This window comes from Dendrobates tinctorius, unplaced genomic scaffold (assembly GCF_039654945.1).
Source record: "Dendrobates tinctorius isolate UK_male_01 unplaced genomic scaffold, ASM3965494v1 ptg000129l, whole genome shotgun sequence".
NCBI lineage: Eukaryota > Metazoa > Chordata > Amphibia > Anura > Dendrobatidae > Dendrobates > Dendrobates tinctorius.
The window spans coordinates 45,465,983-45,610,161 of NW_027361797.1; the positions used below are offsets into that span (position 1 = coordinate 45,465,983).

Below are 144,179 nucleotides of genomic sequence, written 5' to 3' on the forward strand. Positions count from 1 at the left end.
GTGTTACTGCGAGGAGTCACGAAGATCTACAGTACAAGGAAGGAATTCAGAAGAGGGAGTTCACCGTTTCTAGGAACAGATTCGGAATCGTCACACAAAGACAAGACCACGTTGCACAGAGCTGCCAGGGAGGACATCGCATCATCTTGCAGAGAACTGCAGGGGGCTCCCAGGAAGGAACTGAGACACCAACTTTACCATGTTAACCCCGTGTGTGCACTTGTTTAGGGCTTAGGATAGGCTGCAATAGACAAAGCACAGTAGTCGTGCGGCTGAAGTAGCAGGCTAGCAGCGGCCAGTCAGGCTACAGTTAGAGTAGCAGCACACTGTACTTTATTGTATTGTTTTGCCTTTTGAAAGAATACACTGATCTGTAATAGTTGGTGCACCGTGTCATTTGTATGGCCCAGCTAGAGAATATCACTTTTGTAAATTGTTTTATGTCATTGCATGCCCCTATTACACTTTCCTAACACTGCATTCCTTGCCTGTAAATAAATTAACTATTTGTTGTTTGCACCTCATCTTGTGTACTGTAGTCTCCCTGCATTGTGGTGGTCCACCGGCCATCGCTTCATATAACTCATCCCCACCCACTAATTGTCAGCTTTCTGCCCATGCACAGTGTACACAGAAGGCTGACAATAAGTGGTCTGGGCTGGGTTATACAGAGCCCAGCATTCTGAGAACTGTTAGATATGCAGAAGGGATTTTATCAAAACCACAGCAAGCAGCCCAGTACGTGACACATCGCTGGAATCAGGGTCTCTGCCCCTTCATCATGCTGCTCACATATCTGGAAGCAAAAAAAATGGTGAAAAATTCCATTTAAAGGGTGTACAAAGTGGGCATTCGCTTAGTCTGTCTACTGTCAGGTGTCTGTTGGGGCCAAACGTCTTTTCTACCAGATGACATTTTTCTAAGTAGCAGGGTCATCTCTCACAGATTTTGCTTCAACTGTGCACAATATTTCTTACAAAGTGACAGGGAATAATGTTTCACCCTCGCAGACATCATCAGTTGGCGCAGCAATGCTACCTACGAAAATGCCATGTAAAGTAGCTCTCTTGCAGAAGGGAGGAACCTGTCTCTATAACGCCCCCTGTTGGAGATAGCTATTTTATAAAGCAGTATCCAACCTTCCATTATCCTTGCTAAGCCATAAAATCCCCCCCCTCAGAAAAAAAAAAAACAATCCACCCATTCACTCCCAGATAGGTTGTTTTACACTGTCGGTGCAGAGGAATGGTATCTTGGCATTTGAGTCTTCTTATGCCCGATGGTAGTCCCCAAAAGCGGAAACAGTATCTTGCTACGAGCCAACCAGTCCCCTTCTTTACACTGCTGAAGGGCAGGAACCTCGAAACAGTTGTCTACAGATGGGTTGTTAAACATTGTCGGTGCGGAGCAGGGTACTGGTTGCTTTGCCTTTTAGTCTCCATACGTCCGCTGGTAGTCTCCACAAGCAGAAATATTATCTCGCTCCGAGCCAACCGGTCCCTTGCTTTATACTGCTGAAGGGCAGGAACCCTGAAACAGCTGTCTACAGATGGATGTCTTTGGCAAAAGGTTTGAAAAAAATATCCTTAGTCATGAAGCAACTATCGATATACTATAGCTACCTCCGACGGGCGGCACAAGACAGATAGATGTCTTCCTTAAATTTAGCATTAACCCCATCCCAAGATCCGCTGTACATGTACTGTGCATATATTGGGTGTGGGTGTATGGAGCAAAGTCCTCAAGACCTGAGCCTGCACCATACCAGGCAGATAGAATGCCAGCTGTCCGACACAGCCAGCATCTGCCTGTAACAGAGCTAAGCTGTGATCGCTGCTGTTACGGTAATCTCATAAATGTTGCCGTCAAGCTCTTAACTAAAACTAATCTTTTATTGTTTTTTCATCACCCCTTTAATCCTCCATTAAAAAAAATAAAAATTAAGCAAATTTGATATCACTGCACGCGGGAATAAGGTGTCTGATTTAAAGAGGTTTTTTTTTCCAATATTCCAGGTTATTCAAATGATCCCAAGAATGGGGATCAGGTTCCTGGCAGCACTTATTTTGAATTATGTGGAGGTCTGATTACTTGTCCCACCACTCCACTCATTGTGAATGGGACTGTTGGAATATAATATGTTCTTGAGTTTCTGGAGCATTGTTCCTTGGATCTCTGGGGATCCCAGCCAACGGACCCACAGAGATTAAATTATCCCCTCTCCAGAGTATAGGGAATATCTTGTGATTTTCGGCAAAACCTCTTTAAAAAACACTCCAGACAAACTTGATTCACCGTTATATCTGATGAAAGGTGGTGCATGGCACTCGGATCCTCTGAAACCCAGTGTCTTGCATTGCTCCAGAAAGGGAATCTGTCTGCAGGTTTTTGCTATGTAATCAGAGAGCAGCATGATGTAGGGGCAGAGACCCTGATTCCAGTGATGTGTCCCTTACTAGGCTGTGTGCTGCATTTTCAATAGTGGTTTATCATCAGAAGATTATCACTATAGGTCAAGGTGTCTTGTGTCTCCTAGTCAACTGCTCAGTGTAATCCCACCCCCATCACTGATTGGCAGCTTTCTGTCTATGCACAGTATGCACAGAAAGCTGCCATTCAGTGGGGTGGGTGGGTTATACATAGCTCAGCATGCCAAGCTCTGCTATATCTGCAGCAGAGAAAACTATGATTTTACCACAACTGCTGCACCCAGTAAACTAAGTGACACATTGCTCGAATCAGGGTCTCTGCCCCTTCATCAGATGAAGTAGCAAAAACCCCATGACAGATTCCCTTTAAGCCAACATAACAGTTTTATCACTTGCTTCAGAGCTGAATTTTCAGACACGTTACTGCTTCCATTGTAGTATCATCTATTGTGTCTCAGCCCTGTTCACGTATACGGCGCAGGTCTAGGACTCATCTGCAGTACCGGGCACCATGACCCTACATCTTGCTGTTCAGTAGCTTTTTGTGGCTATTCCTGAAGAAAAAAACCCTTTAATTACGTTTTTTCCTCTTTCCTATTTTCTTTGGGAAGACATGAAAAATTACTGACACATCCACTTTCGCCATGTGCTTACAGCACATATTATCCTACCTTGGGATACTGTGGATTCTCGGTCAGAACTTTGCATTAAAGCTCTATTATTCTTTCTTAACGTTGCCCTTAACCATTATTTTTTTCACATCATGGTACTACAAAGGAAAATCTCTCGAGCTCCCCGTACGGGTACTTGAATATTCTCAGCATGTCCGATGCACACATAAAAGAAACATAAATGTCGTATATTATTGTATAACACTGCAACAACTCTTTTTACAGACCATGAATGACAGATAAATTTGTATTGCTATTCACAGTTATTCCATACCGGAGTGTCAGTCCTTACTGTACCTACGCCATTTCACTAATGAATTAACCATTTCAGCTGTCACAAACCAGTGACTCTCCAGTGATTGCTAAAATCCAATCCTTATCCTTCCATTATTACCCTGCATCTGCCATAAAATCCAGAGACAATTAAGGGATCACAGTTATTCCATACCGGAATGTCAGTCCTTACTCTACCTATGGTATTCCACTAATGAACCAACCATTTCAGTGGTGGCAAACCGGTGACTCTCCAGTGATTGCTAAAATCCAATCCTTATCCTTCCATTATTACCCTGCATCTGCCATAAAATCCAGAGACAATTAAGGGATCACAGTTATTCCATACCGGAGTGTCAGTCCTTACTCTACCTTTGTTATTTCACTAATGAACCAACCATTTCAGCGGTCGCAAACCGGTGACTCTCCAATGACTGCTAAAGTCCAATCCTTATCCTTCCATTATTACCCTGCATCTGCCATAAAATGCAGAGACAATTAAGGGATCACAGTTATTCCATACCGGAATGTCAGTCCTTACTCTACCTATGGTATTCCACTAATGAACCAACCATTTCAGTGGTGGCAAACCGGTGACTCTCCAGTGATTGCTAAAATCTAGTCCTTATCCGTCCATTATTACCCTGCGTCTGCCACAAAATCCAGAGACAATTAAGAGATCACAGTTATTCCATACCGGAGTGTGAGTCCTTACTCTACCTATGTTATTTCACTGATGAACCAACCATTTCAGTGGTCGCAAACCGGTGACTCTCCAATGACTGCTAAAGTCCAATCCTTATCCTTCCATTATTACCCTCCATCTGCCATAAAATCTAGAGCCAATTAAGGGATCACAATTCTAGACACTGATCCAGAGACCGTGAATGAAATGTCAGTGAGCATGTGCGACCACTGCTACATTGTCCAAGTGTTGCACATGCTCATTAGCGCTTCATTCCAACAGGAGACTTTGGGACAGTGTTCCCCAGATAGATTAGGGTCCAGATATCAGACCCAAATAAATAATACATTTATAAATAGAGATGAGCAAAAAAGATTTGAACGTCGTCCACTTCAGTACCCCATGGTACTTATTGCGATTACAAAGCCCCCGCAATACTGAGATGTCGAGGGGGTTTGCCAGGATGCTGACATTGGAGTGAGGCCACGGAGGTGCGCACAGAACCGATCCGGCTGCAACGGAGAGCCAAAGTGGATGCCAGACCCCGGTAGTGGGGATCTTTTACTCATCTACACAGCAGTTGTAAAGATCTCTATAAAGTTTTCTATGGTTCATAATCAAATATAAATATGTCTACAACTATGAATTGGGGAGGACAGGAAAATATAGTTTAAAGCGTAACTGTCATTTTTATTTTATAAATCAATAGTACACATTAAAATAAGGAACTTTGTAATATATCTTATCGGAGAAATCTGCTTCTTTCTGCACCTGGACTGATCTTTCACTTTCCGTTCATGGGTAAAAGCTGTAAAAATCTGTATTCAGTGAAGACACATTTCCCATTACTGAGACAGGGGATGACAGTTGGTGCTTTTAAAATTCTATGGAGGAGGAGGAGCTACAGGCTGACACAGACATTCTGCAGGAACAACAGCTAAGGTTCTCCGTAGAACTTTATAAGCACCAACAGTCATCTCCTATCTCAGTAAAGGGAAAATTGTGCATTGAGAATATTAAGAATAAATGATCATCGCTATGCCCCCTAATAGGGGCTTATGGTACCCCAAATCACTTTGAATGAATGGCAATCCTATCAACTGCATAGTTAAAAAAATTAGTATTTGCACTGTAAGCAGTAAAATACATTGGAAAACATCCAGCGAGGAACACAATAATAGGAACGCCATTATCTTACATACCATAATGATATTTTAGAATACATTAAACACCTGTCTCCTACCACAAAACATGTTTGTTTCTCCCACTAATAATACCCCTCATAGTGTAGTAGCTCTCGCTCACCACTTCCTATTACTAGAAGTCCATTAATACAGCTGGCTGATTAATAATACATCTTCCCCTTGGGCAGAGAAGTCTCTTTTTTCCTGTTTTCTCAATGGCAGCTAATGAGTGAAGGAAGGATAGAAAGCAACATTACCCCACCCTTATCCCATTAAGTATTTCACAAAGCTGCTATGAAATTAACATCTGACTTTGTCATAATGTAAAGCTTTCAAAACTTAATATTGAAAATTTGATTTCGCCGGTTTTGTCAATTTTTTTTCCAAAAGAAGCAGCAAATCGATTCAGTGCGAATCGCAACACTGCAAAGCCTCCAAATGCTCGGAAAAGACATGTGTGGCAATCTGGGGTCTCTTAGGGCTGTAATGAACCCATTTAGAGTTATCTAATGCTAACACTTCATTAATATGTCCTTTAAAAGGTATAAATGGTCCAAAAATTATCCCTTTTTTGAGGACAAAAATCTGACTTGCTGGAGTTTATTCACAGGTGAAATACACAGAAGAAACCCATTTGACAATACACTGGGGGCTAGACAAGACAGTATGTACATGGAAATTTGGGCAAGTTCTTGTCAATTGTCCAATGTGCTGACCCAGAATTCCATGAGGTTTTAGCTCAAAATATCTACTGGAGAAAAGATGCATCCAAGTATGACTTTACCTGACTGCTTAAGTGGCATGTCTCTGTCTAACAGCTTTGCCGAGCAGGTAACATAGCTTATCATAATAACGCACCAATTTTGTCTCCTTTCATACACCAGAAACACTTCCCCCATTTTGTTTTTATTGCAAGGATCTAAAAGCATGGCTTTCCAATCATCATTCCATTACTTAATGCTAATATTACATATGTCATCATGCAAGCAATAGAGCATATAGCTTGCCATGAACACCGGCATTGCTCGAGGGCCTCGTGGGTTCACTTTCCGCACCCCACTGAAATGGTTTGTCATTATGGATAGCGTAGTTCTCATCACCTTCAGAATGTTCACACTAATTTTCATAATTTTCTGCCTTGTCCCCTGCCTGTGCCTGGTATAACTCATGTCTTCCTACACAGCCACCTGCTGCTGCTCTTTCACCTCTTCCACATCCTGCTGCATGTAACATTGACTTTGAGGGTCCTCAACAGCCCCACAGTAACAATGAACAAATTAAAGTTGCTGTTCTTTTTTCATCCCTTTGTATCTTTGTATTGCCCACCTTATCTCCACCCCATTGTGTCATCTGGGGTTTAAATAGTCAGCCTCATGAGTCCAGTGTTCAGAGTGTCTTGAGATGCTAACGCCAGAGAAGTCTTCGTGCTTGTGCTAACCTGAACAGTGTGTTTTGCTAATCCTGAGTGGGAGAATTCCTTCTACCAAAAGGACTGTGCTACCATTTTGTTTTCCTGATTTTACCCAGAGGGCCATGTTTATTTTTATTTCAATGTGGTTTATGCCGCATATATAATAAATCACTGAAAATCTTAAATGGACAATGTTCCCTTGTCTACCTCTGTGTACATCTGAATGAGCCAATCCACTACAGGTGGTGGAAAATGTGGGCAGCATTCCCAGCGAACAAGTGTGACTGCTACAAGAGGTAATGCATGTCCTGAGTGAAAGTGACAACAAGCCAGCAAATGACATCAGGCAAAATGGAGGACATGATTAAACAACTGGTGCAAGAGCAGCAGCAACAGCCTCAGCAGCACCAGTAACAGTTACAGCAGCAACAGCTGGTGCAAGAAGAGACCAGTATGCTGCTTATATAACAGACACAACAACAGCAGCAGCAGCAGCCCCAACAAGACCAGTTCCGACAACAGTAGAAGCAGATTGACGGTTCGTGGGAGGCAGGGAACCCATCCTAAGTCCAGGTGATGACACATACGTCTGGAAGGCGTTAAGACGAGCAATGCAAAAAATGACCTCGAGTGATGATGTGGAAGATATTTTGACTGTGTTTGAAAGGGTGGCAAGGAGGGAAAAGCTGCCACCGGAGCAGTGAGCAGCGGTACTGGCCTCCTATCTAACTGGCGAGCCCCAGAAGGCTGATTATAGCCAGGCCTTAAAAAATGCCCGGAAATATGCTAAACTAAAAACTGAGATACTGTCATGCTCAGGGATGACTATGCCTGTCCGAGCTCCAAGGGCCCACCACTGGGCGTATTGTGGTAATAAACCCCCTCGCCCTCAAATGTTCGATTTGCTGTATCTGGTACAGAAGTGGTTGAAGCCAGAGTCCTCCACCCCAACCCAGTTGGTGGAGCGGTTGGGGTTGCTGAGGTGTTGCCAAAGGCTGCAGGAAAAGACTTGCTCTGCTGGAGATGTGCTACGTCCTCCGAACAGTTGGACTACAGCCTAGGGAGACGATGTTCATATATGTTCATACGATGCCTATCCCAACTGCAGTGTGGACTATCAGCCCGGTGAGGGACCGCAGGCATGTCCCATGACAATAAATGGAGTACGGGTGTCAGGACTCTTGAACTCAGTGAGTTTGGTGACCCTGGTAAGGGCCACCCTCCCCCACCAGTTGATCCCAGGGAAACAAGTGGGCGTCTGCTGGTCCACTCATGAAGAATCCCCATTGCAGTCGGTGGCGGATGTGTTCTCTGTGTGTCCTTGCTGGCATCGAGGAAGAGACAGTGACCCATGAGGATGAGATTCCTGAGTTGGATGCTTCTGGGGGAAATTTTGGGACTGCCCAAATGCAAGATCTTACGTTGAAAGGGGTTTTTGATAATGTCACTGTGATATATGGGGTTGCTCAAGAGCCAGGGGCTGACACCAGGTTTCCATATTTTACTTTAAATGAGGAGCTGCTTTATCGGGTTACTAAACCAAGAGGGGAAGTGATAAAGCAGTTGTTGGTGCCGGGTCCCTATAGGCGTAGAGTATTAGCTCTGGCCCCTTCTCATGTCTTGATTAGGCATCTGGGAGTAGATAAGACCCAGAAGGGGGTCCTTCAGAGGCTCTACTGGCCAGGGTGTCACCAGGACATTGTTAATTTCTGCCGATCATGCCCTACATGTTAGCTAACTACTCCTGTATGTCACTTCCGCAGTCCCCAAGTGCCGTTGCCCATAATAGAAATCCTATTTGACCGAATTGCCATGGACCTTCCCGGGCCCTTAGTTAAGTCCACCAGGGGTCAACAAATACATCCTGGCAGTAATGGACTATGCAACATGGTACCCAGAGGTGGTACCGCTGAGAAACTCCTCCGCTAGGAGTATAGAGTGAGATATATTTTCTCCCGGACAGGCCTGCCAAAGGAGATTCTGATGGTCGAAGAGACTCTTTTTATGTTTAAAGTGATGAGGGAGTTGTGTAAGGTTCTTCAAATTACCCAACTCTGAATGTCGGTGTAGCATCCGCAGATGGATGGCATGGTGGAGAGGTTCAACAAGACCTTCAAATCTATGCAAAAGAAGGTCGTGGAGAAGGATGGCTGAGACTGGGATTGCCTGCTACCGTATCTACTGTTCTCTGTTAGAGAATTCACACAGGCCTAAATGGTGTTCTCACCTATATATTAATACAGGTAATGAGTGCAGAGTACGAGGCTAATTAAAGGAAATCTAACAGGTCTGCGAGAGTCAGAATTCTGGCTGGTTGGTAGATGATCAAATACTTATTTCATGCAATAAAATGCAATTTAAATAGGTAAAAATCCTACAATGTGATTTTCTCCCAGGCGGCCGGCAGTGATGTGGGAGGCGTGTGACGTCATGAGGGGTTTTCCCTCTGCCTTCCGATCACATGGGCGGCTGTGGGCGTTGTGTCATGGCGCTTTGCTTCACACTGCGCATGCGCCGATCATGGCGCTGATGATTCCACACACCTGGATCTCCTGCATAAAATGACCACAATTTTAACACACAGACACAGCCCCCCGAGGAAGCCCACGCGAAACGTGCGTCGGGGCTGCTCTCCTTAGTGCCGCGTTCACCTGCAGATACACATGGGTATGATTTTGACTCCTTTCATTGTAGTGTTATTATTTTGGATAGATATTTATCTATCTACACTGAATCTTTCTATTTGGAGTGTGTTAGCTCTGTTTTCTCATAGTGAGGGCCTGTATACTATGTAATGAATGGCTCTCTTTGAGATTCTTTGCTTTACTTCATATCACCCATTGTGCTATATACAGGGTGTTAGTAGCGGTTACCATATATGAGCCCTGCATGAGCATTTTGTTTTTTGTCTGTATTTTGTACATTTTGTCTAAAGAGTCTGTTACAATAAAGTGACTTTTTTACCTTACTTGCGGGTTATATCTCCGTGTTTTTTGTAGGATTTATAATGTGATTTTCTGGTCTTTATTTTTAGATTCTGTCTCTCACAGTTGAAGTGTACCGACGATAAAAATTACAGACCTCTCCATTCTTTATAGGTGAGAAAACTTGCATGATCGGCAGTGCATCAAATACTTATTTTCCCCATTGTATACACTGTTAGGAATAGCTGATGAGTAATGGATGAGATCACGGCTGCCTCGACTACTAGGCTGGGTATTGGGGAAATAGCAGTGAGCATATTTAATATACACCTCCGATTCCAACACACGGATGAATATGTGTATATACCCCCCCCCCCCCCGTACGGTCACTGCCAGCTCCACAATAACAAAAGATCTACTAGCTGGCACCACCAATCGTTTATACAGGCGGATTGGACACCCATTACAGGTAGTGCATGGCTTCAGGGGTGCGGTCTACAGAGCAAGAGGAACAGAGCTATTACATTTTACATTTAATCCAGAAAGAGAGGCAGTGTTTATAAACAATATACAAGTTGATACGATATAAACAATTATATAAAATTAAAAGAAATGATGAAAGAGAGTTACTAAATCTGGTCAAGGAAATGGCTCAGAGCTTAGTGAAGAGACGGACTTCGATTGAGAAAATGAACAGAACCTCCACGGCGAACTATGTCTTCCAAGGATTGACAGAGAACCAAACTTTCATTTCTATTAGCTCCATGCTACGCCCGCACACCTCCCCTTGATGACCTCACATGGGGTTGTTTGTGGGATGTTTCCAGCCCTTCAAGATTTTATTTACACAACATCTTCACCCCTGAAGGTCCCCGGTGTTGGATATTGACGTCATAGTTTTTATTGTGATTTTACCTTTACATAGAGACCAAATATAACCTAGTTCGCATCATTTATATCGGATGGTTATTAAGTTGTAGGAGTTCTAGTGGTCCCTTCGCTACAACGCTAAAAAGCTATATCAGATAACGATCGGATTGATACAAATCCCAATATTCCCTTCTGACCACTGGCGTTGAATCATCTAACTACAGATTCTTTTCATGAAAGGAATCTCATCCTGGGGAACACAATTCTGCTCCTTGGAACAAAGGAGCCTCTGCTTCTTGAATGTACAAATCTTACCATCTATGTTTGTTTCCCACAATAGACCTCCATGGTAATTACTTGTCCACGGCAGGAGGTCTTCGGCTTCAAAGGTTGTTTTAATTACCGTAGTTTCTCTACCCCAAGTGGTCAATGTGAGGCCTACTTAATAGGAAGGTGTAGTGTCAGCTCTTCTTCAGTAATTTTTCCCTTTTCCCATATGTTCAATGTAAGGGGGACATGTCTTATGGATTTTAATTTTCCTCTATGATATACACACACACATACACACACACTACTATACACACACACTGGGAATACACAAAATATCACATCCTAGATATCACTGAATGAAATATTCCAGTTGCAAATCTTTATTCATTACATAGTGGAATGCGTTGAGAACAATAAAACATAAAAATGATCAATGTAAATCAAAATTAATATCCCATGGGAGGCCTGGATTTGGAATGATTCTCAAAATCAAAGTGAAAAATAAAATTACAGGCTGATCCATCTTCAGTGGAAGTGCCTCAAGACAAGGAAATGATGCTCAGTAGTGTGTGTGGCCTCCACATGCCTGTACAACCTCACTACCTCGCATTGTGATGGTCCTGATGAGGCAGAGGATGTTCTCCTGAGGGATCTTCTCCCAGACCTAGATTAAAGTATCATTCAACTCCTGGACAGCCTGTGGTGCAATGTGGTGTTGGTGGATGGAGCGAGACATGATGTCCCAGATGCGCTCCATTGGATTCAGGTCTGGGGAACGGGCAGGCCACTCCACAGCATCAATGCCTTCATCATGCTGGAACTGCTGACACACTTCAGCCATATGAGGCATAGCATTGTCATGCATCAGATGGAACCCAGGACCCATCTATTGCACCTCACAATAGATCTGAGGGTCTTAAATCGGTACCTAATGGCAGTCAGGGTACCTCTGGCTAGCACATGGAGAGCTGTACAACCTTCCAGAAAAATGCCTCCCCATACCATTACTGACCCACTGGTGAATCGGTCATATTGGACAATGTTGCAGGCATCAGAACGTTCTCCATGGCGTTTCGACGTATGTCACATGTACTCACTGTGAACCTGCTCTCATCTGTGAAGAGCACAGGGCACCAATGTTGAATCTGCCAATCTTGGTGTTCTCTGGCAAATGCCAATCGCCCTGCATGGAGTTGGGCTCAAAGCACAACACCCACTTGTAGACATTGGGCCCTCATACCACCTTCATAGAGTTTATTTCTGACAGTTTGAACAGACACATGGATGTTATTGGCATGCTGGATGTAATTTTGCAGGGCTTTGGCACTGCTCTTCCTGCTCCTCCTTGCACAAAGGAGGAGGTAGCGGTGCTGTTGCTGGGTTATTGCTCTCCTACGGCCCCCTCCACATCTCCTGGTGTACTGTGCTAACAGACACAGCTACCCTTTTTTAGCCACAGCTTGCATTGATGTGCCATCCTGGATGAGCTGCACTTCCTGACCAACTGCTGTGGGTTGTAGACACCACCTCATGGTACTGTACCTCCACTGGTGAGAGCTATGACAAAATGCAAAAGTGACAAAAACAGTCAAAAAGGATGAGAACAGAGAAATGGTCTGTGGTCACCCCCTGCAGAACCACTCCGGTGCGGTGAGGTGAGTGTGTATGTATGTGTGTGTGTATAGCTGCAGGTGAAAGTGATGCTGCGGGAGAGCGTGCGGTGAGGTGAGTGAGTATGTGTGTGTATAAGAGGGGAATAATGGGGGTTAATGCAGAGAAGGCAATAATGGGGTGGTGGGGAGGAGGAAATGATGGAGGTGGTGGCATGGGCAATGATGGAGGTGGTGGGGTAGAAAGCAATGATGGAGGTCATGGAAAGGGCAATGATGGGGTGGTGGGGAAAAGGCAATGATTGTGTTGGTGGAAAGGACGATAATGGTTGTGGTGGAAAGGGCATTAAAGGGGTGGTGGGGGAGGAGAAAATGATGGAGGTGGTGGAATGGGCAATGATAGGGGTGGTGGGGGGAAAAGGCAATGATGGTGGTAGTGGAAAGGACAATGATGGTGGAAAGGGCAATGATGGGGGTGATAGGGGAGGAGGAAATTATGGAAGTGGTGGAATGGGCAATGATGGGGGTGCTGGGGGAGAAGACAATGTTGGGGGTGGGGGAGAGGAAAATAATGGGATGATGGGGAGGAAGACAATGAGTGGTGTGTGTGATTGGGAAGGGATGAAGAGGGATTTAAAATGGATTTAGGAACAGAGGTAGGTGGAGGAAAACGTTATCACTTATTATTATGTTTAAAGGGAACCTGTCACCACTTTTTTTGCCTACCAGCTAAAAGCATCAGTTAATTCAGTGTCAGCTATGTATTCCAAAACTACTTCTGAACCCCCTGATTCCCCATATATCACCCATAACAACCTTTTTTATTGCTCACGCGCTGTATTGTATTCTGTTTTGTCCGGTCCGATGGGAGTTGCCCCTCCACCCCTCCTCGGCTTGCTGTACGCATTTTTTGCCGTGAATATCGGAGATCGTGTACAGATTTCGCACGTGCCCATTGAAATATCACGCATGCGCAGTATGCTTTGCCGAACTGCGGGCAAAGCCAAAAAGCAATAGTGTGCATGCGTGTCCTACGCCTTCTGTGGTGTCATGTCTAATCATTGGTGGCAGTGTGCTTTAAAGACCATATGAAGCTATGCGCCAGATATGAGGAGGGAGGGAGAGCGACCGCGTGTAGTAAAGCAGCCAAAATGAGGTTTGAGAGGCTGGGGTAGCGGCGCACGCGCAGAAATGCCTATGTGACTGGGGTTTGGGTGCGCCATGCAAGCTTTCAGGGAGAGGCTTGGAACACAAAACCGAGGCGCATGCCTTATTTTTCTTCACTTGCAGGTTGTTCGGGGGCTTATCTACAGCATTATAGAATGCTGTAGATAAGCCCTGAAAGGCAGTGGTGGCATCTTACAGTGGCCAAAACAGGTGACAGGTTCCCTTTAACACAGTCCTTTAGTATATAGTGTGCTCACTTATTATGTATAGCACAGTCCCTTAGTGTATACTGTACTAGTTTATGTGTTGCACCACCCCTCAGTATATAGTGTAGTCACTTTTTATGTATAGCAAAGTCCCTTAGCATATAGTGTACTCAGTTATTATACATAGCACAGGCCCTAAGTGTATAGTGTGCTCACTTATTATGTATAGCACAGTCCCTTAGTATATACTGTACTAGTTTATGTGTAGCGCCACCCCTCAGTATATAGTGTAGTCACTTTTTATGTATAGCACTGTCCCTTAGCATATAGTGTACTCAGTTATTATGTATAACACCAACCTTAGTTACATAGTTTCCTCTTTTGTTATGTATAACACCTTCCCTTATTACGTACCATCCTCTCTAGTTATATATGGTGCTGTCCCTTATTATATAGCTTCCTCTGCTATTAACTACAGTGCTGTCTCTTACATAGTGCATTCTTGTTATTTTTGTTATTCGTAGTGCCCTCTTTTATTACATAGTCCGCTCTCTTGTTAGAGATAAAATGACTGCCAGTGACCAGACGACCAGTCCATCAGCTCCTCCATTAGAAAGGAAGCTTTCCCATGCTCCATCAGACATCATTGCATTATACAGCCAACAAAACAGGACGGCATGTAATAAATAACAGGGCTCTATATAATCCAATATGTAAGGGACGGTGCTGTACATAAGAGAGGGCACTGTATAATAAGGGTCATCAATACTTATACATAATAAAGGAGACTATGTAATATATACACGTATGTGTGTGTGGCTATATATATATATATATATATATATGTAGCTTTGTCGCCATAAAAGGAGGGGGGCCCAGACACATTTCTTGCACAGGGGCCCCAAGCTGTCAGTGTCCGCACCTGTGTGTTCCCTTTATTTTTTTGCTATTTTCATATATACACACAAATGCTACTATTACTACCCAGAGACACCTTTCCTGATCAGTTTCATCATCATCATCCTCGCATGCTCTCCAGCTGGAGCGTGCTGATTGCCCCCACACTCCCCCATCAGGACACGCTCCTCTCACTCCCACTGTCACCTTTCAGCCCGCAGCTCTCGTACGATGAGATGACGCCGGGTGGGGGCGCTGCCGCCGCTCAGGTCCCGCCTGCCGGCGCGGTCCCTTTAAGATGAGCCAGTAGCCGAGCCCGCACCAGACAGATCTGCGAGGGAGACGATCGCACGGAGCGGCCGCGAGGCTCCAGGAAGACGCCGGGAAAGCCTGGGCTCAACTTCACAGAGCCGAGATCGCAGCACAGATCGTCAAGCAACCAGATCGGACCAACTTTATCGAGCGATCTCGGATTCTTGTTGGTGGTGTGCTCGGACGGGATAACGATACACCCCAGGCAGTCGTCCCTGCTGTGCGGAGCAGTGGTCGCCGGCATGATCGTCCTCCTGACGGGGATTATTTGGGTATTGGCTTTCGCTGCCGGCAACACCATAAAGAGCCCGGAGAAGCCCGGGGAGCGCTATGTGTGCACGGCTCTGCCCCCCGATGCCACCCCTGGGTGCCCCCTGCCAGGCTTCTCTGCCTCCCCAGAAGAGGAGCTCAGAGCTACCGTGCTCCAGCTCCGGGAGACCATCCTGCAGCAGAAGGAGACCATAGGCAGCCAGAAGGAGACCGTCAGGGAGCTGACTGCCAAGCTGAGCCGCTGCGAGAGTCTCTCCGAGGACGGCAAGCACGGCTCGTGGAAAAAACTATCGGGGAAAACTGGGGGGAAAGACACTATGGGGGATCTCCCCAGGGACCCCACTCAGGTGATCGATCAGCTCAGCCGCACCATGCAGACTCTGAAGGACCGGCTGGAGAATCTGGAGGTAAGGACCGACCTGTGTGTGCCACGGTCTGGGCATGGGAGCGCTGCCTGCCTCCAGATCCCGGGGGTAATCCGGGATTATTGGGAGAGAGGGATGTGCTGCAGCTCCAGCACCAAGGACAGCGCTCATGAAACTCACTCCTAGTGATCGATGAGGAGCAAAGTGCAGAGTACTGACTGTCCAAGGTGCAGAGTACTGACTGTCCAAGGTGCAGAGTACTGACTGTCCAAGGTGCGGAGTACTGACTGTCCAAGGTGCGGAGTACTGACTGTCCAAGGTGCGGAGTACTGACTGTCCAAGGTGCGGAGTACTGACTGTCCAAGGTGCGGAGTACTGACTGTCCAAGGTGCAGAGTACTGACTGTCCAAGGTGCAGAGTACTGACTGTCCAAGGTGCGGAGTACTGACTGTCCAAGGTGCGGAGTACTGACTGTCCAAGGTGCGGAGTACTGACTGTCCAAGGTGCGGAGTACTGACTGTCCAAGGTGCGGAGTACTGACTGTCCAAGGTGCAGAGTACTGACTGTCCAAGGTGCAGAGTACTGACTGTCCAAGGTGCGGAGTACTGACTGTCCAAGGTGCGGAGTACTGACTGTCCAATGGGCAGAGTACTGACTGTCCAAGGTGCGGAGTACTGACTGTCCAAGGTGCGGAGTACTGACTGTCCAAGGTGCGGAGTACTGACTGTCCAAGGTGCGGAGTACTGACTGTCCAAGGTGCGGAGTACTGACTGTCCAAGGTGCGGAGTACTGACTGTCCAAGGTGCGGAGTACTGACTGTCCAAGGTGCGGAGTACTGACAGTCCAAGGTGCGGAGTACTGACTGTCCAAGGTGCGGAGTACTGACTGTCCAAGGTGCGGAGTACTGACTGTCCAAGGTGCGGAGTACTGACTGTCCAAGGTGCGGAGTACTGACTGTCCAAGGTGCGGAGTACTGACTGTCCAAGGTGCGGAGTACTGACAGTCCAAGGTGCGGAGGACTGACTGTCCAAGGTGCAGAGTACTGACTGTCCAAGGTGCAGAGTACTGACTGTCCAAGGTGCAGAGGACTGACTGTCCAAGGTGCGGAGTACTGACTGTCCAAGGTGCGGAGTACTGACTGTCCAAGGTGCGGAGTACTGACTGTCCAAGGTGCGGAGTACTGACTGTCCAAGGTGCGGAGTACTGACTGTCCAAGGTGCGGAGTACTGACTGTCCAAGGTGCGGAGTACTGACTGTCCAAGGTGCGGAGTACTGACTGTCCAAGGTGCGGAGTACTGACTGTCCAAGGTGCGGAGTACTGACTGTCCAAGGTGCGGAGTACTGACTGTCCAAGGTGCGGAGTACTGACTGTCCAAGGTGCGGAGTACTGACAGTCCAAGGTGCGGAGTACTGACTGTCCAAGGTGCGGAGTACTGACTGTCCAAGGTGCGGAGTACTGACTGTCCAAGGTGCGGAGTACTGACTGTCCAAGGTGCGGAGTACTGACTGTCCAAGGTGCGGAGTACTGACTGTCCAAGGTGCGGAGTACTGACAGTCCAAGGTGCGGAGGACTGACTGTCCAAGGTGCAGAGTACTGACTGTCCAAGGTGCAGAGTACTGACTGTCCAAGGTGCAGAGTACTGACTGTCCAATGGGCAGAGTACTGACTGTCCAAGGTGCAGAGTACTGACTGTCCAAGGTGCGGAGTACTGACTGTCCAAGGTGCAGAGTACTGACTGTCCAAGGTGCAGAATACGCTGTCCATGGTGCATAGTACTGACTGTTCAAGATGCAGAGTACTGTCTGTCAAAGATGTGGAGTACTGCCTGTCCAAGTTGCAGAGTAGTGACTGTCCAAGGTGCATTGTACTTGGCTGCCCAAGGTGCAGAGTACTGACTATCCATGGAAAGGAGTACCGACTGTCTAAGGTGCAGAGTACTGACTGTCCAAGGTGCAGAGTACTGACTGTCCAAGGTGCAGTGTACCGACTGTCCAAGGTGCAGAGTACTGACTGTCCATGGTGCAGAGTACTGACTGTCCAAGGTGCAGTGTGCCAACTGCCCAAAGTGCAGAGTACTGACTGTCCAAGTGCAGTGTAGGTGGAGAGTACTGACTGTCTACTGTACAGAATGCTGAGCTGTCCAAGGTGCAGAGCACTGAGCTTCCCAAGGTACAGGTTACTGACCTGACGAAGGCGAAGAATATTGAGCTGTCCTAGGTGCAGAGTACTGACTGTCCTTGGTGCAGAGTACTGACTGTCCATGGTGCAGAGTACTGAGCTATCCAAGTTACAGTGTTATGAGATGTCCTTGGTACAGACTACTGAGCTGTCCAAGGTGCAGTGTACTAAACTGTCCCAGGTCCATAATCCTGATCTGCCCATGTTGCAGAGTACTGAGCTGCCCTAAGTGCACAGTGCTGGCTGTCCATGGTGCAGAGTCCTAACTGTCCATGAGTCAGAGTACTGACTGTCCAATGTACAGATTATGGAGCTGCCCAAGGTGCAGAGTGCCGAGCTTGTCAGTCATAATCTTGACTTCTAATGATGGCGATATTTGTTATTTGTGCCAGTATTCCAGAGCTAATGTTGCAGTTGAGCTATTTAGCTTGTAAACTATAATAACTGTGTAAGTGAAGATAATGTAGAAGGAGCAGCGATAACCAGACTGGACACGACCGAAAAATCATGAATTACTGCACCACATGACCAACTCAACTCCGCACCGATTCATTGACAAAGGCTGCTGTGCTTCATCTGTGCATGTGACTGCAGCATGTATCTATATATCTCATCACTACCCATTATATCTATCTATCTATCTATCTATCTATCTATCTATCTATCTATCTATCTATCTATCTATCTATCTATCTATCTATCTCTCTATCTCTCTATTATCTGTTTATTTGGCTATGTATCTACCCATGCCTCCATCCCTCCAGGTTGAGTGTGTACACATGTATTCTTGCCTTCAGGAGGGTTACATTGCTGTGTTTTCGGTTCTTTATCATTGTGATCTTAGCAGTGGATATTTACCCTCCTTTTTCCACTGAAGCTAATTGTTTTATTATCAAAATATGAACAATTTTGTATAATTTCATTGATTTCCTGGATTTCCAATGTACATTTCCTAATATTGCACGGTGTTCTAGCTGTATTTATGGAATGAGCAGGACATAAACCCAACACCCCGTTTTACAGCCGCTCATTATCAATCATGGCAGTAGTTTAAAAGCCCAGGAGCCCTAGGGTGGAGTATTGGAGGAAAAAAAAAAAAGCTGGGCACATCATAGCATGCTATCTGTGTTCTGAACAATGATGTTCACCTGGTCTAGTTGTGCAAATTCACAGCAATTGGCAATATGTTCGATTTTACAGTGGTGCGGTGTCCAGGGCTGTGCACTTCCTTTGGCCACCTATATGTTATATCCCGAGGGTATGTGACTATAGTAGTGCAGGATATGGAAAAATTAGGATCTTTGTGTAGGGTTGCAATAAACGTATAGGCAGCGATCATCAATGTTTTTTTTTTAATTTAGATCAGTTGTGATTCATTTAGAGGTGTAAACCCCTTCCCCAGCAGAAAACCTCTATGAGCCATCCATTAAAGTGGTCCTATGTGGGGTGGCCTTCTGAAATAAGATGGAGGAGAGTATGAATAATACATTTTGGCAGCAAACATCCGGTTTGGATCAGTAAGGGGGTGCATTCGGAGAGGTGTCATTATTGATAAGCTTTCTGTTATTTAAGGAAAATGGCTGTGCACCCACCAAACGCTGATTCATTGTATGCGCTTCCGAAGAACATCGGATCGCGACCGGTTCTAACATAAATGAAGTTGCTGAAGTAGGGCAGCTCAGGATAATGTCATGCTGCGCTGTGTACTCATTATTTTCACGAAGCTCATTATCCTATTGGGCATACTGCAGTCCCCAGTGAGTGACATCGCTATCTCCTAGAATTAGAAAAAACATTTTAATCTTCAGCGCAAATGCACAAATCACACATGCTGGAATGCGAGGAGATACTGCGCACACCTGCAACATTGTACAATGTGTCCATATGTAGTGGAGAGGAAATTGTCACCTAAAGGAGTAGAAATAAATGTATTGTGGATGCAACATTAGTTTTCCAAGACCCCTTCTTACTTACCTCCTCTTCTTGTTCTGTGTTGATCAGACAGGTGCATGACTCCTAAAAAAGGGTCTATAATGATTCATGTACCTATGTGAGCAATAGGTGACCGGGACAGGTTTATTCCCTATGAAGTATTCTATTGCATGACTGCAAGCAGAGTTCTTAAAAACTGTAAGAAATTGATTTAGAAAGGGAATTGGGAATGATATAGCTGTACATCATGGAAAGAATGGCATAATGCACCAGCTTGGCTCTGCTACATCTATATCTCTACCATGATGACGAGACAACGAGAAGACAATGACCAGATGCCTAATTGACTTTTCTTTATTTTTTGGGTTGAAGCATCAGTTGAGATCCAACGTGTCTTATTCGGCTCTGCCCAGCGACCTTCGGGAGATGCTGCAGAGGAGGCTGGGGGACCTGGAGCATCAGCTTCTCAACAAAGTGGCGGAACTGGAAGACGAAAAGTCATTGCTTCATAACGAGAGCGCAGCGCACCGGCACAGGACAGAGTCTGCCCTCACTGCTCTCCTAGAAAGGGTCAGCGAGCTGGAGAAAGGTAATGCTATATTAATGGAGAGTCTCTGGGAGGAGGTCATTATGGAGTCAGAAGGCTTTATTGATTTGGGTAAAGTTAAATTATGCATTTGACTTTTCTGATGTGGACGATCACCTGGAGAAATGTAGAATTACATTATGGCTTATCACAGAATTTATGTAATAGCGTAAACTAAAAAAAATACATGGATACATAAAGATCGGTAAATAAATAGATCTATAATAGAAAAAAAAAAGTAAAAATTATATATATAAATAGAAAAATATATAAATAGGGTAGGTAGATAGATAATAGATGACAGATATAGATAAATGATAGATAGATAAATAGCTACATGATAGTTAGAGAGATAGATATACGAAAAAACCTGACCAGCGCCTCTCAAGTGTGAATAGGTGCAAGTTGTAGTGACTACAGAATATGTATAAAAAGCCCAGCAGCACTCTGTGAATACCAAGACATATAGTATCAATGGAAATACCAACTTCCAACCACATTGTCCCTCGGCAAGATATACTTACAAAAAAAAGCAAAGGTTCTTAGCCCATTATTTGGCCAATTCTCGTGTGCCCAACAACCACGGCAAGGTGACACTTCTCTAATGGGTCCTATTATAACCCTTCCTTGTTCTACTGTACATGCCACTTTCAGGTTAAAACGCCTACAATAATGGACAAACATGTCTCTCCTGGGCTGCAAACCTACAACGGGCACGTAGAATTGGTTGAGAACACCTGCAGGTCAGTTCCATTGACACTGTATGTCTTGGCATTCACAGATGCTCCTGGGCTTTTTTATATATATTTTGTAATCACTACAGCTTTCTCCTATTCACACTTGGGAGGTGCTGGTTAGGAGTTTTTGCCTCTGCTCCATGGACCTGGAGGTGTTCACAACCAATTCTACTTGCCCATTCAAATTGTAGGCTTGCAGCCCAGGAGAGACATGTTTGTCCATTACTGTAGGTGTTTTAGCCCGAAAGTGGCATGTACAGTAGGATAGGGAAAGGGTTTGATAGGACCCATCAGAGAAGAGTCACCTTGCCGTGGTTGGTGGGCACACATGATTTGGCCAATTTATGCGCTAGGAACCTTCTCTTTTTTTGTAAGTAAATCTTGCTGAGGGACAATGCAGTTGGAAGTTGATATTTCCATTAACATTATATGTCTTGGCATTCATGGAGTGCTGCTGTGCTTTATGATAGATCGATCAAAATTAAAGTGTGAGGTGCTGACGGACTCTCTTTCCGCTTAGAAAAGTGAGGAAACTAGATATGTTTCTTGTGCAGATACATTGATGAGACCATTTTGCCCCTCTAGAACATAACCTGAGATCTAGTTTCATCGGTGATTATACTTATTGATGTGGATGACTCAGTTCTGCACCAGAGACCGCTCCATTTGCTTTTTCATCATCACCTATCACCTTCTGTCCCTGTTGGCTGGATGTGTAGCGATCTACCTGCAGATGACCCTACTATCCCCCGTATGTGGAGTATTCTTGGGATTGAGCTTCCCAGGAGATGGATTTCTAGGATTCAGCTGTCAATCACTGTCACAGCTGCTCACATCCCAGTGAGGATTCTCACTATAGTCATGATATAGCCTGTTACCTACAGATCTAAGCTGCTGGCTTTCCATATTGGTATTACATGGGTTGACACCTTACAGTTGGTGTGGTGGTCTCACACTACATACATACAATATTTATGGAGGCTGTAGTTAGCATCAGATTCCGGAAAAAGAGCTTTTATGTCCCAGAAAATGTTGCCCAGGTTATAAGACCTGCACTATAAGTATGGACTGTAAAATACGGAGCTACTGGCGGTGCTCTGATGTCTGTTTAGATGGCACCGCCTGTAGCATTGTGAGAATTAGACCCCCAGGTCATGAATTCAGATATGTATTTTTTGGACATGTTACTCCTTACGGAGCAGAAACCCAAATATTGCCATAGGCGTTTTATGTAGTGCAGGCACAGTAATGAGGATGGGTATGGGGCTGTGTGCATGGTTCACGTGTCACATGTATAGAAATGGTATATCACAGTTAGGCTCGCAGACACAACAGTATATTAGTCCAAGTGATAGTAGTGGAAAAAAAACGCACCATGCTCTCAGGACTGTGGAGTCGAAGTCATGGAGTCGGGGTCGATGTCCATTTTTGGTGGAGCTGGTATAAAATGGACCGACTACAACAATACATAATAAATGGGATATAGTAGTACCATGCAGGATGTGCTGTAAATGTTTTCATAAGAATTTGGGAAAGTTATGAAATGTCCTATAAATGTCTGTTCTGTTTCTGATCTAAAGATCTCGGCTTTTACTTGCGATGAGTCTGTGCTGCACATTATGTACATGCTCAGTAGTGAGGCAGTGCTGGGAGGTCGGAGTCATGGAGATGAATCTGTGCTGCACTTTATGCACATGCTCAGTAGTGAGGCAGTGCTGTGGGGTCGGAGTCATGGAGATGAATCTGTGCTGCACTTTATGTACATGCTCAGTAGTGAGGCAGTGCTGGGGGGTCGGAGTCATGGAGATGAATCTGTGCTGCACTTTATGTACATGCTCAGTAGTGAGGCAGTGCTGGGGGTCGGAGTCATGGAGATGAATCTGTGCTGCACTTTATGCACATGCTCAGTAGTGAGGCAGTGCTGGGGGTCGGAGTCATGGAGATGAATCTGTGCTGCACTTTATGCACATGCTCAGTAGTGAGGCAGTGCTGGGGGGTCGGAGTCATGGAGATGAATCTGTGCTGCACTTTATGCACATGCTCAGTAGTGAGGCAGTGCTGGGGGTCGGAGTCATGGAGATGAATCTGTGCTGCACTTTATGTACATGCTCAGTAGTGAGGCAGTGCTGGGGGGTCGGAGTCATGGAGATGAATCTGTGCTGCACTTTATGCACATGCTCAGTAGTGAGGCAGTGCTGTGGGGTCGGAGTCATGGAGATGAATCTGTGCTGCACTTTATGTACATGCTCAGTAGTGAGGCAGTGCTGGGGGGTCGGAGACGTGGAGATGAATCTGTGCTGCACTTTATGTACATGCTCAGTAGTGAGGCAGTGCTGGGGGGTCGGAGACATGGAGATGAATCTGTGCTGCACTTTATGTACATGCTCAGTAGTGAGGCAGTGCTGGGGGGTCGGAGACATGGAGATGAATCTGTGCTGCACTTTATGTACATGCTCAGTAGTGAGGCGGTGCTGGGGGGTCGGAGACATGGAGATGAATCTGTGCTGCACTTTATGTACATGCTCAGGAGTGAGGCAGTGCTGTGGGGTCGGAGACGTGGAGATGAATCTGTGCTGCACTTTATGTACATGCTCAGTAGTGAGGCAGTGCTGGGGGGTCGGAGACATGGAGATGAATCTGTGCTGCACTTTATGTACATGCTCAGTAGTGAGGCAGTGCTGGGGGGTCGGAGTCATGGAGATGAATCTGTGCTGCACTTTATGTACATGCTCAGTAGTGAGGCAGTGCTGGGAAGTCGGAGTCATAGAGATGAATCTGTGCTGCACTTTATGTACATGCTCAGTAGTGAGGCAGTGCTGGGGAGTCGGAGATGTGGAGATGAATCTGTGGTGCACTTTATGTACATGCTCAGTAGTGAGGCAGTGCTGGGGGGTCGGAGACGTGGAGATGAATCTGTGCTGCACTTTATGTACATGCTCAGTACTGAGGCAGTGCTGGGGGGTCAGAGTCATGGAGATGAATCTGTGCTGCACTTTATGTACATGCTCAGTAGTGAGGCAGTGCTGGGGGGTCGGAGACGTGGAGATGAATCTGTGCTGCACTTTATGTACATGCTCAGTACTGAGGCAGTGCTGGGGGGTCGGAGTCAAGGAGATGAATCTGTGCTGCACTTTATGTACATGCTCAGTAGTGAGGCAGTGCTGGGGGGTCGGAGTCATGGAGATGAATCTGTGCTGCACTTTATGTACATGCTCAGTAGTGAGGCAGTGTTGGGGGGTCGGAGACGTGGAGATGAATCTGTGCTGCACTTTATGTACATGCTCAGTAGTGAGGCAGTGCTGAGGGGTCGGAGTCAAGGAGATGAATCTGTGCTGCACTTTATGTACATGCTCATTAGTGAGGCAGTGCTGGGGAGTCGGAGATGTGGAGATGAATCTGTGCTGCACTTTATGTACATGCTCAGTAGTGAGGCAGTGCTGGGGGGTCGGAGTCATGGAGATGAATCTGTGCTGCACTTTATGTACATGCTCAGTAGTGAGGCAGTGCTGGGAAGTCGGAGTCATAGAGATGAATCTGTGCTGCACTTTATGTACATGCTCAGTAGTGAGGCAGTGCTGTGGGGTCGGAGACGTGGAGATGAATCTGTGCTGCACTTTATGTACATGCTCAGTAGTGAGGCAGTGCTGGGGGGTCGGAGACATGGAGATGAATCTGTGCTGCACTTTATGTACATGCTCAGTAGTGAGGCAGTGCTGGGGGGTCGGAGTCATGGAGATGAATCTGTGCTGCACTTTATGTACATGCTCAGTAGTGAGGCAGTGCTGGGAAGTCGGAGTCATAGAGATGAATCTGTGCTGCACTTTATGTACATGCTCAGTAGTGAGGCAGTGCTGGGGAGTCGGAGATGTGGAGATGAATCTGTGCTGCACTTTATGTACATGCTCAGTAGTGAGGCAGTGCTGGGGGGTCAGAGTCATGGAGATGAATCTGTGCTGCACTTTATGTACATGCTCAGTAGTGAGGCAGTGCTGGGGGGTCGGAGACGTGGAGATGAATCTGTGCTGCACTTTATGTACATGCTCAGTAGTGAGGCAGTGCTGGGGGGTCGGAGTCATGGAGATGAATCTGTGCTGCACTTTATGTACATGCTCAGTAGTGAGGCAGTGCTGGGGGGTTGGAGACGTGGAGATGAATCTGTGCTGCACTTTATGTACATGCTCAGTAGTGATGCAGTGCTGAGGGGTTGGAGTCAAGGAGATGAATCTGTGCTGCACTTTATGTACATGCTCAGTAGTGAGGCTGTGCTGGGGGGTCGGAGTCATGGAGATGAATCTGTGCTGCACTTTATGTACATGCTCAGTAGTGAGGCAGTGCTGGGAAGTCGGAGTCATAGAGATGAATCTGTGCTGCACTTTATGTACATGCTCAGTAGTGAGGCAGTGCTGGGAAGTCGGAGTCATAGAGATGAATCTGTGCTGCACTTTATGTACATGCTCAGTAGTGAGGCAGTGCTGGGGAGTCGGAGATGTGGAGATGAATCTGTGCTGCACTTTATGTACATGCTCAGTAGTGAGGCAGTGCTGGGGGGTCAGAGTCATGGAGATGAATCTGTGCTGCACTTTATGTACATGCTCAGTAGTGAGGCAGTGCTGGGGGGTCGGAGACGTGGAGATGAATCTGTGCTGCACTTTATGTACATGCTCAGTACTGAGGCAGTGCTGGGGGGTCGGAGTCAAGGAGATGAATCTGTGCTGCACTTTATGTACATGCTCAGTAGTGAGGCTGTGCTGGGGGGTCGGAGTCATGGAGATGAATCTGTGCTGCACTTTATGTACATGCTCAGTAGTGAGGCAGTGCTGGGGGGTCGGAGACGTGGAGATGAATCTGTGCTGCACTTTATGTACATGCTCAGTAGTGAGGCAGTGCTGAGGGGTCGGAGTCAAGGAGATGAATCTGTGCTGCACTTTATGTACATGCTCAGTAGTGAGGCTGTGCTGGGGGGTCGGAGTCATGGAGATGAATCTGTGCTGCACTTTATGTACATGCTCAGTAGTGAGGCAGTGCTGGGAAGTCGGAGTCATATAGATGAATCTGTGCTGCACTTTATGTACATGCTCAGTAGTGAGGCAGTGCTGGGGGGTCAGAGTCATGGAGATGAATCTGTGCTGCACTTTATGTACATGCTCAGTAGTGAGGCAGTGCTGGGGGGTCGGAGTCATGGAGATGAATCTGTGCTGCACTTTATGTACATGCTCAGTAGTGACCAGTGCTGGGGGGTTGGAGTCGTGGAGATGAATCTGTCCTGTACTTTATGTACATGGTCAGTAGTGAGGCAGTGCTGGGGAGTCAGAGTCATGGAGATGAATCTGTGCTGCACTTTATGTACATGCTCAGTAGTGAGGCAGTGCTGGAGGGTCGGAGTCATGGAGATGAATCTGTGCTGCACTTTATGAACATGCTCAGTAGTGAGGCAGTGCTGTGGGGTCGGAGTCATGGAGATGAGCCTGTGCTGCACTTTATGTACATGCACAGTAGTGAGGCAGTGCTGAGGGGTCGGAGTCATGGAGATGAGTCTGTTTTGCACATTATGTACATGCTCAGTAGTGAGGCAGTGCTGGGGGGTCGGAGTCATGGAGATGAGTCTGTTGTGCACTTTATGTACATGCTCAGTAGTGAGGCAGTGCTGTGGGGTCGGAGACGTGGAGATGAATCTGTGCTGCACTTTGTGTACATGCTCAGTAGTGAGGCAGTGCTGGGGAGTCAAAGTCATGGAGATGAATCTGTGCTGCACTTTATGTACATGCTCAGTAGTGAGGCTGTGCTGGGGGGTCAGAGTCATGGAGATGAGCCTGTGCTGCACTTTGTGTACATGCTCAGTAGTGAGGCAGTGCTTTGGGGTCGGAGTCATGGAGATGAATCTGTGCTGCACATTATGTACATGCTCAGTAGTGAGGCAATGCTGGGGAGTCTGAGTCATGGAGATGAATCTGTGCTGCACTTTATGTACATGCTCAGTAGTGAGGCAATGCTGGGGAGTCTGAGTCATGGAGATGAATCTGTGCTGCACTTTATGTACATGCTCAGTAGTGAGGCAGTGCTGTGGGGTCGGAGACGTGGAGATGAATCTGTGCTGCACTTTATGTACATGCTCAGTAGTGAGGCAGTGCTGTGGGGTCGGAGACATGGAGATGAATCTGTGCTGCACCTTATGTACATGCTCAGTAGTGAGGCAGTGCTGGGGGGTAGGAGTCATGGAGATGAATCTGTGCTGCACTTTATGTACATGCTCAGTAGTGAGGCAGTGCTGGGAAGTCGGAGTCATAGAGATGAATCTGTGCTGCACTTTATGTACATGCTCAGTAGTGAGGCAGTGCTGGGGAGTCGGAGATGTGGAGATGAATCTGTGCTGCACTTTATGTACATGCTCAGTAGTGAGGCAGTGCTGGGGGGTCGGAGTCATGGAGATGAATCTGTGCTGCACTTTATGTACATGCTCAGTAGTGAGGCAGTGCTGGGAAGTCGGAGTCATAGAGATGAATCTGTGCTGCACTTTATGTACATGCTCAGTAGTGAGGCAGTGCTGTGGGGTCAGAGTAATGGAGATGAATCTGTGCTGCACTTTATGTACATGCTCAGTAGTGAGGCAGTGCTGGGGGGTCGGAGACATGGAGATGAATCTGTGCTGCACTTTATGTACATGCTCAGTAGTGAGGCAGTGCTGGGGGGTCAGAGACATGGAGATGAATCTGTGCTGCACTTTATGTACATGCTCAGTAGTGAGGCAGTGCTGGGGGGTCGGAGACATGGAGATGAATCTGTGCTGCACTTTATGTACATGCTCAGGAGTGAGGCAGTGCTGTGGGGTCGGAGACGTGGAGATGAATCTGTGCTGCACTTTATGTACATGCTCAGTAGTGAGGCAGTGCTGGGGGGTCGGAGACATGGAGATGAATCTGTGCTGCACTTTATGTACATGCTCAGTAGTGAGGCAGTGCTGGGGGGTCGGAGTCATGGAGATGAATCTGTGCTGCACTTTATGTACATGCTCAGTAGTGAGGCAGTGCTGGGAAGTCGGAGTCATAGAGATGAATCTGTGCTGCACTTTATGTACATGCTCAGTAGTGAGGCAGTGCTGGGGAGTCGGAGATGTGGAGATGAATCTGTGGTGCACTTTATGTACATGCTCAGTAGTGAGGCAGTGCTGGGGGGTCGGAGACGTGGAGATGAATCTGTGCTGCACTTTATGTACATGCTCAGTACTGAGGCAGTGCTGGGGGGTCGGAGTCAAGGAGATGAATCTGTGCTGCACTTTATGTACATGCTCAGTAGTGAGGCTGTGCTGGGGGGTCGGAGTCATGGAGATGAATCTGTGCTGCACTTTATGTACATGCTCAGTAGTGAGGCAGTGTTGGGGGGTCGGAGACGTGGAGATGAATCTGTGCTGCACTTTATGTACATGCTCAGTAGTGAGGCAGTGCTGAGGGGTCGGAGTCAAGGAGATGAATCTGTGCTGCACTTTATGTACATGCTCATTAGTGAGGCAGTGCTGGGGAGTCGGAGATGTGGAGATGAATCTGTGCTGCACTTTATGTACATGCTCAGTAGTGAGGCAGTGCTGGGGGGTCGGAGTCATGGAGATGAATCTGTGCTGCACTTTATGTACATGCTCAGTAGTGAGGCAGTGCTGGGAAGTCGGAGTCATAGAGATGAATCTGTGCTGCACTTTATGTACATGCTCAGTAGTGAGGCAGTGCTGTGGGGTCGGAGACGTGGAGATGAATCTGTGCTGCACTTTATGTACATGCTCAGTAGTGAGGCAGTGCTGGGGGGTCGGAGACATGGAGATGAATCTGTGCTGCACTTTATGTACATGCTCAGTAGTGAGGCAGTGCTGGGGGGTCGGAGTCATGGAGATGAATCTGTGCTGCACTTTATGTACATGCTCAGTAGTGAGGCAGTGCTGGGAAGTCGGAGTCATAGAGATGAATCTGTGCTGCACTTTATGTACATGCTCAGTAGTGAGGCAGTGCTGGGGAGTCGGAGATGTGGAGATGAATCTGTGCTGCACTTTATGTACATGCTCAGTAGTGAGGCAGTGCTGGGGGGTCAGAGTCATGGAGATGAATCTGTGCTGCACTTTATGTACATGCTCAGTAGTGAGGCAGTGCTGGGGGGTCGGAGACGTGGAGATGAATCTGTGCTGCACTTTATGTACATGCTCAGTAGTGAGGCAGTGCTGGGGGGTCGGAGTCATGGAGATGAATCTGTGCTGCACTTTATGTACATGCTCAGTAGTGAGGCAGTGCTGGGGGGTTGGAGACGTGGAGATGAATCTGTGCTGCACTTTATGTACATGCTCAGTAGTGATGCAGTGCTGAGGGGTTGGAGTCAAGGAGATGAATCTGTGCTGCACTTTATGTACATGCTCAGTAGTGAGGCTGTGCTGGGGGGTCGGAGTCATGGAGATGAATCTGTGCTGCACTTTATGTACATGCTCAGTAGTGAGGCAGTGCTGGGAAGTCGGAGTCATAGAGATGAATCTGTGCTGCACTTTATGTACATGCTCAGTAGTGAGGCAGTGCTGGGAAGTCGGAGTCATAGAGATGAATCTGTGCTGCACTTTATGTACATGCTCAGTAGTGAGGCAGTGCTGGGGAGTCGGAGATGTGGAGATGAATCTGTGCTGCACTTTATGTACATGCTCAGTAGTGAGGCAGTGCTGGGGGGTCAGAGTCATGGAGATGAATCTGTGCTGCACTTTATGTACATGCTCAGTAGTGAGGCAGTGCTGGGGGGTCGGAGACGTGGAGATGAATCTGTGCTGCACTTTATGTACATGCTCAGTACTGAGGCAGTGCTGGGGGGTCGGAGTCAAGGAGATGAATCTGTGCTGCACTTTATGTACATGCTCAGTAGTGAGGCTGTGCTGGGGGGTCGGAGTCATGGAGATGAATCTGTGCTGCACTTTATGTACATGCTCAGTAGTGAGGCAGTGCTGGGGGGTCGGAGACGTGGAGATGAATCTGTGCTGCACTTTATGTACATGCTCAGTAGTGAGGCAGTGCTGAGGGGTCGGAGTCAAGGAGATGAATCTGTGCTGCACTTTATGTACATGCTCAGTAGTGAGGCTGTGCTGGGGGGCCGGAGTCATGGAGATGAATCTGTGCTGCACTTTATGTACATGCTCAGTAGTGAGGCAGTGCTGGGAAGTCGGAGTCATAGAGATGAATCTGTGCTGCACTTTATGTACATGCTCAGTAGTGAGGCAGTGCTGGGGGGTCAGAGTCATGGAGATGAATCTGTGCTGCACTTTATGTACATGCTCAGTAGTGAGGCAGTGCTGGGGGGTCGGAGTCATGGAGATGAATCTGTGCTGCACTTTATGTACATGCTCAGTAGTGAGGCAGTGCTGTGGGGTCGGAGTCATGGAGATGAGCCTGTGCTGCACTTTATGTACATGCACAGTAGTGAGGCAGTGCTGAGGGGTCGGAGTCATGGAGATGAGTCTGTTGTGCACATTATGTACATGCTCAGTAGTGAGGCAGTGCTGGGGGGTCGGAGTCATGGAGATGAGTCTGTTGTGCACTTTATGTACATGCTCAGTAGTGAGGCAGTGCTGTGGGGTCGGAGACGTGGAGATGAATCTGTGCTGCACTTTGTGTACATGCTCAGTAGTGAGGCAGTGCTGGGGAGTCAAAGTCATGGAGATGAATCTGTGCTGCACTTTATGTACATGCTCAGTAGTGAGGCTGTGCTGGGGGGTCAGAGTCATGGAGATGAGCCTGTGCTGCACTTTGTGTACATGCTCAGTAGTGAGGCAGTGCTTTGGGGTCGGAGTCATGGAGATGAGCCTGTGCTGCACATTATGTACATGCTCAGTAGTGAGGCAATGCTGGGGAGTCTGAGTCATGGAAATGAATCTGTGCTGCACTTTATGTACATGCTCAGTAGTGAGGCAGTGCTGTGGGGTCGGAGACGTGGAGATGAATCTGTGCTGCACTTTATGTACATGCTCAGTATTGAGGCAGTGCTGTGGGGTCGGAGACATGGAGATGAATCTGTGCTGCACCTTATGTACATGCTCAGTAGTGAGGCAGTGCTGGGGGGTAGGAGTCATGGAGATGAATCTGTGCTGCACTTTATGTACATGCTCAGTAGTGAGGCAGTGCTGGGAAGTCGGAGTCATAGAGATGAATCTGTGCTGCACTTTATGTACATGCTCAGTAGTGAGGCAGTGCTGGGGAGTCGGAGATGTGGAGATGAATCTGTGCTGCACTTTATGTACATGCTCAGTAGTGAGGCAGTGCTGGGGGGTCAGAGTCATGGAGATGAATCTGTGCTGCACTTTATGTACATGCTCAGTAGTGAGGCAGTGCTGGGAAGTCGGAGTCATAGAGATGAATCTGTGCTGCACTTTATGTACATGCTCAGTAGTGAGGCAGTGCTGGGGGGTCAGAGTAATGGAGATGAATCTGTGCTGCACTTTATGTACATGCTCAGTAGTGAGGCAGTGCTGGGGGGTCGGAGTCATGGAGATGAATCTGTGCTGCACTTCATGTACATGCTCAGTAGTGAGGCAGTGTTGGGGGGTCAGAGTCATGGAGATGAATCTGTGCTGCACTTTATGTACATGCTCAGTAGTGACCAGTGCTGGGGGGTTGGAGTCGTGGAGATGAATCTGTCCTGCACTTTATGTACATGGTCAGTAGTGAGGCAGTGCTGGGGAGTCAGAGTCATGGAGATGAATCTGTGCTGCACTTTATGTACATGCTCAGTAGTGAGGCAGTGCTGGAGGGTCGGAGTCATGGAGATGAATCTGTGCTGCACTTTATGAACATGCTCAGTAGTGAGGCAGTGCTGTGGGGTCGGAGACGTGGAGATGAATCTGTGCTGCACTTTGTGTACATGCTCTGTAGTGAGGCAGTGCTGGGGAGTCAGAGTCATGGAGATGAATCTGTGCTGCACTTTATGTACATGCTCAGTAGTGAGGCTGTGCTGGGGGGTCAGAGTCATGGAGATGAGCCTGTGCTGCACTTTGTGTACATGCTCAGTAGTGAGGCAGTGCTTTGGGGTCGGAGTCATGGAGATGAGACTGTGCTGCACTTTATGTACATGCTCAGTAGTGAGGCAGTGCTGGGGGGTCGGAGTCATGGAGATGAATCTGTGCTGCACTTTATGTACATGCTCAGTAGTGAGGCAGTGCTGGGGGGTCGGAGTCATGGAGATGAATCTATGCTGCACTTTATGTACATGCTCAGTAGTGAGGCAGTGCTGGGGGGTCAGAGTCATGGAGATGAATCTGTGCTGCATTTTATGTACATGCTCAGTAGTGAGGCAGTGCTGGGGGGTCGGAGACGTGGAGATGAATCTGTGCTGCACTTTATGTACATGCTCAGTAGTGAGGCACTGCTGGGGGGTCAGAGTCATGGATATGAATCTATGCTGCACTTTATGTACATGCTCAGTAGTGAGGCAGTGCTGGGGGGTCGGAGTCATGGAGATGAATCTGTGCTGCACTTTATGTACATGCTCAGTAGTGAGGCAGTGCTGGGGGGTCAGAGTCATGGAGATGAATCTATGCTGCACTTTATGTACATGCTCAGTAGTGAGGCAGTGCTGGGGGGTCAGAGTCATGGAGATGAGCCTGTGCTGCACTTTATGTACATGCTCAGTAGTGAGGCAGTGCTGAGGGGTCGGAGTCATGGAGATGAATCTGTGCTGCACTTTATGTACATGCTCAGTAGTGAGGCAGTGCTGGGGGGTTGGAGTCATGGAGATGAATCTGTGCTGCACTTTATGTACATGCTCAGTAGTGAGGCAGTGCTGCGGGGTCAGAGTCATGGAGTTGAATCTGTGCTGCACTTTATGTACATGCTCAGTAGTGAGGCTGTGCTGGGGGGTCAGAGTCATGGAGATGAGCCTGTGCTGCACTTTGTGTACATGCTCAGTAGTGAGGCAGTGCTTTGGGGTCGGAGTCATGGAGATGAGACTGTGCTGCACTTTATGTACATGCTCAGTAGTGAGGCAGTGCTGGGGGGTCGGAGTCATGGAGATGAATCTGTGCTGCACTTTATGTACATGCTCAGTAGTGAGGCAGTGCTGGGGGGTCGGAGTCATGGAGATGAATCTGTGCTGCACTTTATGTACATGCTCAGTAGTGAGGCAGTGCTGGGGGGTCAGAGTCATGGAGATGAGCCTGTGCTGCACTTTATGTACATGCTCAGTAGTGAGGCAGTGCTGAGGGGTCGGAGTCATGGAGATGAATCTGTGCTGCACTTTATGTACATGCTCAGTAGTGAGGCAGTGCTGGGGGGGTCAGAGTCATGGAGATGAATCTGTGCTGGACTTTATGTACAAGCTCAGTAGTGAGGCAGTGCTGAGGGGTCGGAGTCATGGAGATGAGCCTGTGCTGCACTTTATGTACATGCTTAGTAGTGAGGCAGTGCTGGGGGGTCAGAGTCATGGAAATGAATCTGTGCTGCACTTTATCTACATGCTCAGTAGTGAGGCAGTGCTGGGGGGTTGGAGTCATGGAGATGAATCTGTGCTGCACTTTATGTACATGCTCAGTAGTGAGGCTGTGCTGGGGGGTCAGAGTCATGGAGATGAGCCTGTGCTGCACTTTGTGTACATGCTCAGTAGTGAGGCAGTGCTTTGGGGTCGGAGTCATGGAGATGAGCCTGTGCTGCACATTATGTACATGCTCAGTAGTGAGGCAATGCTGGGGAGTCTGAGTCATGGAAATGAATCTGTGCTGCACTTTATGTACATGCTCAGTAGTGAGGCAGTGCTGTGGGGTCGGAGACGTGGAGATGAATCTGTGCTGCACTTTATGTACATGCTCAGTATTGAGGCAGTGCTGTGGGGTCGGAGACATGGAGATGAATCTGTGCTGCACCTTATGTACATGCTCAGTAGTGAGGCAGTGCTGGGGGGTAGGAGTCATGGAGATGAATCTGTGCTGCACTTTATGTACATGCTCAGTAGTGAGGCAGTGCTGGGAAGTCGGAGTCATAGAGATGAATCTGTGCTGCACTTTATGTACATGCTCAGTAGTGAGGCAGTGCTGGGGAGTCGGAGATGTGGAGATGAATCTGTGCTGCACTTTATGTACATGCTCAGTAGTGAGGCAGTGCTGGGGGGTCAGAGTCATGGAGATGAATCTGTGCTGCACTTTATGTACATGCTCAGTAGTGAGGCAGTGCTGGGAAGTCGGAGTCATAGAGATGAATCTGTGCTGCACTTTATGTACATGCTCAGTAGTGAGGCAGTGCTGGGGGGTCAGAGTAATGGAGATGAATCTGTGCTGCACTTTATGTACATGCTCAGTAGTGAGGCAGTGCTGGGGGGTCGGAGTCATGGAGATGAATCTGTGCTGCACTTCATGTACATGCTCAGTAGTGAGGCAGTGTTGGGGGGTCAGAGTCATGGAGATGAATCTGTGCTGCACTTTATGTACATGCTCAGTAGTGACCAGTGCTGGGGGGTTGGAGTCGTGGAGATGAATCTGTCCTGCACTTTATGTACATGGTCAGTAGTGAGGCAGTGCTGGGGGGTCGGAGTCATGGAGATGAATCTGTGCTGCACTTTATGTACATGCTCAGTAGTGAGGCAGTGCTGGAGGGTCGGAGTCATGGAGATGAATCTGTGCTGCACTTTATGAACATGCTCAGTAGTGAGGCAGTGCTGTGGGGTCGGAGACGTGGAGATGAATCTGTGCTGCACTTTGTGTACATGCTCTGTAGTGAGGCAGTGCTGGGGAGTCAGAGTCATGGAGATGAATCTGTGCTGCACTTTATGTACATGCTCAGTAGTGAGGCTGTGCTGGGGGGTCAGAGTCATGGAGATGAGCCTGTGCTGCACTTTGTGTACATGCTCAGTAGTGAGGCAGTGCTTTGGGGTCGGAGTCATGGAGATGAGACTGTGCTGCACTTTATGTACATGCTCAGTAGTGAGGCAGTGCTGGGGGGTCGGAGTCATGGAGATGAATCTGTGCTGCACTTTATGTACATGCTCAGTAGTGAGGCAGTGCTGGGGGGTCGGAGTCATGGAGATGAATCTATGCTGCACTTTATGTACATGCTCAGTAGTGAGGCAGTGCTGGGGGGTCAGAGTCATGGAGATGAATCTGTGCTGCATTTTATGTACATGCTCAGTAGTGAGGCAGTGCTGGGGGGTCGGAGACGTGGAGATGAATCTGTGCTGCACTTTATGTACATGCTCAGTAGTGAGGCACTGCTGGGGGGTCAGAGTCATGGATATGAATCTATGCTGCACTTTATGTACATGCTCAGTAGTGAGGCAGTGCTGGGGGGTCGGAGTCATGGAGATGAATCTGTGCTGCACTTTATGTACATGCTCAGTAGTGAGGCAGTGCTGGGGGGTCAGAGTCATGGAGATGAATCTATGCTGCACTTTATGTACATGCTCAGTAGTGAGGCAGTGCTGGGGGGTCAGAGTCATGGAGATGAGCCTGTGCTGCACTTTATGTACATGCTCAGTAGTGAGGCAGTGCTGAGGGGTCGGAGTCATGGAGATGAATCTGTGCTGCACTTTATGTACATGCTCAGTAGTGAGGCAGTGCTGGGGGGTTGGAGTCATGGAGATGAATCTGTGCTGCACTTTATGTACATGCTCAGTAGTGAGGCAGTGCTGCGGGGTCAGAGTCATGGAGTTGAATCTGTGCTGCACTTTATGTACATGCTCAGTAGTGAGGCTGTGCTGGGGGGTCAGAGTCATGGAGATGAGCCTGTGCTGCACTTTGTGTACATGCTCAGTAGTGAGGCAGTGCTTTGGGGTCGGAGTCATGGAGATGAGACTGTGCTGCACTTTATGTACATGCTCAGTAGTGAGGCAGTGCTGGGGGGTCGGAGTCATGGAGATGAATCTGTGCTGCACTTTATGTACATGCTCAGTAGTGAGGCAGTGCTGGGGGGTCGGAGTCATGGAGATGAATCTGTGCTGCACTTTATGTACATGCTCAGTAGTGAGGCAGTGCTGGGGGGTCAGAGTCATGGAGATGAGCCTGTGCTGCACTTTATGTACATGCTCAGTAGTGAGGCAGTGCTGAGGGGTCGGAGTCATGGAGATGAATCTGTGCTGCACTTTATGTACATGCTCAGTAGTGAGGCAGTGCTGGGGGGGTCAGAGTCATGGAGATGAATCTGTGCTGGACTTTATGTACAAGCTCAGTAGTGAGGCAGTGCTGAGGGGTCGGAGTCATGGAGATGAGCCTGTGCTGCACTTTATGTACATGCTTAGTAGTGAGGCAGTGCTGGGGGGTCAGAGTCATGGAAATGAATCTGTGCTGCACTTTATCTACATGCTCAGTAGTGAGGCAGTGCTGGGGGGTTGGAGTCATGGAGATGAATCTGTGCTGCACTTTATGTACATGCTCAGTAGTGAGGCAGTGCTGGGGGATCGGAGTCATGGAAATGAATCTGTGCTGCACTTTATGTACATGCTCAGTAGTGAGGCAGTGCTGGGGGGTTGGAGTCATGGAGATGAATCTGTGCTGCACTTTATGTACATGCTCAGTAGTGAGGCAGTGCTGGGGGGTTGGAGTCATGGAGATGAATCTGTGCTGCACTTTATGTACATGCTCAGTAGTGAGGCAGTGCTGGGGGGTCGGAGTCGTGGAGATGAGCATGTGCTGCACTTTGTGTACATGCTCAGTAGTGAGGCAGTGCTTTGGGGTCGGAGTCATGGAGATGAGCCTGTGCTGCACATTATGTACATGCTCAGTAGTGAGGCAATGCTGGGGAGTCTGAGTCATGGAGATGAATCTGTGCTGCACTTTATGTACATGCTCAGTAGTGAGGCAGTGCTGAGGGGTCGGAGTCATGGAGATGAATCTGTGCTGCACTTTATGTACATGCTCAGTAGTGAGGCAGTGCTGGGGGGTTGGAGTCATGGAGATGAATCTGTGCTGCACTTTATGTACATGCTCAGTAGTGAGGCAGTGCTGGGGGGTCGGAGTCATGGAGATGAATCTGTGCTGCACTTTATGAACATGCTCAGTAGTGAGGCAGTGCTGGGGGGTCGGAGTCGTGGAGATGAGCATGTGCTGCACTTTGTGTACATGCTCAGTAGTGAGGCAGTGCTTTGGGGTCGGAGTCATGGAGATGAGCCTGTGCTGCACATTATGTACATGCTCAGTAGTGAGGCAATGCTGGGGAGTCTGAGTCATGGAGATGAATCTGTGCTGCACTTTATGTACATGCTCAGTAGTGACCAGTGCTGGGGGTCGGAGTCATGGAGATGAGCCTGTGCTGCACATTATGTACATGCTCAGTAGTGAGGCAGTGCTGGGGGTCGGAGTCATGAAGATGAATCTGTGCTGCACTTTATGTACATGCTCAGTAGTGAGGCAGTGCTGGGGGGTCGGAGTCATGGAGATGAATCTGTTCTGCACTTTATGTACATGCTCAGTAGTGAGGCAGTGCTGGGGGGTCGGAGTCATGGAGATGAGCCTGTGCTGCACTTTATGTACATGCTCAGTAGTGAGGCAGTGCTGGGGGGTCGGAGTCATGGAGATGAATCTATGCTGCACTTTATGTACATGCTCAGTAGTGAGGCAGTGCTGGGGGTCGGAGTCATGAAGATGAATCTGTGATGCACTTTATGTACATGCTCAGTAGTGAGGCAGTGCTGGGGGGGTCAGAGTCATGGAGATGAATCTGTGCTGGACTTTATGTACAAGCTCAGTAGTGAGGCAGTGCTGAGGGGTCGGAGTCATGGAGATGAGCCTGTGCTGCACTTTATGTACATGCTTAGTAGTGAGGCAGTGCTGGGGGGTCGGAGTCATGGAGATGAATCTGTGCTGCACTTTATGTACATGCTCAGTAGTGAGGCAGTGCTGGGGGTCAGAGTCATGGAGATGAATCTATGCTGCACTTTATGTACATGCTCAGTAGTGAGGCAGTGCTGGGGGGTCAGAGTCATGGAGATGAGCCTGTGCTGCACTTTATGTACATGCTCAGTAGTGAGGCAGTGCTGAGGGGTCGGAGTCATGGAGATGAATCTGTGCTGCACTTTATGTACATGCTCAGTAGTGAGGCAGTGCTGGGGGATCGGAGTCATGGAGATGAATCTGTGCTGCACTTTATGTACATGCTCAGTAGTGAGGCAGTGCTGGGGGGGTCAGAGTAATGGAGATGAATCTGTGCTGCACTTTATGTACATGCTCAGTAGTGAGGCAGTGCTGGGGGGTCGGAGTCATGGAGATGAATCTGTGCTGGACTTTATGTACATGCTCAGTAGTGAGGCAGTACTGGGGGGTCGGAGTCATGGAGATGAATCTGTGCTGGACTTTATGTACATGCTCAGTAGTGAGGCAGTGCTGGGGGGTCAGAGTCATGGAGATGAGCCTGTGCTGCACTTTATGTACATGCTCAGTAGTGAGGCAGTGCTGAGGGGTCGGAGTCATGGAGATGAGCCTGTGCTGCACTTTATGTACATGCTTAGTAGTGAGGCAGTGCTGGGGGGTCAGAGTCATGGAGATGAATCTGTGCTGCACTTTATGTACATGCTCAGTAGTGAGGCAGTGCTGGGGGATCGGAGTCATGGAAATGAATCTGTGCTGCACTTTATGTACATGCTCAGTAGTGAGGCAGTGCTGGGGGGTTGGAGTCATGGAGATGAATCTGTGCTGCACTTTATGTACATGTTCAGTAGTGAGGCAGTGCTGGGGGGGTCAGAGTCATGGAGATGAATCTGTGCTGCACTTTATGTACATGCTCAGTAGTGAGGCAGTGCTGGAGGGGTCAGAGTCATGGAGATGAGCCTGTGCTGCAATTTATGTACATGCTCAGTAGTGAGGCAGTGCTGAGGGGTTGGAGTCATGGAGATGAATCTGTGCTGCACTTTATGTACATGCTCAGTAGTGAGGCAGTGCTGGGGGGTCGGAGTCATGGAGATGAATCTGTGCTGCACTTTATGTACATGCTCAGTAGTGAGGCAGTGCTGGGGGGTCGGAGTCGTGGAGATGAGCATGTGCTGCACTTTGTGTACATGCTCAGTAGTGATGCAGTGCTTTGGGGTCGGAGTCATGGAGATGAGCCTGTGCTGCACATTATGTACATGCTCAGTAGTGAGGCAATGCTGGGGAGTCTGAGTCATGGAGATGAATCTGTGCTGCACTTTATGTACATGCTCAGTAGTGACCAGTGCTGGGGGTCGGAGTCATGTAGATGAGCCTGTGCTGCACATTATGTACATGCTCAGTAGTGAGGCAGTGCTGGGGGTCGGAGTCATGAAGATGAATCTGTGCTGCACTTTATGTACATGCTCAGTAGTGAGGCAGTGCTGGGGGGTCGGAGTCATGGAGATGAATCTGTTCTGCACTTTATGTACATGCTCAGTAGTGAGGCAGTGCTGGGGGGTCGGAGTCATGGAGATGAATCTATGCTGCACTTTATGTACATGCTCAGTAGTGAGGCAGTGCTGGGGGTCGGAGTCATGAAGATGAATCTGTGCTGCACTTTATGTACATGCTCAGTAGTGAGGCAGTGCTGGGGAGTCAGAGTCATGGAGATGAATCTGTGCTGCACTTTATGTACATGCTCAGCAGTGAGGCAGTGCTGGGGGGTTGGAGTCATGGAGATGAATCTGTGCTGCACTTTATGTACATGCTCAGTAGTGAGGCAGTGCTGGGGGGTCGGAGTCATGGAGATGAATCTGTGCTGCACTTTATGTACATGCTCAGTAGTGAGGCAGTGCTGGGGGGTCGGAGTCGTGGAGATGAGCCTGTGCTGCACTTTGTGTACATGCTCAGTAGTGAGGCAGTGCTTTGGGGTCGGAGTCATGGAGATGAGCCTGTGCTGCCCATTATGTACATGCTCAGTAGTGAGGCAGTGCTGGGGAGTCAGAGTCATGGAGATGAATCTGTGCTGCACTTTATGTACATGCTCAGCAGTGAGGCAGTGCTGGGGGGTCGTAGTCATGAAGATGAGCCTGTGCTGCACTTTATGTTCATGCTCAGTAGTGAGGCAGTGCTGCGGGGGTTGGAGTCATGGAGATGAATCTGTGCTGCACTTTATGTACATGCTCAGTAGTGAGGCAGTGCTGGGGAGTCAGAGTCATGGAGATGAATCTGTGCTGCACTTTATGTACATGCTCAGCAGTGAGGCAGTGCTGGGGGGTCGGAGTCATGGAGATGAGCCTGTGCTGCACTTTATGTTCATGCTCAGTAGTGAGGCAGTGCTGCGGGGGTTGGAGTCATGGAGATGAATCTGTGCTGCACTTTATGTACATGCTCAGTAGTGAGGCAGTGCTGGGGGGGTCGGAGTCATGGAGATGAATCTGTGCTGCACTTTATGTACATGCTCCGTAGTGAGGCAGTGCTGAGGGGTCAGAGTCATGGAAATGAATCCGTGCAGCACTTTATGTACATGCTCAGTAGTGAGGCTGTGCTGTGGAGTCATAGTGGAGATGAATCTGTGCTGCACTTTATGTACATGCTCAGTAGTGAGGCAGTGCTAGGGGATCGGAGTGATGGAGATGAATCTGTGCTGCACTTTATGTACATGCTCAGTAGTGAGGCAGTGCTAGGGGATCGGAGTCATGGTGATGAATCTGTGCTGCACTTTGTGTACATGCACAGTAGTGAGGCAGTGCTGGGGGGGTCGGAGATGTGGCGATGAATCTGTGCTGCACTTTATGTACATGCTCAGTAGTGAGGCAGTGCTGGGGGGTCGGAGTCATGGAGATGTATCTGTGCTGCACTTTATGTACATGCTCAGTAGTGAGGCAGTGCTGGGGGGTCAGAGTCATGGAGATGAATCTGTGCTGCACTTTATGTACATGCTCAGTAGTGAGGCAGTGCTGGGGGGTCGGAGTCATGGAGATGAATCTATGCTGCACTTTATGTACATGCTCAGTAGTGAGGCAGTGCTGGGGGGTCGGAGTCATGGAGATGAATCTGTGCTGCACTTTATGCACATGCTCAGTAGTGAGGCAGTGCTGGGGGGTCGGAGACGTGGAGATGAATCTGTGCTGCACTTTATGTACATGCTCAGTAGTGAGGCAGTGCTGGGGGGTCAGAGTCATGGAGATGAATCTATGCTGCACTTTATGTACATGCTCAGTAGTGAGGCAGTGCTGGGGGGTCGGAGTCATGGAGATGAATCTATGCTGCACTTTATGTACATGCTCAGTAGTGAGGCAGTGCTGGGGGGTCAGAGTTATGGAGATGAATCTGTGCTGCACTTTATGTACATGCTCAGTAGTGAGGCAGTGCTGGGGAGTCAGAGTCATGGAGATGAATCTATGCTACACTTTATGTACATGCTCAGTAGTGAGGTAGTGCTGGGGGGTCGGAGTCATGGAGATGAATCTATGCTGCACTTTATGTACATGCTCAGCAGTGAGGCAGTGCTGGGGGGTCGGAGTCATGGAGATGAATCTATGCTGCACTTTATGTACATGCTCAGTAGTGAGGCAGTGCTGGGGGGTCGGAGTCATGGAGAGGAATCTGTGCTGCACTTTATGTACATGCTCAGTAGTGAGGCAGTGCTGGGGGGTCAGAGTCATGGAGATGAATCTATGCTGCACTTTATGTACATGCTCAGTAGTGAGGCAGTGCTGGGGGGTCGGAGTCATGGAGATGAATCTGTGCTGCACTTTATGTACATGCTCAGTAGTGAGGCAGTGCTGGGGGGTCAGAGTCATGGAGATGAATCTATGCTGCACTTTATGTACATGCTCAGTAGTGAGGCAGTGCTGGGGGGTCAGAGTCATGGAGATGAGCCTGTGCTGCACTTTATGTACATGCTCAGTAGTGAGGCAGTGCTGGGGGGTCAGAGACATGGAGATGAATCTGTGCTGCACTTTGTGTACATGCTCAGTAGGGAGGCATTGCTGGGTGGTCGGAGTCATGGAGATGAGCCTGTGCTGCACTTTATGTACATGCTCAGTAGTGAGGCAGTGCTGGGGGGTCAGAGTCATGGAGATGAGTCTGTGCTGCACTTTATGTACATGCTCAGTATTGAGTCAGTGCTGGTGGGGTCAGAGTCATGGAGATGAATCTGTGCTGGACTTTATGTACATGCTCAGTAGTGAGGCAGTGCTGGGGGGGTCGGAGTCATGGAGATGAATCTGTGTTGCACTTTATGTACATGCTCAGTAGTGAGGCAGTGCTGGGGGGTCGGAGTCATGGAGATGAATCTGTGCTGCACTTTATGTACATGCTCAGTAGTGACACAGTGCTGAGGGGTCGGAGTCATGGAGATGAGCCTGTGCTGCACTTTATGTACATGCTCAGTGGTGAGGCAGTGCTGGGGGGTCGGAGTCATGGAGATGAATCTGTGCTGCACTTTATGTACATGGTCAGTAGTGAGGCAGTGCTGTGGGATCGGAGTCATGGAGATGAATCTGTGCTGCACTTTATGTACATGGTCAGTAGTGAGGCAGTGCTGGGGAATCGGAGTCATGGAGATGAATCTGTGCTGCACTTTATGTACATGGTCAGTAGTGAGGCAGTGCTGGGGGATCGGAGTCTTGGAGATGAATCTGTGCTGCACTTTATGTACATGCTCAGTAGTGACACAGTGCTAAGGGGGTCGGAGTCATGGAGATGAATCTGTGCTGCACTTTATGTACATGCTCAGTAGTGAGGCAGTGCTGGGGGGTCGGAGTCATGGAGATGAATCTGTGCTGCACTTTATGTACATGTTCAGTAGTGAGGCAGTGCTGGGGGTGTCAGAGTCATGGAGATGAATCTGTGCTGCACTTTATGTACATGTTCAGTAGTGAGGCAGTGCTGGGGGGTCGGAGTCATGGAGATGAATCTGTGCTGCACTTTATGTACATGGTCAGTAGTGAGGCAGTGCTGGGGGATCGGAGTCATGGAGATGAATCTGTGCTGCACTTTATGTACATGGTCAGTAGTGAGGCAGTGCTGGGGAATCGGAGTCATGGAGATGAATCTGTGCTGCACTTTATGTACATGGTCAGTAGTGAGGCAGTGCTGGGGGTTCGGAGTCTTGGAGATGAATCTGTGCTGCACTTTATGTACATGCTCAGTAGTGAGGCAGTGCTGGGGGGTCAGAGTCATGGAGATGAATCTGTGCTGCACTTTATGTACATGTTCAGTAGTGAGGCAGTGCTGGGGGGGTCAGAGTCATGGAGATGAATCTGTGCTGCACTTTATGTACATGCTCAGTAGTGACACAGTGCTAAGGGGTCGGAGTCATGGAGATGAGCCTGTGCTGCACTTTATGTACATGCTCAGTAGTGAGGCAGTGCTGGGGGATCGGAGTCTTGGAGATGAATCTGTGCTGCACTTTATGTACATGCTCAGTAGTGACACAGTGCTAAGGGGTCGGAGTCATGGAGATGAATCTGTGCTGCACTTTATGTACATGCTCAGTAGTGAGGCAGTGCTGGGGGGTCAGAGTCATGGAGATGAATCTGTGCTGCACTTTATGTACATGTTCAGTAGTGAGGCAGTGCTGGGGGGGTCAGAGTCATGGAGATGAATCTGTGCTGCACTTTATGTACATGCTCAGTAGTGAGGCAGTGCTGGGGGGTCAGAGTCATGGAGATGAATCTGTGCTGCACATTATGTACATGCTCAGTAGTGAGGCAGTGCTGAGGGGTCGGAGTCATGGAGATGAATCTGTGCTGCACTTTATGTACATGCTCAGTAGTGAGGCAGTGCTGGGGGGTCAGAGTCATGGAGATGAATCTGTGCTGCTCTTTATGTACATGCTCAGTAGTGAGGCAGTGCTGGGGGGTCGGAGTCATGGAGATGAATCTGTGCTGCACTTTATGTACATGCTCAGTAGTGAGGCAGTGCTGGGGGGTCGGAGTCATGGAGATGAATCTGTGCTGCACTTTATGTACATGCTCAGTAGTGAGGCAGTGCTGGGGGTTCGGAGTCATGGAGATGAATCTGTGCTGCACTTTGTGTACATGCTCAGTAGTGAGGCAGTGCTGGGGGGTCAGAGACATGGAGATGAATCTGTGCTGCACTTTGTGTACATGCTCAGTAGGGAGGCAGTGCTGGGGGGTCGGAGTCGTGGAGATGAGCCTGTGTTGCACTTTATGTACATGCTCAGTAGTGAGGCAGTGCTGGGGGGTCAGAGACATGGAGATGAATCTATGCTGCACTTTATGTACATGCTCAGTAGTGAGGCATTGCTGGGTGGTCGGAGTCATGGAGATGAGCCTGTGCTGCACTTTATGTACATGCTCAGTAGTGAGGCAGTGCTGGGGGGTCAGAGTCATGGAGATGAGTCTGTGCTGCACTTTATGTACATGCTCAGTAGTGAGTCAGTGCTGGTGGGGTCAGAGTCATGGAGATGAATCTGTGCTGGACTTTATGTACATGCTCAGTAGTGAGGCAGTGCTGGGGGGGTCGGAGTCATGGAGATGAATCTGTGTTGCACTTTATGTACATGCTCAGTAGTGAGGCAGTGCTGGGGGGTCGGAGTCATGGAGATGAATCTGTGCTGCACTTTATGTACATGCTCAGTAGTGAGGCAGTGCTGGGGGGTCAGAGTCATGGAGATGAATCTGTGCTGCACTTTATGTACATGTTCAGTAGTGAGGCAGTGCTGGGGGGGTCAGAGTCATGGAGATGAATCTGTGCTGCACTTTATGTACATGCTCAGTAGTGAGGCAGTGCTGGGGGGTCGGAGTCATGGAGATGAATCTGTGCTGCACTTTATGTACATGGTCAGTAGTGAGGCAGTGCTGGGGGATCGGAGTCATGGAGATGAATCTGTGCTGCACTTTATGTACATGGTCAGTAGTGAGGCAGTGCTGGGGAATCGGAGTCATGGAGATGAATCTGTGCTGCACTTTATGTACATGGTCAGTAGTGAGGCAGTGCTGGGGGTTCGGAGTCTTGGAGATGAATCTGTACTGCACTTTATGTACATGGTCAGTAGTGAGGCAGTGCTGGGGGGTCAGAGTCTTGGAGATGAATCTGTGCTGCACTTTATGTACATGCTCAGTAGTGACACAGTGCTAAGGGGTCGGAGTCATGGAGATGAATCTGTGCTGCACTTTATGTACATGCTCAGTAGTGAGGCAGTGCTGGGGGGTCAGAGTCATGGAGATGAATCTGTGCTGCACTTTATGTACATGTTCAGTAGTGAGGCAGTGCTGGGGGGGTCAGAGTCATGGAGATGAATCTGTGCTGCACTTTATGTACTTGTTCAGTAGTGAGGCAGTGCTGGGGGGTCGGAGTCATGGAGATGAATCTGTGCTGCACTTTATGTACATGGTCAGTAGTGAGGCAGTGCTGGGGGATCGGAGTCATGGAGATGAATCTGTGCTGCACTTTATGTACATGGTCAGTAGTGAAGCAGTGCTGGGGAATCGGAGTCATGGAGATGAATCTGTGCTGCACTTTATGTACATGGTCAGTAGTGAGGCAGTGCTGGGGGTTCGGAGTCTTGGAGATGAATCTGTGCTGCACTTTATGTACATGCTCAGTAGTGACACAGTGCTAAGGGGTCGGAGTCATGGAGATGAGCCTGTGCTGCACTTTATGTACATGCTCAGTAGTGAGGCAGTGCTGGGGGATCGGAGTCTTGGAGATGAATCTGTGCTGCACTTTATGTACATGCTCAGTAGTGACACAGTGCTAAGGGGTCGGAGTCATGGAGATGAATCTGTGCTGCACTTTATGTACATGCTCAGTAGTGAGGCAGTGCTGGGGGGTCAGAGTCATGGAGATGAATCTGTGCTGCACTTTATGTACATGTTCAGTAGTGAGGCAGTGCTGGGGGGGTCAGAGTCATGGAGATGAATCTGTGCTGCACTTTATGTACATGCTCAGTAGTGAGGCAGTGCTGGGGGGTCAGAGTCATGGAGATGAATCTGTGCTGCACTTTGTGTACATGCTCAGTAGTGAGGCAGTGCTGGGGGGTCAGAGACATGGAGATGAATCTGTGCTGCACTTTGTGTACATGCTCAGTAGTGAGGCAGTGCTGGGGGGTCAGAGACATGGAGATGAATCTATGCTGCACTTTATGTACATGCTCAGTAGTGAGGCAGTGCTGGGTGGTCGGAGTCATGGAGATGAATCTGTGCTGCACTTTATGTACATGCTCAGTAGTGAGGCAGTGCTGGGGGGTCGGAGTCATGGAGATGAATCTGTGCTGCACTTTATGTACATGTTCAGTAGTGAGGCAGTGCTGGGGGATCGGAGTCATGGAGATGAATCTGTGCTGCACTTTATGTACATGTTCAGTAGTGAGGCAGTGCTGGGGGGGTCAGAGTCATGGAGATGAGCCTGTGCTGCACTTTATGTACATGCTCAGTAGTCAGGCAGTGCTGGGGGGGTCAGAGTCATGGAGATGAGCCTGTGCTGCACTTTATGTACATGCTCAGTAGTGAGGCAGTGCTGGGGGGTTGGAGTCATGGAGATGAATCTGTGCTGACTTTATGTACATGCTCAGTAGTGAGGCAGTGCTGGGGGGGTCAGAGTCATGGAGATGAGCCTGTGCTGCACTTTATGTACATGCTCAGTAGTGAGGCAGTGCTGAGGGGTCGGAGTCGTGGAGATGAATCTGTGCTGCACTTTATGTACATGCTCAGTAGTGAGGCAGTGCTGGGGGGTCGGAGTCGTGGAGATGAGCCTGTGCTGCACTTTATGTTCATGTTCAGTAGTGAGGCAGTGCTGGGGGGGTCAGAGTCATGGAGATGAGCCTGTGCTGCACTTTATGTACATGCTCAGTAGTGAGGCAGTGCTGGGGGGGTCAGAGTCATGGAGATGAATCTGTGCTGCACTTTATGTACATGCTCAGTAGTGAGGCAGTGCTGGGGGGGTCAGAGTCATGGAGATGAATCTGTGCTGCACTTTATGTACATGCTCAGTAGTGAGGCAGTGCTGGGGGGTCAGAGTCATGGAGATGAATCTGTGCTGCACTTTATGTACATGCTCAGCAGTGAGGCAGTGCTGGGGGGGTCAGAGTCATGGAGATGAGCCTGTGCTGCACTTTATGTACATGCTCAGTAGTGAGGCAGTGCTGGGGGGTTGGAGTCATGGAGATGAATCTGTGCTGACTTTATGTACATGCTCAGTAGTGAGGCAGTGCTGGGGGGGTCAGAGTCATGGAGATGAGCCTGTGCTGCACTTTATGTACATGCTCAGTAGTGAGGCAGTGCTGGGGAATCGGAGTCATGGAGATGAATCTGTGCTGCACTTTATGTACATGGTCAGTAGTGAGGCAGTGCTGGGGGGTCGGAGTCATGGAGATGAGTCTGTGCTGCACTTTATGTACATGCTCAGTAGTGAGGCAGTGCTGAGGGGTCGGAGTCGTGGAGATGAATCTGTGCTGCACTTTATGTACATGCTCAGTAGTGAGGCAGTGCTGGGGGGTCGGAGTCGTGGAGATGAGCCTGTGCTGCACTTTATGTACATGCTCAGTAGTGAGGCAGTGCTGGGGGGTCGGAGTCATGGAGATGAATCTGCTGCACTTTATGTACATGCTCAGTAGTGAGGCAGTGCTGGGGGGGTCGGAGTCATGGAGATGAATCTGTACTGCACTTTATGTACATGCTCAGTAGTGAGGCAGTGCTGGGGGGTCGGAGTCATGGAGATGAATCTGTGCTGCACTTTATGTACATGCTCAGTAGTGAGGCAGTGCTGGGGGGGTCGGAGTCATGGAGATGAATCTGTGCTGCACTTTATGTACATGCTCAGTAGTGAGGCAGTGCTGGGGGGTCGGAGTCGTGGAGATGAATCTGCTGCACTTTATGTACATGCTCAGTAGTGAGGCAGTGCTGGGGGGGTCGGAGTCATGGAGATGAATCTGTGCTGCACTTTATGTACATGCTCAGTAGTGAGGCAGTGCTGGGGGGGTCGGAGTCATGGAGATGAGCCTGTGCTGCACTTTATGTACATGCTCAGTAGTGAGGCAGTGCTGGGGGGGTCGGAGTCATGGAGATGAATCTGCTGCACTTTATGTACATGCTCAGTAGTGAGGCAGTGCTGGGGGGGTCGGAGTCATGGAGATGAATCTGTGCTGCACTTTATGTACATGCTCAGTAGTGAGGCAGTGCTGGGGGGTTGGAGTCATGGAGATGAATCTGTGCTGCACTTTATGTACATGCTCAGTAGTGAGGCAGTGCTGGGGGGTCGGAGTCATGGAGATGAATCTGTGCTGCACTTTATGTACATGTTCAGTAGTGAGGCAGTGCTGGGGGGGTCGGAGTCATGGAGATGAGCCTGTGCTGCACTTTATGTACATGCTCAGTAGTGAGGCAGTGCTGGGGGGTTGGAGTCATGGAGATGAATCTGTGCTGACTTTATGTACATGCTCAGTAGTGAGGCAGTGCTGGGGGGGTCAGAGTCATGGAGATGAGCCTGTGCTGCACTTTATGTACATGCTCAGTAGTGAGGCAGTGCTGAGGGGTCGGAGTCGTGGAGATGAATCTGTGCTGCACTTTATGTACATGCTCAGTAGTGAGGCAGTGCTGGGGGGTCGGAGTCGTGGAGATGAGCCTGTGCTGCACTTTATGTTCATGTTCAGTAGTGAGGCAGTGCTGGGGGGGTCAGAGTCATGGAGATGAGCCTGTGCTGCACTTTATGTACATGCTCAGTAGTGAGGCAGTGCTGGGGGGGTCAGAGTCATGGAGATGAATCTGTGCTGCACTTTATGTACATGCTCAGTAGTGAGGCAGTGCTGGGGGGGTCAGAGTCATGGAGATGAATCTGTGCTGCACTTTATGTACATGCTCAGTAGTGAGGCAGTGCTGGGGGGTCAGAGTCATGGAGATGAATCTGTGCTGCACTTTATGTACATGCTCAGCAGTGAGGCAGTGCTGGGGGGGTCAGAGTCATGGAGATGAGCCTGTGCTGCACTTTATGTACATGCTCAGTAGTGAGGCAGTGCTGGGGGGTTGGAGTCATGGAGATGAATCTGTGCTGACTTTATGTACATGCTCAGTAGTGAGGCAGTGCTGGGGGGGTCAGAGTCATGGAGATGAGCCTGTGCTGCACTTTATGTACATGCTCAGTAGTGAGGCAGTGCTGGGGAATCGGAGTCATGGAGATGAATCTGTGCTGCACTTTATGTACATGGTCAGTAGTGAGGCAGTGCTGGGGGGTCGGAGTCATGGAGATGAGTCTGTGCTGCACTTTATGTACATGCTCAGTAGTGAGGCAGTGCTGAGGGGTCGGAGTCGTGGAGATGAATCTGTGCTGCACTTTATGTACATGCTCAGTAGTGAGGCAGTGCTGGGGGGTCGGAGTCGTGGAGATGAGCCTGTGCTGCACTTTATGTACATGCTCAGTAGTGAGGCAGTGCTGGGGGGTCGGAGTCATGGAGATGAATCTGCTGCACTTTATGTACATGCTCAGTAGTGAGGCAGTGCTGGGGGGGTCGGAGTCATGGAGATGAATCTGTACTGCACTTTATGTACATGCTCAGTAGTGAGGCAGTGCTGGGGGGTCGGAGTCATGGAGATGAATCTGTGCTGCACTTTATGTACATGCTCAGTAGTGAGGCAGTGCTGGGGGGGTCGGAGTCATGGAGATGAATCTGTGCTGCACTTTATGTACATGCTCAGTAGTGAGGCAGTGCTGGGGGGTCGGAGTCGTGGAGATGAATCTGCTGCACTTTATGTACATGCTCAGTAGTGAGGCAGTGCTGGGGGGGTCGGAGTCATGGAGATGAATCTGTGCTGCACTTTATGTACATGCTCAGTAGTGAGGCAGTGCTGGGGGGGTCGGAGTCATGGAGATGAGCCTGTGCTGCACTTTATGTACATGCTCAGTAGTGAGGCAGTGCTGGGGGGGTCGGAGTCATGGAGATGAATCTGCTGCACTTTATGTACATGCTCAGTAGTGAGGCAGTGCTGGGGGGGTCGGAGTCATGGAGATGAATCTGTGCTGCACTTTATGTACATGCTCAGTAGTGAGGCAGTGCTGGGGGGTTGGAGTCATGGAGATGAATCTGTGCTGCACTTTATGTACATGCTCAGTAGTGAGGCAGTGCTGGGGGGTCGGAGTCATGGAGATGAATCTGTGCTGCACTTTATGTACATGTTCAGTAGTGAGGCAGTGCTGGGGGGGTCGGAGTCATGGAGATGAATCTGTGCTGCACGTTATGTACATGCTCAGTAGTGAGGCAGTGCTGGGTGGGTCGGAGTCATGGAGATGAATCTGTGCTGCACTTTATGTACATGTTCAGTAGTGAGGCAGTGCTGGGGGGGTCGGAGTCATGGAGATGAATCTGTACTGCACTTTATGTACATGCTCAGTAGTGAGGCAGTGCTGGGGGGTCGGAGTCATGGAGATGAATCTGTGCTGCACTTTATGTACATGCTCAGTAGTGAGGCAGTGCTGGGGGGGTCGGAGTCATGGAGATGAATCTGTGCTGCACTTTATGTACATGCTCAGTAGTGAGGCAGTGCTGGGGGGTCGGAGTCGTGGAGATGAATCTGCTGCACTTTATGTACATGCTCAGTAGTGAGGCAGTGCTGGGGGGGTCGGAGTCATGGAGATGAATCTGTGCTGCACTTTATGTACATGCTCAGTAGTGAGGCAGTGCTGGGGGGGTCGGAGTCATGGAGATGAGCCTGTGCTGCACTTTATGTACATGCTCAGTAGTGAGGCAGTGCTGGGGGGGTCGGAGTCATGGAGATGAATCTGTGCTGCACTTTATGTACATGCTCAGTAGTGAGGCAGTGCTGGGGGGTTGGAGTCATGGAGATGAATCTGTGCTGCACTTTATGTACATGCTCAGTAGTGAGGCAGTGCTGGGGGGTCGGAGTCATGGAGATGAATCTGTGCTGCACTTTATGTACATGTTCAGTAGTGAGGCAGTGCTGGGGGGGTCGGAGTCATGGAGATGAATCTGTGCTGCACGTTATGTACATGCTCAGTAGTGAGGCAGTGCTGGGTGGGTCGGAGTCATGGAGATGAATCTGTACTGCACTTTATGTACATGCTCAGTAGTGTCAGGGAAATTGAGGAGTCGGAGTCGGAGGTTTGGCTTACCGACCTCAGCTCTGTGTACTCGGACCAATGCTATGGGGCAGTGCAGATGAGCGACTTTTTCATTGATTGAATGATCATGTGAAAAGAATGGCACCATGCACTATTTTTTTCTGTAAATCGGATTAGACTCTCCCCTTCAGGTCTATGGATGTGTAAATAAAGATCAGATGCCGCACAGAGCCACAGTTTCGATTCTGATATTTATGGATATATTACAATTCTGTAACATAGGAAGCTGTAAAGGTTTTTGTAAATAATTAATAGCCGCTGCTTTAAAAAAAAATGAAGTGTAAACAGATGACAAGTGGTAAAAAAATTGTCCCACTTTTCTGGATGAAACTCTGAATTACTTTTTATACGCTGTACCTGCCCTTATAGTGTCAGTATACTAATATTAATACACCTTCCCCTCATAGGTAAGGAGCTAGAAACTTAAAAGGAATCAGTAAGACTAACCCACCCTCTTCAAAACCTCATAGATGTGCATGCTGATCTTTGCAATGTAAATGCTTTGACGCCTTTATATATTCTATCTGTTGTTGCATTGCTGAGAAAATATCTTTCTAATTCATATGCAAATTAGGCTTCAGTGCTCTGGGTGTGAAAAAGCACTTCCCAAGTTTCTGCCTCCCATTGATTCCTTGCCCAACACCAGCCTCTATAGTCTGATTTCCATGCCTGGAGTCACACAGACAGTGAGCTATCAATCAAGCTAAAGAGGTTGGTCCTGGGTGGAGTATTGGGAAGTGCTATGTTATGCCCAGAGCACCTAATGCCTAATTTGCTTTTGACTGAAAATGGTAATACCTCAGGCATGCAGTAACAGATAGCAGAAATAAAGGTGTCAATGGATTTACATTTCAAAGACAGTCGATCTAACCGACAGATTCATAACTGAGATTGGAGATCCTTCAGGAAACATATTTTCTGCTTTTATAAATAGATTCACCTATTAGATCTCTGATCAGTATGAGGTGATTATTAAGGGTCATAATACTAAGGGCTGTTCTTTTAAACTGCCGCCCAAAAAACGACCATCTGTTGGGCAAATTAATCCAACAGCTAAGAAAGCATGCACGCACACAAGGCTGATGGAATGCTCCATTATGCACCGCGCGGTCCGAGCATCGAGCGCGCGCCGGTGATCGCTCCCTATATTCTCCACACTAAATGCATGAAAAAAGAAAAAAAATAATTTTTCCGATCCATTAGAATAGAAGACCCCCTTAAAGACTTGTTCTCAAGATGCATTTTCAGGAGTGAACCTCTCCCCTGCCTCCTGGCTTCCTACTTTGCTGGGTGCAATGTACTCTTGAAGATTGACAGCTCGGACTAGCGGCATTGCATAGCCGCTAGTCCGAGCTGTGCACTCCCCAACGTGCTAATAGAGGCAGCCTTGGCTCTGCATCCTGGGAGAATCATAGGGGGGCTGAAGCTGTCTGGATTCAGCAACCTAAAGCAAAGCACCTGCTCACTCTTTATGCTCTTTGCCAAACTAACTGGCTACACTTAACAACTAAGCCATGCACTTTAAAATGTAAAAATTGATTCCCCAAGACATCTCCTGCCCTGGTGCTTCTAATCACTCCCAGAGGGGCATTAGTGACACCAATTCTGATCATCGCTCATGGCTAGGGAGGCAGAAAGTTGCGCTCATTCATGAAAGTTGCAGAGCCCTGATGGTAATGTCACCCATGTAATGGAGGTTATCTGGCCACCTTGGTCGTCATCAGGCTTGGACTGGCCTACAGCAGAACAGGAGAATCCTCCGGTGGGCCGCCTCCCTCTTATATGAGCAGTACTTGGCACAATATACTGGAATCTCTGTGTACACGCAGAGGTGACATCTTATTCATATAACAATCTACCCCGTTCACTGTTATATAAATTTGTGATTGAGGATAATGTCACATTTGCATGTATGTGAAAAGTGGCGCCCTTGAGTTGGTTATTGGCGGGACCTTGGCATCCCAGTCCGGCACTGGTCGTTTTTACCAGATCCATCACAGGAATAGTCTGGGGAAATTAACCCAGATTTATTACTTGATTTTTCAGACTTACAAATAAGTGTATGGCACATAAAGGACTTTATATCAAGTTAAATAAAGGAATTTCTCAATGGTCTGACGGTGATCTTCCATGGCTTGGCAAATTTTCGGCACATTTTCATCAATTTGGGGGGTCTAGAATGAGTTTGTTGACTTCACTTGTTTAAAACTGGAGAACCATTCACTAATTGGTGTTCTACTCATGGTGGCTTCCTTGTAAGCTTTTTGTAGTATAATGACCATATCTGACATTTTTTTCCCCCAAAAGAAAGCAAAACTTCATGGGTTTAGTTTGTCTGAATTGACCATCACAAAATAGAAAACTTGAACAGCTCATTGAATAAAAAAAAAAAATCACTGGAGCCAAACGCAACCTTCCCCAACAACGTCAGGCGGCGTACTGACCCTGAAGGGGGCCGCAATTATTTACCTAGTGGCAGAAGCCCATACTACAAGGGTCCCACTCTCTTAGATATAAAACCAAGAATATATGTATAGTTTATAATGCAAAATATCCAACAATTGTAAATGCTAAGGTAAATATACCCAAAGCTTTATACCCAGGGAATAAGATCAACCAGTCAGAGTGCAGCAAAAAAAAACGGGTCTGAGTTACCAAAATTGGCCTCATTGCCCAAAGCCGGCCTGGTTTTTCTGTTAGAGTGGATGAACCAGGCCCGGTGCATAACGGAGTCTTGATATCTAATGTCTATATATAAAGGACGTTTGAAGCGTTTCTTCGTTACTTAATGTTAAGTGCCTTTGATCTGCTATAAAAGTGTATTATGTTTCTGGAAGGTAGACAAATTACCGTCTTCCAATTTCAGATCACTGATTTAGGAGTCACTGTAATATTTAAGAACATTTAATGTCTGTACGAAACATAAAAGACGGGAAGTATGAGATATTGTCAGGGAAGCAGAAGGCGGATGTTTCCATCTACATGACTATTATAGGAACATGCAAGGTTAATAGGCACGGCCAATAAGTGACGTGATGCTACAGTATAAACAGATGTGTGTGTATATATACAGTATACATTTGTTTATACTGTATCATCACGTCACTTATTGGCCGTGCCTATTAACCTTGCATGTTCCTATAATACTATGAAAAGCAGGAGGTAAAGTCCTGGATGGTAGGTATGTGTCACCGAGGTGCCAGGCCTCAGTGCTGTAAGTCTCGGAAGAGAGTGCCCTGGTAACAATAAGTTACTGAGAGGATTTTTTAGTGGACTGGATTTTGGGTCCGGGATTTAGGACTGAACAAAAGAGCTTGGGTGGGAATGGTCGCTCCCATGCATTCCAGTCCTGGGCTTGCAGGTTCTATAAAACGTAGCTGGGTTGACTCAGGTGGGTGTGACATGATAGGACTGGAAAGTAACCAGTAATGGTGATCACAGTGAGCCTAAAGCAAAACATGTATTGCTGTCTGGGTGAGACTCTGTTGATGCTTTGCCTTCCCTGTACTTTTATATGACTTTATTGTGTATTTATACAATAGATATGTAATAAAGCCATATAAGTATTTTTATATAGATTTTATATAATGGCATACAAGCATCTCCATACTGGAATAATAGGGAATCCATCTAAAAAATGGGCTTTTGCAGATGCAGATATTCACCAAAAATCTCTGCTGTATGGAGGTACCAACAGCCATGCATAGAACCATGGGGATTTGAAGGTTGTTCTCATTTTCTCCCCAAGCTCGGACTTCTTGGCTTCCTGAATTCTGGGGGCAGTGCCCTCATAATTGATTGTCTGCTTGGATGAGTAGCATTGTCATGCCACTGGCTCCAACAGTGATCTCTACAATGCTGGAAACCAAGGCACCGTTGCCGCTGCAGAATCCAAGGAGAACTGGGTCACTGAAGCTGTCAGTGATCTGTCGAGCTTCAGAGCAGCACTTACAAGTTCCATAGCAAAGACCTTATAATGTAATCACTGTGCTTGTTGGGTGGGAGACCAGTCACTACATAAGTCTACCTGTGTTGGCCGGTCTCCTACCAAAAGAGCCAAGTGCTTATAAGCTCTTTGCTGTAGATCTTGTATGTGCTGCTCTGAAGCTTCTCAGAATCGCTAACCTGCTAAACTAGCAAATTAAAAATTCCTCTGCTCTTGAGAATAAAGCGGATTTTTAATAACAAGTAGATTGCAAACTTTCTAGTTTTTACAAGCTCTTTGTTTAACAATAATTTTTGGTGATGAAAATAATTCTTTTATGCCCCCAGACACATTTACATTTTCTAGGATCAGCCAACTATCTATTGAGGAAGAAAAGTATTGAATATGTTAAATTATATCGCGTAAGATATAGCGCATGGCGCCATAGCAGATGTGAATATGGCAGCCACAGCCCGACTAGCAGTCACAGCATGACTAGCAGTCACAACCTGACTAGCAGCCACAGCCCGACTAGCAGTCACAGCCCAACTAGCAGTCACAGCCCGACTAGCAGTCACAGCCCGACTAGCAGTCACAGCCTGACTAGCAGTCACAGCCCGACTAGCAGTCACAGCCCGACTAGCAGTCAAGTTAATTTTGCATCTATATATTATGTAAGTTTCAGCTGAAATGACTCTTTATCCCTTGAATGGATTCAGTTTTCCTTTAATCTTTTTGTGTTTTCTGACAGGGAGCAACGCGTTCAAATCACCCGACGACTTCAAGGTTTCTCTCCCACTTCGCACCAATTATTTGTATGGGAAGATTAAAAAGACTCTGCCAGAGCTGTTTGCATTTACAATCTGCATGTGGTTAAAGTCCAGTGCATCGCCCGGGATCGGGACCCCCTTCTCCTATGCTGTACAAGGCCAAGCCAATGAGATTGTGCTGATTGAGTGGGGCAATCACCCGATTGAACTACTGATTAATGATAAGGTATGTACATCGTGCATCTCTGAAGAATCCCATCTTACCTGTGTATACGTTTTTAAAGCGCATCTATCCGCACAAAATTACTGTTCAAACCAAGCACTGCTGCCCACCTAACTTGCAGCTGTCATTCAGGATGGGTGGGGGGGGAGACTGAATGAACTTAGACTCATGAGCTCATTCAGATTTTTAATTGGACTTAAAAATGGATTTATAAAAAGTCCAAATAAAAAGATGGAGCAAACTCATGAGTTTAAGTTTATTCAGTCTCCTCATCTACTCAGTCTGTCTGACTGATAATTGCAGGTTGTAGTGAGCAATGTGAGATCTCAGCAAGGAGGAGGTGCACTGAGGAGTTGTCAGTCAGTGTGGGTGTTAGTACATAGCAAATTGGAAAAGTGCAGAGTGGGTGGGTTGTCATGCATACTTACCAGCTTATTATCCCATGGTTCCAGTAAATGTGGGTGTAAATCTCTATTACATTTAAGGAGCTTCCTTTTATCAAAACATCATACTATACACCTGGATTCATAGCCATTAGGCTATTAGTAGTCCTCAATACAATCATGCATGTCAGAAGGACTTCGTTTCTTGAGTTTGCCTTCAAAAGGGAAATAGGAATCTCTGAGAAATCTGCAGTATCTGTGGAAATATAGCAGGCATATTCAAGTTGTACAGTCACTATTATCACCGTAATGCATCATGAACTTGCCACCGCACCCCAGAGTCTTTTGCTCTGGCGTGAACCAAACAACTGCGACATGTTCTTCTTAGCTTCTTCATATCCTCGTCACATGAAAGAAGAACAGCGCTGGAATGATCTTCTGCTGTTTCAGCAGCGACTTAGGTGGCAGCCTGAGGGAAGCGTATTTCTGCTTCATCTCAGACCACTTAAAACATTTACGGGTGCAGCTCAGGGTGTGTGGTGCTGTTGATGTCAGCTGGCTTCTACTTTGATGACTTAGCCAGTGTTGTCATCATAGATGTGGGTTGCACACATTTGCAGTGTGATGCGTGAATCCAAGTCCCTCCTCCTTCTGCTTTGACACTAGTAGATCAACAGGACTTGATATGGAACGTCCCACCAGATCTTAAGAACTTACACACCAACTCGTTGTCTCCTGACTGCACCTCATGACAGGATAGGTTGGTTTGTGGCTATTGTTGAAGAGCACTCTGATTAGTGTCTCAGTTGTTGCTGTAAAAGTAAGACGTAGTCCACACTCTAGGTGTTTTGAGCAGCGTGAGCAGTTTTTGGGGTGAAAGTGGATGATTAGGAAACTCAAAAGTCGATAATTACAAAGGTCCATGTGGTGTGATCCGTATATCTATGAGAACCAAACGTAGAACATCTGACCATTTCATCACTGTTTGTCTGCAACATTTGGCCAGTTTCTCTTCTATTTCTCGATTATACCTTTCTACTTTCCCACTAGCTTGTGAGTGGTAAGGAGTATGTAATTGTTGTTTTACCCTTATCATGGAACAAACCTTTTGGAAAACCTATCCAGTGAATGCAGGACCTCGAGACCTTGATACTTGAAATCACCTGGGGAACACCATACTGTACCTACAGAGAAATTCTTTACATATATTTGATGCTGCGATGTCTACTTTTTATGATGCAGTTGGATAAGCCTCTACCCATCCTGAAAACTGACCAACATACACCAAGACAAATTGCAACTACCCACTTTTGGTAGATGAATATAATCCTCCTGTAGTATTCGGAAGGGACCCGAAGTTGATAGAAGGTGTGAAGGTGAGGCTTTCACAGCCCCCCAGCATTTTGCTGGAGGCAAGTTTGACATGACAAACACTTCTTTTTTGCAACTGCTGTGATTCCTGGGGCACCCCAGTATGAAAAAAAACAAATTCCACATTGCATTTTTTCCTCCATAGGTTAAACCATAGGTGGCATTTGCTAGCAAGGATTTTAGGGCCACTGGTTTCCCTTCACAATATTTCCAGAGGCTATTCAAATCCGGGTTGCATCCTTTGTCCTCTTCCTTTGGAGAACAATTATTTTGCATTGGTTTTTAGTTATTCCCACTGTGATATTGTCACCCGGGTCATTAATGAAACCTTTGAATTTTGGCTTGCTGCTGTTTTAGCATCAGCATCTGATCTGTTGTTACCTTAGGCTACTGGATTTTGTCCAGTAATGTGAGTCTGACACTTGATTACAGCAATTACCTTTGGGAGATGTACTGCATCATGTAAGTTTGCAATTTCTTCTGCATAACTTATGAGAGACCCACTTGCCGTGAGAAAGTTTCGCATCTTCTAGATGGTACCAAAGTCATGTATTTTGACAAATTTGTACCTCGAATCTAAGTAAATGTTAACCTGTTTTCCTTCCGTTTACTGACATCCTTTTGTAAATGCCACCACTAATCCTGCTCTCTGTGCAAAATGTGGAGTATCTAGTGCTTCTCCATGAACCACATCATGATCATCTATGGCAAACCCAGAATTTAATTCACCTGTATCTGTTTATCAATGACTACCATCTTCATAAAAGACTAAATCTGAGTTTTGGAGTGGATTTGGAGTGGTTCTTCTTATATGTCTACTCTGGCCAGTGTTAGTGTTTGTATGTGTAGTATATAATCATGTGTGTCTTTTTATGTCACACTGTCCTGGTCTGCGTCTGGGACATATTCTCCACTGGGCCCAGATTCTCTTGAATCTTCCTCTCTTTGAGACAATCCTTTCTCATAAGGAACCAATGTAGGAGGTTTCCACTGTGAACATCTGGGCAGGGTGATGTGACTAGGGTGTAGTAGTGCAACGTCCCATCAGATAAGTCTAGCTGGAGTCATATGTTTAGTCCTCTAACAGTTGAATAGAGCATAGTCGGAGTGTGGAACCCAAACAGTCAGACTATTCAAGAGAACAAGGTCTACTGACTTTTCCACAGTATATGCCACTACTGCAACATTATATTTTCCTTTCTTCCTCATTAATATAGCAAGGTGAATTGTTTTTTTAATACGTTAACATCTAATGTGCCTTCGATTGGTAGACCCAGTAATACAGATCTCCTTCTATTTATCTAGTTGTTCATAGATGTCAATCCTATAAATCATCAGACTCCCTTCAGAATATTGTCCACGATTAGTTCCCTTCAGACTTGTTTCAGGTGACTTAGGACAGGTGCCCCTTATATTCCCCGTATTTTATTGTCTAGGAGTTAATATAACCGTGAACAAATGCGAGTCTAGTCAGACCAACGTATGAGTTTACAGCGGGTAAGGAAACCTAGCAGTACGTCCATAAGTTTATAAATCAGAGCGGTAACGGGCCTGATCTGGACAGAGTATGCAAGACGAAGAGAGCGCCCAGGGCCGGAGTGCCAGAGCATCAAAGACAGAGAAGATAAGTGCCGGCCATACTGGCAAAGTATCTCTCCTAAGAGGAAAGAAGACACGGAACCACAGGTTGAGAATTGGACTCTTGCTATCTGGACTGTAGTACTGAGCTGGGTTGTGGTGAAGTAGTGAGGAACAGTGAAGATAGTGGATAAGAGAGAAAAGAGGAAAGAATTGAAACTTTGTGTGGGAAAATGCTCCATATTGTGAAGGAAACAAGTTGTATGCCCGCTATCTACTGGATATAATCTTCTCCAAGTTATCGTTGAGTAAAAAGTTTATTTTTGACTGGTGAGCTCCCTCATTGACCTGTCAAATATCTTCTCCAAGTTATCGTTGAGTAAAAAGTTTATTTTTGACTTGTGGTCTCCCTCTTTGACCTGTCAAACATCTGGTCCTGGCCAACCAAAGTCATCGGTTATATGCAGCCGGCAAGGGCGTAGTTCCCCCACAGAACGAATCCACACCAGGACCCCTACCTTCATGTAGCATGCTGGAGCGTGATAGTTGAGTACCTCACCCACATTCCAAACACACAAAAATGTCTTAACATTCTACGCAATGCACAAAATAACATACAGCCATCTCCATAACCCCTGGGAGAGTGGATACTGAAGTTTTAGGTAAAGCACAGTATTGGTCATAGAGGAGAATATGGCACCTAACAGAGGCCTTGTTTGACCAAGTTTGTCATATAATCCCATAGGCACTGTCACTGTACAAGATCCACACAGGCCTTTGCCGAGTCCGTCGACTTGTGGTGCATTGAAATTCCTTTTGTGTACCATCACATCTCTGGCATTGCCCGGCATGTTTGGTCTTCATTTTCAGGCTTTTCTGAGTCACGTTCTTGATTTTGGTGCTCTCTTCCTTGTTCACGTAAGATCATACCAGCAAAACCCCCAGGATGTCCACGCTTGCTCCTTGCAGCAGCTTGATTTTTCAGCTTCTATAGAGAGTCACAGAATATACCAAAATTTGGATAATTTTATAGATTAATAAATATTTGCTTTAATGGCAATAAACTTTCAGTGCGATGCAGAGCGTGAAGAATCCTCTAGTTAGATGTGTTAGCATAGTAAAAATAATGAACTGTATAATTCACTTGCGAAGCGGTGTTTTCCACAATGCTTATTAAGCCGGTAAACGTATAGTCCCATGGTGTATAGTAGTAATGTTGCTAGGAGACTCGCGGTACCATTCAGACGGTCGGGATTTTCACAGATTGTCAGAAATGCATACATACCTCACCAGCTGCTGTGAATTCATGCTTCTCAAACGTATTCCCAGCGTTGCCAGAAATTGTAAAGCACTCGGTGCCTTAGAGGAATCCACAGGCCAATGCTAAGGAGCGATGCTCCAATACTCAGATGACATAAGGAGTTGCATGGCGAAGGAGAGGTACACAAAATCTGAACGATGTCAATCTGTTAAAAGCGTTATCAATATGTGTAACAATTGCTATTGCCACAATGCTTCTAAAATGAGAAAAAGTTATTTTGACGGCATGCATATATCGCCAACTCTTTCCAAGGAACTGGGGTTGGAGCACCTCAATTGCTCAATTCGTCTCCAGTTTGGAATAGTTCCGTCTCAAGTAATCGGACCGCCATCTCATTGACATGCCATTAAGACTTTGTGTATATTTTCTCCCTTAACAAGCCTAGACCCTGCTCCATGCACCCACACTTCAGGGATAGGTCATTGGCGGTCTGAAAAGAGCCCTGCTCCAAGAACAGCCATTTACAGTCCAAAATTGTCCAATTTCACCTGCTTTGAAGGCAGAAGTAGCCCTCATACCTCTTATCGAAATATAAAATTAATTAACAAAAATTGTAAATGCCGTAAAGAATAAAATATAAAAACAGCAAAATTGTTGATTGTCGGTCAACTTACATCTCGGGATATAACTAGGTGGTGGGGATGCAGTCGCTCCTGGACCCTGAAGTATCAGGGGTCCCAAAAGTCCTCCAAATGAGACAACCAATACTATTGAAGACACTGATAATTAGGAGCCCTATTAGAGATTTTTCATTTTATTTACTCCATGTTACTAGGGGACGTCTGATTGACTTCATAAAGCCAGGTACAGTTGATAATTTTAGTACCAATACTTTTTAATAAACCCGTATGGGACCCATTTACACTGTACCAATGATATAGAAAAGTAGCCAGACTGATAGAGACATATCAATATGGTGACATCCCACCGGTGTATGAAGGGGTATCCATATATCAAAGTCTTTATAAGACGCCATTGCATGGCTTTAGATACTTATACACAGGACCTAGAACTAAGCATTTTATAAAAAGAGTCTGAATATGTCTATGCATGGGTTTACTCACTTTATTGCGCCAATAGAGAAAGGTCAAATATGGACTTTGTGATGGCGAGATTTGTAAATGTGTTTTTGGCTAAGCTGTTTGGTGAATTCAATTTTCACTGCAGTTGACCAAAAATTGGACTTTATTCAAGTCATAGCCATGGGGATCCAGCAAGAGACCATTATATAGCTTTGTAGATACTGTATATACTGTAGATGATTGTTATTTTTGGGAATTTGCAAGATAGGGGCTCTGCCGGGTTAAAAGTCCTTACTTAAAAAAAATAATTAAAGAAATTGGACGAGTGCTTTCCATCAATTTGACCGATAGCATTCGTTCCCGTGTTATTCTATGGGGCCATGCACAAGACCAAGGTGGTTGGAGGAAAAACATCACAACATGCATGATGTGCCTACGCTACTGGTCTTGTAAAAAAATCGGGATGCACTCGGATGTCACGTTCGATTTTCACAGACTGCTAATATAGAGAATGGGAAGAAACTCTCCATCTCTGATAAAATCTGATAACCATCTGATCAAACTATGATCAGAGTATGATTAGCATAACCGGACTGATTTTCTCGAATGAGAGACAAATGGTCGTGTGACTACAGCCTTGCCCTCAGCCCTCAAATGGCCAGAAAAGGGTTCTCAAATGAGAGAAAAATGGTCGTGTGACTACAGCCTTGCCCTCATCCCTCAAATGGCCAGAAATGGGTTCTCGAATGAAAAGTGGTTGTGTGACTCCAGCCTTGCCCCAGCTCTCAATTGGCCAGAAATAGGTTCTCAAATGAGAGAAATATGGTCATGTGACTCCAGCCTTCCCCTCAGCCCTCAAATTGCCCAAAATGACCCTTCAGTCACTGACTCAGACGGATCACCATTACAGCCAGTGATTAGATGGTAGGGCATTGCCGTTTTTTTTAGTATGTCACGAATAGGACCAGTGAGCACATATCTGAGGGACCTTGTAACCTCCAAACAGGACCCCCTATAGGCATCGGCACAATGGACATTTCCAAACAGCAGTGTGTCAGCTTTTGATGGATGATGTTGGATGATAATTAGGTATTTGATGTTGTCTATAATTAAAGGACGAAATTTTGTTTATTTTTGCAAGTAGGCTTTACGTGTAAAAAAAGGTCCTTGTACACTGGTTGAGTAATTGAAAATTGGCACTAGTTCTTATTAGAGGCCAGTTGTGTTGATCTTTATTATTCGTCATTCACAGAAAATCAATATCTTTATACTACAAGACCCTTTCCCTGTTCATTTAGTTCATTATATCAGATAACACTGTAAAGTCACTGATTCCTCATCTTGTTAATTCCCACAGGTGGCCCAGCTCCCGTTCTCTATCGGTGATGGAAAATGGCACCATATTTGCATCACATGGACAACCAGGGATGGAATGTGGGAAGCGTATCTAGATGGCGTCAAACTGGGCTCAGGGGAAAATCTGGCCCCCTGGCACCCAATTAAACCGAATGGAATTCTTATTTTGGGCCAGGAGCAGGTGAGCGTGAAGTGTAATTACTCTTTATACAACAGCTTTCCTTATGAAAGACACCGCACTGTCGGAACATCAGCACAATAGTCACACTACTTCCACAGCTTTCTGAAGAGGAGCCATGGGACCAATGTCCTTTAATTGATCCATGTAAATAACTGGACTAAACACTGTGCTGTTTTAAAGAGATGGAGCTGGTAAAAACCACATATCTAGTGGAAGGATTTCCTTGTCAAGGCAATACAATTTCTTCATTTGCAATTGATTTTTTTATTTTGAAATCTATAGACGTTTTTTGTTCATTTGATGTATAATTAATTAGATATAAATCACTTCTACAACTGGTTTTCATGAAATACTCAAACTATTTACCAATATATTTTTTCTGCAGCTTGCATGTATTATAATACACTGCAAGCTGCATGATTCTATTCAGTCTTGATCCCAAGGGCTGGCACCCTGTCAGCTCTACTTTCAGACTCTCTGTTTTGTCTTGTGAAAACTCATCTAATTTCATCTAAGAAAATGTCAAATCAGATTTGAGATTAGATAAGTGTTCTTAAAGGGAATCTGTCAGCAGGTTTTTGCTACCTGATCTGAGAGCAGCATGAAGTAGGCAGAGGGACCCTGATTTCAATGCTGTATCACTTAGTTTACTGGATACAAAGGTTCTGACACAATCAGAGTTTTTAGGTGTAGGATACAGCAGAGCGGAGAAAGCTAGCCCCGCCCACACCAGGCTCTGTATGCAGAATGTCTATAATCAATGAGCTGCTTATAACAGGAGGGGGCAGTGTCACATCTAGCATGCAGGCACTGCTGTAGGCCAGGCAATGTTAATCACCAGGTGATAAAACCTTCAGTGTAAGTCAACAACAGCACACAGCCTAATAAGTGAGGCATCATTGAAATCTGTGCATTAACCCCTACCTCATGCTGGCCTCAGATTACATAGCAAAGCCCTGCTTACAGATTCCATATAAGAAGAAAAAGTCAATCTACAGTGTACATAGAAATCTGCCAATCAGTGGCGTGGGCAGGGTTGTACACAGCTCGGCATTGTGAGCACTGCTAAATCTGCAGCTGAGAAAACTGTGATTTTATCAAAATGATAGCAAGCAAACCAACAAGTGACACATCGCTGGAATAAAGGTCTCTGCCCCTACATCATGCTGCACGGGAAAATAATGGTGTCAGATTCCCTTTACTATGAGACCAAAAAGAAAGATAAACATCATATTTTTCACTTTTCATCCTTTTATTGGAGTGTAAATATCACAAAAATCCTCTCCCTAGTCCAAAGGATGGAAGTCACATAAAGGAGAATTTGAGCTTCCTAAGTTTTGTCTAAAGTCAGATCTCCCAAATGTTTGGGATTGATACCAAACCATAAGATATTCAATAAGTATCACAACACTATTTATGGCATATTCATTGATGTCTCTTTTTTGTCTCTTTAAGGACACTGTTGGCGGAAGATTTGATGCCACTCAAGCTTTTGTTGGAGAATTGAGCCAGTTCAATATCTGGGACCGTGTCCTAAAGTCCGAGGACATTGTCAATATAGCCAACTGTACCACCAACATGCCAGGAAACATTATACCGTGGGCCGATAACAACGTCGACGTATTTGGGGGCGCCACAAAATTACCCCTGGAGCCATGCGAAGAGCGACTGATAGATTTATAGCCAAGACACGGCTCCTTTAAGTGCCCGACTCCACGAAGACAATCTCGAATGAGGTTACTTGTCCTACAATGCACTTAATTGCTCAGATGATTTTTTTTAACCCTTGACAATACAGTTAGTTGTACCCAATCTAGAATTCGGCACAAAATGCCACGATGATGACAGCTATTAGTGCATAAATCCAGAGAATGATGGCGGCACTTCTAGAGTAGCCATAACTCTCATGGTCTGACAGATTCGCTATAATTTATGCCATAAACTGGTGAGAATTATAGTATAAGTTTACTCCAACACTTGACTGAAGTTTATTTCTGGCTAGGTGATATAGCCGTATTAGCAAAGGGTCGACCTCGACCATATTCTGCATCTGCTTATATCACCAGTCTGCCATTGGCAAAGTGAAGTTTAATATTTGCAGTTTGCCTCTGGATATATTCAATAGAACACCATTTTCCCTCACTTGTCACAATTGCCTTTGTTGGCCATAATATCAGAACAAAACATTTTGATAACAAATATATTATATTACAGATATATTTATTCAACTTTAATTTGCTCCAAATGATGTAAATAAACTATTTGGAGATGGATGGAAAAAAAAACAAAAAACAAATTTATACAAATTTATACTGGACTATTTTTTGCCAGAGCTACTATAAAATAATATGTGTAAAATGTTATGGATGCACAAATGTAATGAATTTATGTTAATATAAAATATTATACAAAATTGAAATATCAAAGAATCCAATTGTGAATATTAAAGGAACCAATCAAATGTTGGCTTTTTTTTTTTTTTTTTTTAAATCCGAGGCACGTTGCTTCATCAAAGCCAAAATCTGATTGGTTGTATTTCCTGCTAATTAATTAATATTAAAGGGGGTTATCTGAGATGAGAAAAATGAGCTTGCTTTTATTCCTAGAGGCAGCATTAGTCTTGCCCATGGGTGGGAGAAGTAAATGAAACTGGGCTGCAATTCCAGACACTGCCCATGGACAGGAGTGGCGCTGTTTCTTCCTAAGTCCTTTAATGGCTACTCATTTTTCTGCCTATGCACACTCAAAATATATTTCATTATTATTCCTAATGTTTTCCCTTTACGGATTGTAAATGACACATCAATCAGACATGTCACAAGGCTTACAGTGATGACTGTCAAAGAGTCAAGAGTTAACTCTTGTATACATAGATAAGAAGGAACCCTAATACAAAAGGGTCAGTCATTATGGTTCCAGATTTTGCAACCCAGAGTGGTACTGTTGTTTGTTTCCTTTTCATTTACCCTTGATTAAGTTCAAAATCCTTATTTTTGCCGAAAATGGAGTTTCTTTTGGAGATGAGGGTCTAAGTCTTTCACGTAGAAGTAAAAGGGATGGAGCCAACCAGACCACCAATATTTGGAAGGAACAACTTTTGGATGTGATTGTAGTGGATCTATACATCACCATTAAAATCGATAGGAGTTACAGAAACTCGAGACCCTGTCCATCGGCCAGAATTCTGTAACCTCTGGATGGAAGCCCTGAGAATTGCATCCTGCCTAACATCCGCAGTTCTTATTTTCGATTAGATGGCTATGTGATGTGATGTCATTGTTGCAGCATCAAGTCATGCCAGGCCGGCGATCCAAAAGAGGTAAAAGGCGGGTTCTCAAGGGTCCTATCCAGTGAACACAGAATACCAACATCAGTGCTGATCCGGGTCTTGTGAATCAATTCACCCCAACTCTATCAGAAACCAAGAAAAATTTCCAATCATATGTTCCTCTGACTTTGGGGAGAGTCACACGGCCATATAACTCTGACAAGGATTGCAACGCAATGCTCGGACTGGCCATCAACTCTCCCGACAGGAGCGTGTCAGCCTCATGTATTTTTATGCAGCTGTCACTCTCGGGTCGGTAGGGCCGACGACCAGTCCAAACATTGCATTGCGATTCTCGCCCAAGTTATACGGTTGTGTGACTCTTCCCCTTACATTGATTTTTCTGTCCATCCATTCATTGAGTTCTCTATTAAATTTCACCCTGAAACAGATACTTTTTAATAGTCGGCTTTTCCATCAATGTGACCATTATGCCGTGTCTGATATAAAAAAAACCCTATTTAAGCCAGCATTGGCTCTGGTTAAACCTGGACTTTGCCAATAATTATGGTTTGTCACAAACCTTTGCACTTTGTTAATTAGTCTGTCTCCAAGATACAGCCATATATATCAAGAGCTAGATAGTTTCAAGAATGAGATTTGCAACTGGAGATCTACCGGGGTTCTTGGTCTACCAGGGTTCTTGGTCTACCGGGATTCATGGTCTACCGGGTTTCTCGGTCTACCAGAGTTCTCGGTCTACTGTGGTTCTTGGTCTACTGTGGTTCTCAGTCTACCGGGGTTCTTGGTCTACCGGGGTTCTTGGTCTACTGGGGCTCATGGTCTACTGGGGGTCTTGGTCTACCAGGGTTCATGGTCTACTGGGGTTCTTTTTCTACCAGGATTCATGGTCTACTGGGGTTCTCAGTCTACCAAAGTTCTCGGTCTACTGGGGTTCTTGATCTGCTGGGGTTTTTGGACTACCGGGGTTCTTGGTCTACCGGGGTTCTTGGTCTACTGGGGCTCATGATCTACTGGGGGTCTCGGTCTACCAGGGTTCATGGTCTACTGGGGTTCTTGTTCTACCAGGATTCATGGTCTACTGGGGTTCTCAGTCTACCAAAGTTCTCGGTCTACCGGGGTTCTTGATCTGCTGGGGTTTTTGGTTTACCGGGTTTCCCGGTCTACCAGAGTTCTCAGTCTACTGTGGTTCTCTGTCTACGGGGGTTCTCTATACCTGCAGCAAAAGCTTTAGAATCATTTCTGTTAAGCAACAAAGCAAGAATAACTTTGGCAAATATAACTTTTATTCCGATAAATCTAAATCAAATAAAAACGTAACACTGCTACAATGATGTAGAAGACGTTTATCACGTTCATCGCTGCGGTATTGTTTCTCGGGATCATTATGGTGATAGTTGTATTAAGCTGTGAATAGGAATGGGCAATAGAATTGCTATTAATAGTTCTAATGTTTCCTCTTTGATTTAAGGAGCTGTTAATGCATTACTCAAGTAGCAAAAAGAAAAAAAAACGTGACATAGTGGTTAATGATCATTCCATCTCATTATTCAGCATGATGTTTGCGCAAGAGAAGAAACAGACTCGCCGTGTAGTTTATGTCTCCATTAATACGCCACAGTAATGTTATCAAATAAACAGATCATAGCTTATGTAGTACAGAGGAGTTTTCCCACAAATAAAGTACATTTTAATCAATAGATCTTGGAATAATTTCCACTATTGAATGTGTTGAAAAAAAATGTTCCTGTGCCGAGATAATCTTATAAATGTGCCCCTGCTGTGTACTGTGTAATGGTTGTGTGTGACCGTACCTGTGACATGGTCTGATCATACCACAGCTCCTGGGCAGGGGAGGAAGCAAAAGAGAGTATACAGTCAGGAGAGCATGGCATCACAGCTGATTTTTGTTTGTCAGGTAAAACATTTAAGCCTTTAAAGAATCAGCTGTGAGAAAAAAATTTCGGATCCAACTTGGGCGCGCTGCGATTTTTACCAGGCATTGGCTTTTTTCGAGGAAAAAAAATCACCCAATAGAATAATATTGGGCCAAGTGCAAGCCGATGTTTTGTCGAATCTCACTTGGACTGAAAATACGGCCATGTCTACGAGCCTTTATTATTATTTATTCCATCAAGGGGGCTCTTTTTAATCAAGACCCTTCTAATAAATATTAATAGTCCAAAACAGAGAACCCCTATATGTCAGACTCCTAAAATGTGTCTTTATTATTAATTGGAGAAAATGTACCATAGACGAGGAGTTGAAAGAAAAAGCTTTTAAGATGCAGACATGGTCTCATACTAGTTACGTTTGGCATTCTATTCACATCCTTCATCCTTTTTTTCCATCTCTAATTTTTTTTTCTAGTGGTTTAAACTTTGACGTCTTTGCTGTAAAAGGCCAACGATGAGCCAGTGCCAAAGTCCCATTATGCTTGTCGCATATAAATATGTACATGGTATCATTTCCGTGATAAAAATGCATTGAATTGTTTTTCTACAGGGATCTGTTGGTCAGTGTGATAGATGACCTATTATCATATGCTGTATGATACTGTATGTTCCAGGACCATTACAGGCTTCATGGAAAACATGGTGCAAGTAACACATAAATCTGGTGGAAGATAATGCTAGCTTTGTGCAGTGGGACCCTCGGTGCATGGATCTGAGGGGTTCCTATTCGTTCTTGGTGCCCCTTTGCCACCTACACCGGGACCGTAAGAATGAAAAGGTTTCAACTTGGCCAACTTCTAGGTGTACGCATTACACACCAACAGAGACCAGAACCCTCTTGATTTTCCTCCATCCGTAGGAAGGCTGAAGTATAACCTTCACCATTTCCAAGTCATTGGCTAAGCGTCAATACCAAGAGTGAAGAGAAACCACCCAGAAAGTGAGGTGAAAGACCTTGTTTTGCCTACGGCTAATTATCTAGGTCCTTGAGCCCAATGAACATTTAATCAGAGTGATACTTTCCGATATGACGTTCCTGTCTATGTGACAGATGGCCTTGATTTCTTTGGAAGCCTCTGTGACAGATGTAATAAGGCGATACTTAGCTGGTTACATTCATATCAGATTGTAGTTATTTGCACCATGTTAGTGGATAAGCCATTTAATTTCTATTGTTGTGTTTTACTAACGTGCTTTCTTTGCAATGAATAACTACTGTCTAAAAGGTCTCTTAGTCTTAAAGAGGTGGAAGACAACATTTGGCACTATGATAGTACAGCCACTCTTGATGGTAACCTCTACTCTACATAGAGACTGGTACCCTCTACTCTATATAGATACTGGTACCCTGTATGGTACCCTCTACTCTACATAGATACTGGTACCCTCTATGGTTCCCTCTACTCTACCTAAAGATTGGTACCCTCTGTGGAACAGTCTACTCTACATAGTGATTAGTACCCTCTATGGAACAGTCTTCTCTACATAGAGACTGGTACCCTCTATGGTATGCTCTACTCTACATATAGACTGGTACCCTCCATGGTACTCTCTACTCTACATATAGACTGGTACCCTCTATGGCACACTCTACATAGAGATTGGTACCCTCTATGGTATTCTCTACTTTACATAGAGACTGGTACCCTTTATGGTATGCTCTACTCCACATAGAGACTGGTTCCCTCTATGGTATGCTCTACTCTAGATAGAGATTGGTACCCTCTATGGCACCCTCTACTCTACATAGAGACTGGTACCCTCTATAGCACCCTCTACTCTATATAGAGACTGGTACTCTCTACTCTACATATAGACTGGTACCCTCTATGGCACACTCTACTCTACATAGAGATTGGTACCCTCTATGGTATTCTCTACTTTACATAGAGACTGGAACCCTCTATGGTACCCTCTACTCTACATAGATTGGTACCCTCTATGGTACTCTCTACTCTACATAGAGATTGGTACCCTCTATGGTACCCTCTACTCTTCATAGAGACTGGCACCCTCTATGGTACTCTCTACTCTACATAGAGATTGGTACCCTCTATGGTACTCTCTACTCTACATAGAGATTGGTACCCTCTATGGTACTCTCTACTCTACACAGAGATTGGTACCCTCTATGGTACTCTCTACTCTACACAGAGATTGGTACCCTCTGTGGTACATAGAGATTTGTACTCTTCATGGTAACTTCTACTCCCATAATAGCAAGCATGCAACCCATACTTGCCGCAGTCATTGGGGTTGGGGGAAACCTTTTCTGATGATGAGAGTCCCTGTGGTCAGACCCCCCATTAATTGAACATTTATAAAATCTCGAATTTTGGTTTCTAGAAAAGAGTCTCCTAAGAGTTTCATTGACTTTATAAAGATCCACAACCAATCTCTTCTGGAAATTTGGAATGGTCATGGATTCCACACACTCTTAGCACATTCAGTCTGCTTTTATTGACGTCCTGACAGTTGTTATAGTTGTCAGAGTTGGCGTGTTTAGTCTCGGCTGCAGCTCCCCCCAGATGACTCTTAGCCGTCTTAAACCATCTTCATCCTGCAAAATCACATTTTTACAGAAAAGCCTCTGAATAAGTATTTATGAGCTCCATATCATCTTGCCTACATTGTTTATTAACAATATTTTTGCAGACAGGTTGCGTTTAAATTATTCTGATTCCCCAAGAATTGGACTCTCATCAATCAATCAATATTGTCCTTTCCTAAGGATTTTTAAGTTATGGAAAAATGTTAAAGAGAGGGGTTCAAAGTGAGTGTGCAACCTCTATGTTGTCCTTGTGCCCTTGTAGGTCATATGGGCAGGGGGTATTCTAATTGGGCAACTCCTTAAAGTTTGCAAAGTGGCAGCTTCTGTAAGCGAATTCTTAATGGCAAGTAAGAATCGCTCGAATATTTCAGATATTTGTATGGGAGTTGTACTCCTTGCGACTATTTTGTGCCAAACGTTGTCTTTCTCTATTATATGGGTATATATATAAATATTGTATGGGAACTACAGAGTGTAGAAACATGGCAGGGAACAGGGAAGATTTCTACAGTTGTATAATATTTATTTTTCTTATGTGTATGTAATGTATATTGATCCCCCACAGAGGTAATCTGCCTTTGTAGATATAGGTCAGATTTTATAAACGGCATGACGCCGATCTTCAGATGTTTTAATTAAAGATGCAGAATCGGAGAATTGTGTTTTAATTGTGTGCTGCTAATTATACTGAAGTGTTTGCTATATTGTTTTTTTCATGATGCCTTAGCTTATAAAATCTCACTGCAAAGTGATCGTTACTCTCCTTCTTTTATGGATTTCCTTCTTGTGTCAGCGCTCAACATGTTCTCATTTTACTGATAGTTTAAATGCGATTTCTATATTCTCATGCCTCACCTGCATACACATGATATTACATATTTATGCTCATGCATATGTAAACCTCCAGTCATCTGCTTTCTCGGAGATGTTCGCTAGCTCTGTCAGCGCAGGAAAGGAGAGAGCATTTTTTATGTCGAAGGAAAGATTTTCTGTAAAGAGATAAAACTTTCAATATACAAGTTCCGAATTTGCTGACGGCGTGCAGATGTTGACCCAGTTGTCCACCATGTACATTGCCGCATATCTTTTGGACTGACTATTTTGCAAAACTAGGCTTTTCTTCACTCTTTGCAAAGATTCGGTTCACTGTCCTATGGGATTTTGGTACTTAGGCCGGGGTCACACTTGTGAGTGCAATGTGAGAAACTCACATGAGTCTCTCGCCTCAATACCCGGCGCTGCCGCCGGCACTCGGGACCGGAGTGTGCGGCTGCATGTCTTTCTATGCAGCTGAACTCTCCGGTCCGAACCACCTGGTATTGAGGCGAGTTTCTCGCATTGCACTCGCAAGTGTCACCCCAGCCTTAGGTGGTACTGCTGTCAACACTCTGCTACCGACCCGTCTCTACATCGCGTCTATGAGATCTCACTATGGCTTCAGTTTATCAAAGCGATTACTGTCGAATTCAGGTGTAAATCTCTTTGAAAATTTGCAAACTTTGAGTGTCGCAAAATATTGGCACGCCAGTTTTACCCAGCTTCCAAGATTGGTCAGATTTGGCTTGGAAAGGGCGCGTGATGGTTCATCGAATTCTGTGGCATACTTTATGTCAGAAATTTTACTCTGACTGGAGTAAGATGTGTGGCGTGTCGCTTGCAACTTTTCAAACATGTCTGATTCATAAAGAGCGATGCATCTCTTAATGAATCAGGCACCTCAGACCCCAGAGTGCCCCCTTCTCAGGACCGGCATGAACAATGCCAGTCTTGATAAATTGGGGCCTATGTGTCCAAACATAGTTCTTTTCATTTCAACAATGATTAAATGCCCAAACCCCAATTTTATTCTGTTCCACTTCTGCATAGGCCTGTAAAGTGTCCAAGAGAGGTAGTCGTTGACGAGTTGCTGCTCCCACTCGCTGTAGCACTCTACAGACAACATGTGTCCCAGTCCTGGTATGCTGTTGTGTGTGGGGTACATCACACTTTCTTCTGGCCTAAAGGCCTACATTGGCTTAGGTTTTCTTCTTCTGGAACCTCAGCAGCAATCAATTCAGAGGACACAAGATTTGCAAAAACAGTCCAACTTTTACTTAATGAATGGCAGACTTTAGAAGCAGGTATACAGGATAAGACTCAATGGGTTGTCATCTTTCCCACAGGTACCGGAGACAACTTTCACCCTGGTTCTCAGTATGGGTGGGGTGTCCCTCTTGCTATCTTCTCTAGCACTAGGAATTCTTCTGAACCACTAGCAGTGCACCCGGATAGCAAAACCTTCCACCCCATGTGGTCTAGTCCATCTTTCCCTGTAGCTTCACAGGCTGAGTGTGCACAAAGGCTCCAATGTCCATCTCAAGGTTTTCCAGGTTGGTAGACAGAATCACACAGAAGGGTATTTCAGCAATCCACTGCCCCAAGTCTTAGGCCCACGTTGTCCCTAGCAGCCAAATGCGTGAGACTGCTGCTGCCACTTCACACTACTGTACCTCACCTTGACTCTTCCTGAACCTGTCACTATCACTCAGTTCCCAGTTCCAAACTGGACCGACCATTACAGTTAACTCTGCCTAGGTTAGACTGCAGTCCCAGTGAGTGTTAGGCTGGTTTCACATTTGCGTTTTTTAGCGCTGGAAAAAAAACGCATACCTGCGCATGCGTTTTTTCCCCTATATTTAACATGGGTGCGCATACCTGCGCGCTGGTAAGCGCATGTATGCGATTTTCATGCTCTGCGTTTTTTTGGGGTGTGCGTTGGTATTTTCCAGACGCAGCATGTTGCATTTTTTGGCCCTGCAAAAAAGCGCATGCGCACATATGCGCACGTTTTGCACTAAAAATGGCCATTATAGCCTATGGATGCGCATATGTGCGCACTGGCATGCTCATGTATGCGTTTTTTTGCATATGCGTTTTTTTTTTTTTACCATGGAATTTAGGGGTTTGGGTTAGAGTTAGGGTTAGTTAAGGGGGTTTAGGGTTAGGGTTATGGTCAGGGTCAGGGTTAGGGTTGGGGTTTGGGTCAGGGTTAGGGTTAAGTATGGTTTGGTTAAGGGTTAGGGTCAGGGTTAGGGTCAGGATTAGGGTTAAGTATGGTTTTGTTAAGGGTTAGGGTCAGGGTTGGGGTCAGGGTTAGGGTTGGGGTCAGGGTTAGGGTTAGGGTCAGGGTTAGGGTTAAGTATGGTTTTGTTAAGGGTTAGGGTCAGGGTTAGGGTCAGGATTAGGGTTAAGTATGGTTTTGTTAAGGGTTAGGGTCAGGGTTAGGGTTAGGGTCAGGGTTAGGGTTAGGGTCAGGGTTAGGGTTAAGTATGGTTTTGTTAAAGATTAGGGTCAGGGTTAGGGTCAGGATTAGGGTTAAGTATGGTTTTGTTAAGGGTTAGGGTCAGGGTTAGGGTTAGGGTTAGGGTCAGGGTTAGGGTCAGGATTAGGGTTAGGTATGGTTTGGTTAAGGGTTAGGGTCAGGGTCAGGGTTAGGGTTAGGGTTAGGGTTAGGGTCAGGGTTAGGGTTAAGTATGGTTTTGTTAAGGGTTAGGGTCAGGGTTAGGGTTAGGGTCAGGGTTAGGGTTAGGGTCAGGGTTAGGGTTAGTTAGGGTTTAGGGTTTGGGTTAGGGTTAAGTATGATTTGGTTAAGGGTTAGGGTCAGGGTTAGGGTTAGGGTTAGGGTCAGGGTTAGGGTTAGGGTTAGGGTCAGGGTTAGGGTTAGTAAAGTCATGGTTTGGGTAGTGTGAGGGGCCACCTAAAAATGTTGGAAAAAACGCAAACGCGGTAAAAACGCACTAAAAACGCATACAAACGCATAAAAACGCTGCGTTTTTTTCATGCATGCTCATAAAAATGCTTGAAAAAAACGCAGCAGTTGTATGCTTATGTATGCGTTTTTTCAATGCGTTTTTTTGCGGGAAAAACGCGCTGCAAAAAAAAGCAAGTGTGAAACTAGCCTTACCCTTTTATAACATGCATGCAAATAAAATACGTTTATCCCTTTAAAATGTCAAGGAGCAGAACATCAGCTTCACCACTCCTACATTCCTCCATACTTTATTTATAGTCGTCCTCGACCATGTCAGACCTTAAAAGAGGAATAAATGCAAAGATGAAAACTTTATAACACATTAAGGCTTAAACTGGTCCTGACTTCTTCTTTCACCTCAGAGAACACCTGGCCCTTCTTTGTTAAGGACCCTGGAATAGCAAATGAAATAATTCAGCACATAAATCTATTTTGTTCAATTTTATTACTACAGGCCCACAAATTATTAAGTATAGGTCTCAGAGGCAGGGCCAGACATAGCATTAGTGCAACCCCAAAGGTAAGGGGATCCATTTCCAACTCCAAAACAGGTGGAATTGTGCATTATGATGAGCTATTGGGCTGCAAAGGGCCCTTATGTTGTTCTTACACAGGGGCCCTCTTCTGTCTGTGTCCGCCCCTGCTCAGATGTATAAAGATCATCAAGTCTGGGGAAGAACCAGTAGCCTCTGACAATTGGCTTTCATCCATAGAATTGGTCAGGAGAGTGTTTTTTGTTAATGAGGCAAAACGCAGTATTTTGCCAAAAGATGTCTAAACTGCAGTTCAATACCTATAGTAACAACAGTAACACCGTAGTTATATGGTAACTATCTACATTCTGGTACCAATGAGATCATGGAGGCACCAGAAGGGCATTAAAAAAATAAAGACGCCCAAGAGGTCATCATTATTATATGATGGCCCAAAGAGGCATTATTAAGACACAAAAAGGGAATCAATATGATATTATATGGTGGCAGAGGAGACATTATTAATATACAGTGGCACAAGGGGGCATTAATAAATGGCATATTCTGTATGCACCAAGGCATCCAAGCTACTGCGTAGGGGACCCTGGTCCAGAAGTTTCCCTGGGGCCATATAACTTTAGCTACACCTCTATATTGCTTGACAGTTTACATCAAAAAAGCTGTAAGGACCCCATCCACTCTGGCCAGATTCACTTTAAAAGAACCTTTGAGTAGGATCAACCCTCCTAAGCCGTCTATATGAACATGCAGGATATAGGAAGATGAATAAAATTATACATTGATATCTGCAATAAAATGTCTAAGGCTGCTTTTACGCTTACTGTGTTTTTGTGGGCCGATTTGCGGCCCCAAGATTTCTATGGGGCCGCAAAATCGGCATGTAAAAATTCCACGATGCGCCGTTGCTTGATCTTTTATGCTGCTTACGGACACAGCCCCCATTGTAAATCAATGGCGCTGCAAAAACAAACGGAAAACAAAAACGTCAATCCGCAAACTTTTTTGCGGTCCGTTATTGCTGAAAACCACAAAAAATGTGACCATACAGCCCGCAAAAACGGGCCGCAATAACGGACCGCAAAAAATGCGGTAAGTGTAAAAGTAGCCTAATTCCAGAGAAATCCATATTTTTCTTAATATTATGGAGATGAAACTCACTTGTGAGAGGGATGAGGTATCACATCCCTCTATTTCTATTTACAAGTCCAGCTGGTTTATTTCACTTCACATAAACCGCACCACAAGCAAAGGAAATAAATGGCCTTTCAGTGAAGTTCGAATAACGGCCCTACAGTGACAGTCAAGGACACTCAGGCTGAATAGCATCCACTATACCAGCTAAGTTTGGGGACATCACACAGGAGGCCTTCTTACCTCCACACACAGACTATGTTGAGACAAACAGGCCCCATTTTACAATGTGATCCACACCCAGTGGTGAAGAATGTGGGCAACCAGAGCCTCCCATCTCTCTGGCTCGCCCGTGAACTTGGCTTGGATACCCTACAAAGCCTCTTAGTACTATGTGTACTAGAGCACTACTCCAGGTTTACATTACAGAGGACAACCACCTCCGTCACACATACCTCCCATCTGTGTGCCCCTCAGCCAACTTACATACCTCTCCCCTGTGCATAAAGCCTTTGGGCTTGGCACATTCTACCATTAGACTGGGGATTCTTGAGAGAGCATCATCATTAATATGTTACATCCAGGCTCAATGTTCCACATGGAAGTGGAAATTCTGCATGGCTAGAAACCAGCAGGTAGCTCAACCATTTTTCTTCTTTTTCTCTCTCATTCACCTGAGTGGGGCATGGTCTAATACTAATTTAAATTTCCGCCTTAGCAGATAGTATTGCAATGTGTCCACTTTATGGCCAAGCAATCCTTTTCTACAATGGAATCATTTTTTCACAGTTTTCTACTCGGGTAGAGAATAGGGTGCTCCTCTCCGTGCATCTCCTTAGAAGGGACCACTCCTTATCCGACTTCTGAGGTGTCCATCTGGAGTACAAATTCCTTCCTAAAGTTCGGGGCTACCAGGACCGACTGCTTACACTGTTCTATTTTCAGTTATTAAAAGACCGTCTCCGCCACCAAAGTCCATTTGGCCATAGCTGATTTTGTCCTCTTAAGGAGGTCGGTCAGGGGTGCTGCCATCATGGCAAAGTTTGGGAGGAGCCTCCTGTAGTACACGAAGATTCTCAAAAAGGCCATAGCTTTCTTCTTTGAGAGTGGTCTTTGCCAATTTTGGATTGTATCCACTTTACTGATCAAGAACTTGATCTCACTTCTACCTACTACATATCCTAGGTATTTCGCCTCTTGTTTCCTCATGGCACATTTTGTTGTATTTACAGAAACTACCACCTCTCTAAGAGCATCAAACACCACCTAAAACTTTCCCAGATGACTTCCCCAATCCGAGCTGAAGATTATGATATCGTCCAGGTATGCTGCGGTGTAATTCTTATAGAATGCGAGGATCTGGTTCATGGCCCTCTGGAAGGTGGCCAGAGCTCCCTGTAGTCCGAACGGCATACAGACGTATAGGAAGCATCTGTTGGGCATAGAGAATGCTGTTATTTACTTGGCTTCTTGTGACATGGAAATTTGCCAATAGCCCTTCGTTAGATCCAAAATGGTTATGTACCTTGCTGGCCGAAGTCTCTCGATCAGGTTATTGACATGCGGCATCGGATATGTGTCGAACTTGGAGGCTCATTCAGCTTTTGATAATCATTACAGATTCTACATTCGCCATCGGGTTTTGGAACAAGGACAATCGGGCTAGATCACAAACTCTTGGACTCCTCAATGACTCAGAGATTCAGCATACACATAACTTCGACAGTATCTCCGCTATTGTGACACCTTCAATATCAGCTTCTGACCAGCAAACATGGAGTTTCAACAGACTCCCTGTCTTGCCATGGCTTGATAAGATTGATGTGGTAGACTTGGTACGGTTCACATCTTCCTGGTTGGTGAACCTTATAGTTCACTTCGCCATACTGCTCTACCACCTCATAGAGGCCTTGCCTTTTGGCCAAAATCTTACTCTCTGCCGTGGGAATAAGCACAAGGACTCTGTCCCCACGGCTAAACTGTCTCACCTGAGATGACCGGTTGCAAATCCTTGATGTGGGGTTTATAATGGTGCTGGTTATGTAACCTTTCTCGTGGTTTTGTTGAATGTTTTGTGTGCTCCTGCGCAGGCGCGGCAAGTTCAGTAACGCTAGTTGCTATGGTTTCCACTATATGCGATGGCGCTGATTGTGCGCCCGCTCTCTTGGTTCTGTTGAACTTTCTGTGTGCCTTTGCGCAGGTGCGGCAAGTGCAGTGATGGTGGTTACTATGGTATTTTCTAGGCGCGATTGCGCAGACGCGGGTTTAGCATGATATAGTACCGCGGGTTTTGCGGTTGATGTGATCTTCTAGGAATTTGCCAAGCGCTAATGCGCATGTGCGAGATCTTGATGGTATCGCGGGATCTTTATTTCTGCGCCGCTTTTGTATGTCACGGCATCGATGTAATCTAGCAACTTCTTTAGGCTGGTGAAGGTTTCGGGAATGCTGGGAACAAGAGGTTATGTGCTGGTAACTATTATAGGCTGTTTGTTTCGGCGCCGATTTCAAGGAGGTGATGTAATTGGCTTTGCACCGTGACAGATAATATCAGCTGTTAGCTGGTGAATCATTGGTCGGGGGTTGCTAGGACAACGGAGGATGCGACTTGATGATTGGCCTCTGTAGAGAAGTGAATTGTTATATGTTTCTTTACACTGTGTCATTTCTATTAGTGTTTTTAATGATGTTTTATATGTAACATTATTTCTCTATATACACTGTATGTCATTATGTTTTATATGTATTACTGTTGTTTTTTGTCCATTGGGCGGGTATCTGATATTGATTGGCCATCTGGGCCTATATAAGACCGCCCTTTATGTTGCCTTATATGCTTGAAAAAGACCACTTGGTGGTTGAAACGTTGCATTTCTTCATGGCTGAATAAATTTATACTATTCTCACCTGGATTGGATGCTGCTCTTCTTTTTCTTACTCGGTTGCAAATCCTGGCTTGAACCTCTTGTGTTTGGAGGACATTCCCCTTTACGATGGGCACTTCCTTTGCAATGCTCTCCTGCATCTGGATGACATGCTCGATGATGCTCCGGTGGGGCTTGACTTCGGCTTCCCAGGTTTCCTTCGCTATATCAAGGAGACAGAGCAGATGTCAGTCATACAGAAGTTCAAATAGAGAGACCCTGGTAAAGGCTTGTAGAACCTCTCGGATAGAAAACAACAGATACGAGGGGAGACAGTCCCAGTCTCGATCGTCCTTTTCTATGACCTTCCTAAGCATACTCTTTAAGGATTTATTGAACCTTTTCACAAGGCCGTTTGTCAGGGGATGGTAAACTGATATATTCAGTTGTGTAATTTGCTGAGCCTTACACAGTTCCCTCATCACCTTATTCGTAAAGGGTGTTTCATGGTCAGTCAGGATCTCCCACAGTAGTCCTGTCCTTGAAAAAATGTGGACCAACTCATGGGCTATACTTTTCGCAGAGGAGTTTCTCAGGGGAAACGCTTCAGGGTACCACGTAGTATAGTCAAGGATGACCATTATTTATTGATGGCTACAAGCAAATTTAACCATGGAGCAGACCAAGTCCATAGTAGTTTGCTCAAACGGCACCTCTATGATGGGTAGTGGCATGAGGCGACTTTGAAAGTGAGAGGTGGGGGCAGTTAGCTGACAAGTGGTACAGGACCTGCAATACTCTAAGATTTCCTAGTGACAATTGGGCAAAGAGAACCTCCGTGCCATAACAAACAGGTAATCTCTGTGTGTATTGTGTCTGTCTAACAGTCTCGAGACATGCAGCCGTGGGGGCTTGAACATATTATTAGAGCACGCTGAAAATGCTTGGTTAGCACGCAAGCATGCTCGGATAACGCCATATCTGAGCACATTCATACATCACTATAGAGCACTACTGCAAGTTTACATCACAGATGACAACCACCTCCGTGATACATACATCCCATCAACTGTGTACAGCAGCCACCCTACATATGTAAATGAGCTAAGCATAGCTCTGAAAATCTGCCTCCATAGCTAATTATAAATTATAGGGGGCGGTACCAGTGTGAGACATGTAATGACTGACAGTCTGCTCTCCTGATCTCACTTCAGATTTGAGTATGATTACATCTAACACAGGACAGCAGAGCTGACCTTTGTTTAATTACAAACACATTTGCAGTTGCAGCTGTCCTCTCATAGTGCTGTCAGCTCTGTTGTATTTCCCTACCCCCTATATTGGCTGCCTGTGAGATGGAAGCTAAAGCACTATGAGAAGACAACTGTAGCTTCAATTGTGTTTGTAATAAGACAAAGCTCAGCTCTGCTGTGTTAGATGGAATATCACTGCAGAGTTGGGTGTAATTATAAGAGCAAATTACTGGTCCCACACTGGTAACACCCCTTCATTTAAAATAAGCCCTGGAGGCAGATTCTCCAGGAGATCTATGTCCGGCCCAAAGATCTTAACAGCTCATTTACATATTAAGAACAAGACATCGGATTGCAGATATTAAGTTGTAATTTTATTCAACTTTTATGACATACAATGTCCATATACAGTGGGGCAAAAAAGTATTTAGTCAGTCAGCAATAGTGCAAGTTCCACCACTTAAAAAGATGAGAGGCGTCTGTAATTTACATCATAGGTAGACCTCAACTATGGGAGACAAACTGAGAAAAAAAAATCCAGAAAATCACATTGTCAGTTTTTTTTTCATTTTATTTGCATATTATGGTGGAAAATAAGTATTTGGTCAGAAACAAGCAATCAAGATTTCTGGCTCTCACAGACCTGTAACTTCTTCTTTAAGAGTCTCCTCTTTCCTCCACTCATTACCTGTAGTAATGGCACCTGTTTAAACTTGTTATCAGTATAAAAAGACACCTGTGCACACCCTCAAACAGTCTGACTCCAAACTCCACTATGGTGAAGACCAAAGAGCTGTCAAAGGACACCAGAAACAAAATTGTAGCCCTGCACCAGGCTGGGAAGACTGAATCTGCAATAGCCAACCAGCTTGGAGTGAAGAAATCAACTGTGGGAGCAATAATTAGAAAATGGAAGACATACAAGACCACTGATAATCTCCCTCGATCTGGTGCTCCACGCAAAATCCCACCCCGTGGGGTCAGAATGATCACAAGAACGGTGAGCAAAAATCCCAGAACCACGCGGGGGGACCTTGTGAATGAACTGCAGAGAGCTGGGACCAATGTAACAAGGCCTACCATAAGTAACACACTACGCCACCATGGACTCAGATCCTGCAGTGCCAGACGTGTCCCACTGCTTAAGCCTGTACATGTCCGGGCCCGTCTGAAGTTTGCTAGAGAGCATTTGGATGATCCAGAGGAGTTTTGGGAGAATGTCCTATGGTCTGATGAAACCAAACTGGAACTGTTTGGTAGAAACACAACTTGTCGTGTTTGGAGGAAAAAGAATACTGAGTTGCATCCATCAAACACCATACCTACTGTAAAGCATGGTGGTGGAAACATCATGCTTTGGGGCTGTTTCTCTGCAAAGGGGCCAGGACGACTGATCCGGGTCCATGAAAGAATGAATGGGGCCATGTATCGTGAGATTTTGAGTGCAAACCTCCTTCCATCAGCAAGGGCATTGATGATGAAACATGGCTGGGTCTTTCAACATGACAATGATCCAAAGCACACCGCCAGGGCAACGAAGGAGTGGCTTCGTAAGAAGCATTTCAAGGTCCTGGAGTGGCCTAGCCAGTCTCCAGATCTCAACCCTATAGAAAACCTTTGGAGGGAGTTGAAAGTCCGTGTTGCCAAGCGAAAAGCCAAATACATCACTGCTCTAGAGGAGATCTGCATGGAGGAATGGGCCAACATACCAACAACAGTGTGTGGCAACCTTGTGAAGACTTACAGAAAACGTTTGACCTCTGTCATTGCCAACAAAGGATATATCACAAAGTATTGAGATGAAATTTTGTTTCTGACCAAATACTTATTTTCCACCATAATATGCAAATAAAATGAAAAAAAAACAGACAATGTGATTTTCTGGATTTTTTTTTCTCAGTTTGTCTCCCATAGTTGAGGTCTACCTATGATGTAAATTACAGACGCCTCTCATCTTTTTAAGTGGTGGAACTTGCACTATTGCTGACTGACTAAATACTTTTTTGCCCCACTGTAGATGGTTTAGGAGGGCTGATCCTACTGACTGATTCCCTTTAAGTGCACTAATTAATGGGAGAAAATCTTTGCATTCGGTTAATGTATTCCTTAGTATAATAAGTGTAATTTCAAGTGCACAAGAGCAAACAGTGAAGTGAAAAAAAACAGATTTTCATCTACAAGTTGATATCCATTTATAATGGGATTCACCATCTATTTAGTATTCAGTGGGAATAGCATACAATAACCCAGGCGAAGCGCTGAAGTATCGTACATAATGCTATTAAACAATGCCCTGCTCATTATGAAGTAGTATTTAGAAAATGAAAATATATATGTGCTATGAGGAAAGCTTTACAAAGCTACTCAAGTGTGGTTATATCTTAAAAGGACCCAGGGGGTCACACCGGAAAGGTCCGCTGACGGCATAATGAACAACTCCGACTGTGCGTTTTAGTGCTAATTAATGTCAGCCGCTTTGTGAAGTCAGACAATAATCTGTTCAGTGTTCAATTATTATCATCACTTATGCCTGTTGCTTATAAAGAACCAACATATTGGGCATGGAATGTCCCCATTAAAGGGATATTTCAGTCAAAGCAATTCCAGTCGTGCGGCCGCAGCAAACAGATGCCACTTTACCTTACTGTGATATATGAGGTTTTTGTAGTAATTATTATTAGTGATAAGTGCAAGTGCTCGTTACGTGACTTTGCCTAGCAAAGCAGCAGAGCTGAGGAAGCTAACCCTGCCCACTACAGTACAGGAGAGCATTGCCTGACTTAGATGGGCAATCCCCGCCTAACAGAGCGTGTGAGGACTGAAACATGTCACTCGAGCACCCGCGATACTCAGTGCGAACCCGAGCACCCTAGGCAAAGTCAAGTAACTTGCGCTCATCACTAATTATTATATAAAATTATGATTGATAAATAAACTTTAAAGAGGATTTTTCACCAAATTTTTCATGCAGAGCTGGATGGACACACCGTGTAACAGTGGCTGCAGAGCAGAATAAAACTTTTTTGTTTGTTTTTCACTTCGCTTCTCCATATTAGCAATCAAAGTTAATGGCATCTAATAAGTTAACTTTTGTTATGTCCAAGTGGGCGTTTTATCAGATTGAAAAGCCCCCAGTGAAAAATATCTAATAACATCCACTTGGACTTAGCGAAAATTAATACTTTGACTGCTAATATCTCTGCAGCAGAATATGAAATAAAAAAAAACAGTTTTCTTCTGCTCTACAGTCACTATTGTCCAGCACATAAATAAGTTGGTGAAAGGTCCCATTTAAAGTGAATTTGTCAGCAGGTTTTCTATGTAGTCTGAAAACATGCTATAGGGGGTAAAACACAGCTTTCAGCGATGCCTCCCTTATTAAGCTTTGTGCTTTTATTTCACTGCAATGATTAATTTAGCACCATGAGCTTCTCATTGCCAGGACACAGTAGCCCGTGCCTGGTATTCTTAGTCTGCCCCCCTTATGTGATAAGCATCTCACTGTCTATGAACTTTACACACAGAGAGCCTGGAGTGGGCGGGGCTAGCTTCCTCAGCTCTGCTGTTTTGTTAAATCTAAAAACTCTGATTGTGTGAGAACCGATGCACCCAGTAAGCTAAGTGATACTTTGTTGGATTCAGGATATCTTTGCCTACATCAGGCTGCTCTCAGATGAGGTAGCAAAAACCTGGTGTCCGATTCCCTTTAATAAAAATATGGAATTTTGGATTCCAATAATGGGAAAATACAATTTTTGAGCCGATAGAGCAAACAAAACTCATTAGAAGCTTAAATACCTAAATAAAAACTTTCCTAAATATTTTTTCAAAACTTAAAATCAAACTGCTATGAGGCATGTCCATAAAAGATTCTACACTTGAAAACTACTGGTTTTAAAGGGACTGTAGCCGTTCCAGGACACCTCTCCAATTGAAAGCCAGTGGCTTCAGTGTAGAAATAAGTTCATTTTCTCCTGGTAGCCGCACTTTAAGTAAAGTGGTCGGAAGCATTGGAAAGATAGTCATTTGCAGATTAACCCTATATCTGCAGTTAAATAGCATTTTCCGAGGTGACAGGTTCCCTTTAGGAGGCGCACAACTCTAAATTAATTTGACAAATCTTTTTCCAGCAGACGGCGCATCAAGACTGGTGTAAAAAAGCAAACGCCAGCATTAGAGAATTCCCCACGTAAGTATTTTCTGTTGGTCTAAATCCCAAAAAACCAGAGACTGACCTCTGCAGATAAATAATAAAACCGGTAGAATAAATAAGCATATAAAACACAAAGCATTTCCATCTCTTCTCGTCATTCCTACATATTTCGCAGCCGGTGTCAAACAAGAGATGCTTTCAAATTCCCAAAGTGGTTGAAATAGTCACAAGGCAAAACATCGCTTTTTTATCCTTCTCACTGAGGGAAGTGGAACTTTACTGCAGTCAGGGTGGAAATGACTCTGCTGAATTATCTATATGCAGGAGAAGGAGAAGAATGAGAACGCCGCGGACAAGAGGGAAACATATTATACAGAATAACTACTTCTTCACATAAAACCATCGGACAGCTTGGAGTGGCTCATATATACAATTGTATTTTATTTTGTATTGTTTCCTAAAGCTCTCGCCATCGTTCCTTACAGGTAAAGGCCTAAATATGTTCCTCAAACTGCAAGTGCAAGAAATAAGTTGTCGCTGCGTGATGAAAAATGTAAATAATTTTAGTTACCAAAGACATGATTTATTAGCCACTATTATTCATGGCATGGACAGGAGCAAAATTAAAGGAGTTATGAAAATCTGCAGTCAGTCTATGTGAATGTAGACTTGTGAATCTTTGCAAAGCGCAAGCGCGAGCTGTCAGGAGTGTCCGGTTTCAGCTCCGGGAGCAGGCAACGTAAGTATGTAATTTGCATATGTTGCCCACATTCCGACAAGACATGCGCAGCCTCACTCAATACACTTTTATTGAGCAATACCGAAGAACTATAGGACCTATGGAGAACTATGGGGCTTATGGAGAACTATGGGGACTATGGGGCCTATGAAGAACTATGGGGCCTATGAAGAACTATGGGGCCTATAGAGAACTATGGGGCCTATGAAGGACTATGGGGCCTATGAAGGACTATAGGGAATATGGAGAACTATGGGGCCTATGGAGAACTATGGGGCCTATGGAGAACTATGGGGCCTATGGAGAACTATGGGGCCTATGGAGAACTATGGGGCCTATGAAGGACTATAGGGAATATGGAGAACTATGGGGCCTATGGAGAACTATGGGGCCTATGGAGAACTATGGGGCTTATGAAGAACTATGGGGCCTATGGAGAACTATGGGGCCTATGGAGAACTATGGGGCCTATGGAGAACTATGGGGCCTATGGAGAACTATGGGGCCTATGGAGAACTATGGGACCTATGAAGGACTATAGGGAATATGGACAACTATGGGGCCTATGGAGAACTATGGGGCCTATCTGATAAAGATTTTACATCTCAAACTTGTAAAAAGTGTTGTTTGTGTTACGGTTCTGCAGCACAGGACTAGGGAAGAAGGCGAAAAACTGACCCTGCACTGCGACTAGGCTGATACATTACGATGGAGTGGGCGACCCATTCCTTGTGAATAGACCCACCGACGATCCTAGGTTAATCTCAAGTGAAGACATAAAGATAGGGGGAAGGGGGTCCCAGAAAGATCTAAGGACTGGGTACAAAAACGGGTCACCTCCTAATAGATAGCACAGAGAAGGCTGCAGAAACAAACTGAAAACAGAAACTAAGACTAGCAGAACCAGAGGTCCGAGCACTGAACTAATTAAACACACAGAAGACAAAGCAAAGCTCCAAGCCAGAACTCAAGCAGGTTAACACTGTCGTCCAGCAAGGAATAGGAGACAGGAGCAGGTTAATAAAGGGTGATACAATAACCTGACCCAAGACAAACCCAGCACCAGAGGGAAAAGACCAGCAGCCAGAACACTACAAGAAAATGGCGGGTAGTCACAAACTGAGCAGATTCTAACAGTTTGGCCTTATGTCACAAGTCGGCAGTCACTCTATGTAACTAAAGACTTGTGAATCCTCTCAACCTGCAAACTGCGAGCGGTCAGGACTCTCCGGTGCCGTCACCAGGAGCGGGTGGTCATGTGATTGCAATTATGTGATTTGCATACATGCTATCACATGCCAACTAGACGTGCGCAGCCTCTCTCAATACATCAATACAAATATATCGACCGAGGCAAGACACGTCTAGTCATGGAAACAGCGTGGGGCAGGAAATCGAAAAGCTACAGGAGAGATGAGTAATAAACAGGATTTGAGCAAACAAGACATCTCAACGTTGACTTATCCAAAAAAAAGTGTCTATGGCCCACATATGCAAATAGGGTAACAGTTTTTTCTTTTTTTCATTCATAATATTCAATAGTACACGTGAAAATAAGAAACTTTGGAATATATCTTATTAGTGAAATCTTCTTTCTCCTCCTGGACTGACAACATATTCTCAGTTCATAGAAGATGACAGTTGGTGCGCATAAAGTTCTATGGAGAACTGTAACTTTTATTTCAGGAAACCATACAGCAGAATATCTCCTGAGCCCTGTGATCGGCGGTACAATAGAGTGATCACCGGTGACAGCAGAACATGACTATTGTGTTCAACCCTTAAATTCCAAGGTCATTAGTGACCGCAGCATCGGGGGGTTAGAGAGATGGAGAAGCCTCCCTCTGTAACCCTAGTGGACCCCTAAAATGTGCTTTAGGGGTTGCAGTGGCTTCCAGTGGCAAACAGTGGGCAAACAAATTCCCCAGGGCAAGATAATGGCAATGGTCCTATTTGGCCATATAAAAGTCAATAATAGATCAAATCTCCATTTATTGCTAATAGACAATAATCCTTTGACATACTGTACTGAGATATGGGAGCGATCAGCAGATCACATTTGGACGTCCGCCATTCAGGCTAATAAATAATCAAAGTTGTGTGTTTTTTTTTATTTGTTTACTTTTTCAAATTAAAAAAATCAAAATGAACCAAACATAAATAATTCAAAATGTAATTAAAAAATGTGTTTGTATTTTTTTTTTTTTTTTTTTTATTAAATTCTTACTAAATTCTTTGCAATGAGACAAGTTGTCACGTAAATTGCCAAGTAACTCTCCAGGGTGCTGAACTGTTACATCCGGCTAACTCATTAATTTAGGACCAGACTTTACCGATTTTAATTGCACCCATAGCTTGCTAATCAACAATTCGCTTTAGGCTGGCGCATACAGTTGTGGCCAAAAGTATTGACACCCCTGCAATTCTGGCAGATAATGTCAGTTTCTTCCTGAAAATTATTGCAATCACAAATTCTTTGGTATTATTATCTTCATTTAATTTGTCTTAAATGAAAAAAACACAAAAGAGAATGAAGCAAAAAGCAAAACATTGATCATTTCACACAAAACTCCAAAAATGGGCCAGACAAAAGTATTGGCACCCTCAGCCTAATACTTGGTTGCACAACCTTTAGCCAAAATAACTGCGACCAACCGCTTTCGGTAACCATCAATGAGTTTCTTACAATGCTCTGCTGGAATTTTAGACCATTCTTCTTTGGCAAACTGCTCCAGGTCCCTGATATTTGAAGGGTGCCTTCTCCAAACTGCCATTTTTAGATCTCTCCACAGGTGTTCTATGGGATTCAGGTCTGGACTCATTGCTGGCCACCTTAGAAGTCTCCAGTGCTTTCTCTCAAACCATTTTCTAGTGCTTTTTGAAGTGTGTTTTGGGTCATTGTCCTGCTGGAAGACCCATGACCTCCGAGGGAGACCCAGCTTTCTCACACTGGGCCCTACATTATGCTGCAAAATTTGTTGGTAGTCTTCAGACTTCATAATGCCATGCACACGGTCAAGCAGTCCAGTGCCAGAGGCAGTAAAGCAACCCCAAAACATCAGGGAACCTCCGCCATGTTTGACTGTAGGGACCGTGTTCTTTTCTTTGAATGCCTCTTTTTTTCTCCTGTAAACGCTATGTTGATGCCTTTGCCCAAAAAGCTCTACTTTTGTCTCACCTGACCAGAGAACATTCTTCCAAAACGTTTTAGGCTTTTTCAGGTAAGTTTTGGCAAACTCCAGCCTGGCTTTTTTATGTCTCGGGGTAAGAAGTGGGGTCTTCCTGGGTCTCCTACCATACAGTCCCTTTTCATTCAGACGCCGACGGATAGTACGGGTTGACACTGTTGTACCCTCGGACTGCAGGGCAGCTTGAACTTGTTTGGATGTTAGTCGAGGTTCTTTATCCAACATCCGCACAATCTTGTGTTGAAATCTCTTGTCAATTTTTCTTTTCCGGCCACATCTAGGGAGGTTAGCCACAGTGCCATGGGCTTTAAACTTCTTGATGACACTGCGCACGGTAGACACAGGAACATTCAGGTCTTTGGAGATGGACTTGTAGCCTTGAGATTGCTCATGCTTCCTCACAATTTGGTTTCTCAAGTCCTCAGACAGTTCTTTGGTCTTCTTTCTTTTCTCCATGCTCAATGTGGTACACACAAGGACACAGGACAGAGGTTGAGTCAACTTTAATCCATGTCAACTGGCTGCAACTGGCTGATTTAGTTATTGCCAACACCTGTTAGGTGCCACAGGTAAGTTACAGGTGCTGTTAATTACACAAATTAGAGAAGCATCACATGATTTTTCGAACAGTGCCAATACTTTTGTCCACCCTCTTTTTTATGTTTGGTGTGGAATTATATCCAATTTGGCTTTAGGACAATTCTTTTTGTGTTTTTTCATTTAAGACAAATTAAATGAAGATAATAATACCAAAGAATTTGTGTTTGCAATCATTTTCAGGAAGAAACTGAGTATTATCTGACAGAATTGCAGGGGTGTCAATACTTTTGGCCACAACTGTAAATGTGCACTTGTAGGATGAGTCAAGGATAGTGGACGCCCCCTATATATATCATTACGGACAACGTTCTGTGCAGGTTCTCTTCTATATATCGGTAGTTTCTGATACCGATCTTCCCATTTCATGCCTATAGTATAAGATTAAGATCAGATTCCGGCTGCCTTCAGTCACTATTGGGGGAGATTACAAGTTTACGACATACTGATTTTACATAGAACTGTACAATGAAACAGTATGCAGTAAGCCTCCACTGAAGGCATATGTAATTATTAGATTAGTTTGATGCAGATGCAAATGATGTAGGGCTATATTGGGAAAATGGAGCTGCACCCACTGCAAAGACACAGACAAAAAAATAAATGTTGGCGTGCGCCATGATCAATCGTTCGGCACGCTGAGCATTTATGTGCAAATAGCCTAGTGTGGGTGCCTCAATAGAATGTGAATGAGCGCCTACACCACGCAGTCACGCCACAATACCACATGCTATAGCTGGTGCCTATTACATCCCTACTTGTGCAGCCCAAAACGTGAGAATTTAGATTAAAAATGGAGCGTAACATTGGACATTTATGTTAATGTTCATTTCTCTAGGCATAGTTGGGGAGAGGGCAAAGACATCAGCCAAAGTTTTTAGTAATTGTATAAGATTCTGATAGATGTATGTGTAAGTGCCATAGTGGATGTCAACAGTAAATGCCTAGGATCCATTGGCACAAAAGTGTACTTCTCCATATTATACAGTCTGTGCAAAACGTGTTTTCTTTACTAGTGTTGTCCTTTATTTATTTTATAACTTTACTCCCGTTAATTATATATCAGCAATTAGAGATGAAAAAACATCTTTTGAAATATGAATTTTTTGTCTTCGACAAATTTTCCAAAACAATTGGATTTGTGGCCAATAAATTTGCGCAAATCTCAATGCAGGAAAATGTTTAATTCTGAAAGTACATGTGAGGAAAGGAGAGAGAGATAGAACCCCAGTGAGCATACAAACGTACACTCTACAGGAGAGGACCCCGCTGACCATAAGAGCTTACACTCTACAGGAGAGAGAGAGGACCCCGCTGACCATAAGAGCTTACACTCTACAGGAGAGAGAGGACCTCACTGACCATAAGAGCTTACACTCTACAGGAGAGAGAGGACCCCGCTGACCATAAGAGCTTACACTCTACAGGAGAGAGAGAGGACCCCGCTGACCATAAGAGCTTACACTCTACAGGAGAGAGAGGACCTCACTGACCATAAGAGGTTACACTCTACAGGAGAGAGAGGACCTCGCTGACCATAAGAGCTTACACTCTACAGGAGAGAGAGAGGACCCCACTGACCATAAGAGGTTACACTCTACAGGAGAGAGAGGACCTCGCTGACCATAAGAGCTTACACTCTAAATGAGAGAGAGAGAGGACCCTGCTGACCATAAGAGGTTACACTCTAAATGAGAGAGAGAGAGGACCCCACTGACCATAAGAGGTTACACTCTACAGGAGAGAGAGGACCTCACTGACCATAAGAGCTTACACTCTAAATGAGAGAGAGAGAGGACCCCACTGACCATAAGAGGTTACACTCTACAGGAGAGAGAAAGGACCTCACTGACCATAAGAGGTTACACTCTACAGGAGAGCGAGGACCTCGCTGACCATAAGAGCTTACACTCTACAGGAGAGAGAGAGGACCCCACTGACCATAAGAGCTTACACTCTAAAGGGGAGAGAGAGAGGACCCTGCTGACCATAAGAGGTTACACTCTACAGGAGAGAGAGAACCTCACTGACCATAATAGGTTACACTCTACAGGAGAGAGAGGACCCTGCTAACCATAAGAGCTTACACTCTACAGGAGAGAGAGGACCCCACTGACCATAAGATCTTACACTCTACAGGAGATAGAGAGGACCCCACTGACCATAAGAGGTTACACTCTACAGGAGAGAGAGAAAGGACCCCACTGACCATAAGAGGTTACACTCTACAGGAGAGAGAGAACCCCGCTGACCATAAGAGCTTACACTCTACAGGAGAGAGAGAGGACCCTGCTGACCATAAGAGCTTACACTCTACAGGAGAGAGAGAGAGGACCCCGCTGACCATAAGATCTTACACTCTAAAGAGAGAGAGGACCTCACTGACCATAAGAGGTTACACTCTACAGGAGAGAGAGGACCTCACTGACCATAAGAGGTTACACTCTACAGGAGAGAGAGGACCCCACTGACCATAAGAGCTTACACTCTACAGGAGAGAGAGGACCTCACTGACCATAAGAGCTTACACTCTACAGGAGAGAGAGAGGACCCCTCAGACCATAAGAGCTTACACTCTACAGGAGAGAGAGAGGACCCTGCTGACCATAAGAGCTTACACTCTACAGGAGAGAGAGAGGACCCTGCTGACCATAAGAGCTTACACTCTACAGGAGAGAGAGAGGACCCCGCTGACCATAAGAGCTTACACTCTACAGGAGAGAGAGAGAGGACCCCACTGACCATAAGAGATTACACTCTACAGGAGAGAGAGGACCCCGCTGACCATAAGAGCTTACACTCTACAGGAGAGAGAGAGGACCCCTCAGACCATAAGAGCTTACACTCTACAGGAGAGAGAGAGGACCCTGCTGACCATAAGAGCTTACACTCTACAGGAGAGAGAGAGGACCCTGCTGACCATAAGAGCTTACACTCTACAGGAGAGAGAGAGAGGACCCCGCTGACCATAAGAGCTTACACTCTACAGGAGAGAGAGAGAGGACCCCACTGACCATAAGAGGTTACACTCTACAGGAGAGAGAGGACCCCACTGACCATAAGAGCTTACACTCTACAGGAGAGAGAGGACCTCACTGACCATAAGAGCTTACACTCTACAGGAGAGAGAGAGGACCCCTCAGACCATAAGAGCTTACACTCTACAGGAGAGAGAGAGGACCCTGCTGACCATAAGAGCTTACACTCTACAGGAGAGAGAGAGGACCCTGCTGACCATAAGAGCTTACACTCTACAGGAGAGAGAGAGAGGACCCCGCTGACCATAAGAGCTTACACTCTACAGGAGAGAGAGAGAGGACCCCGTTGACCATAAGAGCTTACACTCTACAGGAGAGAGAGGACCCTGTTGACCATAAGAGCTTACATTCTACAGGAGAGAGAGGACCTCACTGACCATAAGAGCTTACACTCTACAGAATAGAGAGAGGACCCCGCTGACCATAAGAGCTTACACTCTAAAGGAGAGAGAGAGGGCCCTCTGAGAATAAGAGCTTACACTCTACAGGAGAGGGAAGACCTCACTGAGCATTAGAGCTTACACTCTACAGGAGAGGGAAGACCTCACTGACCATAAGAGCTTACACGCTACAGGAGCGGGAAGACCTCACTGAGCATAAGAGCTTACACTCTACAGGAGAGGGAAGACCTCACTGACCATAAGAGCTTAGACTCTACAGGAGAGAGACTTACCCAATAACTCTGGAGATAGAAAATGTCTCTGCCATACGAACTGTGCTCCGCTGGGAACTGGTGATCTGTGGTTGCCCAGCAGGTACTGACCACCACGGTACAAGGTATGATAACCCGCTAGATGTCATAGCTGTAGGGGATTACGGTGAATTTTGAGAATAATTGATCTGTTCAGGAGGAGAAAAGCAGATTTCCATTTTAAGATACACTTCCTCATTTTCTAGTGTTCTATTGATTTATGAAATAAAAATTAAAACTGCATTTACCCTTTAAGTGGGATCGGCTACTGGGCTTACAATAGATCACAAAAACTGGTAACTGTCCAGGGTGCTGATCATTGCTACTTATAACTCATCAGTTTGTCAACGTAAGTGCTTGATATAACAATGATGGATCTGTCACTTCACCACCACATGAGTCTGCCTTAATTACAGGAATCACGATTTATAGCCGACAATATATTCCTGGCAGCACAACCTATCACCATAAAGGTAATAACGAGACTGCGGTGACATAGAGGGGTCCGATTGAAGGTTCCAGATGAGTAGTTGCACCTTGGCGTTTAGCCGACACTTATTGTTGGGGTCGGGGATGATGAGACTAATGGCTTTGGACCAGAGGGAGAGCGTGATTCATTAGACAAGCACTGCTTTGATAAATCAAGTTGTTGGGTTAATTCACTGAAATAGCAATTGAGAAATCAATGTAAATGTATGGCGTTTGCTGTGCTTGGGAAGCAAATGAATCAATCAAATCTCCCCTGCGCTATTTATTTGCCCTGCATGGGACATCTTACAGGAGCCGCACTGATTATGGTGCATTTTCATTTCATAAATACAATGTTACAACGTTTTATGTTACAAATAGAAATATCCATCAGTTCTTTGTGCGGCACTCGAGTTGTTTGCTCTTCACAATTTTCCTTGAACTTGATGAAGTGGATATATAGAAGTGATGAAAAGTTGTCAGATGAGGGTCATAAGTCATTGGAAGCGCCCGCTCAGCTTTACAGACGTAGATCAGGTTTTCAGAACAGCTTTAATCTTTTTGCTTTAATCTTTTGATAGGATTAAAAGGGATCTGTCACCAGATTTTAAAATACCAAACTGCATATATAAGCTTGAGAAACGCGCGTCGGGGTAGTGTGCTGAGCGCAGCTAATCTCCCTTTACTATGGGTAAGCATTACATGACATACTGAGCAGCTACATGGCACTCTTGTGAGCACTGTCACTTTAATTTTGCTACTTTTTGACACCACTCTATCCGTTCTCATATACTCTTATAGGGAGCTGGTTGAAATGGTAGTTGCTAGTATGTGCAGCCATATGTACTGTATTGGATTGTGATGCCTTTTCCCACCTATTCTCCTTTTCTTCTTGTTTAACCTTACCTACATCCTTATTTGATGATGAATTTTTAATTATTTGAATAATAAAAAGGTAATTTTATTTATTCCTTTGTATGGTGGTATGTTTACTCCAATTTTTTCTTTGTTCTTTTGGTTTATTCATGCTATGGGCGTACTCCTCTATTTATTTGGTTTACTTACTTAGCGGGGACTGTACACTATTTATATGTATAATGTGTTTTTTTAACAATTTTGTATTGATATATACTGTAGTTAAATAGATCTCGTAGACCTGATGAGACTGATGTGTTTGCCGTGTAAATCCATGTTACAATGGCTGTATAATCCTATTACCTGAACATGTAAATTTCTGGATTCTATTAAATAAATTTTGATAGACAGAAACAATAATGGGGTAGGCAGGACTAGGAAAATACTCTATACATAATAAAAGGAAGTTTGTCAGCAGATGACCTGCTTATTAAACCAATAACAAAGCTGTAATAGACTTAAAGGGAACATGACAACAGGTTTTTGCTTCCCCATCTGAGAGCAGCATGATGTAGGTGCAGAGACCCTTATTCCAGTGAAGTGTCACTTACTGCCCTGCTTACTGCAGTTTTGATAAAATCACTGTTTTCTCCGCTGCAGATCTAGCAGTCCTTTGAATGCTGAGCTCTGTATAACCCCGCCCACACTACTGATTGGCTGCTGGTTTTCTAATTGACCTCAATAGGGAAAATCTGCAATAAATTAATATGCTGCGGCATAAAATCCACACTGCATTTAAATTTCTGCACATGTATTTTTTCAGCACCATGTGCATGAGATTTCTTAAAAGCGTAACCATCGCTTTAATTTTTGCTTCAAAAATTAATAGTACGTATAAAATCTGTAGTTCCATTTCTGACATAGGAGATGACAGTTGGTGCTTTTAAAATTCCATGGAGACAGGGGAGGAGCTACAGTTCTCCATAGAACTTTATGAGCACCAGCTGTCATCTCCTATCTCAGTAATGGGAAAATCTGTTTTCAATGAAGACAGATTTTACTGTTAAATTGAGAATTTTGAGAATGAATGATCAGCCCAGGAGGAGAAAGAGGCAGATTTCTATTCTAAACTATATTACAAAGTTTCTTATTTTCACGTGAACTATTGATTTTGCAAAAATTAAAACGATGGTCACTTTTTCGGTTTCAACCACTTTGCTGCTATTTGTAATATGATGCGGATTTTCTGCCTGCTTATATGGATGGGAAAATCTGCAGTGTATTTGCCACGTGTTAACTTACGTAGGACATGCAATAATTTGGATTGACTGGTAGATGTCCTGTAATGGATCACTGACTTGCAGAATATAGCCTATAATATTAGTAATGCCGTTGTTCTGCTTCCATGCCTTCAGCCCAAGAGGTTTATTAGTAACTGATTGACTCATGCAGGGGAAATCCAATGCAAACTAATTATGCAGGGAGATGCTAGATTAAAAAAGAATAATTGTATCTTGGTTTTCTGCGACATTCCTTAATAAATAATCAAGAGAAAATATAAATTATACACATTTCTGCTCTTTTCTACATTGAGCTTGTATCACAAGCTGCAAACTACGGATAAATCAGAGGCGATGGTCTCACATGTAAGCGAAGGACCAAATGAGACCCTACAAGGACAGAAATGGTTGTCTAAACACATTTAGGAAATACCAGAAATGAAAGAAATAGAAGGAGGTGGTCTTCATATTTGGGATAGCAATGATTTAGAATGAAACGCAGCTACAAAATGCATTTTCATCTCCTTATTTGGCTGCCTCCTACACCCAGAATAAAGTGAAGGATTCTCATGCAACTCCATGCTCATTTGGTGTGAATTCCCACTAGGTCCGTCTAGAAAGGTTTGAAGTCCACAGCAGATCTGAGGCACCAGAGATAAATTATGTATGAAGTCCACGGTAGATCGGAGACATCAGAGAAAAATTATGTATGAAGCCCACAGTAGATCGGAGACACCAGAGATAAATTATGTATGAAGTCCACAGTAGATCGGAGACATCAGAGAAAAATTATGTATGAAGTCCACGGTAGGTCCGAGGCACCAGAGATAAATTATGTATGAAGTCCACAGTAGATCGGAGACACCAGAGACAAATTATGTATGAAGTCCACAGTAGATCGGAGACACCAGAGACAAATTATGTATGAAGTCCACGGTAGATCGGAGACATCAGAGAAAATTTATGTATGAAGTCCACGGTAGGTCCAAGGCACCAGAGATAAATTATGTATGAAGTCCACGGTAGATCGGAGACAACAGAGAAAATTTATGTATGAAGTCCACGGTAGGTCCAAGGCACCAGAGATAAATTATGTATGAAGCCCACAGTAGATTGGAGACACCACAGATAAATTATGTACGAAATCCACGGTAGGTCCGAGGCACCAGAGATAAATTATGTATGAAGCCCACAGTAGATCGGAAACACCAGAAATAAATTATGTATGAAGTCCACGGTAGATCGGAGACATCAGAGAAAAATTATGTATGAAGTCCACGGTAGGTCCGAGGCACCAGAGATAAATTATGTATGAAGTCCACAGTAGATCGGAGACACCAGAGATAAATTATGTATGAAGCCCACAGTAGATCGGAGACACCAGAGACAAATTATGTATGATGTCCACAGTAGATCCGAAGCACCATTGAAACATTGTGTATGAAGTCCACAGTAGACCCGATTCACCAGAGAAAAATTATGTATGATGTCCACAGTAGATCCGAGGCACCAGAGACAAATTATGTATAAAAAAATTAACTTTTATTCCATCCTTAAAAATTCAGCTGTATTTTTAACTAGTCTTTTGCAGCCTTGATAAAGGCATTTTTGGCCGAAACGTTGCCCTGTCTACCTCAATTTTGTATTTTGTTTTTAAGGATGGAATAAAAGTTCTGTTTTTTTCATACTTAACTTTTCTCTGGTGCCTCAGATTTGCTGTTAACTTCATGCCTCATACAACCAGCCATGCTTGGCTTTTGGATGGTTAGCACCCTGTGTAGTGCTTTCCAATGACATCCCCCTTATGATTCATCAGATACTGCTCCAATCATTCTACTGTAAGAAAGATTATTCCCAAGGGGAACATTTTCAAGACATTTGACAAAGTTCCCTGTAGTGGACATCTTAGCAAATTCACCTCAAGTTCAGACCATGCGGTGCTCAGAAAAATTGCAAAAAAACAAGAGCTACAGCATAAAGTCTAAAGGTCTAAAGGTCTCAGTTAACATGTTAAACGTGCAAGTTCATGAGCATACAGTTAGAAAAAGACTGAACTGAACATAGTTTGTTTGGAAGGGTTGCCAATAGACAGTCTCTGAAAAGAACGGGGCGGCATGGCTAAAGATTGCATATGAACAAACAACATGACTTCTGAAACTATGTCCTCTGGACAGACGAGACAAAGGTTGAGATGGTTGGTCATAATGCCCTGACCCAAATTTGGCAAATACAACATATCAGCACAAACCCCTCAGACCAAATATCTGGCATGGTGGTGAAGGTGTGATGATTTGGGCTAGTCATTAGAGCTTACACTCTACAGGAAAGAGAGGACCCACTGACCATAAGAATTTACATTCTACAAAAGCGAGAGACCCAGTGTCTCTGGAGAGGGAAAACGCTTCTGCCTTCCAAACTGTGCTCCACTGGGACTTGCTGATCTGTGAAGACCCAGGTACTGATCATCACTGTAAAAGACGTCATAGCTGAAGTCATTACGGGTAATACCACGCGGCAATGTGATATGATGTTAGCCCACTTTCTGATGCTTAAACAGTGTGTGAGAAGGTGTCGGGCAAGGTTTTCGCTTCGCGAACTGCTAATCCTCTCTCAAAAACGTTTGAATTTGCATGAAACTGTAAATTTTAGGAAGTTTGATGTAAACTCGATCCTCCTTGAGCAATCCGCTCATCTCTAATCAGTACAATGATTTCTTTCACAGCAGAAAATCTATAGCAGAATGGCTTTACAATGGATCAGTCAAAGTGCAGATCTCAACTCACTGGAGGTTATATGTACCTAATCTTTAGTCCCTTTAAAGAGAACATGTCACTTGTCAAAATAATTTAGTTAAATTGCTTGTTAAAATCTCCAATCTCCCCTGATTCTGGTGCTATTTTCCATTTTGCACTGTGTTGTTCCATTGCAGAGATATTCACATTTCTTTCTTCTGGAGCGCAGTATGTGAAATCTCTACTTTGTAGAACAACTGGGCTTTTCTGAGGTCCAGTACTTTAATTCTTCCCAGACGCTACCAATCACAACTTTGCTGTCTCTGATAGTGATACACTTCTAAACCTGCTTCTGGCTGTGATTGGCAGAAACTGGGAGAGAGGGGTGGAAGAGCACATCCCCAGAAAAAGCAAGAAACGCAAAGTTGGACTGCAAGCACAGATTTCACATGCTGCGCTCCAAAAGAAACGAATGTGAATATCTCTGCAATGGAGCGTCGCAGCGCAAAACAGAAAAGAGCAGCAGAATCAGGAGAGCTCAGGCATTTTTAAACGGTAATTAACTCAGTTTTTGAGCAAGTGACAGATCCTCTTTAGAGACAGGATGTTTTTTTTTTTACTATGGCTGGATATATAAAACTATAGAATTCAAAGGGGGCGTACTTACGGTAAGTTTTTCACATAACTGTAAAGTCCTGCAATAATACCAACCTACAATGACCCAAAAACAGATTCATATATAAAGTAATCTAATAACAGCACTAAATAGTGTCTTATAGTGTCTTCATACAAAGATTATGAAGATTCAAGGTGTTTACTAGCAAGTCTCAGCTACCAGGGCAGGGCTGATGATGTTGCAGGTGTGACCACAAATTTCACACACCCATAAGGTTTGCCCTGTACCCAACCTGATGTGTACATGCAATGGGTCACATTACTGCTGGGGGAAGATAAGGACGGAAGGAAGGTTCCCTGGAAGAGGGAAGGGATTCTAGAGGCACGGGATAGGCAGAGGCCACCCGTGGGGCTCGTTCCACGCTGATAGCCATCAGGTGGAGGAATCAGGTCGCAGAAGGGACTCGGCCCCTCAGCCTAGTGGAGTGGAACTAAGGACTTAACTAGCAAAGCCGACAGCTGTGGTCACTTTAGGGGCCACAGCCACTATCCACAGTTATCTCGCCGGAAAGGCAGCAAGGAGTGGGATCAAGGAAACTAATTGTGCACGTTATCCGACAAGATCCGCAGCTGCCAGCCTGGGACACTGACTGTGAGGTGTTGCGTAGGAGAAGGCGGGAAAAGCAACACAGTGAGTCGGCCAAGGAAAGGTACATATTGAGGGGAGTGCTGGAAAGGTGTACCCTATCATTCTGGGAAGTTTGCTGGACTCCTGGCCTGAGGGATGCAGTACCAAGTGGGTATCTGCATGCAACTGAACTGTGAGTAAACTATCGGAACTGCACTCAGCTGTGTCATTGCCTTCTTCCTGCGCCAACCCAGTCAGCACTGCTACATCTCTGTGCCTAACACTACACCATCTACCTCAACTCCTACTATTACTACCCTGGGACTACACCTCTACCTGTGGGGAGCTATTACATCTCTGCTGCCTTATACCATCTGTCCCAGAGGATCTGCACTGCAGCATCGGCTTAACACCTTCATTGCCGAGTACTACAGGTGGCGTCACGTATCATCTACCTATAAACTTTATTCAGCCACGTTTTACCCCTTTTGCATGGACGCCCAGGGCCACGGACCGGGTCACCGCCACCGTGACACATCCCTCTAAGACACCGGCCCGGTACTGAGTAACCCCACTGCCCTGGCGGGCGATTCACTGCAATGGCTTATTGCAGAGTCTAAATACTTGTCTCTCATCGAGCACATCAGGGACATCATTGGTTAGTAATTGCAAAGGGAGCTGCCAGCAGTGGATCCTGATGATTTGCCCAAGTGCATTCAGTACGGTAGAACATTCCTCAAACAACCATTACTAGCCTCAGTGACAGCAGACAAGGCTGTAAGTGCTGGAATTTACTGAGTAAATCGGGATTTATTGAAAATTTTGTTTTAATTTTTTATAATTTACCCATAAATAAGATTTCTATCCTTCCTGTGATTTACAAATGCCATAATTCCAAAGAATAGACACAGATTAGATATTAGAAAAAACTTTTTGACAGTTAGAGTGATCAATGAGTGGAACAGGCTGCCACGAGAAGTGGTGAGTTCTCCTTCAATGGAAGTCTTCAAACAGAGGCTGGACAGACATCTGACTGGGATGATTTAGCGAATCCTGCTTTGAGCAGGGGTTGGACCAGATGGCCCAGGAGGTCCCTTCCAACTCTACGATTCTATGAATACAGTAGCATTCTGTATACACTAAGATCTATGCAAACGTATGAATTTTAAACTTCATTACTGCTGCATAGAATATACTTATACAATTGAGGAACACACTATACATATTGGCCAATTGAATTCCCTTGAGAAAGCGACATGTAACCATGCAAAACGCGCGTCGGGGACGGTGTTATACGTTTTTAAAATCGTTGCATTCCACATGCTTCTGTTTTTATATTGGTCAATTTGCTTGTGTTACTCTATCATGCTCACATCCACCTGGGTCGTGAACTGCCTTCCACAAATTTTCTCCATACAGGTTTTTATTGCAGCTATGCTTGATCCTATCTCCTGGCCAGTTCATTTCAGGCTTTTCAGGCACACCTGAGCTGAGGTCACCTTGTTGATGGTGGATGGGCTTACATGACTTTGATCAAAACTGTAACCTAAGTACCTCAATTGCAATCTATGCATTCATAAATTGCAGAGTGCTTGCATAGTTTTTGTACCTATGTATATGTATATATGTATATTGGCCACTGCTTATGCTTAATTTAACACCATAGGCCTTCTCCTATGTTTTCTAGATATACAGATATATAGATTGATAGACAGACAGATAGAAATTCCATCTATCATCAGTTTGTGAACATCATACTGATTACAGACCCATATATATTCTATGTCCTGCCTAATGGTACTTCCAAGAAACATTATACTGCTCCATAAAAGCAATGTTTTGAGAGAAGAACCTATGGTTACAGGACTCTGTTCCCATTGGTAACTACTGTATATACGCAGCAACTGCTTTTGTAGTTCTAAGATTAGGAGAGAGCACTAAACATGGGATTGATTAATTATACTATTAGGAATGTTATCACTTGTGTAATTGATTTTGTAGTATACGTTGTATTTTTGGTTGTGTGAATACAGTGTCATGTAAAAGTTTGCGCACCCCTGGTCAAAATTACTGTTATTGTGAACAGTTACGCAAGTTGAAGATTAAATGATCTTTAAAAGGCCTAAAGTTAAAGATGACACATTTCCTTTATTTTAGGCAAAAAAATATTTATATTTTCCTCTTTTACATTTTAAAAATTACAAAAATGAAAACGGGCCGATGCAAAATTTTGGGCACCCTACTTTGTTAGTACCCCCTTTTGCATGTATCACAGTTGTAAACACTTTTTGTAGCAAGACAAAAGTCTTTCTATTCTTGTTTGAGGGATTTTCATCCATTCTTCCAGCTCTGCGAGATTCCTGGGTCGTCTTCCATCCTCTGCTATTTTGAGGTCTAGCCACAGATTTTCAATGATGTTCAGATCAGGGGCCTGTGAGGGCCATTGTAAAACCTTCAGCTTGTGCCTGTTGAGGTCTATTGTGGATGTTGAGGTGTGTTTAGTATCATCCATTTGTAGAAAACATCCTCTTTTGAATTTCAGCTTTTTTACAGATGATGTTATGTTTGCATCAAGAATTTGTTGAAACTTTATTGGATCCAGTCTTCCCTCTACCTGTGAAATGTTCCCCATGCCATTGGCTGCTACACGACCCCAATGCATAATTGTTCCACCGCTATGCTTGATGGTTGGCGAGATGTTCTTTTCCCCAGATTCTGTGCCCTTTTTTTCATCCCACATATCTTTGATCATTGTGGCTAAAGAATTCTATTTTAACTTCATCGGTCCACAGGACCTGTTTCCAAAATGCTTCAGGCTTGTTTAGATGTTATTTTGTATACTTCTGACGCTGAATTTTATGGTGAAGATGCACTAGAGGTTTTCTTCTGGTGACTCTTCCAGGAAGGTCATATTTGTGTAGGTGTCTCTGAACAGTAGAACAATGTACCACAAGTCCAGAGTCTGCTAAATCTTTCTGAAGTTCTTTTTCAGTCAAGAGGTGGTTCCGATTTGCCTCTCTAGCAGTCCTGTAAGCAGCTCTCGTTGAAATTTTCCTTGGTCTTCCATACCTTATCTTGACCTACAATGACCCTGATAACTGCCTTTTCTTAACTACATTTCAAAATGAGAAAAGGGCAACTTGAATACACTTTGCAATCATCTTATAGTCTTCTCCTGCCTTGTGGACCTCCACCATTTTCATTTTTAGAGTGCTAGGCAGCTGCTTAGAAGAACACATAGCTGCTGTTTTTTGGCACATGGCTTCGTTTTTATGAAGTTCAGGAAAATTGAATCACCTGGCCTTTCCACTCAATGATGGACGCTGTTGACACCTTGACAGCGCAATTATGCTCCTTGTCTTCGGAGGTGGCAGACGTCAAACAGCAACAACAGCCTGTGCAAACCACATCTACACAGGTTTTGCTTTATCTATAACTGACTTCTGAAGCTCAGGTAAATTTGCCTAGTTGTTCCAAAAGGGACAGAAGTACTTTTCCTATTTTTGTTTCTTTATGTAAATTGTTTTTTCATCTCCGTCCTGCTTCATCTGGAATTGAGAGTCGACATGTGAGTATTGTTCTGTCCTTGCACCGTGGAGATCTTTAGGCTTGGGCATTTTCTCTGCCTGAGGATTTCCAGTTTTCTACTCAGTAGATGCTTTTTACTCTCCTCTGGGGCTTATTTATGACGACCCCAATAAGGTGGTGGTTGCTGAATAAATGGTCCACAGGTTGGTTCAGGGAAAACGTAATGTGGAGGACTACTGTTCTCAGTTCAGTGACTGGTCCGTGAAGACCTCCTGGATTGACCCAGCTGCCGCAGTCAATTTTTGCCAGGGTCCTTACAGCCATATACGAGATATGGTGGTTCATAGGATGAGACCATGTCACTGGCAGTGCGTTTGGACAGATGTCTTAAGGATAAGAAAACATTTGAGGGTGTTTTTGTGACTTCTCCCTCTCATCCTACTGAGACAGAAGAATAGATGCAGATGGAGGCCTGCAGAACTTTCAAGGAGGGAGTAAAACTTTAAACATTTGCTTGTTTCTGTCTATATTGTGGTAGAACGGGTCATGTGATGATTCAGTGTTTCAGATACAATTAAGAGTTTCTTAAAGCTAAGGAGATGGAAGGAAAAGAGTCACTAATATGTAAGGACACTGTTTCTAAAGGTTTGAGGTTATCTCACAAGTAGACTTCTGCTTGTTTTTTAAAAGTGTATTTTTCTATCAAATCTGGAGTTATAGTTATCTCTGCATTTGTTGACTCAGGTTCCACCTTGGATCTCACTGCCAGTGAATTTGCTGGCAAATGTGGGTACATAGTTGATGCGCTTGGTCATCCTGTTCAAGTAGCTGCAATTGATCGTTCTTGCCTTATCCAGACTAATGTTACATCTAAGGTTGAGAATGTGTGCATGAATGTGTGTCTTACACACAGAATCTATTTCCTTCATGGTTCTTCCTTCTTTGTCAGCTAAAATTATGTTGGGTATGCCCTGGTTGCTTAAACCCAATCCTACCATCAATTGGGAGACTCGCAAGGTTAAGTCAGTTCTTTTAATGTACCTTCCCCTCAGCAATAAGATGAAATGAAATATGAGTGTATCCTATACTCAGGTACCCATAACATGAATATTGCTTTGTAAATGTATTTGGTATAGCCATTCTTAGAATGTATCACCCATGTGTTTTTTTTAATAATGGGGGAGCATCTTACTTTTTAGATAAGTAGAAAGTATAAACAGATGTGCTTGATACTTGGGACCAGGAAGTAGCCCTTGTTAGGTGGGAAATTACTCTTGTCTATACCTCTAAGTATTCCACTGGCTACCTACCACGCTATAATTTTAGAAAATTTGGAATAAAGTCTACTGATATTTTTACATGGGTGAGTGCACGTATCTATCCTGTCTACCTTTGTTTATATTTGAGAACAGAACACATATTTAATACAGCATACCACGAAACAAGCTATTTTTTTTATGGAACCATACAAAATTCGGAGAAAAAAATGTTGTGCCTAATAGGAGATATGAGTACAGTATAGGCCTAGACCAGGCAATAGGCAAAGTGGCTATGTAAACAAGCCCTTATGTGTCACGGGTATTCCAGAGGGTGCAAACAGGCGCACTGCTTCTAGCTGCAGAAGGTCTCTGCGTTTGGCTTTGCAGGCATCTTCTTAACACTTCTGACTTTTTGACCCAGTGGAAACCTTTCTCTGGCTCTACTTGACACACTGGGACTGGGTGTTTATAGACTCCCAGACTGCTGCTTGGAGTTTCCGGTGATATTTCCATTTCCCCCTGTTTAGGCTTGGAGATACAGCAGTCGGATATTTTCCACTTTGGTGTTGCTGGAGGACATCTGTGTTACATCTCTGAGTCTCCTCAAGATGAGTTTTCCCCTTGTTTGTCTATCCCAGCGGTCCTTAGTGGTAGTGGGGATCAACCAGTGATTACTCTGTCCTTCCCTAAGCAGGGCTTATCACCAGGATCAGGCAGGGATTAGCTTCCTGCACTGCGATAGGTGTAGAACCTATATAGGGACGTTTAGGGCAGACATGGTGACGTTAGATCTGCTTAGGGGTCTCCACTACCACCTTCCCTTATCCTTTCGTATTGCACATAGTCTTTCCTACACTGTGAGTGACATTATGGTGGCCTAGAGTCTGTGCTTTAGTCAATGCATTCCTATGATATGGCTTTGAAATGACCTATCCAAATCAGATATAATAAGCTCCCTGGCAGTAAATCTCCTCACCAGGGCAAATTTATTAGCAGTACCCAAGCCCAATTGCCTAAGAGGGCTCCAAACCCCCTTCAACATAAGAAGCCACCTGTTTTTACCTACCAAATGATAAGTGGGGGTTTTGTTGCAGATATTGAAAAAATTTTAAAGGTGATGAACTGGAAAAACATCTCTTCCATGTAGAAAAATGTCTCCCTCGTGAAGCTTCCCTGCCATACAGTATGTGTGAGTGAGCTATCAGATTCCGCTCATAGTACAGCATGTACATAATTTATGACCCTTGCACTTTGTATTTTAGTTCCATGGCTCATTTTAAATACTTGCACCTTATTTTCGCCACTCAAGAACCGTAATGGGAACGTAAAGACCGAAAATGACGGAGCTCATGTATAGTAATGGTTAATTTTTCGATAAATCAAGCTGAAATTGACAGCGCAATTGGGGAAGATTTAAAGGGTAAAATGAATACACTGGCATCTGTGAGGGAATAAAAAAAAGCTGGTGTGAAAGGCAGGCGGTGGGAGGTGTGAGGGAGCCTTTGAAAATTGACTGAACAGAAGTCTTTTCATCTTTGATTGTAAATTAACTGTTTACTTGTCAAATACTTTAGAGGAACCAAAGTCAATCGAGTGAACGAAATTTATATCATTGTCCAAAGTCAGACATTGATATAAAAGGGAAATCAAGATCCACTGAAACATGCTATATAAACATCAAAAGTGACCCAATGCCATAATAGAAAACCATTATAGAATATAAAGGGACAATCCCAATAATATTAATCCTATAGAAAACACGCAGTAGGTCCACAAAATAGTAGTCAGGTAAATTTATTAAATAATGAGGCATAAAACATATCACAAAAAACTTAATCAAAGTAAAAAATGCAGAAAAAGGCTCAGCTATGAAGGACATCAACACATCACATAGATAAACAGGGTCAGGGAAAGCTGTGCTTGCACATATGGATATGTCTACTAGGGTGTCTAGACTTTACTTGATAAATAGTAACAATAGCAACCTATTCTTCATCGGGTAAAACATTAGAACAATTGATAGATTTAGCCGACCTATTACAGGCCGTCATCATATGAAATTAAATTTGCCATGTTTGATTTTTTTTCTTGACAAATAGTCGTGCGAAAGATATTTTGTCCACATACAATTTTTTGCCAGAAAGAACGTTCCCTCATCTCCCGTGGTCATTGAATGTGTATGGGCAAGCTGAGCGACTGTAAGGGCCAGTAAGTACTAAAATGTTTCTGGTTGCATTATTAATTAGAGATGAATGGATCTGTTTGAAACTCGAATTTGCTGACTCTGCCTAATTTTTGCCCAAAAGTTTGATTTCCGGTGAATAAATTTGTGCAGATTTCAGTACTGGAAAGCTTACGCTCTACAGGAGATAGAGAGGACCCCACTGACCATAACAGCTTACACTCTACAGGAGAGAGAGAGGACCCCCACTGACCATAAGAGCTTACACTCTACAGGAGATAGAGAGGATCCCACTGACTGTAAGAGCTTACACTCTACAGGAGAGAGAGGACCTTGCTGACCATATGAGCTTACACTTTACAGGAGAGAGAGAGGACCCTGCTGACCATAAGAGCTTACACTCTACGGGAGAGAGAGAAGACCCTGCTGACCATAAGAGCTTACACTCTACGGGAGAGAGAGAAGACCCTGCTGACCATAAGAGCTTACACTCTACGGGAGAGAGAGAAGACCCCATTGACCATAGAGCTTACACTCTAAAGGAGAGAGGACCCCGCTGATCATAAGAGCTTATGAGCTACAGGAGAGAGAGACAACCTCGGTGACCATAAGAGCTTACACTCTACGGGAGAGAGAGTGGACCCCGCTGACCGAAAAAAGCTTACACTCTACAGTTGAGAGAGAGGACCCCACTGACTGTAAGAGCTTAAACTCTACAGGAGAGAGGACCCCGCTGAGCATAAGAGCTTACTCTTTACAGGAGAGGACCCCACTGACTGTAAGAGCTTACACTCTACAGGAGAGATGACCCCATTGACAATAAGAGCTTACACTATACAGGAGAGAGCGAGGCCCCCCTGGACATAAGAGATTACACTCTACAGGAGAGAGAGGACCTCGATGGCTATAAGAGCTTACACTCTACAGGCGAGAGAAAGAGGATCCTCTCATGGCCGCCTGTTCCACTCATTGTTCACCCTCACTGTCAAAAAGTGTTTTCTAATATCTAATCTGTATCTTCTCCGTTTCCGTTTCATTCCATTGCTTCTCATGTTTCCATTTGCAAATGACAATTAGGATGATCCCTCTACAATGGTTTGTTTCTTGTATGACATACTTTGCAGCCCGCTCACTGTCCTGGCAGCTCTTCTCTAAACTTGCTCCAGTTTTTCAATGTCTTTTTTTAACAAACACGAAGTCTCTGCATGTGATACGCCTGTCGAATATCAGCCGTGGGGACTCAAACATATTTTTCGACCATGAGGACACTGGGTTAGCACACGAGCAAGCTCAGATAACACCTTATCCCAGCATGTTCACTTATCACTATTGAATAACTATCATACTTTTTTTTATCTAGTTTGTATGGCTGCCTATAGGCCAACAGAGAATGTACAATTGATGTTCATTCAGGCAATCATCCGGTGTAAAAGCCCATAAGATAAAATATTTTAATTTCTCGTCAATAACTTTTAGTTCATGCTATTAGCTGGGAATTAAGTTTCTGGCGAAGTTTGTAGCATGACTTTCATCAGCTTATAGCTTATGGTGATAAATATTCAGCAACTTATGAATACTCGGTGATGACTGATTTGGCAAGCTTGTTTGTTGCATACAGTTGCTTGCTATGTTAAGAAGCAAACGACATTCATTTATATGTATCCAATTCAGTCATTGCACTCTATATTTAGGATTTCCTCTAGGAACTTACTGGTCTCCCGTATGAGCCATTGCTTCACGATTCCATGTTTACTGTCACTCAAGTAAATGGAATGAAAGTGGTGGCCTGGATGTTGAGCTGTCAAGTTGTTTCCGGTGGGTCTGAGTATTTTTAAAGGAACTTCACAAAGTAGCATAGGAAATCAGATTTTTAACAGTTATATTCTATTTTATAGATCAAAATAAAGAAAACGCCTTAAGAAAAATTTTGGTGGGAGACAAGAATAGGGTATGTCCATGTATGGGTTCATATGAGAGAAGATACTGGAATCAATTTAGGCATCAGTGTTATAGTGTAATTGCATTGGGCTGGTAAAGGGGTGCATGGTTGACACCTGTATTTGAGCACTAGTAATCTAAAAAGGGACATCAGAAAGAGCATCAATTAGTTTATTATTGTGACAGGAGTGGAGATATGTAAGGAGGTGGGGACCATCAGTTGCTTCCTCTCCCCTTTATGTCGGGCACGTGTCCCCCATGCGGTGTCCTGATAGTTTGGCTATGTATTAGTGTTATTCATGTGCTGTGTTTGTGTGTTTGATATTATCTTAATGTTTTACTATGGTGCATTGTAACATACAACATACATGTTAGATTAGGGCTAGTAAGAGGTAAACTAAGGGGGCTGGATCAGCAGCCTCAAAGGGACAGTAAGTTCCTGTCTCCCAAGCAGTGCCAGGGCTGGCTTGCCCATGGCAGGATGCTCCTACAGCCAGGAGCAGGAGGTGCCCCGGACGACGGGACAAAGCTGCCGCAGACCGCTGCCTCAGTTTGCCGGGTATTGTAGACGGACCTTGGGACTGTTGTGGTTCTCCAGTTCGGGAGGGAGCCACCGATACTGACTGGCCTCAAGTAGCTGCAGGGACAGAGCAGGAAGCATTATTTCATGTAAAGTTTTCCCTGTTGGAGCAGAACTGTGCTTGTTGTGTTTTCCTGGATCCTCTTCCCCAGTGGTTGCAGTGAGCGTGGAAAGAAGGTAACTGTGCTGTAGGATTGGGATCGCACCTGTCTTTTCATGTGCAAGGGGCCTGGGTGCTTATGGACTGTTGCTTTAATAGACTCGGTCATGACTACCACCCCGTGCCACCTTGTTACAGATATGCGTCACGAAGATTGCTTTCTTCCGTGATCCGTGAAACCCATAAGTTTCTCTTCAGCATGCTACATGCTGAAGGAGTTAACTAGTCATGTTATGAGACAGGTTTGTAGGTGAGTAGGTAAGAGATGGGCGAGACGCCTACTCCACATATCTTCACCTCAAGGGTGTAGCTGAGGAGTTAAATGTTCAGCCACTGTTTTTTTTCTCTGTGTTGTGGTTTGGCGTGGAGAGACTCCAGACATCGCTCCAGGTGGAGCTGAAGAGACATGGTGGTCTGGGCGGGAGAACCCCTCAGACATATGGATTTTGCTGTTCGTTATCTTTTTGTTTTGCCGTTATGCCAGAAAGGCCATGTTTACTTTGCTGAACCCTGCTATGGTTTACGCTTTTCCATAATAAACCAGTAGGTGATTTACCATGACAAGCGTTCCTGCGTCTACCTTTGGAAGCAGCTGAGTGAGTCAACCCCTCACAGTATATAGAAGATATCCATATCAGCAGGTTAGCAATGCCTTGTCCTAGTTACTGCAATGCAATGTGTCCTTCATGTGGAGCATGATTAGGAGCAGCAGTCATTAGTGATGTACGGAAGCTAATTAATAGATTTATTTTTATGCATTTGTTAGGCAAAGTCCTTCTAACATTTCAGAAAACATCATACCATAGCAAAACAACATTTCTAGAGCAAAACACTCATCATCATATGACTCAGGTTAGACGACTATTGATCTCATTGTAGTACATTGAAAGGAATAGCACTGATGAAAACTGTCCAAGTCAATGGAATATTTTGGATCTGAAGGACGGCTGAGTAAGTTCTGAAGTTACATTTGCGGCTATAGCACTCTTGCCAACTCTCCCCAGTTATCTTGAGGGTTCTTGGAATAAACGGAGATCTTTCAGACATCTGGAACTATCAGCATTTTTTCTGGGCCCCTCAAAACTTGCCTGAAACCACTCAGAAACCAGCTATTGTGGGTGGTTTCTTCTTTGAAGGAGGCAAGAAACAGGGTGGGAATAAGAAGTAGATGTGGTAGGAGAGGCGAAGTTAGGAATGGCATGGAAGGGCAGGAGAGGTGAGGTGGGAAATGGCATTATGAAGCAGGAGAAGCTAGGTGGGGAATGGCATATAGGGGCATGAAAGGCAAGGTGGGGAATGGCATATTGGCATGGAGGGGTAGGAGAGGCAAGATGGGGAATAGCATTAACAGGCAGGAGAGGCGAGTTAGGGAATGGCATGGAGGGGCAGGAGAGACGAGGTAGGGAATAGCATTGAGAGCCAGGAGAAATGAGGTGGGGAATGGCATGGAGGGGCAGGAGAGGCGAGGTGGGGAATGGCATGGAGGGGCAGGAAAGGTGAGGTGGGAAATGGCATGGAGGGGCAGGAGAGGCAAGATGGGGAATAGCATTAACAGGCAGGAGAGGCGAGTTAGGGAATGGCATGGAGGGGCAGGAGAGACGAGGTAGGGAATAGCATTGAGAGCCAGGAGAAATGACGTGGGGAATTGCATGGAGGGGCAGGAGAGACGAGGTAGGGAATAGCATTGAGAGCCAGGAGAAATGACGTGGGGAATTGCATGGAGGGGCAGGAGAGGCGAGGTGTGGAATGGCATGGAGGGGCAGGAAAGGCGAGGTGGGAAATGGCATGGAGGGGCAGGAGAGGCAAGTTGAGGAATGGCATAGAGGGGCAGGAGAGGCGAGGTGGGGAATGGCATGGAGGGGCAGGAAAGGTGAGGTGGGAAATGGCATGGAGGGGCAGGAGAGGCAAGATGGGGAATAGCATTAACAGGCAGGAGAGGCGAGTTAGGGAATGGCATGGAGGGGCAGGAGAGACGAGGTAGGGAATAGCATTGAGAGCCAGGAGAAATGAGGTGGGGAATGGCATGGAGGGGCAGGGAAAGGCGAGGTGTGAAATGGCATGGAGGGGCAGGAGAGACGAGGTAGGGAATAGCATTGAGAGCCAGGAGAAATGAGGTGGGGAATGGCATGGAGGGGCAGGGAAAGGCGAGGTGTGAAATGGCATGGAGGGGCAGGAAAGGTGAGGTGGGAAATGGCATGGAGGGGCAGGAGAGGCAAGTTGAGGAATGGCATAGAGGGGTAGGAGAGGCAACATTGGGAATGGCATAGAGGGGCAGGAGAGGCAACAGAGGGAATGGCATAGAGGGGCAGGAGAGGCACTATCTATTGCTGTATTTGGCTTTTCCTTGCAGTGTAATAGACAATTAACGGCATGGAGGATGAGCAGTTCCACTTCAATCAAGATGGGGCCAAAAAGACCTGCGCTAGGGGGTTGCAGAACTCCAACCTTGATTGCTGTGTGTCCCAGCGGTCAGAGTTCCAGCGATCAGCAAGTTATGATAGGGAAACGGGTTTCTTTTGGGAATAACCATTTATGAAAAAGTCCTTGACTATGACTGAGATCCACCAGCTTAATGCCACGTATTAGTTATAGTTCTACTCCTTTGCTCTTTTTGCTAAGTAATCCAAGTGACTACGCATTTTCTTTTTGAGTACTAACTTTTCAGTTTGGAGAGATAAAAAAAAAACATGGGAAAACCGTGAGGGTGAGATGGAGGGTTGGTCGCCCACATGATCAGGTGTTGCACAGCACAACTACGTGAAGAGTGATGTATAATTCAATGGGTGCTGCTCCAGCCGCTGTAATCACATAAAATGGAGAGAGGACATAACAAGTAAGGAGAGAAGAGTGTGGCGGATCCCGGGCGCTGCAACTCACAGAGGTTAATCCAGGCGGTAAGTATAACAAAAACTTTCAATTTATTGTCTTGTGCCATGTAGTTCTCCTGCTCTGTGTAGCAACGTATCACCCCACTGATTGTCAGCGTTCTGCACAGTGTACACAGAAAATTGCCAATCAGTCATGTGGGCGGGGTTACATAGGGCTCAGCATTCTGAGAACTGCTAGAGCTGCAACAGAGAAAACAGTGATTTAATCAAAACTGCGGCAAGCAGCCCAGTATGTGACACATCACTGGAATCAGGGTCTCTACCCCTACATCATGTTGCTCTTAGATAACATAGCAAAAACTTGGTGACATATTCCCTTTAAAGTGGTCATCTCATTAGAATGAAGCTGCAAGTCGCAATGTCCAGCTTTTGAAAAACAACTAATTTGCTGGGGAGGGGGAATTGACAAAGCCACCAGATTGGACAATTTTTTAAATCATAGTCAAGACAAAAGTCCATGTAGATCAAAATATACTCTAACATGTTGATCCAGAGGAAGGAAAAAACCCCATGGGTCAGACGCTAATAGCTCCGTAATAGAGGAAAAATTCCACATATGGCAATCAGACTAGTTCCTTGGATCAACATCTAATCACAGAATTACTCCTATATAATATTTTATTTTCACGAAAGGCATCCTGGCTTTTTTGCACTTGTTTAGTGAATTAACCATTATAACATCATGTGACAGACAGTTCCATACACTCATTGATTGCATAATAATGAATCCATTTACTAACTGCTCAGACTGTAAAGAATCCATAATCTCACTGCTCGGATAGTCAAGAACACAAAATTGCACTGCTCATTCAGTAGAGAATTCATAATCTCACTGCTTGTACAGTAGAGAATCCATAATCTCACTGCTTGTACAGTAGAGAATCCATACTCTCACTGCTCGTACAGTAGAGAATCCATAATCTCATGGCTTGTACAGTAGAGAATCCATAATCTCACTGCTCATACAGTAAAGAATCCATAATCTCACTGCTTGCACAGTAGAGAATCCATACTCTCATGGTTTGTACAGTAGAGAATCCATAATCTCACTGCTCATTCAGTAGAGAATTCATAATCTCACTGCTTGTACAGTAAAGAATCCATGATCTCACTGCTTGTACAGTAGAGAATCCAAAATCTCATGGCTTGTACAGTAGAGAATCCATAATCTCATGGCTTGTACAGTAGAGAATCCATAATCTCATGGCTTGTACAGTAGAGAATCCATAATCTCATTGCTCATACAGTAAAGAATCCATAATCTCGCTGCTTGTACAGTAAAGAATCCATGATCTCACTGCTTGTACAGTAGAGAATCCATAATCTCATGGCTTGTACAGTAGAGAATCCATAATCTCATGGCTTGTACAGTAGAGAATCCATAATCTCACTGCTCATACAGTAAAGAATCCATAATCTCGCTGCTTGTACAGTAGAGAATCCATAATCTCATGGCTTGTACAGTAGAGAATCCATAATCTCATGGCTTGTACAGTAGAGAATCCATAATCTCACTGCTCATACAGTAAAGAATCCATAATCTCGCTGCTTGTACAGTAGAGAATCCATAATCTCACTGCTTGTACAGTGGAGAATCCATAATCTCATTGCTTGTACAGTGGAGAATCCATAATCTCACTGCTCGTACAATAAAGAGTAAATTGATACCGCATATTTTGGGTACCGCAAAAATTCTGAGTGCGCTCCGAGGCACAGTTCCCAAGATAAAGGTAGTTCCAAGTCTCAACCATTGGACAAACATCTATTGAAAATTTATAGCAAATCCTGTTGATATTTACCTTCAGCCGTAAATTGACCCTGGACAATGACGTTTCACCGAGTTAGAGATATAGATGACGTCACTACCAAGATGGACATAGAATTGTGCCTCCGATACCTGGCAATAGCGTAATTACAAATATTTATGTTCCTAGAGCGAACGCTGAGGATAAAATGAAATGTATCAGGGAAAATACAATTATCACCTCCCATCACTGACGGCGGGCGGCCATCGCTTCATTTAAAATGCCACGAAAACAATTGTTTGACAAAGGAAATCACTTCTACTGTGACATTCTAATCCCCCGTGTAGATTTCACAGTCTCAATAAGCCCTCTGTACATTACCCAGGAATTACGGAGGGATCGCTAAGCCTCTTGCCTTCATATTCCAGGACGCTTGGATGTGTAGCTTTTGTAATTGAGATTTCCATCATCTTTGGGACCTGCAGTTTTATTAAACATATCATTCAATATTTCAGGCTGCCTTGTCCCCCTCTCCCTGCACAATTACACACTAACTCATACCGGGGGAGTCGTATAGATTTCTGTAACTGCAACACCCGTCAATAGAGACATAACATCGGGGTCAATCATATTCTGCTTCAGGGGTCCGGAGACGGCTGTTAGCCTGTTGTATAATATTAATGTCCAAGGCATAAAAATGGCACAACGTCTGGGCAACAGTGACCTCCTTGTATAACTGTAAGTAATGGTTGTCATCTGGACACTTTGGATTGAGATGGTCCTGACTCTAAACTGGGCTCACCCTAACCCTAACCCTTGGGATTTTTCACAACTACTGTACACTGATACATTCTTTTCTCTATCCTTTTCTCAGTTCTGTTGGCCCGGAGGCCCCAGGCATTGTAAACTTTGCCAGTCACGACTGGATCGTTGCCCTTGAACAATCTACTCAAGCCACTATCACTGCATAGATCCAAGAGGCAATATCCAGAGCATTTAAGGCCACTCCTGAAGTCGCCATTTTGGTGACCTGCATATCATATTTGCTCTCCTGAATCTCTGTTCCTGCCACAGGCATAAAATTCAACAAGGAGGCATTTACATGTCTTATATCTAACTCCAACCTCGAGAATTACAGAGTGCGGTATCTTGATGCCATTGTGTTTTCATGTGGGTCATAGGGTTCCCATAAACTATAGCCCTACACAAAAGACCCACCTCTCGATAGATATGGTGTCCATGGCCAGCTCTCCCATTGCTATTCCATATCCAGCCTTAATTCATTTTACATCATTTGTTGGGTTCCCTTCTTTGAAGCAGACTCACAAACTGAGCCTGCTTTCTTGCTGGTACATGATGGCTGTATTTTTCAGTCATCATCTTTCTCTAACAACCGCGAGTGGAAGAAAGTTTCACGTATGGCTGTGATCTTTTGAATGCAACAGTCAATCTCTGAGCATCATTTACAGGGCACAGTCCCAGGAGTGCGCCATTCTAAGCACCCATCAGCACCCAGTATGCCGATGGGTAGCCATGATAGTAAGGGGTCTGCTGAAATCCCCTGTGCTTGTCATCATGATAATCTTAAGAAGCTTAGAATATAGTTGGGTTACATAGGAGATTATTATTTTTACTATATACAGCAATACTATGTTATTGCAATATTTAGCGATCGAACGATCACAGGTACAAGTCTCCTAAAAGGACTAAAAAATGCATTAAAAAGTAAAAAAAGTTTTTGAAACTATAAAACAATTATAAAATTTCAAATCTCCCCCACTTTTCCCTATTAAAAATAAAGAAGTAAAACAAATTAAAATTTGTAAAGCGAAAAACATGAGAAAGGCTGCGCTCTCAGCTCACTTTAGTGTGAGCCGGGTGATGAACTGTGGTGACCTCAGTGAGATCACCGCTAGCACTGTGAGAAAAAGGCTCAAAGTGCACCGCTGAGCTCAGTGAGTTCACCGCAAGGAATTCCTCACAGTGAACGGCAGTGAACTCAGTGAGCTCAGCGCTGCACCATGAGGCTTTTTCTAAGGGTGCAAGTAGTGATCTCACTGAGGTCACTGCAGTTCATTGGCCCGGCTGGGAGCGTAGCCTCAGTGACCTGAGGCAACCTTGATCACGTCACTGCTAATCACTGATGGTCCACTTGCAGCAGCTCATTCTGCCGTGGTTTTCAGCCCGGATGGTCACATCTTGGCACCATTCAGGTTGAAAACTAGTTATTTCAGACATCGATTACAGGGACCCGGGCTTTAATGGAATGGGCGTAAGGTGAGTATAACTGTGTTTGTTATTTTAAAATGAATCTGTAAAACAATATGTATTTTTATTTCAAACAAAGGACTTTATTCTGGATGTTATTTACTGACCATAAGACTATGGGGTTAGTAATGGATAGGTATCTTATTGATGCCTCTCCATCACTTAGGTGACATCAACCTCAAAAATATGAACCACACTTGCCAGCGCTACAGGGCAAGTGGGATGAGCCAGGCAAAATGCCAGAATTGGAGCATCTAATAGATGTGCCTTTTCTGGGGTGGCTGTGGCCGGCTATTTTTAGGCAGTGGTGGCAATATACATGGCCCCTTACCAGCCTGAGAATGCCAGCCCCCAGCTGTTTGCTTTAGCTTGGCTGGTTGTCAATTAAAATAATGGAATGGGAACCCCTCTATTCTTGATAACCAGCCTTACTGAAACTGACAGCTGAGGGTTGCAGCCCGTAGCTGTCAGTTTTGTCAAGCTGGTTATCAAAAATAGAGAGGTTCCCACTCCATTTTTTATTATTATTTATTGATTTAGAGCGAAGGTGCCTGCTGATGAATACTCCCATCAGCCCCTCATGCTCTCGCTGTTATTTGCCGCAGCAGGCATAGGCTGATGCGAGTAGTACTCTCATCAGCCAACACCTCTGTGACCGGAGGTAAACTTTTACCTCCGGTCACAGCTGCAGGCTCACGCTGTCAGATGACAGTGTTGGAACCGCAGCCCTCTGACAGACAGTAATAATCTTACTGCCGATCAGAGACAGTGTTTGCTGCTGCATGACAGCGTGGCAAACAATGGATGTTCGGGGCCCCCATTCATCTGAAAGGGGTCCGGGTTCAGGATTGAGTACTGTTCTGCTACCCGAAATGAACATTTTTTAACTGTTCGGCTGAACTCACCGGACTGAAAAACATCCAGGGGTTCACACAACACTAAATAACACTTCTATTTTTTTTAAATATTCTAAGTTTGCCGCATTTTTCAGCAGTGGGTACCCTTAGCTTTCCTGTGGATGTTACAATTGGGCAACCTGTTTATTTAGAACTTTGTATTTCAATTCCTCATGATGTCATTTTTGGCATGTTTACGTTCCGAGAACGCACGCTGATATGTAACTAGTCCTGCTCATAGCAGAAAACTGGATCCAATTTTATCCAGTCTTGGCAATGCTAAAATGTCACTGCCTTGTCTTGTCGCTTCCATTCGCCTGTTTATTCTGAGTTTATCCAAAGTGCATTACTCAGCATGGGGCATTGGTGAAGAGAGGAGGGGCCCTATCCAGCTGTCAAGCTTTTAGCAAACACAAAATGTGTGTGAAAACATCAGTAAAGCCCCCGTCACACATAGCGATCTCGATAGCGAGATCGCTGCTGAGTCACAAGTTTTGTGACGTAACAGCGATCTCACCAGCGAGATCGCTGTGTGTGACAGCTATCAGCAACCAGCCCCCCTGCCGGTATCGCTGTGGAAACCTCTGGACATTTTTGGGGTCGCTGGTCTCCCGCTGTCCGGCACGCATCGCTGCGTGTGACAGGCGGGAGACCAGCGACCAGGAGCTAGTAACTAGGGTAAACGCAGGGTTTCTAAGGGGGCGCACTGCGCCTAGAAACCCGATGTATACCTTAGTTACCAGCGCGCTGATGCAGGGAGCTGGTAACCAAGGTAAACATTGGGTTTCTAAGTGCTGCGCACCCCTTAGAAACCCGATGTGTACCTTGGTTACCAGCTCCCTGCAGCAGCGCGCTGGTAACTAAGATACACTGCGGGTAACTAAGCGACGTGTGTCGATTGTTACCCGCGTGTCGCTGGTGCTGATCGCTGGTGAAGCTGCCTGTTTGGCAGCTCACCAGCGATCACATAGCGACTCACCAGCGATCCTGACAAGGTGATATCGTTGTCAGGATCGCAGGTGAGTCGCTATGTGTGACGGGGCCCTAAGAGTTCTCAAAATCCTGGGAAAATTTTAAATACAGATTTTACTCCTGTGCTTTTTTCCTTTCACGTCATTGGAACATTATGGGATATGGTCACAGGCATCAAAACATATCGTTTTTAAACTAAAATTAAAAAGTGAACTCAATTATCATGGCAAAAATAAAGGAAGTGTTATACAACTGTTTGGGGTATCCTGGGCTCTGCTCCCTTCTCCTGTGTCCGCTGCCCTCTGCAGTGCTCCACTTCAAGATTTGCAAGTTACCCAAGGAGTATCAATGACATCATCTTCCTAAACCTATTTCAGGCCCATTAAGAGACACACTTGTGTCTTGGGATTGAGACTCTAGACCTCTATGTTGGATGTGCTCCACCTTCTGTGGATACAGTTCTTTACTTGCTTCCATCCCTGCTGGGTTTCACTTCATTTGCTCTGCTTTTCCTGAGATTTTTGAATAAGCCAAGTCATCCCTCCCCAAGTGCTTTACTGCTTGCAGCATCAACACCCGTGGGTGGCCGTGTACCCACCCAGATCTGAGGTTTAGATGATCCAATTCACCTGTAGAGCACTATGGAAAGATTTTTCCCTCCTTTTGGATCACTCTCCTATTCACATAAGAAGAACTTTCATGGGTAAGACAGAGTAAGCCACTGTCAAACACATCTGTCAATGGCTTTTGTTTCCGACTATTGGAGTCTGAGTCCAACAACATCTGTGAGAGGAAAGTCGAGAGGTCCCTCTACACATTAGATGGTCAGCCGGTTCCTGTGAAATAATCAGATTTCACTGACTTTAATCTAATGTGTGTAGGGGTGTTTAGGATAAAATGGAAAGATATTCTATTCTGCACCTAAACGAAAAGACAAAGATAAGGGCAAAGCCAAAGAAGCCATAGCGATATAGGGGAAGTATTACATATGGGACATTTTCTTTCTAGTTGAGTCCACCTACTTTACCAAGAACAATACAATGCACTTTATCGAAAGTGAAATATAACAGAAATCTTTTGATCATCATGGTCCTATCCAGAACATCTTAAAAAGGAATTGACAACCTTCCGGCGTTCTGACATCCAATCTCGATGGGCATAAGATCACTAGCAGAAAGGCACTCCACGAGAAAGATCATAGCGGTGATCAAGCCTGTCTAGTACAAAATGGCTGGGGAAAGAATAAGAGGACATTCAGTTAGGATAGAGCATTCATTCCGAGACCTTCCCAAGCAAAAGAAAAACAATATTGTTGTCGAGCAGAGCTTGGCTTTCTAGTCGTCATCATCACCAGGTCCCTAGTTCCTACCTGAATCTCATGGACTTCATGAACACAAGTAAAGAGTCCCCTTGGAGAATTTAAGACTTACGGTATGTGTCGCCATATGTTCAGAACGCATGCGATTCTTCTTATTTTCATTTTGCCGGCTTGCCAAACAGTTCACGATTTACCGGTTATCTGGATTTTTGGCCAATCAATTTTTATATTACAATTTTAAGAGAATAGGTGAAGCATTCCGACCATTACATCCTATAGGCAGCAAATTTTGAACTGCCTGAAAAATCAGAGCGACACTAATTGGGCTAAAAATTAATCACTTTATGGATGCAAAATATATTATAAATTAGAATTTTTTGGAATGAGAATTTTATATAAAATAGAAAGTGGCAAATACTTGTCATTGAATTAGAGGGTTATTCCCAACATAAAAATGTCATCCCCTATCTATAGATTCATAAGATCGGGAATAACTTGCTAATCGCTTGGGGTAAAACTGGACACTGAAAGAAGCAAAGGTCTACATGCTCAGCATGTACTCTATTAATTATCTATGGGACTACCGGAGCAAGTCAAGAGCTGCGCTGTGCAATTTCGACAGTCCCATAGATAATGAAATGAGCGGAATACTTCTGGTTCATTCAAGATGAGGCAGCCCTGTTATTGATAGGGACGAGTGTAACTTATTATTTTGGGAATAAATCTTCAAAGGGTTGGCTCATCCAGGGGGTAAATGTATATAATAGCTGGTGTCCTCACGCTAGACTTCCCTCTGAGACACAATGTTATGTGCGGTATTACAGCTCAGTCCCATTGACTTCAGTAGAGCTGAGCCATGATACCAAATACAATCCATAGACAGGTTGAGTGCAATTTCTGGAAGGAAGCACTTAAGTTGTTCTAATCCCAAGCATTTAATCTGTTGAATTCTCAGATTATGAAGTATTTAGTGCACAGCCCTGAATACGAATAGGCACTGATTCTCAGCGTCAGGAGGCTGCTGCCAGCATATTGGGCAGTCCCGCCATTGCTTTCTTCAGGGATATTCTTTACTATAAGATTCTAAAGAACTTTCTGTAGATACAGTGTAATACTTGCCTCCCATCTCCGCAGCTTCAGGATCCAATATCCTCATCTCCAGGGAGGCTCGGCAGCTGGGAAACATCTGGTGCGTAGTTGTTCTCCTTCCCAGCTGTTTGTTAGCATCAGGTTAATGTGATAATAAGACATTCTATTTCTTGTCTTTTTTCGTGAGTTTCAAAATATAAGCAAACAACAAAGACATACCGGTAAATGGAGAATGCTTTTATTGGTGTTAATTAGCACCTAGTTCCATTTTTAACAAAGGCTATATGGATCTACCATATGGGGAATGATGAATCCCAGTTGGGCCCTACAGACCCCATTGGGGCTCTATGAAAGTCACCTTTTTTGACAGCAAGAATAATAATGTATGTTACGTTATTCATGCTCTTAAAAAGGTGACATACCAGAATCCAAATTCCATCAAATCAATTGTATAGTGGATATTTGGTTGGAAAATGAGTGGGTTACATGGGTTATCTGGTTTAGAGCGCCCACTTTCAAATATTTTATTAGGAAATTCTAAATTGATATTATTATTATTATTATTTATTCTAGCACCATTTATTCCATGGAACGTTACATGTGAAAGGGGGTATACAAAGCAAAAAACAAGTACAATAATCTTGAACAAAACGAGTCACCGACTGGTACAGAAGGAGAGATATACTGTACATACATACAGAGAAATGTATACACAGAGCACATAAATATATATATACACACAAACATATTGAATATACCCAGAGTACATACATTCAGAGACATACAGAGATATGAATACACAGAACACATACGTGCAGACATGCATGCACAACGTACAAACATATAGAGATATGAATACACAGAGCACATACATACAGGGACATGTACAGTTGTGGCCAAAAGTATTGACACCCCTGCAATTCTGTCAGATAATATTCAGTTTCTTCCTGAAAATGATTGCAAACACAAATTCTTTGGTATTATTATCTTCATTTAATTTGTCTAAAATGAAAAAACACAAAAAGAATTGTCCTAAAGCCAAATTGGATCTAATTCCACACCAAACATAAAAAAGAGGGTGGACAAAAGTATTGGCACTGTTCGAAAAATCATGTGATGCTTCTCTAAGGCTGGTTTCACACTTGCGTTTTTTTTCCGCTGTATTTTAGCGCTAAATAGCGCATGCGGTTTTTTTTCCTATACTTTGCATGGGATGCGCTTATGTGCGCATACACATGCGTTTGTACGCGTTTTACCGCGCATGCGTTTTTTTGCGGTATGCGCTCGGGCGCACAAAATGCAACCTGTTGCATTTTTTGGTGCGTCCGACTTGCCTCAAAAAAACGCATGCGCGCGCAATGCGTTTTTTTTACAGCAAGACACCCATTATAGTCTATGGGTGCGCATATGTGCGCATTGGCATGCTTATGTATGCGTTTTTTTGCACATGCGTTTTTTTTTGTTAACCATGGAATTTAGGGGTTTGGGTTAGAGTTAGGGTTAGTTAAGGGGGTTTAGGGTTAGGGTTAGGGTCAGGGTCAGGGTTAGGGTTAGGTTTAGGGTCAGGGTTAGTTAGGGTTTAGGGTTTGGGTTAGGGTTAAGTATGGTTTGGTTAAGGGTTAGGGTCAGGGTTAGGGTTAGGGTTAGGGATAAGTATGGTTTGGTTAAGGGTTAGGGTCAGGGTTAGGGTTAGGGTTAGGGTCAGGGTTAGGGTTAGTTAGGGTTTAGGGTTTGGGTTAGGGTTAAGTATGGTTTGGTTAAGGGTTAGGGTCAGGGTTAGGGTTAGGGTTAGGGTTAGGGTCAGGGTTAGGGTTAGTAAAGTCATGGTTTGGGTTAGTGTGAGGGGCCACCTAATGTTGGAAAAAAACGCAAACGCGGTAAAAACGCACTAAAAACGCATACAAACGCATAAAAACGCTGCGTTTTTTTCATGCATGCTCATAAAAATGCTTGAAAAAAACGCAGCAGTTGTATGCTTTTGTATGCGTTTTTTCAATGCGTTTTTTTGCGGGAAAACGCGCTGCAAAAAAAAGCAAGTGTGAAACCAGCCTTATTTGTGTAATTAACAGCACCTGTAACTTACCTGTGGCACCTAACAGGTGTTGGCAATAACTAAATCACACTTGCAGCCAGTTGACATGGATTAAAGTTGACTCAACCTCTGTCCTGTGTCCTTGTGTGTACCACATTGAGCATGGAGAAATGAAAGAAGACCAAAGAACTGTCTGAGGACTTGAGAAACCAAATTGTGAGGAAGCATGAGCAATCTCAAGGCTAAAAGTCCATCTCCAAAGACCTGAATGTTCCTGTGTCTACCGTGCGCAGTGTCATTAAGAAGTTTAAAGCCCATGGCACTGTGGCTAACCTCCCTAGATGTGGACGGAAAAGAAAAACTGACAAGAGATTTCAACGCAAGATTGTGCGGATGTTGGATAAAGAACCTCGACTAACATCCAAACAAGTTCAAGCTGCCCTGCAGTCCAAGGGTACAACAGTGTCAACCTGTACTATCCGTCGGCGTCTGAATGAAAAGGGACTGTATGGTAGGAGACTCAGGAAGACCCCACTTCTTACCCCGAGACATAAAAAAGCCAGGCTGGAGTTTGCCAAAACTTACCTGAAAAAGCCTAAAACGTTTTGGAAGAATGTTCTCTGGTAAGATGAGACAAAAGTAGAGCTTTTTGGGCAAAGGCATCAACATAGAGTTTACAGGAGAAAAAAGAGGCATTCAAAGAAAAGAACACGGTCCCTACAGTCAAACATGGCGGAGGTTCCCTGATGTTTTGGGGTTGCTTTTCTGCCTCTGGCACTGGACTGCTTGACCGTGTGCATGGCATTATGAAGTCTGAAGATTACCAACAAATTTTGCAGCATAATGTAGGGCCCAGTGTGAGAAAGCTGGGTCTCCCTCAGAGGTCATGGGTCTTTCAGCAGGACAATAACCCAAAACACACTTCAAAAAGCACTAGAAAATGGTTTGAGAGAAAGCACTGGAGACTTCTAAGGTGGCCAGCAATGAGTCCAGACCTGAATCCCATAGAACACCTGTGGAGAGATCTAAAAATGGTAGTTTGGAGAAGGCACCCTTCAAATATCAGGGACCTGGAGCAGATTGCCAAAGAAGAATGGTCTAAACAGAGCATTGTAAGAAACTCATTGATGGTTACCGGAAGCGGTTGGTCGCAGTTATTTTGGCTAAAGGTTGTGCAACCAAGTATTAGGCTGAGGGTGCCAATACTTTTGTCTGGCCCATTTTTGGAGTTTTGCGTGAAATGATCAATGTTTTGCTTTTTGCTTCATTCTCTTTTGTGTTTTTTCATTTAAGACAAATTAAATGAAGATAATAATACCAAAGAATTTGTGTTTGCAATCATTTTCAGGAAGAAACTGAGTATTATCTGACAGAATTGCAGGGGTGTCAATACTTTTGGCCACAACTGTATACAAAGAGCACATACATACAGAAATATACTTTACACAGAGCAAATAAAGAGACGTATATGCATAGCACATACATCCACAGACATATATACTCAGATCATATACATACAGAGATACACTGTACATACACAGAGTACATACTTATTCTAATAGAACAGAGACCAGGTCCCCTTCAAATTTAGGATACGTGGTAAGTGGTAACCTCATTAATCAGACTTTATACTGTATATGTATTTCCTATAAAAAAAAAAAACAGTTGTGAGGAATCCTTTCCTATAACACTACTTTGTGTTGTTCCTCTTTTATTCCTCCTAGAAGGTTATGAATAAATTTACAACTGGGTGTTACTATTCTCGTTTTCATAGAGGTGTTTCCCCAAACAGCCTGCATTTGTCCAATCACAGTGGACAGGGTCACACACACCCCTTGATTACAGAATCGGGAACGCTCAGCCCTCTCTTTATTTCTACATTTGTAGAAGGAATAACAGAGGAACAACACAAAGCGATATAAGAACAGATGAAGATGTTCCAGAATTGTGATTTTAATGGCCATACATACATTCAATAGTCATGTCTGGAGTGACAAGACATAAAAGTAAAAAAAAAACCCTTTAAGGCAAAAGTACCAAACAGTAGAAAAATAAACTAAACTGTAAATGCAATAACTTCAGCAAGAGACCCGGCAGGGAAGTAAGGGAATAAGTTGGGGACTGTAAAATTAGGACATTCTTGTCAGAACAACAAAAAGGAGATTAAAATAAAGTCGTGTGAAGACGCACTTTGCTCGTCATTTCTCGTTCGCGCCGGCTTCATCTGCCCTCGTCTCCTTAGCTCAAAAAGATAATTATGTGTAATATGAATAAATAACGTTGCATTAGGTTTTTTTTTCAGCGCCTTCTTGAATAAATGACGAGTGTGTATTCATCTTTAATTCAGGTTTCTGGGGCTTCCTGCCGAGAGCACAGGAAACAGTTGTTGTTCACTTTGCACGATGTCGTGGATTTTTCATTTTCTACGGTATGAAGCCATTTTGTTTACATCACTCGGATTTCTTGTAACTTGTTCTAGTAAAGCCGGGACTAAATGTCGCTAACTGCTCCAGGAAGAATAAGGGTAAGTTCACACTAGGCGTATTTTCAGCGTTTTTTTTTCTGCAGCAAAACCTGATCTCTTGGCAGGAAAGAACCTGCAGAAAAAAAGCATGTTTTCCTTCGCTACGTTTTTTTTTTGCCACGGTTTTGGCATGCTAGATTTGCCTCTTGTGCATGCTGATATATTTTAGTGTTGGGAAAAAAAGTCCTGTTCCATAGAATCAAGTTTTGGCACAAAAAAACACAGCAAAACTTGATACCTGCGTTTTTTCAGCGTCTTTTTAAGTGACTGGGTGAAAAATGCTGAAAGAAGTGACACGCTCTATGTACCAAAAACCATGCAAAGCACAAAATACTGATCACAAAAAAGCAATGTGTGCATGAGATTTCTGAAATCTCATAGGCTTTCCTGGTACTGTAAAATGCAGCTGAAAATTAGCATTTGCATCTTGCATTTCTGCTCGTTCGGTGGGCACGTCAAAACGACGCACGCCGATGCATCTGCATACAACGCATGTCCCTGCATACCCAATGTTAAAGATAGGTACGCAGGACGCATGCAGAAGTAGACAGAGCTTAAGGGAAGACGTACGCAGCCCTATGCAGAGCACCAGTGGCGTAACTACAAAGTTATGGGCCCCAGTGCAAACTTTCAAATGGGCCCCCCCAATGCCAAAATACACGCACATCTCCGCTCCGTACACCTCGTACACACGCGGCTCCACTCTGTACACCTTGTACACGAACATCTCCGCTCTGTACACCTCGTACACACACGGCTCCGCTCCGTACACCTCGTACACACACGGCTGCGTTCCATACACTTCGCACACACGGCTCCGCTCCATACACCTCGTACACACACGACTCTGCTCACCTCGTACACACGGCTTTTCTCCGTACACCCCGTACACACACGGCTGTGCTCCGTACACACGGCTCCGATCCGTACACCTCGTACACACACGGATGTGTTCCGTACACACACGGCTCTGCTCCATACACCTCGTACACACATAGCTGCGCTCCATACACTTCGCACACATGGCTCCGCTCCGTACACCTCGTACACACACGACTCTACTCACCTCGTACACACAGCTTTTCTCCGTACACCTCGTACACACACGGCTGCGCTCAGTACACCTCGTACACACATGGCTGCGCTCCATACACTTCGTACACACGGCTCCTCTCCATATACTTCGTACACATACGGCTCCCTACACCTCGTACACACACAGCTCTGCTACATCCACCCTGTAAACCCCTCACCCCACACATAAACTTACCCTCATCCAGCAGTGCACCATGACAACCAGTCCAGCATGGCAGAGTCCTGAAACACTCAGGGGGGTCACATGATCAGGGGCCACGGACAGAGGCGCCTGATCATGTGATCCTTGACTCCTCCCCTCCTGTGACCTTATCACAGGTCCTGTGTGCACAGAGCAGCCAGTTGCAGCCAATCAAAGAACGGAGCTGCACAGCTGATGAGTGGCTGCAGCTCCACGATCGGGCCCCTGAGGACTCCGGACCCCATCACAGCTGCGACCGCCGTAGTCCCACCGCTGCAGAGCACCCAAATGCAAGTGTGAACCCGGCCTTAGAGATGGACAAATCTGAATGGTAAAGTTCGAGGTCTGTGCACGGACCCTGAGCAAGGATTTCTCACTGAAGTCCATGTTACTGCTCGTGTTCGGCAGCCCTAACAAAGCTTGGCGAAAGGCTACAGCACAGCCAATGAATAAGCTTTTCCTGTGTGGTCAAAAAAATTAAAATATAAAAAAATTACTTGGGGTCCCCTCTATTTTTGATAACAAGCGCAGGGAAAACAGACAGTTGCAGGCTGCAGTCCTCAGCTGTCTAGTTTAACTTGGCTGGTTATCAAAAATAAAGGGGCCACCACGTTGTTTTCTTTAAATTATTTAAATAAATAATTTTTAAAAAATAGCCTGGGCTCAGGCTGGGAAGGCCTCTGGATATTTGGCCCTCCCCAGCCTAAAAATAGCAGCCCTCAGCCTCTCCAGAAAAGGCGCTTCCATTAGATGCACCATTTCTGGCACTTTGTCTAACTCTTCCCTCTTGCCCTGGTGTGTTGGCAAGCAGAGTAATATTTTGGGGTTGGTGTCAGCTGTGTAATTTCAGCTGAAATCAAGCCTTGAGATTAGTATTAGGGTGGCATCTATCAGAAACCCAATTGCTAACCCCGTATGTAAAAAGAGAAAAAAACACACAGAAAAACATCTTTATTTGAAAAAAACTTCCCAAACAATTTCCCTCTTTCTCCCATTTTCTTAAAAAAAATTACACACTTCTCTGTCGCAGTCCAAATGGAGATCCTACGACAATCCTAGTCTTCTGCTGTGAACTAAGGTGATCTCAGGAAGGTTATCATGAGGGCAATGCGAGTGCCGGACTGTTGAGCAACACTCGGCCCTCCGAGACTCATCAGTCCGGTACTTGCGCTGCCCTCATGAGAACTGACTTCTGAGAACTGAGGTAACCTTAATGATGTCACTTAAGATCACAGCAGCCGGGATCTCGAGGAGCACAGCGCGAGATCCGGCAGTAGCTGTTGCTCCAGCCTCTGAAGCTGCGTTCTCTGTATAGAGCACCATACACTGGATAAGGAAAATTGGGATTGTCGTGGAACCTCTATTTGGGCTATGGTGAACTAGTGTATATTTTATTTGTTTATTATCAATAAATGTGGGCTGTGGTTGGCATTGTATAGGGCCTCTGTGGCTAGCACTTATCTCTGTATGTGGGCTGTGGTTGGCATTATATAGGGGCTCTGTGACTAGCACTTATCTCTATATGTGGTCTGTGGTTGGCATTATATAGGGCCTCTGTGGCCAGCACTTATCTCTATATGTGGGCTGTGGTTGGTATTATATAGGGCCTCTGTGGCTAGCACTTATCTCTATATGTGGGCTGTGGTTGGCACTATACAGGGGCTCTGTGGCTAGCACTTATCTCTATATGTGGGCTGTGGTTGGTATTATATAGGGCCTCTGTGACTAGCACTTATCTCTGTATGTGGGCTGTGGTTGGCATTATATAGGGCCTCTGTGGCTAGCACTTATCTCTATATGTGGGCTATGGTTGGCATTATATAGGGCCTCTGTGGCTAGCACTTCTCTCTATATGTGGGCTATGGTTGGCATTATATAGGGCCTCTGTGGCTGGCACTTATCTCTATATGTGGGCTATGGTTGGCATTATATAGGGCCTCTGTGGCTGGCACTTATCTCTATATGTGGACTGTGGTTGGCATTATATAGGGCCTCTGTGGCTAGCACTTATCTCTATATGTGGGCTGTGGTTGGCATTATACAGGGGCTCTGTGACTAGCACATATCTCTATATGTGGGCTATGGTTGGCATTATATAGGGGCTCTGTGGCTAGCACTTATCTTTATATGTGGGCTATGGTTGGCATTATATAGGGCCTCTGTGGCTAGCACTTATCTCTATATGTGGGCTGTGGTTGGTATTATATAGGGCCTCTGTGACTAGCATATATCTCTATATGTGGGCTGTGGTTGGCATTAAATAGGGCCTCTGCGGCTAGCACTAATCTCTATGTGTGGGCTGTGGTTGGCACTATACAAGGGCTCTGTGGCTAGCACTTATCTTTATATGTGGGCTATGGTTGGCGTTATATAGGGGCTCTGCGACAAGCACTTATCTCTATATGTGGGCTGTGGTTGGTATTATATAGGGCCTCTGTGGCTAGCACTTATCTCTATATGTGGGCTATGGTTGGCACTTATCTCTATATGTGGGCTGTGGTTGGCATTAAAGAGGGCTTCTGTGGCTAGCACTTATCTCTATATGTGGGCTGTGGTTGGTATTATACAGGGGCTCTGTGGCTGGCACTTATCTATATATGTGGGCTGTGGTTGGTATTATATAGGGCCTCTGTGGCTGGCACTTATCTCTATATGTGGGCTATGGTTGGCACTTATCTCTATATGTGGGCTGTGGTTGGCATTAAAGAGGGCTTCTGTGGCTAGCACTTATCTCTATATGTGGGCTGTGGTTGGTATTATACAGGGGCTCTGTGGCTGGCACTTATCTATATATGTGGGCTGTGGTTGGTATTATATAGGGCCTCTGTGGCTGGCACTTATCTCTGTATGTGTGCTGTGGTTAGCATTCTACAGGGGCTCTGTGACTAGCACGTATCTCTATGTGTGGGCTGTGGTTGGCATTATATAGGGCTTCTATGACTAGCACTTATCTCTATATGTGGGCTGTGGTTGGCGTTATATAGGGGCTGTGCGACAAGCACTTATCTCTATATGTGGGCTGTGGTTGGTATTATATAGGGCCTCTGCGGCTAGCACTAATCTCTATATGTGGGCTGTGGTTGGCATTATACAGGGGCTCTGTGGCTAGCCCTTATCTCTATATGTGGGCTGTGGTTGGTATTATATAGGGCCTCTGTGACTAGCACATATCTCTATATGTGGGCTGTGGTTGGCATTATATAGGGGCTCTGTGGCTAGCACTTATCTTTATATGTGGGCTGTGGTTGGCATTATACAGGGGCTCTGTGACTAGCACATATCTCTATATGTGGGCTATGGTTGGCATTATATAGGGCCTCTGTGGCTAGCACTTATCTCTATATGTGGGCTGTGGTTGGCATTATACAGGGGCTCTGTGACTAGCACATATCTCTATATGTGGGCTGTGGTTGGCATTATATAGGGCCTCTGCGGCTAGCATTTATCTCTATATGTGGGCTGTGGTTGGCATTATATAGGGCCTCTGTGGCTAGCACTTATCTCTATATGTGGGCTGTGGTTGGCATTATACAGGGGCTCTGTGACTAGCACATATCTCTATATGTGGGCTGTGGTTGGCATTATATAGGGCCTCTGTGGCTAGCACTTATCTCTATATGTGGGCTGTGGTTGGTATTATATAGGGCCTCTGTGACTAGCATATATCTCTATATGTGGGCTGTGGTTGGCATTAAATAGGGCCTCTGCGGCTAGCACTAATCTCTATATGTGGGCTGTGGTTGGCACTATACAAGGGCTCTGTGGCTAGCACTTATCTTTATATGTGGGCTATGGTTGGCACTTATCTCTATATGTGGGCTGTGGTTGGCATTAAATAGGGCTTCTGTGGCTAGCACTTATCTCTATATGTGGGCTGTGGTTGGTATTATATAGGGCCTCTGTGGCTGGCACTTATCTCTATATGTGGGCTATGGTTGGCATTATATAGGGCCTCTGTGGCTAGCACTTATCTCTATATGTGGACTGTGGTTGGCACTATACAGGGCTTCTATGACTAGCACTTATCTCTGTATGTGGGCTGTGGTTGGTATTCTACAGGGGCTCTGTAACTAGCACGTATCTCTATGTGTGGGCTGTGGTTGGCACTTACCTCTATATGTGGGCTGTGGTTGGCACTATACAGGGCTTCTATGACTAGCACTTATCTCTGTATGTGGGCTGTGGTTAGCATTCTACAGGGGCTCTGTGGCTGGCACTTATCTCTATATGTGGACTGTGGTTGGCACTATACAGGGCTTCTATGACTAGCACTTATCTCTATATGTGGGCTGTGGTTGGCATTATATAGGGCTTCTATGACTAGCAATTATCTCTATATGTGGGCTGTGGTTGGCATTATATAGGGCTTCTATGACTAGCAATTATCTCTATATGTGGGCTGTGGTTGGTATTATATAGGGCCTCTGTGGCTGGCACTTATCTCTATATGTGGGCAGTGGTTGGCACTATACAGGGCTTCTATGACTAGCACTTATCTCTATATGTGGGCTGTGGTTGGCATTATATAGGGCCTCTGCGGCTAGCACTTATCTCTATATGTGGGCTGTGGTTGGTATTATATAGGGCCTCTGTGGCTGGCACTTATCTCTATATGTGGACTGTGGTTGGCACTATACAGGGCTTCTATGACTAGCACTTATCTCTATTTGTGGGCTGTGGTTGGCATTATATAGGGCCTCTGCGGCTAGCACTTATCTCTATATGTGGGCTGTGGTTGGTATTATATAGGGCCTCTGTGGCTGGCACTTATCTCTATATGTGGGCAGTGGTTGGCACTATACAGGGCTTCTATGACTAGCACTTATCTCTATATGTGGGCTGTGGTTGGCACTTATCTCTATATGTGGGCTGTGGTTGGCATTAAATAGGGCTTCTGTGGCTAGCACTTATCTCTATATGTGGGCTGTGGTTGGTATTATATAGGGCCTCTGTGGCTGGCACTTATCTCTATATGTGGGCTATGGTTGGCATTATATAGGGCCTCTGTGGCTAGCACTTATCTCTATATGTGGGCTGTGGTTGGTATTATATAGGGCCTCTGTGGCTGGCACTTATCTCTATATGTGGGCTATGGTTGGTATTATATAGGGCCTCTGTGGCTGGCACTTATCTCTATATGTGGGCAGTGGTTGGCACTATACAGGGCTTCTATGACTAGCACTTATCTCTATATGTGGGCTATGGTTGGCATTAAATAGGGCTTCTGTGGCTAGCACTTATCTCTATATGTGGGCTGTGGTTGGTATTATATAGGGCCTCTGTGGCTAGCACTTATCTCTATATGTGGGCTGTGGTTGGTATTATATAGGGCCTCTGTGGCTAGCACTTATCTCTATATGTGGACTGTGGTTGGCACTATACAGGGCTTCTATGACTAGCACTTATCTCTGTATGTGGGCTGTGGTTGGTATTCTACAGGGGCTCTGTAACTAGCACGTATCTCTATGTGTGGGCTGTGGTTGGCATTATACAGGGGCTCTGTGGCTAGCACTTATCTCTATATGTGGGCTATGGTTGGCATTATATAGGGCCTCTGTGGCTAGCACTTATCTCTATATGTGGACTGTGGTTGGCACTATACAGGGCTTCTATGACTAGCACTTATCTCTGTATGTGGGCTGTGGTTGGTATTCTACAGGGGCTCTGTAACTAGCACGTATCTCTATGTGTGGGCTGTGGTTGGTATTATATAGGGCCTCTGTGGCTAGCACTTATCTCTATATGTGGGCTATGGTTGGCATTATATAGGGCCTCTGTGGCTAGCACTTATCTCTATATGTGGACTGTGGTTGGCACTATACAGGGCTTCTATGACTAGCACTTATCTCTGTATGTGGGCTGTGGTTGGTATTCTACAGGGGCTCTGTAACTAGCACGTATCTCTATGTGTGGGCTGTGGTTGGCATTATACAGGGGCTCTGTGGCTGGCACTTATCTCTATATGTGGGCTGTGGTTGGCACTATACAGGGCTTCTATGACTAGCACTTATCTCTGTATGTGGGCTGTGGTTAGCATTCTACAGGGGCTCTGTGGCTGGCACTTATCTCTATATGTGGACTGTGGTTGGCACTATACAGGGCTTCTATGACTAGCACTTATCTCTATATGTGGGCTGTGGTTGGCATTATATAGGGCTTCTATGACTAGCAGTTATCTCTATATGTGGGCTGTGGTTGGTATTATATAGGGCCTCTGCGGCTAGCACTTATCTCTATATGTGGGCTGTGGTTGGTATTATATAGGGCCTCTGTGGCTGGCACTTATCTCTATATGTGGGCAGTGGTTGGCACTATACAGGGCTTCTATGACTAGCACTTATCTCTATATGTGGGCTGTGGTTGGCATTATATAGGGCTTCTATGACTAGCACTTATCTCTATATGTGGGCTGTGGTTGGCATTATATAGGGCTTCTGTGACTAGCACTTATCTCTATATGTGGGCTGTGGTTGGCATTATATAGGGCTTCTATGACTAGCACTTATCTCTATATGTGGGCAGTGGTTGGCACTATACAGGGCTTCTATGACTAGCACTTATCTCTATATGTGGGCTGTGGTTGGCATTATATAGGGCTTCTATGACTAGCACTTATCTCTATATGTGGGCTGTGGTTGGCATTATACAGGGGCTCTGCGGCTAGCACTTATCTCTATATGTGGGCTGTGGTTGGCACTATACAGGGGCTCTGTGGCTAGCACTTATCTCTATATGTGGGCTGTGGTTGGTATTATATAGGGCCTCTGTGACTAGCACTTATCTCTATGTGTGGGATGTGGTTGGCATTATATAGGGCCTCTGCGGCTAGCACTTATCTCTATATGTGGGCTGTGGTTGGCACTATACAGGGGCTCTGCGGCTAGCACTTATCTCTATATGTGGGCTGTGGTTGGCATTATACAGGGGCTCTGCGGCTAGCACTTATCTCTATATGTGGGCTGTGGTTGGCACTATACAGGGGCTCTGTGGCTAGCACTTATCTCTATATGTGGGCTGTGGTTGGTATTATATAAGGCCTCTGTGACTAGCACTTATCTCTATATGTGGGCTGTGGTTGGTATTATATAGGGCCTCTGTGACTAGCACTTATCTCTATGTGTGGGATGTGGTTGGCATTATATAGGGCCTCTGCGGCTAGCACTTATCTCTATATGTGGGCTGTGGTTGGCATTATACAGGGGCTCTGTGGCTAGCACTTATCTCTATATGTGGGCTGTGGTTGGCACTATACAGGGGCTCTGTGGCTAGCACTTATCTCTATATGTGGGCTGTGGTTGGTATTATATAAGGCCTCTGTGACTAGCACTTATCTCTATATGTGGGCTATGGTTGGCATTATATAGGGCCTCTGTGGCTAGCACTTATCTCTATATGTGGGCTATGGTTGGTATTATATAGGGCCTCTGTGGCTAGCACTTATATCTATATGTGGGCTATGGTTGGCATTATATAGGGGCTCTGTGGCTAGCACTTATCTCTATATGTGGGCTATGGTTGGCATTATATAGGGCCTCTGTGACTAGCACTTATCTCTATATGTGGGCTATGGTTGGTATTATATAGGGCCTCTGTGGCTAGCACTTATCTCTATATGTGGGCTATGGTTGGCATTATATAGGGCCTCTGTGGCTAGCACTTATCTCTATATGTGGGCTATGGTTGGCATTATATAGGGCCTCTGTGGCTAGCACTTATCTCTATATGTGGGCTATGGTTGGCATTATATAGGGCCTCTGTGGCTAGCACTAATCTCTATATGTGGGCTGTGGTTGGCATTATACAGGGGCTCTGTGGCTAGCACTTATCTCTATATGTGGGCTGTGGTAGGCACTATACAGGGCTTCTGTGACTAGCACTTATCTCTATATGTGGGCTGTGGTTGGCATTAAATAGGGCTTCTGTGGCTAGCACTTATCTCTATGTGTGGGCTGTGGTTGGTATTATATAGGGCCTCTGTGACTAGCACTTATCTCTATGTGTGGGATGTGGTTGGCATTATATAGGGCCTCTGTGACTAGCACTTATCTCTATATGTGGGCTGTGGTTGGTATTATACAGGGCCTCTGTTGCTAGCACTTATCTCTATGTGTGGGATGTGGTTGGCATTATATAGGGCCTCTGTGACTAGCACTTATCTCTATATGTGGGCTGTGGTTGGCATTATATAGAGGCTCTGCGGCTAGCACTAATCTCTTTATGTGGGCTGTGGTTGGCATTATATAGGGCCTCTGCGGCTAGCACTTATCTCTATATGTGGGCTATGGTTGGCATTATATAGGGGCTCTGTGACTAGCACATATCTCTATATGTGGGCTGTGGTTGGCATTATATAGGGCCTCTGTGGCTAGCACTTATCTCTATATGTGGGCTATGGTTGGCATTATATAGGGGCTCTGTGACTAGCACATATCTCTATATGTGGGCTGTGGTTGGCATTATATAGGGCCTCTGCGGCTAGCACTTATCTCTATATGTGGGCTATGGTTGGCATTATATAGGGGCTCTGTGACTAGCACTTATCTCTATATGTGGGCTGTGGTTGGCATTATATAGGGCCTCTGTGGCTAGCACTTATCTCTATATGTGGGCTATGGTTGGCATTATATAGGGGCTCTGTGACTAGCACATATCTCTATATGTGGGCTGTGGTTGGCATTATATAGGGCCTCTGTGGCTAACACTTATCTCTATATGTGGGCTATGGTTGGCATTATATAGGGCCTCTGTGACTAGCACTTATCTCTATATGTGGGCTGTGGTTGGCATTATACAGGGGCTCTGTGACTAGCACATATCTCTATATGTGGGCTGTGGTTGGCACTATACAGGGGCTCTGTGGCTAGCACTTATCTCTATATGTGGGCTGTGGTTGGTATTATATAAGGCCTCTGTGACTAGCACTTATCTCTATATGTGGGCTATGGTTGGCATTATATAGGGCCTCTGTGACTAGCACTTATCTCTATATGTGGGCTATGGTTGGCATTATATAGGGCCTCTGTGACTAGCACTTATCTCTATATGTGGGCTATGGTTGGTATTATATAGGGCCTCTGTGGCTAGCACTTATCTCTATATGTGGGCTGTGGTTGGTATTATATAGGGGCTCTGTGGCTAGCACTTATCTCTATATGTGGGCTGTGGTTGGTATTATATAGGGGCTCTGTGGCTAGCACTTATCTCTATATGTGGGCTATGGTTGGCATTATATAGGGCCCCTGTGACTAGCACTAATCTCTATATGTGGGCTATGGTTGGCATTATATAGGGCCTCTGTGGCTAGCACTTATCTCTATATGTGGGCTATGGTTGGCATTATATAGGGCCTCTGTGACTAGCACTTATCTCTATATGTGGGCTATGGTTGGCATTATATAGGGCCTCTGTGACTAGCACTTATCTCTATATGTGGGCTATGGTTGGTATTATATAGGGCCTCTGTGACTAGCACTTATCTCTATATGTGGGCTGTGGTTGGTATTATATAGGGGCTCTGTGGCTAGCACTTATCTCTATATGTGGGCTATGGTTGGCATTATATAGGGCCTCTGTGACTAGCACTAATCTCTATATGTGGGCTATGGTTGGCATTATATAGGGCCTCTGTGGCTAGCACTTATCTCTATATGTGGGCTGTGGTTGGCACTATACAGGGCTTCTGTGACTAGCACTTATCTCTATATGTGGGCTGTGGTTGGCACTATACAGGGCTTCTGTGACTAGCACTTATCTCTATGTGTGGGCTATGGTTGGCATTATATAGGGCCTCTGCGGCTAGCACTAATCTCTATATGTGGGCTGTGGTTGGCATTATATAGGGGCTCTGTGGCTAGCACTTATCTCTATGTGTGGGATGTGATTGGCACTATACAGGGCTTCTGTGACTAGCACTTATCTCTATGTGTGGGCTGTGGTTGGTATTATATAGGGCCTCTGCGGCTAGCACTAATCTCTATATGTGGGCTGTGGTTGGCATTATATAGGGGCTCTGTGGCTAGCACTTATCTCTATGTGTGGGATGTGTTTGGCACTATACAGGGCTTCTGTGACTAGCACTTATCTCTATGTGTGGGATGTGGTTGGTATTATATAGGGCCTCTGCGGTTAGCACTAATCTCTATATGTGGGCTGTGGTTGGAATTATATAGGGCTTCTGTGACTAGCACTAATCTCTATGTGTGGGCTGTGGTTGGCACTATACAGGGGCTCTGCGGCTAGCACTTATCTCTATATGTGGGCTGTGGTGACATTATATAGGGCCTCTGTGACTAGCATTTATCTCTGTATGTGGGCTGTGGTTGGTATTATATAGGGCCTCTGTGGCTAGCACTTATCTCTATATGTGGGCTGTGGTTGGCATTATATAGGGCTTCTGTGACTAGCACTTATCTCTATATGTGGGCTGTGGTTGGAATTATATAGGGCCTCTGTGACTAGCACTTATCTCTATATGTGGGCTGTGGTTGGTATTATATAGGGCTTCTGTGACTAGCACTTATCTCTGTATGTGGGCTGTGGTTGGTATTATATAGGGCCTCTGTGGCTAGCACTTATCTCTATATGTGGGCTGTGGTTGGCATTATATAGGGCTTCTGTGGCTAGCACTTATCTCTATATGTGGGCTGTGGTTGGCATTATATAGGGCTTCTGTGGCTAGCACTTATCTCTATATGTGGGCTGTGGTTGGCATTATATAGGGCCTCTGTGACTAGCACTTATCTCTATGTGTGGGATGTGGTTGGCATTATATAGGGCCTCTGCGGTTAGCACTAATCTCTATATGTGGGCTGTGGTTGGCATTATACAGGGCTTCTGTGACTAGCACTAATCTCTATATGTGGGCTGTGGTTGGCACTATATAGGGTCTCTGTGACTAGCACTTATCTCTATATGTGGGCTGTGGTTGGAATTTTATAGGGCCTTTGTGGCTAGCACTTATCTCTATATGTGGGCTGTGGTTGGCATTATATACGGCCTCTGCGGCTAGCAGTTATCTCTATATGTGGGCTGTGGTTGGCATTATACAGGGGCTGTGCGGCTAGCACTTATCTCTGTATGTTCACTGTGGTTGGCGCTATACAGGGGTTGTGCGGCTAGCACTTATCTCTGTATGTTCGCTGTGGTTGGCATTATATAGGGGCTCTGTGGCTGGCACTTATCTCTATATGTGGGCTATGGTTGGCATTATATGGGGCCTCTGTGGCTAGCACTTATCTCTATATGTGGGCTGTGGTTGGCACTAGAGTTGAGCGAAACGGGTCGAAAAATTTCAAAAGTCGCCGACTTTTGGCAAAGTCTGGTTTCATGAAACGAAACCCGACCCTAGGATGAGGTCGGCCACGAGGTCGGCGACTTACGCACCAAAGTCCCGTTTCAAAAGTTTGTTTTGCGCTCTTTTTCAGCCAATCAGGATCCACGGACACTGTGGGCAACGTGATGACCATCTTTCAGAAGGGCATGCAAGTGATTGGCTTGCTTTGGTGGGCGTCACAGGGGTTATAAAAGGGCGTGCACGCCGACCGCCATCTTACTTCTGCCGATCTTAGCATAGGGAGAGGTTGCTGATTCTGTAGGGAGAGCGTTAGGCAGGGAAGAAGAAAAAAAAACTGCTTCTGCTGCTAGCGATTTTGCCTGTACAACACACCAGTCACTGTGTGTGCAGTGCAAGGGGAGGCTATATTATGGTGGATCAGCGGTGTTGGTTGTTAGGCTGCCTTCTAAGGCTTCCTGACAGCTGCATTGCTGTTTACCCACTGCTCTGCAAACTGCTTTTTTAAAAGCAATCCAAATTTTTTTTTTTGTCCTGCTGAGGTACTGAGCGTGCATTTTTTCACACCATACAGCGGTGTACGCTCCTCACACAGTACCGTGTAATGGCTGTTATCACAGCCACAGTGAAGCTATCTGTGTGTCACTCTGTGAGAATAAGTCGAGGACATGTTCCGTTCTTACAGACCTGCACCTACTAGTTTTGTCTAGCTTTCAAACAGTTAAATATATTTGCTGTTTGATCACATTCAAAACTATAGAGAGACAGCGTGTGTCAGTTCGTATACTTAAAAAACACGGAGCTTGACAATTTTACGTACACCGGACAGCCGTGTACGTGCACGCTCCTCTCAGTACCGTGTAACGGCTGTTATCACGGCCACAGTGAAGCTATCTGTGTGTCACTCTGTGAGAATAAGTCGAGGACATGTTCCGTTCTTACAGACCTGCACCTACTAGTTTTGTCTAGCTTTCAAACAGTTAAATATATTTGCTGTTTGATCACATTCAAAACTATAGAGAGACAGCATGTGTCAGTCCGTATACTTAAAAAACACGGAGCTTGACAATTTTACGTACACCGGACAGCCGTGTACGTGCACGCTCCTCTCAGTACCGTGTAACGGCTGTTATCACGGCCACAGTGAAGCTATCTGTGTGTCACTGTGGAAGGATAAGTGGAGGACTTGTTCCGTTCTTACAGACCTACACTCTAGGGAGATTCCTATTCTGCCCAATTCTACAATTCACTTTTTTCACACCTGTGCCATCGAGTCTGTGACATAACGCTCTGATATTCAGTGGGCCTCACACAATCCATAAGTGTCCAGTGTCCACAAGTGTGTGCAGAAATTCAAAATCTCCCCTGTCCTATAGACACCTTGTACCTTGTTTTACATTACTATATAGTTTGTTGGATTTTGTCTACATTTCTACAAAAAATGAGGAAGGCTGGTGGAAGAGGCCGTGGAATTGGGCGGGGGTTGGCAGCTGGTAATGATGGTGTTGGTGGTGGATCTGATGGTAGTGGCAAGAGCAAAATAGGACCGAATGCAGGAGGTGTTGAGCCTGCGTCATCGTCTGGCTCCATAAGGCTTCGAAGGCTTAGTTTTCTAGGAGTTGGCAAACCGCTTTTAAAGCCAGAGCATCAGGAAAAAGTTTTGTCTTACATTGCTGACTCAGCCTCCAGCTCTATCGCCTCCTCTTCTGAAGTTGTAAAAAGTAAAAGCACTGAGTCGTCATTGGAGGCTCATGTTCATGAACCACACCTTTCCTTGTGTCCTTCACCCCAACCAAAATTGAAGGATGACGCAGGCCATACTACTGATTACTCCATGGAGCTGTTTTCACATACCATGCCTGGATTATCAAGTGAAATGGTGAATTACCCAGGCCAAGATGAATCTGACATGGAGTGCACTGATGCACAGCCGCTGATAGATGATTCTGCTGGTACATTCACTCAGAGCACTACATTGTCCTTGCAGTGTACAGAGCCAGATTCTGACCCTGATGAGACTCAGGTGCCCCTTCCCGCACACTATACCACCATACACGGTGACATAGAGGAAGGTGCACATGACATTGAAGAGGAGGTGATGGATGACCCAGTTGTTGACCCAGATTGGCATCCATTGGGGGAAGAGGGTGCTGCTTCCAATAGCTCAGATGAGGAGCATCCACAGCAGACATCGACATCGCAACAGCTGTTATCTGGCAGGCCCGGAGCACTCCAAAGACAGGTTCCAAAAATCAAAAGAGTTGCTGGACAGCTTGTCCAGAGGGTCAAAAGATCACAGCGTGCTAGGCCGCAAAATGTCTGCCAAAGTAGGAAGAGTGCAGTGTGGCACTTTTTTGAACAAAACCCTCATGATCAGGCCAAGGTTATCTGTAAGAAGTGCGCAAAGACCTTTAGCCAAGGGAAAAATCTGAAAAATTTGAATACCAGTTGCATGCTTAGACATTTAACCAGCATGCACTTGCAAGCGTGGACACAACACCAAACCTCAAGTGCCACATGTGCAACTGATCACAAAGAAGGTAGTCAGCAACGCTACATTGTTTCCCCCACTGTAAGCCCACCGGTTAGCACAGCAGCAAATGTTGAGGTGTCGTTGCAAGGCCACAGCAGTCAGGGAATCCCACTGTTATATCAACGAAATACTGAATCTAGGCCATCAGAAAGAACACCAACTCCATCACCATCATCAACCCTCTCTCAGTCCGCCCTGTCCACCGCTACTTCCACCATATGCAGCTCTCAAGTCCAGCTCACCCTCCCACAGACACTATGAGTAGGTCAAGAAAGTACTCAGTCTCTCATCCGCGTACACTGGGTTTGAACGCCCACATTGCCAAACTAATCTCGTTTGAGATGATGCCCTATCGGTTGGTGGAAAGCGCAGCTTTCCGCAAACTCATGGCCTATGCAGTACCACGCTATGACCTACCCAGTCGCCACTTCTTCTCTCGCAAAGCCATCCCAGCCCTCCACCATCATGTGAAAGACCGCATTGTCCATGCACTCAAGCAGTCAGTGAGTGGAAAGGTGCACCTCACAACTGATGCATGGTCCAGTCGGCATGGCCAGGGCCGTTACGTGTCCATCACTGCGCACTGGGTTAATGTGGTGGATGCAGGGTCCACAGGGGACAGCGGTGGTGGGACAGTGCTGCCTAGCCCACGGTATAGGAAACAGTTGGCTGTAGGCGTTCGACCCTACTCCTCCTCCTCCTCCAGAAGCGAAAGCTCGTCCACAGAGCGCAGTCGTACGAGCACTCCATCTGCAGCTGCCACTGTTGCACACGAGGTGTCCCCCTATCGAGCAGCTAGTGGAAAGCGTCAGCAGGCTGTGTTGCAGATGATGTGCTTGGGCGACAGACACACCGCCGAGGTGCTGGCCGAGTACTTGAAGCGACAAACTGAGTCATGGCTGGGCAGTGTACATCTTGAGGCAGGCAAGGTAGTTAGTGATAACGGCCGTAATTTTGTGGCAGCCATAGCCCTTTCAAAACTCAGCCACATACCTTGCTTGGCTCACACCTTGAACCTGGTGGTGCAGTGCATCCTCACAAATTATCCGGAGTTAACAGCACTGCTCCAGAAGGTGCGAAGACTGTGCGCGCACATCCGCCGGTCGCCTGTACACTCCGTTCGTATGCAGAAGCTGCAGCGATTGCTCCACCTTCCCAACCACCGCCTCATTATCGACATTGCAACAAGGTGGAACTCCACCCTGCACATGGTGGAGCGGCTGTGCGAGCAGAGGCAGGCCATAATGCATTTGTGGGAGGATACACGGCCAGGCACTTTGAGAGCAGACATGGAGTTGACAGGTGTGCAGTGGTCGAAGCTGAAAGACCTCTGTAAAGTCCTTCAGTGTTTTGAGGAATGCACACGGCTGGTAAGCGCAGACGACACCATCCTAAGCATGAGCATCCCACTTATGCGTCTGCTCATGCAAACTTTGACGCACCTTAAGGAGCAGGCGTCTGCAGCCAATGTTGACGAGGAGGGAATCCTTGATGACATTCAGCCATTGTCTGCTCAGGGACCTCTCCTGGACGAGGTGGAGGAAGAAGAGGAGGAGGAGGATGATGATGGGGATGATTACTTAGGGGAGGAGGATGCATCTCGTGGGGCAAGTGAAAATGTTGTCGAGCCAAGGTCTGGTACAGGGTTTGTGCGTGACTGGAGGGATGTGGATTTTGCCAGAAAGTGCTCCTCCAACCAGCACTCGCAGTGCATCATTGACACCGGGAACATTGGCCCACATGTCAGATTATGCCTTGCAGATCCTAAAAAGGGACCCCCGCATTGCCAAAATGATGAACGATGACGACTACTGGTTGGCCAGCATCCTGGATCCACGCTATAAAGGCAAATTACAAAACATCATGCCACAGGAGAACCTTGACCTAATATTGGCTAATAAACAAGCAACTCTGGTAAATCGGTTGCTTGAGGCATTCCCAGCACACAGCAGCGGTGATGGTTCTCACACGAGCCGTACGGGCCGGGGGCAGCTTGGCAAAGGTGTTCATGGTGCACACAGCAGAAGTGGCGTTGGAGACAGGGGTTTCATGACAATGTTGTGGACTGATTTTTCAAGTACCGCTCACACAACTGGAAAGTGACAGGAGACAGCAGTTGTCAACTATGGTTACAAACTACTTTTCCTCCCATATCGATGTTCTCCCGCACAGGTCATTCCCCTTTGACTATTGGGCCGCTAAACTGGACACCTGGCCTGAATTGGCACAATATGCCTTACAGGAGCTCGCTTGCCCAGCTGCAAGTGTGCTATCGGAAAGAGTCTTCAGTGCAGCTGGATCAATCCTGACAGAAAAAAGGACCCGTCTGTCAACCCAAAATGTGGATGATCTAACCTTCATTAAAATGAACCATGCATGGGTTTCCAAGGATTTTGTCCCACCTTCCCCTGATGACACATAGGGTGACAGAAAAATGGCTTGCTTTGGTCCACCTCTTCCTGGGACTTGACCTATTTCACCTTTTGCATCAGCTGAATGTCCAACATCAACATATGCCACTTTCTAAAACTCCCTAACTGTGCTGCCTCCCCCCCCCATGGCCGGGGTCACCACCTAGCGCACGACACCGTGCGAGTGCTGTTGCCCTGGACAAGTGGGTAGGCCGACTCGTGGGAGCGGGCACTGGCACAGGGTCCCTCATAGTGCAATCAAGTGTCTCTGACGGTGGTGGTGCACACCCGCCGTCAGACACACCGCCGTACTATGAGGGGCCCAGTGCCAGTTCCGACGCCCACGAGTGGGCCCCCCTTGCTTGGGCAGGGCCCCAGCATTTGCAATCTTTACCTCTCCCTGCTCCTCCGCTGTGTAGTCTGGGCCGTCAAATCCATACTGTGCCTGACACCGTCTGAGCCTGCCTCCTGATGTATAGACATATATTTTGAATGTGTACGCTATCCATACATGTTATCCGGGGATACGGTATCCTTTCTCACCTTTGTGCAATCACGTGCAATCCATACTGGGCCTAACACCGTCTGAGCCTGCCTCCTGATGTATAGACATATATTTTGAATGTGTACGCTATCCCTACATGTTATCCGGGGATACGGTACCCTTTCTCACCTTTGTGCAATCACGTGCAAGCCATACTGGGCCTAACACCGTCTGAGCCTGCCTCCTGATGTATAGACATATATTTTGAATGTGTACGCTATCCATACATGTTATCCAGGGATACGGTACCCTTTCTCACCTTTGTGCAATCACGTGCAAGCCATACTGGGCCTAACACCGTCTGAGCCTGCCTCCTGATGTATAGACATATATTTTGAATGTGTACGCTATCCATACATGTTATCCGGGGATACGGCACCCTTTCTCACCTTTGTGCAATCACGTGCAAGCCATACTGGGCCTAACACCGTCTGAGCCTGCCTCCTGATGTATAGACATATATTTTGAATGTGTACGCTATCCATACATGTTCTCCGGGGATACGGTACCCTTTCTCACCTTTGTGCAATCATGTGTAATCCATACTGGGCGTGAGAACGGCTGGCAAGCTGTTAAGCAAGCTACAGCACCTGTGGTTTGCACACGTAAGTTTTTCATTTTTTCAGGAATGACGGTTAGGCCTAATTCCGGAACTGCGGTTGACCTGCACTTACTGGGAAATCATTGTTCGCGGGTAATAATTGTAATCAGTGATCCCCATCACTAACGTTGTTCAGCCGGTTATCTGCACCTGTAAGCGACAAACGCTGGCCTTTTCAGTGTAGCGTGCATGCAGCCACGGACATGTAAGGGCATGACACACCAGTTATTGGCCAATCTCATGTGCCAGAGCCTCACGTGTCCCTCTAGTAAGCCGGACTCGGACCGCGGGGCATGACGGAGTCTCGTTCGTTAACGGAATTAAGCTTGCAATGTGTGCATCTTTTCTGTAGCTGGCATGGTTGAGGTTTCCCAGGTGGAGTCGAATTTAACCGTAGGCTCCACTCCTGGTAGTGCCCTTCTGGACATTCCTTTAAGGTTCAGCTTTGCAACCATACTGCCCACGTAAAACAACCACTTTGCCTTCATGAACGCTGTTTGGAGGGTCATGACTCGTGGGAATAACGCCACCCAATCAGTTAACCTGCTAGAGAGATCCTTCGTTGCTCCCAAGCATGACATCACACTCCCTAGGAGGAAGGTAATGCCACTGTGGCGACCGCACTCCTGGGGGCGACACAAGTGCACTGATGCCCAGCCACTGCTCGATGAATCTGCTGGTACGTTGACCCAGACCACTACATTGCCCTCGCACGCTACACGGCCTGAATCTGACCCTGATGAAACTCAGGTTACCCTTCCCATATACAGTTCCATCTTACACGGTGACAAAGAGGA

General features: G+C 45.3%; 1 protein-coding gene across 1 annotated transcript; it reads left to right on the plus strand.

Moving 5' to 3' along the window:
- Positions 1-14,897: 14,897 nt before the first annotated feature.
- NPTX2 (neuronal pentraxin 2) lies at positions 14,898-71,584 on the plus strand. Its single transcript, XM_073543087.1, has 5 exons — positions 14,898-15,586; positions 20,028-20,244; positions 55,584-55,828; positions 62,858-63,037; positions 64,493-71,584. The coding sequence occupies exons 1-5, from the start codon at positions 15,152-15,154 to the stop codon at positions 64,718-64,720; spliced, it is 1,305 nt and encodes a 434-aa protein (XP_073399188.1). The 5' UTR covers positions 14,898-15,151; the 3' UTR covers positions 64,721-71,584.
- Positions 71,585-144,179: the final 72,595 nt, after the last annotated feature.

What these genes read in the sequence shown, in the direction of transcription:
- NPTX2 (XM_073543087.1), top strand. Translation starts at nt 15,152, where the DNA reads ATGATCGTCCTCCTGACGGGGATTATTTGGGTATTGGCTTTCGCTGCC. An exon ending in GGTCAGCGAGCTGGAGAAAG is followed by an intron (nt 20,245 to 55,583) that starts GTAATGCTATAT and finishes GTTTTCTGACAG; the next exon opens with GGAGCAACGCGTTCAAATCA. An exon ending in AACTACTGATTAATGATAAG is followed by an intron (nt 55,829 to 62,857) that starts GTATGTACATCG and finishes TAATTCCCACAG; the next exon opens with GTGGCCCAGCTCCCGTTCTC.